Source organism: Chiloscyllium punctatum, chromosome 48 (genome assembly GCF_047496795.1).
Source record: "Chiloscyllium punctatum isolate Juve2018m chromosome 48, sChiPun1.3, whole genome shotgun sequence".
Classification (NCBI taxonomy): Eukaryota; Metazoa; Chordata; class Chondrichthyes; order Orectolobiformes; family Hemiscylliidae; genus Chiloscyllium; species Chiloscyllium punctatum.
In genome coordinates this window covers 61149520-61293698 of record NC_092786.1, presented here as the reverse complement: position 1 = coordinate 61293698, position 144179 = coordinate 61149520, and the positions used below count along the sequence as shown (strand labels likewise).

At 46.9% G+C, this 144179-nt stretch overlaps 2 protein-coding genes across 3 annotated transcripts; one reads left to right on the top strand and one right to left on the bottom strand.

The window, feature by feature from the left end:
- Positions 1 to 23619: 23619 nt before the first annotated feature.
- hdc (histidine decarboxylase) lies at positions 23620 to 55786 on the top strand. Its single transcript, XM_072565468.1, has 12 exons — positions 23620 to 23656; positions 25749 to 25921; positions 30239 to 30352; positions 31390 to 31512; positions 37015 to 37149; positions 37786 to 37929; positions 42570 to 42636; positions 44675 to 44837; positions 45522 to 45612; positions 50566 to 50664; positions 53597 to 53698; positions 55072 to 55786. Exons 1-12 carry the CDS (start codon positions 23620 to 23622, stop codon positions 55300 to 55302), a joined length of 1479 nt encoding a protein of 492 aa, XP_072421569.1. The 3' UTR covers positions 55303 to 55786.
- A 2264-nt stretch (positions 55787 to 58050) lies between these two features.
- LOC140469119 (long-chain fatty acid transport protein 2-like) lies at positions 58051 to 101542 on the bottom strand. Of its 2 annotated transcripts, none has more exons than XM_072565417.1 (10): positions 100914 to 101542; positions 78021 to 78224; positions 77522 to 77680; positions 74244 to 74368; positions 71180 to 71374; positions 68003 to 68093; positions 66482 to 66680; positions 65605 to 65702; positions 64247 to 64377; positions 58051 to 63575 (listed from the first exon to the last, which is right to left on the bottom strand). In XM_072565417.1, exons 1-10 carry the CDS (start codon positions 101065 to 101067, stop codon positions 63399 to 63401), a joined length of 1533 nt encoding a protein of 510 aa, XP_072421518.1. In that variant the 5' UTR covers positions 101068 to 101542; the 3' UTR covers positions 58051 to 63398. The 2 variants fall into 2 exon arrangements, with proteins under 2 accessions (XP_072421518.1, XP_072421517.1); XM_072565416.1 differs by lacking the exon at positions 100914 to 101542 and adding an exon at positions 86410 to 86940.
- Positions 101543 to 144179: the final 42637 nt, after the last annotated feature.

Here is a 144179-nt window from a genome sequence, read left to right as displayed (position 1 = left end):
CAAAAGCCCTTCATCCCCAACCCCACCCCCACCCTCCTCTAGCTTATCTCTCCACGCTTCAGGCTCACTGCCTTTATTCCTGATGAAGGGCTTTTGCCCAAAACATCGATTTCGAAGCTACTTGGATGCTGCCTGAATTGCTGTGCTCTTCCAGCACCACTAATCCAGAATCTGGTTTCCAGCATCTGCAGTCATTGTTGTTACCCCAATGCTGCTACTGAGCCAGTCTTGGTGGTGAACATTGAAATCCCCCATTCAGAGTATGTTTTGTGCCCTGCAACTCTCAGTGCTTCCTGTAAGTGTTGTTTAACATGGAAGGATACGGATTCATCAGCTGAAGGAGGACGGTCGTAGTAAACAATAGACAATACACAATAGATGCAGGAGTAGGCCTGCACCGCCATTCAATATGATCATGGCTGATCATTCCTAATCAGTATCCTGTTCCTGCCTTATCTCCATAACCCTTGATTCCACTATCCCTGAGCGCTCTATCCAACTCTTTCTTAAATGAATCCAGAGACTGGGCCTCCACTGCCCTCTGGGGCAGAGCATTCCACACAGCCACCACTCTCTGGGTGAAGAAGTTTCTCCTCATCTCTGTCCTAAATGGTCTACCCCTTATTTTTAAGCTGTGTCCTCTGGTTTGGCACTCACCCATCAGCGGAAACATGTTTCCTGCCTCCAGAGTGTCCAATCCTTTAATAATCTTATACGTCTCAATCAGATCCCCTCTCAGTCTTCTAAACTCAAGGGTATACAAGCCCAGTCGCTCCAGTCTTTCAGTGTAAGGTAATCCTGCCATTCCAGGAATTGACCTCGTGAACCTACGCTGCACTCCTTCAATAGCCAGAATGTCTTTCCTCAAATTTGGAGACCAGAACTACACACAGTACTCCAGGTGTGGTCTCACCAGGGCCCTGTACAGCTGCAGAAGAACCTCTTTGCTTCTATACTCAATCCCTCTTGTTATGAAGGCCAGCATGCTATTAGCCTTCTTCACTACCTGCTGTACCTGCATGCTTATCTTCATTGACTGGTGTACAAGAACACCCAGATCTCTCTGTACTGCCCCTTTACCTAAATTGATTCCATTTAGGTAGTAATCTGCCTTCCTGTTCTTGCCACCAAAGTGGATAACCATACATTTATCCACATTAAACTGCATCTGCCATGAATCTGACCACTCACCTAACTTGTCCAGGTCGCCCTGTAATCTCCTAACATCCTCATCACATTTCACCCTGCCACCCAGCTTAGTATCATCAGCAAATTTGCTAATGTTATTGCTGATACCATCTTCTATATCATTAACATATATTGTAAAAAGCTGCGGTCCCAGCACGGATCCCTGCGGTACCCATTGGTCACTGCCTGCCTCTCCAAAATGGAGCCGTTTATCACTACCCTTTGTTTCCTATCAGCCAACCAACTTTCAATCCAATCTAGTACTTTTCCCCCAATACCATGCGCCCTAATTTTACTCACTAACCTCCTGTGTGGAACTTTATCAAACGCTTTCTGAAAGTCCAGGTACACTACATCCACTGGATCTCCCTCATCCATCTTCAGAGTTACATCCTCAAATAATTCAAGAAGATTAGTCAAGCATGATTTCCCCTTCATAAATCCATGCTGACTCTGACCTATCCTGTTACTACTATCCAGATGTGTCGTAATTTCATCCTTTATAATAGAATCCAGCATCTTTCCCACCACTGAGGTCAGACTAACTGGTCTATAAATTCCTGCTTTCTCTCTCCCATCTTTCTTAAAAAGTGGTCTAACATTACCCACCCTCCAATCCGCAGGAACTGATCCCGAATCTATCGAACTCTGGAAAATAAATCACCAACGCATCCATGATTTCTCGAGCCACCTCCTTCAGTACCCTGGGATGTAGACCATCAGGCCCCAGGGACTTATCAACCTTCAGACCTAACAGTCTCTCCAACATCAAATCCTGGCCAATATAAATTCCCTTCAGTTCAGGTCCTTCAGCCACTGTTACCTCAGGGAGATTGCTTGTTCTTCCCCAGTGAACACAGATCTGAAGTACCAATTCAATTCTTCTCCCATTTCTTTGTTCCCAGTAATATATTCCCCTGTTTCTGTCTTCAAGGGCCCAATTTTAGTCCTAACCATTTTTTTTGCCTTGCACATACCTAAAAAAGCTTTTACTATCCTCCTTTATATTATTGGCCAGTTTACCTTCGTACCTCATTTTTCCTCTGCGTATTTCCTTCTTAGTAATCCTCTGTTGTTCTTTAAAAGCTTCCCAGTCCTCAGATTTCCCACTTATCTTTGCTGTGTTATACTTTTTCTCTTTTAACTTTATATGTTTCTTAACTTCCCTCGTCAGCCACAGCCTCCCATGCCTACTCCTGGGATCTTTCTTCCTTTTAGGAATGAACTGATCCTGCAACTTCTGCATTATACAAAGAAATATCCGCCATTGTTCCTCCACGGTCATCTCTGATAAGGTATTGCACCATTGAACTTTGGCCAGCTCCTCCCTCATAGCTCCATAGTTCCCTTTATTCAACAGAAATACTGTCACTTCTGACTGTACCCTCTCCCTCTCAAATTGCAGATTGAAGCTTAATGTATTATAGTCACTACTTCCCAATGGCTCCTTCACATCGAGGTCTCTGACCAATTCTGGTTCATTACACAATACCAGATCCAGAATTGCCTTCTCCCTGGTCGGCTCCAGCACCAGCTGCTCTAAGAATCCATCTCTGAGGCACTCCACAAAGTCTCTTTCTTGAGGTCCAATACCATCCTGATTCTCCCAGTCTACCTGCATGTTAAAATCCCCCATAACAACTGTAGTAACATCTTTGCGACAGGCCAATTTCAGCTCCTGATTCAACTTATATCCGACATCCAGACTACTGTTTGGGGGCCTGTAGATAACTCCCAAGAGGGTCTTTTTACCCTTAGTATTTCTCAGCTCTATCCACACTGACTCTACATCCCCTGATTCTAGGTTCCCCCCGCGCAAGGGACTGAATATCCTCCCTTACCAACATGGCCACCCCACCCCCTCTGCCCGTCAGTCTGTCCTTACGATAGCACGTGTAGCCTTGAATATTCATTTCCCACGCCCTGTCCACTTGAAGCCACGTCTCAGTTATCCCCACAATATTGTATCTGCCAATTTCCAAAAGAGCCTCAAGCTCATCCATCTTATTTCTAATGCTTCGTGCATTCATGTATAGTATTTTTAATTTGTTACTGCCCTCACCCTTCCCATCAACTCCTATTTCACTCAACCTTACAGCATGATCCCTTTCTGAGTTTTCTGCCTCATTGATATAGTTGTCTTTCCTGACTTCTCTTGTTCTAACTTTTCCTTCAATTTCCTTTTTAAACATCCAGTTTGTCCCCTCCCCGCCTCTACTTAGTTTAAATGTAGCGGTGTTGCAGTAAAAAACCTGCCTACCAGAATGCTGGTCCCTAACCTATTAAGGTCCAAACCGTCTCTCTTGTAGAATTTATGCTTACCACAAAATATACCCCAGTGATCCAAGAATTTAAATCCTTGCTTCCTGCAGCAGTTCCCCAGCCACACGTTCAAGTCCATTATCTCCCTGTTTCTGGCCTCACCAGCCTGAGGAACTGGAAGCAAACCGGAGATAACCACCTTGGACGTCCTGCTTTTCAGCCTTCTTCCTAGTTCTCCGAAGTCCCGCTGTAGTATGTTCCTCCTCTTCTTCCCGACATCATTTGTGCCGACATGTACCACGACCTCTGGCTCTTCACCCTCGTCCTTGAGGATTTCCTGCACTCTGACGACGATGTCTTTCACCCTGGCACCAGGAAGGCAACACACCATCCTTAAATCCCATCTGCTGCCACAAAAACCCCGGTCAGTTCCTCTCACGATGGAGTCCCCTATTCCCACGGCTCTGTGCGATGTCCGACTCTTCCGCTCTGCCTCTGCGCCAACTTTTGATTGACAGACCTGGCCGCCTCGTGGACTGGCAGTGTCATCAGTCTCTACTGTTTCCAAAAGCTTCAACTTGTTCCTGACAGGTACTTCTCCCGGGGTCTCTTGCACCTGTCTCCTCTCTGCCTTCCTCACTGTCTGCTCTCTTCTGCTCTCTTCTGGTACGATTGGTGTAATAACATCGCTGAAGGTCTTGTCCAGAAAGATCTCGTTCTCTCAGATGAGCCTAAGGTCCTCGAGTTCTTTCATCAGCGCTGCAATATGCTCGGTCAATAGCTGAATGTGCACACACTTTCCACACATATATGAGCCAGACACACCAGAGTCGTTGACCTCCCACATCAAGCACGTAGTGCACTGAACCAGCTGGGCAGTCATGTCTTCACCCTCTTCAACTGTGGCATAATCACTTCACTCAACCTCCTTGTCAAAGACTCCTGAGCTGAAGCCTCACTCTTCGATCCAAACTTCCTTAGACCCTACTTTTTGTGGCAAGTCTGTGGACTCTTAAATTTAGGTTAGAGGAGGAGGGAGCAGACCAACCCTACCTTGTAGGACCTGGGGTTTAGAACACACCCACTCTTATAGCAATCACTTACCTTCCTGACCGGCTTTGTGCTCCGCCTGAACTTCTGCCCAGCTCCTGCCACTCTCTGCTGCCAGGTTTCCTTGCCCATGTTTAACCTGAAGCCATGCGACTTCATGTGGCCCAGAGTCAATGTTGGGGACCCCCAGGGTAACTCCCTCCCCACTTTATCCCACGGTGCTGCCACCCTCTGCTGGGTCTGTCCTGCCCATGGGACAGGACGTATCCCAGGATGGTGATGGCGGTGTCTGGGCCATTATCTGTTGGGTATGATTCTGTGAGTGTGATTGTATCAGGCTGTTGTTTGGCTAGGCTGTGAGACAGCTCTCCCAATGTTGGCACAAGCCCCCAGATGTTAGTGAGGGGTCTTTGCAGGATCGACAGGGCTATTTCTACCTTTTTATTTCAGTCCCCAAACTGCTGCCAGGTGATCTTTCTGATTTCATTTCTTTGAGACCTTCTAATGATTGGTACAACGGAGTGGCTTGCGAGGCCATTTCAGAGGGCAACTGAAAGTCAGATAACTAAATATTTTCACAATTTGCTGCATTGAACCCCATCTGCCCTGCTACCAACTTGTCAATGTCTTTTTGGGATTGGACACTGTGCTCCTCACAGTTTACAATCCTTCCAAGTTTTGTTTCATCTGTAAACGTTGGAATTGTCTCCTGCTCACCTAGATTTAGAAAATGAAGATACATTGGCAGAAGCAAGGTCCCAACACTGACCGCTGGCAAACTCCACGGCAAGAAGCTTGAAAAAGACCAACTGACCATGACTCCTGCTTGCTCCCACTCGGCCATCTCTCTGTGTCCATGTTTTTACTGTCCCTTTGATTCACAGTCCTTCTGGAAATCCATGTCCACCACATCCACCCGAACCCTTTCACCCTTTCCGTTACCTCTTCAATAAAGTTCAATGTGATTTTCCCCTTGAGAAATCGGTGCTGGGTCCCTTTAATCATCGCACCCCTTGTCCCGTATAAGGTTCAATTTCGTTCCGAATTGTAATTTCCGAACTGCCTGGGGGACTGGAGCTATCTCCGAGAGACAGTGAGATCAGCAATCAGTCCAGGGCACCAAGTTTCAGTCAATACACGATTTGGCACAACCGGACAGCTCTCTCGTTAAAAACCCCCCCGCACTGAACAAACTATTCACGGGATCGTCAATGTGACTCCCTACTCCGAAAGTTACCACTAACCTACAATGCCAACTCCTTCACCAATTTAAACCTCCTGATTATTCCCATCGCTACAGGCAGCAGCATAAGAACAGTCTGATACTTGGTGAATCAGGATCCTGTAGTAATCTGTTGCTCCTTCACTGTCTCCAGGTCCTGCAGCGGGAGGTGTCAGCCCTCGCTCCTCGATCACAGTATCAGCCGCGAGCTGCTTGTAATCCACGCCACGACCAGCAGGAGTCAGCTCAGAGCCATCACGGTCCTCATTGTGAGAGAGCCGCCCGCAGTGTGAATTCAATAAAAGTCCGGAATTAGAGTTTAATATTAATTATCCATTGTTGGAAAAACCCATCTGTTTCCCTAATGTCCTTTCAGGAAGGAAACTTCGCTTGGGGCAATTAGAAATGGGCAATAAATACCTGTACTGGGAGCCAGCAACACCCTCATCCTGGGAACGATTAAACAAAAATAAATTGTCGATTTATCTGAACAGTCACCCAGGAAATGTTAGGGTGAACCTGGTCTACCTCCTGCCCTCATATCCACTCCCTGACCCCCATATCCACTGCATCCTGTCGCTCTCCGCCCCCCCACCCTCTCTCCTGATGATGATAATGACAGCTGCTGCGTTTAGCTGGAGTTATTGGGGTAGATTGAGGAAGGGGCTAACATGGGGGTTCTCGAGTTGTTCAGTGCTGAGCTTCCAGCTCAGAGGTTAGGGTGAAGTATTGAGCCAAGACTGCAAAAGCGAACATTAATGTTTCTGTGCTGGAACCACACAGCTGCCTGAACAAAGGACAGTTGTGAATGGTTCCTTTTTGCAGATTGTTCAGCTCTCAGTCTCACACCGTGCAAGTGGCAATACAGGTTTTGCAGTGACCCTGGTAATACAGTTATTAGGTGAACTTGGCAGAAGTTTGAGTTTGGTTTGTTGTTGTCACGTGCAAAGTGTTACTATGCGTCCTTTACAGACAGACCGTACAAAGTGCATTAGGACAGAACAACGTGCAGAGTACAGTGTTACAGAGAAGCTGCACATAGACTAACATTAATATTTGAGAGATCTATTCAAAAGTCTAATAAGAGTGGGGAAGAAGCTGTTCTTGAATCTGTTTGTCAGTGAATTCAAACTTGTGTATCTTCTGTCTGATAGAAGAGAGTGGAAGAGAGTGTAACCAGGGTGTAACCAGGGTTGAAGAGCTCTTGATGATATTGGCTGCTTTCCAAAGGCAGCAGGAAGTATAGATGGAGCCAATGGATTGGAGACTGGTTAGCGTGATGGACTGGGATGTGTTCATGAATCTCTGTAGTAACCTATGGTCTTTGGAAGAGCAGTTGCCATATCAAGCTGTGATATATCCAGATAGGATGCTTTCTATGGTGCATCAATAGAAATTGATAAGTCGTTGCAGGTATGCTGAATTTCCTTAGCTGCCTGAAGAAGTAGAGATGTTGTTGGGCTTTCTTGACTGTTGTGTTGATGTGATGGACCAGGACAGATCATTGACGATCATCGCCCCCAGGAGTTTGATGGCCTCGACCATTTCCACCTCAACACCATTGATACAGACAGGGGTGTGCCTTCACTCAACCCTGATGTCAATGAGCAGCTCCTTCATTTTGCTGATGCCGATAGAGAGCTTGTTGTCTTTACATCATGCTGCTAAGCTCTCTATTTCTTTCCTGTGTTCTGTCTCATCATTGTTTGATGTCCAGCTACAATGATGGTGTTGTCACTAAACTTATGAATAGAGTTGGGGCAGAACTTGGCTATCCAGTTGTGAGTATATAAGGAGTAGAGTAGGGGACTGAGTACACAACCTTGCACTGCACTGATCTTAAGGATTATGGCACAGAAAATGTTGTCATCAATTCTCACATTGAAGTCAGGAAATCAAGGATCTGGTTACAGCGGAGAGAGCAGAGTTGTAGGATTTGGAGTTTGGAGCTGAGTTGCTTTGGGATGTTGATGTTAAAGATGAAGCTGCACATTTAGGAACCTGACATGGGTATCCTTGTTATCTACCTGTTCCAGGGACAAGTATAGGGCCAGGAAGATAGCATTGCTGTGGAGGCAAATTGCAAGCGATTGCAGCAGGCTGGGAGGCTACTGTTGATATGAGCCATGACTAACCTCCTGAAGCATTTCATAATATTGGAAGTCTGAGCTACCAGGTGGTAGTCAGTGAGGCACGTGGCATGGTTTTTCTTTGGCAGTGCAATGAAGGTAGTCTTTTTGAAGCAGGTGGGAACATCGGATCATAGTAAGGAGAAGTTAAAGATGTCAATGAATACTCCTGCCAGCTGGTCGATGCAGGATCTGAGTGCACAGCCAGGGACTCCATCCTTAAGCAGGTCAATCTGTCATGGTGACCGTGGGTACAGGCTGTTGGGATAAGTGACATCGTTTCACTGACCTGTTCAAAGCAAGTGTAGAATCCATTGAGGTGGTTGGGTGGGATGTACTGTCACCCATGACTCTGTTGGATTTTGCTTTGTCACCTGTTCTGTTGTGTAAACCTTGCCATAAAGGACAGGTATCCATGTGGTTGGTCTGGGTCTCAAGTTTAGTTTAGTATTGCCTCTTGGTGTCTCTGATAGCCTTATGAAGGTAACACCTGGGTCTCCTGTTTAGGTCAGTTTGCCCAACTTAGACTTGGATTTCACATCCCAACTACAGTCACCACACCCCCTCCACCCATTTATCCAATTACCTCACTCCCTCCACCCCTTTACCTACTCACCTCACCACCTCCACTCCTTTTACCCCCTTACCTCACTCCCTCCACCCCTTTACCCCCTTACCTCACTCCCTCCACTCCTTTTACCCCCTTACCTCACTCCCTCCACCCCTTTACCCTCTTACCTCACCCCCTCCACCCCTTTATCCCCTTAACTCACCCCCTCCACCCCTTTATCCCCTTACCTCACACCCTCCACCCCTTTACCCCCTTACCTCACCCCCTCTACCACTTTATCCCCTTACCTCACTCCCTCCACCCCTTTACCCACTCACCTCACTCCCTCCATGCCTTTACCCCCTTACCTCACTCCCTCCACCCCTTTACCCCCTTACCTCACTCTCTCCACTCCTTTTACCCCCTTACCTCACTCCCTCCACTCCTTTTACCCCTTACCTCACTCCCTCCACCCCTTTATCCCCTTACCTCACCCCCTTCACCCCTTTATCCCCTTACCTCACCCCCTCCACCCCTTTACCCCCTTACCTCACCCCCTCCACCCCTTTATCCCCTTACCTCACTCCCTCCACCCCTTTACCCCCTTACCGCACCCCCTCTACCCCTTTACCACCTTTCCTCACTCCCTCCACTCCTTTATCCCCTTACCTCACTCCCTCCACCCCTTTACCCCCTTACCGCACCCCCTCCACCCCTTTATCCCCTTACCTCACCCCCTCCACCCCTTTATCCCCTTACCTCACCCCTCCACCCCTTTATCCCCTTACCTCACCCCTCCACCCCTTTATCCCCTTACCTCACTCCCTCCACTCCTTTTACCCCCTTACCTCACCCCCTCCATCCCTTTATCCCCTTACCTCACCCCTCCACCCCTTTATCCCCTTACCTCACCCCTCCACCCCTTTATCCCCTTACCTCACTCCCTCCACCCCTTTATTCCCTTACTTCACCCCCTCTGCCCCTTTACCCCCTTACCTCACTCCCTCCAATTCTTTACCCCCTTACCTCACTCCCTCCACCCCTTTATCCCCTTACCTCACTCCCTCCACTCCTTTTACCCCCTTACCTCACTCACTCCACCCCTTTATCCCCTTACCTCACCCCCTCCACCCCTTTACCTTCATATCTCACCCCCTCCACCCCTTTACCCTTTTACCTCACCCCCTCCACCCCTTTACCCCTTTGCCCCCTTACTACAGTCCCTCAACTCCTTTACCCCTTACCTCACTCCCTCCACGCCTTTACCCCCTTACCTTACTCCTTCCATCCCTTTATCCCCTTACCTCACTCCTTCCACCCCTTTACCCCCTTACCTCACCCCCTCTACCCCTTTATCCCCTTACCTCACCTCCTCCACCCCTTTACCCCCTTACCTCACCCCCTCCACCACTTTATCCCCTTAACTCACCCCCTCCACCCCTTTATCCCCTTACCTCACTCCCTCCACCCCTTTACCCCCTTACCTCACTCCCTCCACTCCTTTTACCCCTTACCTCACTCCCTCCACCCCTTTATCCCCTTACCTCACCTCCTCCACTCCTTTATCCCCTTACCTCACCCCCTCCACCCCTTTATCCCCTTACCTCACCCCCTCCACCCCTTTATCCCCTTACCTCACCCCCTCCACCCCTTTATCCCCTTACCTCACCCCCTCCACCCCTTTACCCCTTTGCCCCCTTACCTCAGTCCCTCAACTCCTTTACCCCTTACCTCACCCGCTCCACCCCTTTACCCCCTTACCTCACCCCCTCCACCCCTTTATCCCCTTAACTCACCCCCTCCACCCCTTTATCCCCTTACCTCACTCCCTCCACCCCTTTACCCCCTTACCTCACCCCCTCTACCCCTTTACCCCCTTACCTCACTCCCTCCACTCCTTTATCCCCTTACCTCACCCTCTCCACCCCTTTATCCCCTTACCTCACCCCCTCCACCCCTTTACCCCCTTACCTCACTCCCTCCACTCCTTTTACCCCTTACCTCACTCCCTCCACCCCTTTATCCCCTTACCTCACCTCCTCCACCCCTTTATCCCCTTACCTCACTCCCTCCACCCCTTTATCCCCTTACCTCACCCCATCCACCCCTTTATCCCCTTACCTCACCCCCTCCACCCCTTTATCCCCTTACCTCACTCCCTCCACTCCTTTTATCCCCTTACCTCACTCTCTCCACCCCTTTATCCCCTTACCTCACCCCCTCCATCCCTTTACCCCCTTACCTCACTCCCTCCACCCCTTTATCCCCTTACCTCACTCTCTCCACCCCTTTATCCCCTTACCTCACACCCTCCACCCCTTTACCCCCTTACCTCACTCCCTCCAATTCTTTACCCCCTTACCTCACTCCCTCCACCCCTTTATCCCCTTACCTCACCCCCTCCATCCCTTTATCCCCTTACCTCACTCCCTCCACTCCTTTTACCCCCTTACCTCACTCCCTCCACTCCTTTTACCCCCTTACCTCACTCCCTCCACCCCTTTATCCCCTTACCTCACCCCCTTCACCCCTTTATCCCCTTACCTCACCCCCTCCACCCCTTTATCCCCTTACCTCACCCCCTCCACCCCTTTATCCCCTTACCTCACCCCCTCCATCCCTTTATCCCCTTACCTCACTCCCTCCACCCCTTTACCCCCTTACCTCACTCCCTCCACCCCTTTATCCCCTTACCTCACCCCCTCCATCCCTTTATCCCCTTACCTCACTCCCTCCACTCCTTTTACCCCCTTACCTCACTCCCACCACACCTTTACCCCTTACCTAAATCCGTCCACCCCTTTACCCCCTTACCTCACTCCCTCCAATTCTTTACCCCCTTACCTCACTCCCTCCACCCCTTTATCCCCTTACCTCACCCCCTCCATCCCTTTATCCCCTTACCTCACTCCCTCCACTCCTTTTACCCCCTTACCTCACTCCCTCCACCCCTTTACCCCCTTACCTCACTCCCTCCACCCCTTTACCCCCTTACCTCACTCCCTCCACACCTTTACCCCTTACCTAAATCCGTCCACCCCTTTTCCCCCTTACCTCACCCCCTCCAACCCCTTTATCCCCTTAACTCACCCCCTCCACCCCTTTACCTTCATACCTCACCCCCTCCACCCCTTTACCCTTTTACCTCACCCCCTCCACCCCTTTACCCCTTTGCCCCCTTACCTCAGTCCCTCAACTCCTTTACCCCTTACCTCACTCCCTCCACGCCTTTACCCCCTTACCTCATGCCTTCCACCCCTTTACCCCCTTTCCTCACCTCCTCCTCCCCTTTATCCCCTTACCTCACCCCCTACCCTCCTTTACCCCCTTACCTCACCCCCTACCCTCCTTTACCCCCTTACCTCGCCCTCTCCACTCATTTACCCACTCACCTCACTCCCTCCACTCCTTTTCCCCCTTACCTGACTCCCTCCACCCCTTTACCCCCTTACCTCACTCCCTCCACCCCTTTACCCCCTTACCTCACTCCCTCCACCCCTTTACCCCCTTACCTCACCCCCTCCACTCCTTTACCCCCTTACCTGACTCCCTGCACTCCTTTACCCCCTTACCTCACCCCCTCCACTCGTTTACCCCCTTACCTCAATCCCTCCACACCTTTACCCCCATACCTCACTCCCTCCTCCCCTTTACCCCCTTACCTCACCCCCTCCACTCCTTTATCCCCTTACCTGACTCCCTCCACTCCTTTCCCCCCTTACCTCACCCCCTCCTCCCCTTTACCCCCTTACCTCACCCCCTCCACTCCTTTACCCCCTTACCTCACCCTCTCTACCCCTTTAGTAACTGACACATTCATTCACCCACTAACACTGGGAGATGTCTGGGATGTTTAAATCATTGTGTTGCAAAATACAGCAGCTAGTTCCATGAAGAGGCAGAGTGGGTGAGTGTGCCTGTGCTGGCTGAGCTCTGCAGGGTCCTCCAACCGAACAATCATAGGAAGGGAAGTGAGTAGTGCTTTGCCCGACCAGTGGTGAAGAAGGGGCTCTGACACTGATTGGAAGATTTGGACAAGACTGTGAGCAAATCCCAATGTCAGTCACACAGGGCCATCTGAAATGACAAATACTGAGGTTTCTTGAGGCTTCATCTGGACAGAAGTGAGTCTATAATTCCATACATTCCTTTGGATACAAAGGACACATTTCTTGAAGTATTTGGATTGCACTCATCTCGACCAATCACAATGTAAAGGGAATCCAGTGATTATGCTGTCTGAGGGGTTTGATGATTGGTTGGCAAGAGAACTTCGATCAGTAGAGACTTGGAAAATGCATCTGTTAATAATCGTCAACAGTTAACAGCCAAATTTGTTCAAATTTTAAACCATGCAGGTTAACTCTGATTGGTCAAGGCATTGCCCTGTGATGATTAACCAGCAAATGATTGCCAAATATTTATTGAGTGGTACCAAATAGATTGTGTTAACATGTTCTTTCATGGCAGTGTATTAATATTGTAGATTCCAGTCCATGACTGACAATATGACAATTGGCTGTTTGCGTAAATCTTCACATAATCAGGATAATCCAGCAAATATTACCCAACTGCAGAATCATGTCTATTATTGGACACTTGTGAATGTTGGAATCTCAGACTGGTCGAGTACAGCTCATGCAGCATGAATGTTGGTATTTTTTGTGAGCTGTCCTGAAGAGTTCAAGATAAAGTTTCACAAAACTATCTTTTTTAGCAACCCTCATGTTCTGCACAAGCAAACAACCATTTCTCGGGAGTTAGTTTGAAAGCTAGAAAGCAGGACAAACAGAGGATTGCTACTGGTGCCACGTGCTAGTGAGGCTAGGAATAGAGAGCAAGTGCAGCTGAACACATGGCTGCAGGTAGGAGGGAGGTCTTCAGATATGTGGATCATTGGGATACCTTCTGGGGAAGATGGGACCTGTGCAAGAAGGCCAGGTTGCACCTGAACTAAAGGGGCACCAGTATCCTGGGCGGGTGGTTTGCTAGAGCTCTTTGGGAGGGTTTAAACTAGATAGGCAAGGGTGTGGGAACCTGAGCTACAGATCAGATGATGGAGAAGGCAGTGAACAGCCAGCTATGGTTTGCAGAGAGTCTGTGAGGAACTCAGAGCGTGGATCAGTACTTGGAACTATGATGTTTTGGTCATTGCGGAGACTTTTAAATCACGGGGCAGGGATGGTTGTTGGATGTTCCAGGGTTTAGATGCTTCATAAGGAATAGGGAAGAAGGTAAAAGAGGTGGAGGAATGGCATTGCTAATCAGGGATAGTATCACAGCTGCAGAAAGGGAGATTGTCAAGAAGGGTTTATCTACAGAGTCAGTCTGGGTGCAAGTCAGAAACAGGAAAGGAGCAGTCACTTTATTGGGAGTTCTCTACAGGCCCCTTCAATAGCAACAGGGACAGCGGATTAGATTGGGAGGCAGATTTTGGAAATGTGCAGAAGTAACAGGGTTGTTGTCACGGGTGTCTTTAACTTCCCTAATATTAATTAGAATCTCCTTAGTCCATTTCTGAGATACTTTAGGTGTTGGAGGTGATTTTCTCGAATTCAGGAGCAGCAATTACTGTTTTATATGCTGTTGCATCGTTTTGGAACTTTGGGGAAAAAAGATCAAAATAGTGACACTTTAAAAAGGAGGAAGACAGACAAAGGCTGTGACCACATACAGTCATAGAGATGTACAGCATGGAAACAGACCCTTCGGTCCAACTCGTCCATGCTGACCAGATATCCCAACCCAATCTAGTCCCACCTGCCAACACCCGGCCCATATCCCTCCAAACCCTTCCTATTCACATACCCATCCAAATGCATCTTCAATGTTGTAATTGTACCAGCCTCCACCACATCCTCTGGCAGCTCATTCCATACATGTACCACCCTCTGCATGAAAAGGTTACCCCTTAGGTCTCTCTTATATCTTTCCCCTCTCACCCTATATCCTCAGTCTATATCTTCCATATCCTTTTCCACAGTAAATACTGATGCAAAATATTCATTTAATATCTCCCCCATTTTCTGTGGCTCCACACAAAGGCCGCTTTGCTGTTCTTTGAGGGGCCCTATTCTCTCCCTAGTTACCCTTTTGTCCTTAATATATTTGTAAAGACCCTTTGGATTCCCCTTAATTCTATTTGCCAAAACTATCTCATGTCCCCGTTTTGACCTCCTGATTTCCCTCTTAAGTATACTCCTACTTCCTTTATACTCTTCTAAGGATTCACTCAATCTATCCTGTCTATACCTGACATATGCTTCCTTCTTTTTCTTAACCAAACCGTCAATTTCTTTAGACATCCAACATTCCCTATACCTACCAGCCTTCCCTTTCACCCTGACAGGACTATACTTTCTCTGGATTTGTGTTATCTCATTTCTGAAGGCTTCCCATTTTCTAGCCGTCCCTTTACCTGCGAACATCTGCCCCCAGTCAGCTTTTGAAAGTTCTTGCCTAATACGGTCAAAATTATCCTTCCTCTAATTTAGAACTTCAACTTTTAGATCTGGTCTATCCTTTTCCATCATTATTTTAAATCAAATAGAATTATGGTCACTGGCCCCAAAGTGCTCCCCCACTGACACCTCAGTCACCTGCCCTGCCTTATTTCCCAAGAGTAGGTCAAGTTTTGCACCTTCTCTAGTAGGTACATCCACATACTGAATCAGAAAATTGTCTTGTACACACTTAAGAAATTCCTCTCCATCTAAACCTTTGGCAGTCCCAGTTGATGTTTGGAAAGTTAAAATCCCCTCCCATAACCACCCTATTATTCTTACAAATAGCTGAGATCTCCTTCCAAGTGTGTTTCTCAATTTCCCTCTGACTATTAGGGGGTCTATAATACAATCCCAATAATGTGATCATCCCTTTCTTATTTCTCAGTTTCACCCAAATAACTTCCCTGGATGTATTTCTGGGAATATCCTCCCTCAGCACAGCTGTAATGCTATCTCTTATCAAAAATGCCACTCCCGCTCCTCTCTTGCCTCCCTTTCTATCCTTCCTGTAGCATTTGTATCCTGGAACATTAAGCTGCCAGTCCTGCCCATCCCTGAGCCATGTTTCTGTAATTGCTATGATATCCCAGTCCCATGTTCCTAACCATGCCCTGAGTTCATCTGCCTTCCCTGTTAGGCCCCTTGCATTGAAATAAATGCAGTTAAATTTATTTGTCCTACCTTGTCCCTGCCTGCCCTGACTGTTTGACTAATTTCTGTTCTCAACTGTACCAGTCTCAGAATGATCTCTTTCCTCACTATCTCCCTGGGTCCCACACCACCCCCCCCCCCCCCCCCCCCCCCCCCCCCCCCACCTTACTAGTTTAAATCCCTGCCAGTATATTAGTCCCCTTCCAATTTGGGTGCAATCCGTCCTTCTTGTACAGGTCACTTCTACCCCAAAAGAGATTCCAATGATCCAAAAATGTGAATCCTTCTCCCACACACCAGCTCCTCAGCCATGCAGTCATCTGCTCTATCCTCCTATTCCTGCCCTCACTAGCTTGAAGCACTGGGAGTAATCCAGATATTACTACCCTTGAGGGCAACCTTTTTAAATTTCTGCCTAACTCCCTGTAATCTCCTTTCAGAATCTCAAAGAAACCTTTACAGCTGTCTGACACAGCAGTGAATCTGCACAGTTACTGCTTGTGCTGTTTAAGTTCAAATATCTCTGGACATCGGAGTGCGTCTGGGAAAATTAACAAACAGCGAAATTGAGGAGGAACCTGTGTAGGAGAGCTCACTGCACAGGAACAGATAAGTGCATAGTTTTTCAGTGTAGCCTTACTGTAACTCTACAATAGTGAGTAGAGTGGGTTCTTTCTTGATTAAATGTTTTATTGAAATCTGTCTCTTGATTAAATTTTTAAAATAAAATCCATAGTATTAAGTTAGCCTGGAGCAGAGTTTTTTTTACAGCAATAAGATGGTGTTATTTTCTGGGTTGGTAGATTGTGAACAAACAAAGATGGCCTTCAATAGAATAATGCGCTCTTCCATTCGGATGTGGGAGTTTCAAGAGAGTTTACGTGTTACTGATGATTGTGTCTGCAGGAAGTGTCTTTGGTTGTGAATCCGATCAGATCGAGTGGATCGGTTGGAGCAGCAGTTAGAGGCAATAAGGAATTTACAAGAGCTAGGGGGTGTGATGGATGCAATTATAGGAAGGGGAAAAGTCACTTTTACTGTCACATAGTTGGTTAACTCCAGGAAAGGTAAGAGAGATAGGCAGGTAGTGGCGAGCCCCATCTCAAACAGGTTTGCTGTTTTAGAAAATGTAGGGTGTGATAGACACTTGGGGGAATGTAGCACTAAACAGCCATGTTTCTGGTACCGCAAATGTCTCGAATGTACTGAGGGGTACGTCAGGTTCCAAGCGATTGATTGTGATAGGGGATACTCCAGTCAGAGACAGAGACAGATGTTTCTGTGGCCAACAGTGAAAAATCAGAATGGTATGTTGCCTTCCTGGTGCCAGGATCAAGGATGTCTCAGAGAGGGTGCAGAATGTTCTCAAAGGGGAGAAGACCAGCAGGCGGTCATTGTACACATTGGAACCAACAATATAGGAAGGGAAAAGGATGAGATTCTGAAGGAGAACATAGAACCTAGAACATTACAGCTCAGTACAGGCCCTTTGGCCCTTGATGTTGTGCCAACCTGTCATACCAATCTGAAGCCCATCTAACCTACACTATTCCATATACGTCCATATGCTTGTCCAATGACGACTTAAATGTACTTAAAGTCGGCAAATCTACTACCGTTGCAGGCAAAGCATTCCATACCCTTACTACTCTCTGAGTAAAGAAACTACCTCTGACATCTGTCCTATATCTATCACCCCTCAATTTAAAGCTATGCCCCCTCGTGCTCGCTGTCACCATACTTGGAAAAAGGCTCTCCCTGTCCACCCGATGTAACCATTTGATCATCATGTATGTCTCTATTAAGTCACCTCTCAACCTTCTTCACTCTAACGAAAACAGCCTCAAGTCCCTCAGCCTTTCCTTGTAAGACCTTCCCTCCAGACCAGGCAACATCCTAGTAAATCTTCTCTGCACCCTTTCCAAAGCTTCCACATCCTTCCTATAATGTGGTGACCAGAATTGTACACAATACTCCAAGTGCAGCTGCACTAGAGTTTTATACAGCTGCAGCATAACCTCATGGTTCCGGAACTCGATCCCTCTATTAATAAAAGCTAAAACACTGTATGCCTTCTTAACAACCCTGTCAACCTGGGTGGCAACTTTCAAGGATCTGTGTACCTGGACCCCGAGATCTCTCTGCTCATCTACACTACCAAGAATCTTACCATTAGCCCAGTACTTTGCATTCTGGTTACTCCGACCAAAGTAAATCACCTCACACTTGTCCACATTAAACTCCATTTGCCACCTCTCAGCCCAGCTCTGCAGCTTATCTACGTCTTTCTGTAACCTACTACATCCTTCATCACTATCCACAATTCCACCAACCTTAGTGTCATCTGCAAACTTACTAACCCACCCTTCTACGCCCTCATCCAGGTCGTTTATAAAAATGACGAACAGCAGTGGACCCAACACTGACCCTTGCGGTACACCACTGGTAACTGGACTCCAGGATGAACATTTCCCATCAACCACCACCCTCTGTCTTCTTTCAGCAAGCCAATTACTGATCCAAACTGCTATATCTCCCACAATCCCATTCCTCTGCATTTTGTATAATAGCCTACCGTGGGGAACCTTAGTGAATGCCTTGCTGAAATCCATATACACCACATCAACCAGTTTACTCTCATCTACCTGTTTGGTCACCTTCTCAAAGAACTCAATAAAGTTTGTGAGGCACGACCTACCCTTCACAAAACAGTGCTGACTATCCCTAATCAAATGATTATTTTCTAGATGATTATTAATCCTATCTCTTATAACCTTTTCCAACACTTTACCAACAACTGAAGTAAGGCTCACTGGTCTATAATTACCAGGATTGTCTCTACTCCCCTTCTTGAACAGGGGAACCACATTTGCTATCCTCCAGTCTTCTGGCACTATTCCTGTAGACAATGACGATTTAAAGATCAATGCCAAAGGCTCGGCAATCTCCTCCCGGGCTTCCCAGAGGATCCTAGGATAAATCCCATCTGGCCCAGGGGACTTATCTATTTTCACACTCTGCAGGATTTCTAATCCCTCTTCCTTGTGAACCTCAATCCCACCTCGTCTAGTAGCCTGTATCTCAGTAATCTCCTCGACAACATTGTCGTTTTCTGGAGTGAATACCTTTGAAAAGTATTCATCTAGTGCTTCCCCTATCTCCTCTGACTCCACACACAACTATCCTTGATTGGCCCTAATCTTACTCTCGTCATTCTTTTATTCCTTAAATACCTATAGAAAGCCTTAGGGGTTACCCTGATCCTATCCGCTAACAACTTCTCATGTCTCCTCCTGGCTCTTCTGAGCTCTCTCTTTAGGTCTTTCCTGGCTACCTTGTAACCCTCAAGCGCCCTAACTGAGCCTTCACATCTCATCCTAACATAAGCTTTCTTCTTCCTCTTGACCAGAGATTCCACTTCCTTCGTAAACCACGGCTCCCGCGCTCTACAGCTTCCTCCCTGCCTGACAGGTACATACTTATCTAGGACACACAGGAGCTTTTCCTTGAATAAGCTCCACATTTCTAATGTGCCTCTCCCCTGCAGTTTCCTTCCCCATCCTATGCTTCCTAAATCTTGCCTAATCGCATCATAATTGCCTTTCCCCCAGCTGTAACTCCTGCCCAGTGGTATACACCTATCCCTTTCTATCACTAAAGTAAACATAACAGAATTGTGATTGCTATCACTAAAGTGCTCACCTATTTCCAAGTCTAACACCTGGCCGGGCTCATTACCCAGTACCAAATCTAATGTGGCTTCACCCCTTGTTGGTCTGTCTACATACTGGGTCAGGAAGCCCTCCTGCACACACTGGACAAAAACTGACCCATTTATAGTACTCGTACTATAGTGTTCCCAGTCAATATTTGGAAAGTTGAAGTCCCCCATGACAACTACCCTGTCTCTCTCACTCCTATTGAGAATCATATTTGCTATCCTTTCCTCTAATCTCTGGGACTATTCGGAGGCCTATAGAAAACTCCCAACAGGGTGACCTCTCCTTTTCTGTTTCTAACCTCAGCCCATACTACCTCAGTTGATGAGTCCCCAAACATCCTTTCTACAACCGTAATATTGTCCGTGACCAACAATGCCACACCTCCCCCTATTTTACCATCTTCTCTGTTCTTACTGAAACATCTAAATCCTGGAACCTGCAACAACCATTCCTGTCCCTGCTCTGTCCATGTCTCCGAAATGGCCACAACATCGAAGTCCCAGGTACCAGCCCATGCTGCAAGTTCACCCACCTTATTCTGGATGCTCCTGGCGTTGAAGTAGACACAGTTCAAACCAACTTCTTGCTTGCCAGTGCCATCTTACAACCTTGAAACTTGATTTTGGACATCCCTACTCTCAACCTTTTCTATACTTGAACAACAATTTTGGTTCCCATCTCCCTGCTGGATTAGTTTAAACCCTCCCCAATAGCCTTAGCGAGTTTCCCCCCCAAGATATTGGTACCCCTCGGGTTCAGATGAAGACCATCTGCTTGTAGAGGTCCCACCTACCCCAGAAAGAGCTCCAGTTATCCAAGAATCCAAAACCCTCCCTCCTGCACCATCCTTATAGCCATGTGTTCAACTCCTCAAATTCCTGTTCCTTGCCTCACTAGCACTTGGCACGGGCAACAAACCAGAGACAACTCTGTTGGTCCTAGCTCTAAGCTTCCATCTTAGTTCCTTGAATATCTGCCTTAAATCCCCATCTCTCTTCCTATCTATGTCGTTGGTGCCTATGTGGACCACGACTTGAGGCTGCTCCCCCTCCTCCTTAAGGATCCCAAAAACACGATCAGAGACATCACGAACCCTGGCACCTGGGAGGCAACACACCAACCGTGAGTCTCTCTCGTCCCCACAGAACCTCCTATCTGTCCCCCTAACAATGGAGTCCCCAATGACTACTGCTCTGCTCCTCTTCCCCTTCCCTTCTGAGTAGCAGGGGCAGACTCTGTGTCTGAGCCCTGTACCCCACTGCTTTCCCCTGGTAAGTCATCTCCCCCCCCCGCTACCAACAGTATCCAAAACGGTATACTTATTGTTGAGGGGAATGGCCAGAGAAGGAAGTGCTGGATGTCTTGAATCACATAAAAGTGGATAAATCCCCAGGACCTGATCAGGTGTATCCTTGAACTCTATGGGAAACTCGGGAAGTGATTGCTGGTCCCCTTACTGAGATATTTGAATCATCGATAGTCACAGGTGAGGTGCCAGAAGGCTAGAAGTTGGTTAATGTGGCGCCACAGTTTAAGGAAGGTGGTAAGGACAAGCCAGGGAACTATAGACCAGTGAGCCTGACATCGGTGGTGGGCAAGTTGTTGGAGGGATCCTGAGGAACAGGATTTACACATATTTGAAGAGGCAAGGACTGATTAGGGATAGTCAACATAATTTTGAAAATGTCTCACAAACTTGATTGAATTTTTTTGAAGAAATAACAAGGAGGATTGATGAGGGCAGAACGGTGGACATAATCTATATGAACTTCAGTAAGGCGTTCAACAAGGTTCCCCATGGGAGATGGATTAGCAAGGTTAGATCTGTTGGAATACAGGTGAACTAGCCACTTGGATACAGAACTGGCTCAAAGATGGAAGACAGAGGGTGGTGGTGGAGGGTTGTTTTTCAGACTGGAGGCCTATGACCAGTGGAGTGCCACAAGGATCGGTGCTGAGTCCACTACTTTTCGTCGTTTATGAAAATGATTTGGATGTGAACATAAGAGGTACAGATGGCACCAAAATTGGAGGTGTAGTGGACAGCAAAGAAAGTTACCTAAGAGTGCAATGGGATCTTGATCAGATGGGCCAATGGACTGAGAAGTGGCAGATGGAGTTTAATTCAGATAAATGCAAGATACTGTATTTTGGAAGGGCAAATCTTAGCAGGACTTATACACTTAATGGTAAGGTCCAAGGGAGTGTTGCTGAACAAAGAGACCTTGGAGTGCAGGTTCATAGCTCCTTGAAAGTGGAGTCGCAGGTAGATAGCACCGTGAAGAAGGCGTTTGGTATGCTTTCCTTTATTGGTCAGAGTATTGAGTACAGGAGTTGGGAGGTCATGTTGCGGCTGTACAGGACATTGGTTAGGCCACTGCTGGAATATTGCGTGCAATTCTGGTCTCCTTCCTATTGGAAAAATGTTGTGAAACTTGAAAGGGTTCAGAAAAGATTTACAAGGATGTTGCCAGGGTTGGAGGATCTGAGCTACAGGGAGAGGCTGAACAGGCTGGGGCTGTTTTCCCTGGAGCGTCGGAGGCTGAGGGGTGACCTTATAGAGGTTTACAAAATTATGAGGGGCATGGATAGGATAAATAGGCAAAGTCTTTTCCCTGGGGTCGGGGATTCCAAAACTAGAGGGCATAGGGTTAGGGTGAGAGGGGAAAGATATAAAAGAGACCTCAGAGGCAACTTTTTCATGCAGAGGGTGGTGCGTGTATGGAATGAGCTGCCAGAGGATGTGGTGGAGGCTGGTACAATTACAACATTTAAAAGGCATCTGGATGGGTATATGAATAGAAAGGGTTTGGAGGGATATGGGCCAAGTGCAGGCAAATGGGGGCAGATTAGGTTAGGATATCTGCTCGGCGTGGATGAGTTGGACCAAAGGGTCTGTTTCTGTGCTGTACACCTCTATGGTTCCATGTCTGTAGTTCAAATAGTTTGGATGGAGTGGTTTTTGTCAGGTGTGTCCAGTAAGGCTTCCAGACATGATTTGTACATTAGCTTACTGGAGGCGAGGCCACATTGGATTTGGTGCTTGGCAATGAACAATGCAAAGTGTCAGATCCCTTGGTGGGACAGCATTTCAGGGATAGTAATCACAACTCCCTGACCCTGACTATACTCATGGAGTGGAATAGGAGCAGACGGTATGGGAAAATATTTAATTGAGGGAGAGTGAATTTCAATGCTATTAGCCATGAATTGGGAGACCTAAATAGGGAACAGATGTTCTCAGGGGAATGAGAGAGTGCTGCTGGAAAAGCACAGCAGGTCAGGCAGCATCTGAGGAGCAGGAGAACCAATGTTTCAGGCAAAAGCCCTTCATCAGGAATTCCTCAGATGCTGCCTGACCTGCTGTGCTTTTCCAGCAACACACTCTTGACTCTGATTTCCAGTATCTGTGGTCCTCACTTTTGCCTAGTTCTCAGGGAAATGCACAACAGAAATTTGGAGGTTGTTTAGGAAGCTCCTGTTGATAGTGTTGGACAGGTTTGTCTCACTGAGGTAAGGAAAGGATGGTAGATTGAAAGTACCTTGGGTAACAAGGGGTATGGAATATCCAGTTAAGAGGAAACAGGAAGAAGGTTGAGGGCTCTAGAGGGTTGCAAGGTGGTCAGGAAGGAACTGAAGAATGGACTTAGGAGACCGAGAAGGAGGCAGGAAAAATCTTTAATGGGTAGGATAAAGGAAAACCCCAAGGCATTCTACATTCATGTGAGGAACGAGAGGGTGGTAGAGTGAGGGTAGGGTCAGTCAGGGATAGTGGAGGGAACTTGTGCCTGGAGTCGGAGGAGGTAGAGGAGGTCCTTAATGAATACTTGGCTTCAGTGTTCACTAGTGAGAGGGACCGTGATGCTTCTGAGGACAGTGTGAAATTCTAAAACAGATTGATGTTAAGGAGGAGGATGTGCTGTAAATTTTGAAAAACATGGGGACAGCTAAGTCTGTTGGGCTAGACAGGATACACCCTAGGTATCATCAGGAAGTAGGGGAAGAGATTGCTGCACCTTTGGCGATGATCTTTGCATTGTCATTGTCCACTGGAGTAGTGCCAGATGACTGGAGGGTGGCAAATCTTGTTCCCTTGGTCAAGAAAGGGAATAGGGATAATCCTGGGAATAACAGACCAGTCAGTCTTACGTCAGTGGTGGGTAAAGTATTGGAGTGGACTCTGAGAGACAGGCTTTGTGATTACTTGGAAAACCATAATTTGATTAGCTATAGTCAGCGTGGCTTTGTGAGGGGCAGGTTGTGCCTCACAGACCTTATTGAATTCTTTGAGGATGTGACAAAACAGATTGATGAAGGTAGAGCAGTGGATCTGGTGTACATGGATGTTAGCAAGGCGTTTTATAAGGTTCCCCATGGTAAGCTCATTCAGAAAGTAGGGAGGCATGGGACACAGGGAAACCTGTCTGTCTGGATACAGAATTGGCTGTCCCACAGAAGACAGAGGGTGGTGGTAGATGGAACGCATTCAGCCAAGAGCTTGGTGACCAGTGGTGTTCCACAAGGATCGGTTCTGGGACCTCTGCTGTTTGTAACTTTAATAAATGACTTGGATGAGGAAGTGGAAGGGTGGGTTAGTACGCTTTGCTGATGACACGATGGTTGGTGGAGTTGTGGATAGTGTGGAGGGCTGGTTAAGTTGCAACGGGACATTGACAGGATGCAGAGCTGGGCCCATAAGTGGCATATAGAGTTCCATCTGGAAAAGTGTGAAGTGATTGAATTTGGAAGTTCTAATTTGAATGCAGAATAGAGGATTAAAGGTTCTTGGCAGTGTGGAGGAACAGAGGGATCTTGGGGGCCATGTCCACAGATCCCTCAAATTTGCCACCCAAGTTGATCGGGTTGTTAAGAAGGCGTAAGGTGTGTTGCCTTTCATTAACAGGGGGATTGAGTTTAAGAGCTGTGAGGTTATGCTACAGCTCTATAGGTTAGACCACGTATGGAGCATTGTGTTCAGTTCTTGTTGCCTCACTATAGAAAAGATGTGGAAACTTCAGAGAGAGTGCAGAGGAGATTTACCAGGATGCTGCCTGGACTGGAGGACATGTCTTATGGAGAAAGATTGAAGAACATGAGCTTTTCTCATTGGAGGGAAGAAGGATGAGAGGTGACTTGATAGAGGTGTACAAGATAGAGTAGATAGCCAGAAACTTTTTTTCCCAGGGCAGAAATAACTGTCAAGAGGTGGCATAATTTTAAGGTGATTGGAGGAAGGTATAGGAGAGATGTCAGAGGTAGGTTCTTTACACAGAGAGTGGTGGATGTGTGGAAGCTACTTGGATGCTGCCTGAACTGCTGTGCTCTTCCAGCACCACTAATCCAGAATCTGGTTTCCAGCATCTGCAGTCATTGTTTTTACCTCTGCCTGTGGTGGTAGTAGAGTCAGAGACATTCGGGACATTTAAGTGACTCTTGGATAGGCACATGGATGATAGTACAATGAAGGGTATGTAGGTTAGTCTGATCTTAGAGTCAGATAAGATGCAGCACAGAAGGGCCTGTATTGTGCTGTACTATAGTCTATTGTCTATATTCTAACATTTGATAACAATCTCTTGAGGAATGTAGCCGTCTGTAGCACTAAGCTCCCGAACTGAAGTCACTGTTGTCCAACCTGACATTGCTGCTGTCACGTATCTAGATTCTTAGGGTCATTGAACGGAGAAGGAAGTCACTCATTCTGTCATATCCTCACCACTCTCACGAATAGTAACCCTCCCAGATACACTCTCACACCTTTTGCTTGTAATCATGCATTGTCTTTTCTCTTCAGGTGATAGGTTGTTCAATTCCTCTAGAAAGTTTTGATTGAATCTGCCTCCATTACAACCTCTGACACTGCCATACAGATCCTTCCAGTTTTTTCTTGTATCCCCACTGTTTCTTTTCCCAAGTGCCCTAAATCTGTGCCTCTGGTTCTCTGATCTATCCAACAATGGGGACAGCTTCTGTCGATCCACTCTGCTCAGAACCCTCATAAATTTGAAAATCTTGATTAAATCTGCTGCACCTTCTCAAAACAGAGCAGGCCAAGCATCTCCAGTCTACCTCTGGAACCATTCTTGGAAATCCTTTCTAAAGCTGCCACACCCTGAAAACAGAGTGTGCAGGATTGGGTACGATACCCCAACTGAGGCTGAACGTACCTGGAGTTTGTGCCCAGACACACTCGGTGTTTCATTGAGGAGGTTGGTATCTGTACTGCTGTCTAAAGACAACACTCGATGGAGTTGGAGGGAAAGTTCACAGCATCTACTTCCTGGTTCGTTCAGCTCAGTGAGCTCAGTAACCCTGCTGCTTTCCTACAGGTCTGTCTTGCTTTCAAAAGAGTCTGATTGCCGCTAGATTTCTCCTTTGTAGCTGTTCATTGTTCTTGAGCTGTTTTCTCTGTCTCTTGCTCTCAAGTGTCTGATTTATTTTAATATAAGCTGTTGTGTCTACCCCCAGGGAAGGAGCTGGTGGATTATATTGCGAAGTATCTCAGCACTGTCAGGGAACGCCGTGTTTCCCCTGATGTTAAACCTGGCTACATGAGAGACCTTCTCCCAGACAGAGCCCCACAGGAGGGTGAGAGTTGGAGCAGCATCTTTGAGGACATTGAAAGGATCATCATGCCTGGGGTAGGGCATATCTCTCCACACACCCGTAACGCTGCTCCTCTCTACCCCCACTCATCCCCATCCTCACTCCCCCTCACTCCCCACTCCTCCCTCACAACCTGCATCCCCACAGCCTCACCCTCCACCCCACCCCCATCATCCCATCTCACCTCCACTCCCCCTCACCCTCCATTACCCCCTCACCCCCAATACCCCAGTCCACCCTCATCCCTAACCTCCCCCTCACTACCCTGATCCCCATTTCCCTCATAGTCTCACCTTCTACCCCACCCCATCACCTCTTCCTCACCCCCATTACCCCCTCACCCCCACTACCCCCTCACCTCCACCATCCTCCTTCATCTTTGCCCCCCACCCTTCCTCTTCACTCCCCCCTCACCCACATTACTCCCAAACCCACTCACCCTCACCCCCATTCCACAACTTCCATGTTCACAGTCTGACAGTGAGGCACATGTTGCTATTTGCTCTATAATATTATAAAGAACAAACAAATTCCCAAGGAATGGAACAATTATTCATGTTTAACATGTCACCATTTTTAGTCACAGTTTTCCTTCTTTAACCTATGTTTCCCCGGTTCATTGTATTTGGAGAAATCTTGTGGATCTTGTGTTCAGACAATCAAACCCATTAGAATAAATATTTTAATTACTTTTTGTTAAGAGCACGGGATGGTGGTGCAGAAACACAGATTATCGTTAACCTGCTGGAAGTTGCTTCACTGCCCAGGAGTGTCTTCAGTCTCGTCTTTCTCAGTTCCAGGTGGACCAGACATCAGTGTGTGATTTGCTCAACTGTGCAAATTGTCACATCAAATACAATTACTAATTCCTCTCATTTCGGTACTTTCTTACACATCCTCGTCTCATGTTAGGTTGTATTTTACAAGGACATTTACTACAACGCAAGGGGCCTAACGGGGAAGGCAGATGAACTCAGGGCATGGTTAGGAACATGGGACTGGGATATCATAGCAATTACAGAAACATGGATCAGGGATGGGCAGACTGGCAGCTTAATGTTCCAGGATACAAATGCTACAGGAAGGATAGAAAGGGAGGCAAGAGAGGAGGGGTGTGGCATTTTTGATAAGGGATAGCATTACAGCTGTACAGAGGGAGGATATACCTGGGAATACATCCAGGGATGTTATTTGGGTGGAACTGAGAAATAAGAAAGGGATGATCACCTTATTGGGATTGTATTATAGACCCCCCAATAGTCAGAGGGAAATTGAGAAACAAACTTGGAAGGAGACCTCAGCTACCTGTAAGAATAATAGGATGGTTATGGTCGGGGATTTTAACTTTCCAAACATCGACTGGGACTGCCATAGTGTTAAAGATTTAGATGGAGAGGAATTTCTTAAGTGTGTACAAGACAATTTTCTGATTGAGTATGTGGATGTATCTACTAGAGAAGATGCAAAACTTGACCTACTCTTGGGAAATAAGGCAGGGCAGGTGACTGAGGTGTCAGTGGGGGAGCACTTTAGGGCCAGTGACCATAATTCCATTAGATTTAAAATAATGATGGAAAAGGATAGACCAGATCTAAAAGTTGAAGTTCTAAATTTGAGGAAGGATAATTTTGACTGTATTAGGCAAGAACTTTCAAAAGCTGATTGGGGGCAGATATTCGCAGGTAACGGGACGGCTGGAAAATGGGAAGCCTTCAGAAATGAAATAATGAGAGCCCAAAGAAAATATATTCCTGTCAGGGTGAAAGGGAAGGCTAGTAGGTATAGGGAATGTTGGATGACTAAAGACATTGAGAGTTTGGTTAAGAAAAAGAAGGAAGCATATGTCAGGTATAGACAGGATAGATTGAGTGAATTCTTAGAGTATAAAGGAAGTAGGAGTATACTTAAGAGGGAAATCAGGAGGGCAAAACAGGGACATGAGATAGCTTTGGCAAATAGAGTTAAAGAGAATCAAAGGGTTTTTTGCAAATATATTAACGACAAATAGGTAACTAGGGAGCAAATAGGGCCCATTAAAGATCAGCAAGGCGGCCGTTGTGTGGAGCCGCAGGAGATGAGGGAGATACTAAAAAGTATTTTGCATCAGTGTTTACTGTGGAGAAGGACATGGAAGATACAGAATGTGGGGAAATAGATGGTTAAAAGTTGAAAAATGTCCATAAATACAGAGGAGGAAGTGCTGGATGTCTTGAAATGCATAAAGGTGGATAAATCCCCAGGACCTGATCAGATGTACCCTAGAACTCTGTGGGAAGCTAGAGAAGTGATTGCTGGGCCTCTTGCTGAGATATTTGTATCATCGATAGTCACAGGTGAGGTGCCGGAAGAATTGAGGTTGGCTAACGTGATGCCATTGTTTAAGAAGGGTGGTAAAGACAAGCCGGGGAACTATAGACTACTGATCCTGACGTCAGTGGTGGTCAGGGTGTTGGAGGGAATCCTGAGGGACAGAATGTACATGTATTTGGAAAGGCAAGGACAGATTAGGGATAGTCAACATGGCTTTGTGTGTGGTAAATCATGTCTCACAAACTTGATTGAGTTTTTTGAAGAAGTAACAAAGAGGATTGATGAGGGCAGAGCAGTAGATGTGATCTATATGGACTTCAGTAAGGTGTTTGACAAGATTCCCCATGGGAGACTGATTAGCAAGATTAGATCTCATGGAATACAGGGAGAACTAGCCATTTGGATACAGAACTGGCTCAAAGGTAGAAGACAGAGGGTGGTGGTGGAGGGTTGTTTTTCAGATTGGAGGCCTGTGACCAGAAGGATCGGTGCTGGGACCTCTACTTTTCATCATTTATATAAATGATTTGAATATGAACATTGGAGGTATAGTTAGTAAGTTTGCAGATGTCACCAAAATTGAAGGTGTAGTGGACAGCGAGGAAGGTTACCTCAGATTACAATGGAATCTTGATCAGATAGGCCAATGGGCTGAGAAGTGGCAGATAAATTGCAAGGTGCTGCATTTTGGGAAGTAAATTTTAGCAGGACTTATACACTTAATGATAAGGTCCGAGAGACTTTTGCTGAACCAAGAGACCTTGGAGTGCAGGTTCATAGCTCCTTGAAAGTGGAGTCACCGGTAGATAGGATAGTGAAGGTGGCGTTTGGTATGCCTTCCTTTATTGGTCAGAGTATTGAGTATAGGAGTTGGGAGGTCATGTTGCAGCTGTACAGGACATTGGTTAGGCCACTGTTGGAATATTGCGTGCAATTCTGGTCTCCTTCCTATCGGAAAGATGTTGTGAAACTAGAAAGGGTTCAGAAATGATTTACAAGGACATTGCCAGGGTTGGAGGATCTGAGCTACAGGGAGAGGCTGAACAGGCTGGGGCTGTTTTCCCTGGAGCATCGGAGGCTGAGGGGTGACCTTATAGAGGTTTATAAATTCTTGAGGGGCGTGGATAGGGTAAATACACAAATTCTTTTCCATGGGGTTGGGGAGACCAGAACTGGAGGGCACAGGTCTATGGTGCGAGGACAAAGATATAAAAGGGATGTAGGCTGGTCTAATTGCAATATTTAAAAATTATCTGGATGGGTATATGAATAGGAAGGTTTAGAGGGATATGGGCCAAGTAGTGGGAAATGGGATTAGATTAGGTTGGGATATCTGGTTGGCATGGACGAGTTGGACCGAAGGGTCTGTTTCCACGGTGACTCTATGACATTTATAATTATTGTTTATACAAACAGATATTAAAGAAACTGATATTTTAATAATGTAGATGATATATAACATTAAAACAAACTTTCATAGTAGGCAATACCTCATTCACCCACAATATCCCTTGAAATTTCTGACAATTACACTCCAAAGACTCCCTCAATGATCCCCTGGAAAACAGGACATTGAATATATAACCAATACGTAAAAATCTATTAAATCCTCCAGCTACACGTCAGTTTCATTTGTTCCACCTACTGAATGCATCAGAAATTGCAACAAATTAAATAAACAATATTTCAGAGATTGTTGTAAATGAAGGAGATACAGTCACTCCTGGAAATGCTCTGAATGAATATGTTTGCTTAAAATAACCTTGCATTAAAATTCAAATCCCTAATGTGAAAACTCCTCTCTTTCTTTAAAGTATGTTCTTGCCATGTCTGTCTCTCTTTTATATGTTTTGTATATCCAGGATATAACTAAGCTTTCAACTTCTCCCCAGAAGTGACTATCTTGACGATACTGTTTCCCCTTTAGTCTGGGTCACCCACACACCATGTGAGAATCAGATTCAGTTTGGATGCTAGGGCATGGAGTTCTGTACAATCAAGATCAACTTTAACCTTTTGTGTGTGTTTTTGTGTTCCTGTAGGTAGTTCACTGGCAGAGCCCTCACATGCATGCCTACTTCCCTGCTCTAACATCATGGCCATCTTTACTTGGGGACATGTTGGCAGATGCTATTAATTGTTTAGGATTCACTTGGGTAAGAACTGTCAAAAAGTATAATGAAGCTTTCAGTAATACTGTTCAGTAATAAAGTACAGTCAAGATTGTGAGAACATCATTGAATCTGTAGATATTCGTTGTGTTTTATAACCATTGCGTTTGTCTGGTTCTGATTAAAAGGTCGAAATGGTCACAGCCAGTAAATCTGACTCTTGTCACCTGTATCATGATTATTGTTGGTTTCTTTATGAATTGGTTGAAAGTCTCCCAAGTTCAGCTCTTCCCAACGATTGGGGCAATTAACAGCATTGGTTTATAAACTTTTCAGAACAAAACCTTTTTCACTAAAATTGGAATTGCTCCCTCTCAATCTCCCAGTGACAAAGCTGAAGAACATTCCTGTCAGGACTTGTGACCTACCTGATCTGTAGAAATGGCCGGTTGTTAACAGTGTCACTATGATGGGACAATCACAGGTTCATTATCATGATAAAAGAATCAGAGAGTTTGATATGATGGAGAGTGACACATTGTACTTGTGCTACCTTTCTGAAAGAGCTGTCCAACTTACTCCTGATCCCCCTTTCTCTGTAGAGTGTACACTGCAGGTAACAAAACCTCTGGATGGAATAGTCCCCACTTGCCCAGACGAGTGCAGCTCCAATAACACTCAAGCTTGACACCATTCAGAATGAAACTTGATTGGTACCACATCAGAAACATCCATTCCCTCCACCACTGACAGCAGCAACAGTCTGTGCAGGACACAGAACATTAACTCAGTATTTTGATCCACTTGCCAGAAGAGATTGGTCTTTCTATTTCTCGATCAAATTCTCTCACAATTTGAAACAACTTTTAACCTTTATTGCTTCATGGAAAACATTTGCAGCTTCCGCTATCTGTCAGTCTCTCTTTCTTTCTCTCTCTTTGGAATCCTGTTAAACTCTTCCCCAATCTTTCCAAAACCACTTTGGTATGACATGCATAACCTGATTATTTTTGGGCTTTCAGAATGAATGTCAGACTCAGATTATATTTGTGTGAAAATGAATTTGATGTTTTCAATTCCAGGCCTCGAGCCCAGCCTGCACCGAACTGGAGATGAACGTACTGGATTGGTTGGCTGCAATGCTGGGTCTTCCTGATCATTTCTTGCACCATCACCCAGAGAGTCAGGGAGGAGGCGTTCTCCAGGTACCCACAACTTTCACTGACAACCTATTCTCTGTAACACATCCTTCCTAATGATTCAGTGGATTATGCAGAAAATATCTGTTTTAATTATCAGGTATTAATACATTACAATGTTCCTGTTCCTGATCACTTTTGTTGTCAAAGCATCATTCATTCCATTGACAGATCAGAGTCAGTGTCACTGAAGGGACAGCATTGGTTGTGTTGAGATGCTATCAGGATTTAGAGAATCCTCTTTCTGATAATTATCAAGTTTGAGCCTTTGAATTCCTCACAACTTTACAACAGCGAAGTATTTCCAAGCCCAAGTCCTTGTCCTTAGATATTTGTCGCCATTTTGATGATGATGGATCTAATGTAAGTTCTGCTTTAATAGCAATCGGCCTGAACTCTGCACACCTGGGCTGTAGTCTCTGTGCCATTTCCAGCCCCAGTCAGAGACCTCACCTGCTGAGCCCTTGGGTAACCCAAGGAAACCCAAACATATAAATAGGAAGCAGGAAACATCAGCAGCGCTTTGTCCAGAGGCTCACTGAGGATGTTCCCTAGTATGGTGATGAAATGTCTGAAAATGAACCTTCAAGCTCAGCGAGCAATCCTACATCCATTTTACTAAATTACCCCTAGTGTCCAGGCTAGATGTGGAGTTAGTGTTGGGGTGGGGCTGAAGGGCCAGTGCTCTTCAGAGGGTCAGTGTGAACTTGATGGACCAAATGGCCTGCTTCCATGCATAACCATACATGGGATTCTATGACAGGCTGGGAGACTGGGCAAAGAACCGACAGATGGAATACAACATGGGAAAGGATAGGGTTATGCACTTTGGTAGGAAGAATTGCAGCATAGTTTTTTTCTAAACAGGGAAAGGTTTTGGAAATCTGAAGCACAAAGGGTGTTAGGTGCCCTAGTTTCAGATTCCCTTAAAGTTAACACGAAGGACCAGTTAATGGTCAGGAAGGCAAATGCAATGTCTGCATTTAGTTCAAGAGGGTTAGAATACAAGGGTGGAGATAGAACATAGAACATAGAACATAGAACAATACAGCACAGAACAGGCCCTTTGGCCCACGATGTTGTGCCGAACTTCTATCCTAGATTAAGCACCCATCCATGTACCTATCCAAATGGCGCTTAAGGGTCGCCAATGATTCTGACTCCAACACTCCCACGGGCAGTGCATTGCATGCCCCCACCACTCTCTGGGTAAAGAACCCACCCCCCCCTGACATCTCCCCTATACCTTCCACCCTTCACCTTAAATTTATTTCCCCTTGTAACACTCTGTTGTACCCGGGGAAAAAGTTTCTGACTGTCTACTCTATCTATTCCTCTGATCATCTTATAAACCTCTATCAAGTCACCCCTCATCCTTCGCCATTCCAACGAGAAAAGGCCGAGAACTCTCAACCTATCTTCGTACGACCTATTCTCCATTCCAGGCAACATCCTGGTAAATCTTCTCTGCACCCTCTCCAAAGCTTCCACATCTTTCCAAAAGTGAGGCGACAAGAACTGCACACAGTACTCCAAATGTGGCCTAACCAAAGTCCTGTACAGCTGCAACATCACTTCACGACTCTTGAATTCAATCCCTCTGCTAATGAACGATAATACACCATAGGCCTTCTTACAAGCTCTATCCACCTGAGTGGCAACTTTCAAAGATCTATGTACATAGACCCCAAGATCCCTCTGTTCCTCCACCTGACTAAGAACCCTACCATGAACCCTGTATTCCGCATTCTTATTTGTTCTTCCAAAATGGACAACTTCACACTTGCCAGGGTTGAATCCATCTGCCACTCCTCAGCCCAGCTCTGCATCATATCTAAGTCCCTTTGCAAACGACAAATGCCCTCCTCACTGTCCACAACTCCACCTATCTTCGTATCATCTGCAAATTTACTGACCCACCCTTCGACTCCCTCATCTAAATCATTAATAAAAATTACAAACAGCAGAGGACCCAGAACTGTTCCCTGCCGAACTCCACTTGTAACTGGGCTCCAGGCTGAATATTTACCATCTTCACCACTCTCTGAATTCCACCGGTTAGCCAGTTTTCTATCCCATTGGCCAAATTTCCCTCTATCCCATGCCTCCTGACTTTCCGCATAAGCCTACCATGGGGAACCTTATCAAATGCCTTACTAAAATCCATGTACACTACATCCACTGCTCTACCCTCATCCACATGCTTGGTCACCTCCTCGAAGAATTCAATAAGACTTGTAAGGCAAGACCTACCCTTCACAAATCCGTGCTGGCTGTCCCTAATCAAGCAGTGTCTTTCCAGATACTCATAAATCCTATCCCTCAGTACCCTTTCCATTACTTTGCCTACCGCAGAAGTAAGACTAACTGGCCTGTAATTCCCGGGGTTATCCCTATTCCCTTTTTTGAACAGGGGCACAACATTCGCTACTCTCCAATCCCCTGGTACCACCCCCGTTGACAGTGAAGACGAGAAGATCACTGCCAACGGTACTGCAATTTCCTCTCTTGCTTCCCACATAATCCTAGGATATATCCCGTCAGGCCCGGGGGACTTGTCTATCCTCAAGTTGTTCAAAATGTCCAACACATCTTCCTTCCTAACAAGTATCTCTTCTAGCTTACCAGTCCGTTTCACACTCTCCTCTTCAACAATACGGTCCCTCTCGTTCGTAACTACTGAAGAGAAGTACTTGTTCAAGACCTCTCCTATCTCTTCCGACTCAATACACAATCTCCCACTACTGTCCTTGATCGGACCTACCCTCGTTCTCGTCATTCTCAGGTTTCTCACATACGCATAAAATGCCTTGGGGTTATCCTTGATCCTATCCGCCAAGGATTTTTCATGCCCTCTCTTAGCTCTCCTAATCCCTTTCTTCAGGTCCCTTCTGGCTATCCTGTATCCCTCCACTGTTCTGTCTGAACCCTGTTTCCTCAACCTTATGTAAGCCTCCTTCTTCCTCTTTACTAGACATTCAACCTCCCTCGTCAACCAAGGCTCCCTCACACGAACATTTCTTTCCTGCCTGATAGGTACATACATATAATGGACACGTCGTATCTGCTCCTTGAAAAAGTTCCACATTTCCACCACATCCTTCCCTGACAGCCTATGCTCCCAACGTATGTTCCTCAAACCCTGTCTTACAGCATCGTAATTTCCCTTCCCCCAATTCTAAAATCTACCTTGTTGTGCGCACCTATCTCTCTCCATAACCAAGGTGAAAGTCACAGAATTGTGGTCACCATCACCAAAACGTTCACCCACTAACAAGCCCATCACTTGTCCCGGTTCATTACCGAGCACCAAATCCAATGTGGCCTCCCCTCTGGTTGGATAATCTACAGACTGATTTAGAAAAGCTTCCTGGACACACTGCACAAACACCGCCCCATCCAATCTACTTGATCTAAAGAGCTTCCAATCAATATTTGGGAAGTTGAAGTCGCCCATGACTACGACCCTGTGGCTTCTGCACCTTTCCAAAATCTGTTTCCCAATCTGTTTCTCCACATCTCTGCTGCTATTGGGGGGCCTATAATAAATACCCAACAAGGTGACTGCACCTTTCCTATTTCTGACTTCAGCACATACTACCTCCAGAGGCAGATCTCCCTCATACTTCCTTTCTGCAGCCGTTATACTATTTCTAATTAGCAACGCCACCCCCCCTCCTTTTTTACCACCCTCCCTAATCTTACTGAAACATCTGTAACCAGGAACCTCCAACAGCTATTCCTGTTCCTCATTTGTCCACGTTTCCGTGATGGCCACAACATCGTAGTCCCAGTTACCGATCCACGCCTTAAGTTCACCCACCTTATTTCTGATACTCCTTGCGTTGAAGTATACGCACTTGAGCCCATCTCTGTGTCCGCAAGTATTCCCTGTCAGTGCTACCTTCTCCACAGCCTCCCTACAGTCTTGAACATCCTGACACACAGCTAGCTTACTTGCTGGACTACAAGTCCGGATCCCATCCCCCTGCCAAATTAGTTTAAACCCCCCCGAAGAGTGATAGCAAACCTACCCCCCAGGATATTGGTGCCCTTCTGGTTCAGGTGCACCCGGGAGGCAACAAACCATCTGAGAGTCTCGCCCATGTCCACAGAACCGCCTGTCCGTCCCTCTAACTAGAGAGTCTCCTATAACTAGCGCTCTCCTCCTCTCCCTCTTTCCCTTCTGAGTCTCAGAGCCAGACCTCACGCCACAGACCCGTTCACTGCAGCTTACACCTGCAAGGCTGTCCCCCCCAACAATTTCCAAAGCTGTATACTTATTTTTTAGGGGAACCCTGCACTGCCTGCTTCTTCCCCTTCCCACCTCTAACTGGATGTATTGCTTAGGCTGTATAAGGCTCTGGTCAGACCACAATGTGAAAATTGTGATCAGTTCTGGGCTCTATATCGAAGGAAGGATGTGTTGGCTTTGGAGAGGGTCCAGAAGAGGTTTACAAGAATGATCCTGGGAATGAGGGGCTTGTCGTATGAGGGACACTGGGCTGTACTTGCTGGGGTTTAGTTGGATGAGAGGAAATCTCATTTAAACTTACAGAATATTGAGAGGCCTTGATAAAGTAGACATGGAGAAGGTGTTTCCACTAGTAGAAGAGATTAGAATCCAAGGACACAGCCTCTGAGTGAAGGGATGATCCTTTAGAACTGAGATAAGGAAGCATTTCTTCAGCTGGGGGCGGGAGGTGGGGGGGTGGGGGGGGGTGGGGGGGTGGGGGGGGGGCGGTGGGGGGTGGGGGGGTGGGGGGGGTGGGGGGGGTGGGGGGGTGGGGGGGGGGTGGGGGGGTGGGGGGGGAGGTGGGGGAGGTGGGGGGGGGTGGGGGGGTGGGGGGGTGGGGGGGGAGGTGGGGGAGGTGGGGGGGTGGGGGGGGCGGGAGGTGGGGGGGGGGGAGGTGGGGGGGTGGGGGGGGGGTGGGGGGCGGGAGGTGGGGGGGGGAGGTGGGGGGGTGGGGGGGGGTGGGGGGGTGGGGGGGGTGGGGGGCGGGAGGTGGGGGGGGGAGGTGGGGGGGTGGGGGGGGGGTGGGGGGGTGGGGGGGGGTGGGGGGGGTGGGGGGCGGGAGGTGGGGGGTTGGGGGGGGGGGGGAGGTGGGGGAGGCTGAATCATTGAGAGTGTCTTTAAGGTGCAGATAGATAGGTTCCTGATTAGTAAGGGGATCAAGGGGACCATGATTGAATGGTGGACTAGACTTGATTAGCTGGATGACTGAATTCTGTTCCTGTATCCTTATGATCTTACTGATCAAACTGGAGCAGTGGGTCTCCCCGGACAGATTCTGATTAAAATTGAGTCGATTTGAGAACAGCCCAGAGTATTCCAGGATCAGTAAGAGTCTCGAATCACCAACAATTCAATATTATTGAAGATGGGAGAACACAAATTGACTTCCTCAGTGTCATGTCCACCTGACCTTTCATTTCATAGAATCCAGTGGTTAATAGAAATAAGATAAGAGGCTGTGTGTTTCTGACCAAGTTGTTGGAATGTTGCAGAGTACAACCAGTGAGGCCACATTAGTCGCCCTATTAGCTGCAAGGAAAGCCAAGATCATGGAGCTAACGTCGACCGTTCCCAAACTTGATCACTGTGTCCTCAACTCCCGCCTGATTGCATATGCCTCTGACCAGGTGAACAGGGAGGACAGGATATGGGCTATTGAGGGGGGGGGGGGGGGGGTTTGTGGGGTGGGCTGGTGATTTTGTTGGGGGTGGGGGTGGTGTTTTTGTGGGTGGGGTGGGGTTTTTTTGGGGTGTGGTTTTTGGGGGTGGGGTGGGGTTTTTTTGGGGTGTGGTTTTTGGGGGTGGGGTGGGGTTTTTTGGGGTGTGGTTTTTGGGGGTGGCAGTGGGGTTTTTCTGGGGATGGAGGTGTTATTTTTGTGGGGTGGGGCTGTTGTTTTTGTTGGGGGTGGTGTTTTTGAGGTGGGTTATTTTTTGTGGGGGGTGTTTTTGAGGGGGGGGAGGTGGTGTGGGTGTTTTCCCAGTGCACTGCTAGCAACCTGCCCTCAGCAGGAAGGCAGGGTGGGGCTCCCCTCTTGCTGTAAACCTCGGCCCAGGGGAGGGTCTTGCTTTCCCCTATCTCCATGGAAATTGGTGAAATTTTGCACTCGCCATTCTCCAGGGGATTATTTCTTTGGAATTAGTGTTCAGATCTGGGATTGCTCCTGAATTAATTCTCAAGGATTTTGTCCTTCTTCCTAAGCTGATCAAACAAGTTCCCAGGCATTTGTCTCTAAAATGATCTTTCAATCCAATATGATTTCTCAGGCTCATTCCTCTGTGGAAAAAGCTGGACTGATCACTTTTGTTAAAATTCGGTTCCTTGAAACTGATGAAGATTGGTCCCTTCGAGGTGAGACTCTGAAGCAAGCACTGGAAGAAGATAGAAGATTAGGACTTGTTCCATTCTTTGTAAGTCTCAGTAAGAACAATTTTCTTCTGAATGGAACGGGTTTTCATTCTGTTTCCTAGTATGGCTTTAATCAGCAGATTCTCCAGATTCCAAGCTCTATCTTTCCCTGAAGCTGCCCCTGTCCAGTCTTCAGTGGAAAGAGGAGGAGCTGAGCTACTGCTGTGCACTTCCTTCAGTGAAACATCTGAGGAATCTTGTTAAGAAAACCAGCTCAGTCTTTGCTGAGTTTGGAACATGATTCTTACTCAGATTTAAACGCACACTCGCTACATACTTTTTAGAATGAAAAGTCTCAGACCTGTAACAATTACTCGGTTTCTCTCTTCACAGATACTGCCTGGCCTGCTGAACATTTCCAGCAATTTCTGATTTTAATTTTGATTATGAGCATTCACAATATTAAAGTATTTTAATCGTAAATTTTCATTTTTTAAAAAAGGACAAAAGTCAAATTGTATTAAACACTGAGGAAAATTGAAGTTTGAATTCTATATATTTTGAAATAAATTTGAAATTGTCTTCAAGATATTGTTGAAATCTAGTGTGAAGGGCAATATTGGTTCACTGTGGCATCACTTTTGGGACAGAGTCTGAAGTCAACAGTTTATTGACTGAACCAGATTCTGTAATGCAGATGTATCTACATAAAAACATAGAAAATAGCCACAGGAGTAGGGCGATCAGGCCTTGAGACTGCACCACCATTCAACATGTTCAAAGCTGATCATACAATTTCAGTACCCCACTCCCACTTGCTCTCCATAGCTCTTGATCCCTTTAGCCCCAAAGTCCATGTCCAGCTCCCTCCTGAATATATCTAATGAACTGGCCCCAGGGCTTCCTGTGCGAGAGAGTTGTACAGGTTCACAGCTCTCTGAGTGAAGAAATTCTTCCTCATAGCAGTCCTTACTGGCTTACCCGTTATTCTCAGACTGTGACCCCTAGTTCTGAACTTCCCCAACATCGGGAACACTCTTCCAATATCTAGTCTGTCCAGTCATAGAGTCATAGAGGCTTAGAGCTGTCCAGCACAGAAATAAATCCATCGGTCCAACTCCTCCATGCCAAGCAGATATCCTAACCTAATTCAGTCACATTTACCAGCATTTGGCCCATATCCCTCTAAACCCTTCCTATTCATATACCCACCCAGATGCCTTTTAAATGCCGTAATTGTACCAGCCTCCACCACTTCCTCTGGCAGCTCATTCCATACATGCGTCAACCTCTGTTGACCCTTAGGTCTCTTTTATATCTTTCCCCTCTCACCTTAAACGTATGTCCTCTGGTTTTGGACTCACCTCCCCCAGGGAAAAGATCTTGTCTATTTATCCTGTCCATGCCCCTCATGATTTTATAAACCTCTATAAGGTCACCCCTCAGCCTCCAACACTCCAGGGAAAACAGCCCCAGCCTATTCAGCCTCTCCAATTAGCACAAACCCTCCAACTCTGGCAACATTTTTGTAAATCTTTTTCTGAACTCTTTCAAGTCTCATAACATCCTTCCTACAGCAGGTAGATCAGAATTGCACATAACATTCCAATAATGATCCAACCAATGTTCTGTATAGCCACAAATGACCTGACAACTCCTATACACCTACCAATAAAGGAAAGCATACCAAACGCCTTCTTCACTATCCTATCTACCTGTGACTCGACTTTCAAGGAACTATGAACCTGCACTCCGTGGTCTCTTTGTTCAGAATTACTCCCCTTACCATTAAGTGTAAAACTCCTGCCCTGATTTGCCTTTCCAAAATGCAGCACCTCGCAATTATCTAAATTAAGCTCCATCTGATAATCCTAAGCCCATTGGCCCATCTGATCAAGGTCCCATTGTACTCTGAGGTAACCTTCTCCACTGTCCACTACACCTCCAGTTTTAGTGTCATCTGCAAACTTACTAACTGTACCTCTTATGCTCGCATCTAAATCATTTATGTAAATGACAAAAAGTAGAGGACCCAGCACCGATCCTTGTGGCACTCCACTGGTCACAGGTCTCCAGTCTGAAAAACAACCCTCCACCACCCTCAGTCTTCTACCATCGAGCCAGTTCTGTATCCAAATGTTCAGTTCTCCCTCTCTCCTATGTAATCTAACCTTGCTAATCAGTCTCCCATGGGGAACCTTGTCAAATGCCTTACTGAAGTCCATATAGATCACGTCCACCGCTCTGCCCATATCAATCCTCTTTGTTATTTTTTTCAAAAAACTCAATCAAGTTCATGAGACATGATTTCCCACGCAAAAAGCCATGCTGACTTTTCCTAATCAATCCTTGACATTCCAAATACATGTAAATCGTGTCCCTCAGGATTCCCTCCAACAACTTGGCTAACACCGATGTCAGGCTCACTGGTCTATAGTTTTTTCTTAACCAAAACCTCAATTTCTTTAGTCATCCAGAATTCTCTACACCTACCAACCTTGCCCATCATTCTAACAGGAATATACTTTCTCTGGACTCTCGTTATCTCATTTTCGAATGCTTTTAATTTTCCAGCCGTTCCTTTACCTGCAAACATCTGCCCCCAATCAGCTTTTGAAAGTTCTTGCCTAATATCATCAAAACTGGCCTTCAGTCCCATCAGAATTTAATGTTTCTATGAGATTCCCCCCTCATTCTTCTAAATTCCAGCGAATACAAGCCCAGTCGATCCAGTCTTTTCTCATATGTCAGTCCTGCCATCCTGGGGATCAGTATGGTGAGCCTTCACTGAACTCCCTCAAATAGCAAGAGTGTCCCTCCTCAGACTAGGAGGCCAAAACTACACACAGTACTCAAGGCATGGCCTCACCAAGACCCTGTATAACTGCAGCAAGACATTCTTACTCTGATACTCCAATCCTCTCGTTATGAAGGCCAGCATGCCTTTCGCTTTCCTCACGGCCTGCTGCACCTACATACCAACCTTCAGTGACTGTTCCACCATGGCACCAAGGTCTTGTTGCCCCTCACCCTTTCCTAAACTGCCACCATTCAGATAATCTGCCTTCCTGTTTTTGTGACCAAAGTGGATAAGCTCACACTTATTCACATTATATTGCATTTGCCAAATATTTACCCACTCAGCCAGTCTGTCCAAGTCATCCTGCAGCCTCTTAGCATCTTCCTCACAGCACACACTGATCCCCAGATTAGTTTTGGCTGAAAATTTGGAGATATTGCATTTAATTCCTTCATCCAAATCGTTAATGTATATTGTAAACAGCTGGGATCGCAGTACTGAACCCTGTGGTGCCCCACTCGTCACAACCTGCCACTCTGAAAAGGACCCGTTTATTCAACACTCTGCTTCCTGTTTGCCAACCAGTTCTCTATCCACATCAATACATTATCTCTCATAACATTAGTTTTAATTTTGCTTACTAATCTCTTGTGTGGAACCTTGTCAAAAGCCTTTTGAAAGTCCAAATACGGAACATCCATTGGTTCACCCTTGTTCACTCTACTGGTCACATCCTCAAAAAATTCCAGAAGATTTGTCAAACATATTTTCCCTTTAGTGAAATCCACGCTGATTTGGACTGATCCTGTCGCTGCTTTCCAAATGTTCAGTTATTACATCCTTAATGATTGGCTCTAGCATTTTCCCCACCACGAGATGGCTAATCAACTTAAAATTTCCATTTTCTCTCTCCCTCCTTTTTAAAGGGTGGGGTTACATTAGCTACCCTCCAGTCCATTGGAACTCTTCCAGAGTTTATAGAATGCTGGAAAATGATCACCAAAACATCCGCTATTTCGATGGCCACTTTCTTAACTACTCTGGGATGCAGAGCATCAAACCCTGGGAATTTATTGGGTTTTAATCATATTAATTTCCCCAGTACCATTTGCTGACTGATAAGGATTACTTCAGTTCCTCCTTCATGCTTGTCTCTCTGTCTCCTAGTATTTCCAGAAGTTTATTTGTGTGAAGTCTTAAGGAAGACAGATTCAAAGTATTTGATCAACTGGTCTGCTATCTCTTTGTTGTCGATTATAAATCCACTTGATTCTAAGGTGAAGTGACTTACATGACTTACACAACCACCTGATGAAGGAGAGTTGCTCCGAAAGCTAGTGTGCTTCCAAATAAACCTGTTGGTCTATAACCTGGTGTTGTGTGATTTTTAACTTTGTACACCCCAGTCCAACACCAGCATCTCCAAATCATGACTTACATGTGTCTTCATGTATCCAGTAGATGGGGCACTTCTCACGGGGTCCAGTAACAAGGCAGATGAATCAGAAAACACAATAAAATATACCTGGAATTATTCAGGAAGCAGCTTTTCTGCTTTGTCCTGATAACAGCAACAAATCAACAGAGTACTTCATGCCTTGTTTACGTTTCTTTATTCAATCATGGAATAATGGCATCACTCACTAGACCAGCATTTATTCCTGATGAAGGGCTTTTGCCCGAAACGTCGATTTTACTGCTCCTCGGATGCTGCCTGAACTGCTGTGCTCTTCCAGCACCACTAATCCAGCATTTATTGCCCAGCTCAAATTGTCCAGAGGGCAGATGAGAGTCAGTCACATTGTTGTGAGTCTGAAGTCTCAAAGTGCCTGTGGCATTGTATTAAAGAATATTTCTGGTCTGTGGTTTCTCTTGCCTGATACAATCTGTCCTGTGTTTTAGGTCTGCGCTACACTTGGTACGACTGCTGTGTGTGCCTTTGACTGTTTGTGTGAACTGGGACCTTTTTGTAAGTTGCAGTTTATAGAATTATTTCTGGACCACAGTCTTACAGCTTTTTCCTCTCTTGAATGATTTGAGATATGATCATGTCGGATGAATGGTTACAGGGGTTTCTGGGAATGTCCTTGAAACTTTTCTCTCTCCCTGTTGTACAGAGACATCATCTGGAATTCACAGAGAGGGAAGTGGTTCCACAATCAGAGCCTGGGTCCTGAGGATCATCCTCCAGCTTCACCCCACCCCAGGCTCTGAGGACCAGTCCCTGGCTCAGGCCATCTCTTGGGGGCACAGAATGAAACAGACAAGTTGCACAATGGACATTGAAGCAAGGAGAAGGTTCACTTTGTGAAAGCCGAACCCAGCTCAATGTTTGAACAGTGACTTGTACTTTAATATCCACACTGCATTAACTAGTAGTGCAATCTGTGTGTTTAGAGCATAGAACATAGAAAAGTATAGCACAGAACAGGCCCTTTGGCCCACGATGTTGTACTGAGATTTAATCCTAATGTGAAATATAGTAACTTAACCTACCCACCTCTCCATGTACATGTCCAGCAGTCACTTAAATGTCCCTAATGACTCTGCTTCCACCACCACCGCTGGTAACGCATTCCATGTATTCACAACTCTCCGTGTAAAGAACCTACCTCTGACGTCTCCTCTATACCTTCCTCCTAATATCTTCAAACTATGACTACTTGTACCAGTCAATCCTGCCCTGGGGAAGAGTCTCTGGCTGTTGACTCTATCTATTCCTCTCATTATTTTGTACACCTCGATCAGGTCTCCTCTCTTCCTCCTTCTCTCCAGAGAGAAAAGTCCGAGCTTATTCAACCTTTCTTCATAAGGCAAGCCCTCCAGTCCAGGCAGCATCCTGGTAAACCTCCTTTGCATCCTCTCCAAAGCCTCTGTATCTTTCCTATAGTAGAGTGACCAGAACTGGACACAATATTCCAAGTGTGGTCTCACCAGGGACTTGTAGAGCTGCAGCAAAACCTTGCGGTTCTTAAACTTGATCCCCCTGTTAATGAAAGCCAAAACACCATATGCTTTCTTAACAACCCTAACCACTTGGGTGGCAACTTTGAGGGATCTATGTACTTGAACAGCCAGATCCCTCTGTTCCTCCACACTGCCAAGAATCCTGTCTTTAATCCTATATTCAGCATTCATGTTCGCCCTTCCAAAATGCATCACTTCGCATTTACCCAGGTTGAACTCCATCTGCCATTTCTCAGCCCAGCTCTGCATCCTGTCTATGTCTCTCTGCAGCCTACAATAGCCCTCGATACTATCAATGACACCTCCAACCTTTGTGTCATCTGCAAATTTACTAACCCAACCCTCAACCTCCTCATCCAAGTCATTTATAGAAACTACAAAGAGCAGAGGCTCAAGAACAGAGCCCTGTGGGACACCATACAACACTAACCCTCAGGCAGAATACTTTCCATCTACAATCACTCTCTGCCTTCTGTCAGCCAGCCAGTTCTGAATCCAGAGCCAAATCTCCCTGAATCCCATACCTCCTGACTTGATGAATGAGCCTTCCATGGGGAATCCTATCAAATGCCTTGCTGAAATCCATACACACCACGTCCACTGCTCGACTGTCGTCGACCTGTCTTGACACCTCCTCAAAGAAATCAATAAGATTTGTGAGGCATGACCTGACCTCAGGCCAGAGTCTACACTAACCCCCAAAAGGATTTAGAAAGCATCTTGCAAAGAATCAATGCATCTTCTAAAAAGTACTTCTGAAAAATATGTCATTTAGATTGAGCTCAGAATTTGGTGTGTGTCTGAGACTGGGGTCAGTTATAGGCTACTCGCCTGCTTTAGCAAGTTTTTTTGCAGTTCCAAATATTTGAGGTTTTAGGATTTGAAGTTTCTGACACAGGAAACTCCAGGTGCCTTTATAAATATACTGACCAGAGCCCTGAGCAGTTCAGTGAACTTTAGCCAATTGCAATGTTGTGTAAAAGAGTTGGGTGTTTTCCACATGGAGAATTCAGAATGTTTTTGTTGCTGTGGCTGTCTAGGTGCGAGTGAGGGACTGTGGCTTCACATCGATGCAGCATATGCCGGATCTGCCTTCCTGTGTCCTGAGTTTCGGAATTTCCTAAAGGGTATTGAATATGCAGATTCCTTCGTCTTTAACCCTTCCAAGTGGATGATGGTTCACTTTGACTGTACGGTGTTTTGGTAAGTGATGCTGATGAGACTGAAGCCACCCTGTGACAGACATGTCTTACAGCAGACAGGCTATTCCCTTCCAAATCCACTCCACTATTCAACATGAGCACGATCTCCTGTCTCAATCCAACTTCCCAAACTATCCCCATTTATCTTGATGTCAGAATCTATGGATTTCTGTCTTCACTATAATCAAACATCAAGCATTTAATCTTCAACCTGTAGAATAATGGAATATACAAAGGATGATGTAACTGGTGGTTTTATTCTGGTAAAAAGGAGAGAAATGAGAGACTTTGAATAAAGAGGGAGGTTTCGACGTGACATGAGAGTACTCCTGTCACATATAGACGCAGGTCTGTGTGACAGTGCAGGTGAAAGTGAGGGAGCCTTACTCCAGGATAAAGATGAACTAGGACTGAGATTCCAAGACAGGTAGTAGCCTAATGATAGAAGCCAATCTCTAAGTGTCTGTGTAGACTTGCACAGGCACAGCATCTGAGAACACTAGCAGTGGGGTCTGCATCAACTAAAAACTACTTCATTTGAACTGAAATGAAGTTCTTGGAACTTTAAAATCTTTAAACTGTTTGTTCCCTCCAGCCTTGTTGTACCTAAACATTTTTGATTTGCTGTTTGCAGCTCAGTGAGTTGCAATTTGCTAATTATCTGACTGAAGTTTCTCATTCATAGGGTGAAAGACAAGTGGAAACTGCAGGAAACCTTCAGCGTTAATCCTGTATATCTCCAACATGCCAACTCTGGAGCAACTACAGACTTCATGGTGAGCTATTGGTTTCCAATGTCACACTCTGCATGACCAGCAGAGAGGCGAATGTGAGGACTGCAGATACTGGAGATCAGAGTCAAGATTAGAGTGGTGCTGGAAAAGCACAGCAGGTCAGGCAGCATCCGAGGAGCAGGACAATCGACGTTTTGGGCAGAAGCCCTTCATCAGGACACATCAATTTTCCATGATCAGCAGAGAGCTGGGAATTGAAATGACTGGAGAAAAGGAATTTGGCTTGGAGCCAGAATCATTGCTGAGATGATAGTTGTGTTGGTTAATAAGGTCAGGCTCCAGCTTGTAGATGCTGAGGGTCAACTTCCAAATACATGTTAGTGACAAGAAGACTCAACACAAATTGACCAATTCTTGGGGAAATAAGGCAGGGGAGGTGAAATAAGGTATCAGAGGGGGAGCACTTTTGGGTCAGTGACTATAATTCTATTAGTTTTAAAATAATGATGGAAAAGGATAGACCAGATCTAGCAGCTGAAGTTCTAAATTGGAGGAGGGCTAATTTTGACGGTATTAGGCAAGAACTTTTAAAAACTGATTGGGTGCAGATGTTTGCAGGTAAAGGGACGGCTGGAAAATGGGAAAGCCTTCAGGAATGAGGTAACGAGAATCCAGAGAAAGTATATCCCTGTTTGGGTAAAAGGAAAGGCTGGTAGGTGTAGGGAATGTTGGATGACTAAAGAAATTGAGGTTTGGTTAAGAAAAAGAAGGAAGCACAAGTCAGGTATAGACAGGATAGCTTGAGTGAATCCTTAGAAGACTATAAAGGCAGTTGGAGTATACTTAAGAGGGAAAGCAGGAGGGCAAAACGGGGACATGAGATAGGTTTGGCAATTAGGGTTAGGGAGAATCCAAAGGACTTTTACAAATACATTAGGGACAAAAGGGTAACTAGGGAGAGAATAGGGCTCCTCAAAAATCAGCAAGGCGGCTTTTGTGTGGAGCCGCAGGAGATGCGGCAGATACTAAATGAGTATTTTGCATCAGTATTTACTGTGAAAAAGGATATGGAAGATATAGAATGTGGGGAAATAGATGGTGACATCTTGGAAAATGTCCATATTACAGAGGAGGGAGCGCTGGATGTCTTGAAACGCATAAAAGTAGATAAATCCCCAGGACCTGATCAGGTGTACCCGAGAACTCTGTGGGAAGCTAGAGAAGTGATTGCTGGGCCTCTTGCTGAGATATTTGCATCATTGATTTTCACAGGTAAGGTGCCGGAAGACTGGAGGTTGGCTAAAGTGATGCTACTGTTTAAAAAGGGCGGTAAAGACAAGCCAGGGAACTATAGACCAGTGAGCCTGACCTCAGTGGTGGGCAAGTTGTTGGAGGGAATCCTGAGGGACAGGATGTACATGTATTTGGAAAGGCAAGGACTGATTAGGGATAGTCAACATGGCTTTGTGTGTGGGGAATCATGTCTCACAAACTTGATTGAGTTTTTTGAAGAAATAACAAAGGATTCATGAGGGCAGAGTGGTAGATGTGATCTATATAGACTAAAGTAAGGCTTCGACAAGGTCTGTCATGGGAGACTGATTAGCAAGGTTAAATCTCAGGGAATACAGGGAGAATTAGCCATTTGGATACAGAACTGGCTCAGAGGTAGAAGACAAAGGGTGGTGGTGGAGGGTTGTTTTTCAGACTGGAGGCCTGTGACCAGTGGAGTGCCACAAGGATCGGTGCTGGGCCCTCTACTTTTCGTTATTAATATAAATGATTTGAATGTGAGCATAAGAGGTATAATTAGTAAATTTGAAGATGACACCAAAATTGGAGGTGTAGTGGACAGCAAAGAGGGTTACCTCAGATTACAATGGGATCTTGATCAGATGGGCCAATGGGCTGAGAAGTGGCAGATTGAGTTTAATTTAGATAAGCCCGAGATTCTGTGTTTTGGGAAAGCAAATCTCAGCAGGACTTATACACTTAATGGTAAGGTCCTAGGGAGTGTTGCTGAACAAAGAGACCTTGGAGTGCAGGTTCATAACTCCTTGAAAGTGGAGTCGCAGGTAGATAGGATAGTGAAGAAGGTGTTTGGTATGCTTTCCTTTATTGATCAGAGCAGTGAGTACAGGGGTTGGGAGGTCATGTTGTGGCTGTACAGGACATTGGTTAGGCCACTTTTAGAATATTGCATACAATTCTGGTCTCCTTCCTATTGGAAAGATGTTGTGAAACTTTTAAGGATTCAGAAAAGATTTACAAGGATATTGCCAGGGTTGGAGGATTTGAGCTATAGGGAGAGGCTGAACAGGCTGGGGCTGTTTTCTGTGGAGCGTCAGAGGCTGAGAGGCAACCTTATAGAGGTTTATAAAATCATGAGGGGCATGGATAGGATAAATAGACAAAATCTCTTCCCTGGGGTGGGGGAGTCCAGAACTAGAGGGTATAAGTTTAGGGTGAGAGGGGAAAGATATAAAAGAGACCTAAGGGGCAACCTTTTCATGCAGAGGGTGGTACGTGTATGGAATGAGCTGGATGTGGTGTGTATGGATGTGGTGGAGGCTGGTACAATTGCAACATTTAAGAAGCATTTGGACGGGTATATGAATAGGAAGGGTTTGGAGGGATATGGGCCGGGTGCTGGCAGGTGGGACTAGATTGGGTTGGGATAACTGATCGGCATGGACAGGTTGGACTGAAGGGTCTGTTTCTGTGCTGTACATCTCTATGACTCTATGACTAACTACAAAATCAACAATAATTTATGACAGTTTCAGGAAACTTTGAGAGAATATTTAGCAGGCTGAAGGGATCTTAGGTTTCTTAAAGTGAGGCACAAATCATGCTGTACCTTTGTAAAGCTCTGGTTCAACCCAAGTATAAAATAATCTGCCTAATTCTGGTCACCACACTTCATGAAGATGGGAAGGTCCTTGAGAGGAAACAGAGGAGGTTTACCAGAATCATTTCAGGGATGAGGGGTTGTAATGATGAGGTTAGTTTGGAGAAGCTGGTGTTGTGTACCTTGGAGTAAAGGAGATGAAGGAGGAGATTTTCTATAAGGTGCAGAAGATTAATTTGGCAGCTCGATCAGAAGAAAGAGATCTTGTGCTATTGACTGATAGAACAAAGGTGAGGCGGGGAGACAGACTAAGCATTTTGGGAAAATGATGTGGCATGGTTTGTCACAAAGAAGTGTTTTTTGTAACACAACAACAGGTTTCGGCGTGGAACTGTCAGTCTGTGACAGAGCTGACAGCAGAAACAGTTTCTAAAGGAAATTGACCAAGTGAATGAGGGAAATGTACTTGAGTGAGGGAGAGAGTGGGACATTGGAACTGACTGGGTTCTCAGTGGAGACCTGCAAGGACATGATGGGCTAGCCGGCCTCCCGTCATGCTGTAAATGACACTGCTTCTGTGGTAGGAATCCAAAGTAAAAACCTGTCATGGTTGTGGGTGTGTTCGCTGAGCTGGGAAGTTGATTTGCAGACGTTTTGTTTCCTGTCTCAGTGACATCTTCAGAGATTTGGAGCCTCCTGTGATGGGCTGCATGTACTGTGTCTTCTGGAATTTATTTGGTTCCATTTCGGCTGCTTCCAGTTGCCAGTTCTGATTGCTTGTTGTAGTGGCCGGTATATTGGGTCTAGGTCTATGTGCCTGTTGATGGAGTCCATGGCTGAGTGCCAGGCTTCTAGATCTAGAAGACACAGTAAGCAGTGAGATCCAAACACTGAAGGTGTCATCTAGACAAGGGATAAAACACCTGCAAATCAACTTCCCAGCTCAGCGAACATACCCAACAACCACAACAATCAGCACCCGAGCAACAAATCTTTAATCAAACCTTAAAAATAAAAACCTTTTATGAACCTAATTGTACCTGCCTCCACCACTTTCTCTGTCAGATCATCTTTTAAAGATATAAAAGAGACCTAAGGGGCAACCTTTTTCACACAGAGGGTGATGTGGGTATGGAATGAGCTGGCAGAGGAAGTGGTGGAGGCTGGTACAACAGCATTTAAGAGGCATCTGGATGGGTATATGAATAGGAAGGGTTTAGAGGGATATGGGCCAAAAGCTGGCAAATGGGACTAGATTAATTTAGGATATCAGCATGGACAACTTGGACCAAAGGATCTGTTTCCATGCTGTACATCTTTATGACTGGCTGTCATTTCTTGGCCTCTGCTATTAACCAATAAAGTGTAGTTCCAAGGCCCTGTGCAGGAGGTCCTGAAAGTTTGATTTCACCTGATCATCAAGGTTAATGAGTGTGATACTAATCTGCAACTAGGGAAGGGCCATTCTCAAAAAAAACCAGTGAGGATGGTGGACAGCCCAGCCAGAGACAGGGCAGACCAAGATTAATCAACTCAACATCTTCACCTTGTTTGACATCTCTTGCTGCTACTAGCAGTCTAAAAGATTCTAGTCAAAAGTCATTAAAATCTGAAATGTTAACTGTTTCTCTTGTCACAAATACTGCCAGACTTGCTGAACTTCTCCAGCATTCATTGAACCAAAGCTGAGTCAGTCACTGATTACTGTGGCACAACTTGTATGGAGATTTTATGGTTGGGGATTCAATGATTGAATCAATCACAGTATTATTGTAAAAAATATTTAAGTTACGGATTTAACTTGTTATGAAAGACAATCTGTCTTGGTTTTGAAGTTTCTGTGGTTACCTGCAGCTTTCACCCAAGTGCTCATCTGACAATCAACCCTTTTGGAATTGTCTTTCCCGTATCCTGCCTGTGCATGTAACCCTCTGACAGAGCCGAAGTGACATTCACCATCTGACAGAAATGTTATCAGAAAGTTACCAAATCTGACTAGGCTACTGTTGATGTCTGATGGTGAACAGAGACAATTCTGTAACTTGTTAGAATGTAAGATGTTTCTGACAAAGATAATGCAGGGATTTATTTGAAGATATGATTTTCTTGTTGACAGGACTCTCTCTCTCTCTCTCTCTCCACAGCACTGGCAAATCCCTCTGAGCCGTAGATTCAGATCTGTAAAGCTCTGGTTTGTTATTCGCTCTTTTGGTGTGAAGAAACTACAGGAACACATCAGACATGTAAGTGTTGAGTGTATTATTTGTTTAAATATTTGTTACAGATGTAGTTGATTGATCTTTGTGTGGGAGAGTGCTGTAGGCTGAATGTGGGCTCTTAACAACAGAACTACAAATTGGCTATAAGCCAGATAACATCACTCCATTTCTCCGAGCCAGATTTACATCAGAATTTCAAAACAAAGGTTCCCTTTGCTACTTGTCGTGCATTTTAATTACTCTACAGGTCTTTTCCCAACCCGTCCCACATAAAACAATAATAAGAAACACTGATTCTGTTGCATGTTCAATCAGCCAGTTGAGCTGAAAACTGAAACAGAATATTTTAGGGAAGTAATTGAGATGGCAGAAAGAAAAGCTCAACGAACACAGAAGCTGATCTTTCACACTCAGCATGTTGCTGCAATTTGGCCTGAGCTCAGGAATAAGAAGGTTTAATGACGTGTTTGGTGTAATTTATAGACCACTGGCTAGTGGGAAGGAAATAGAGGATCAAAGCAGAACATCACAAAGCAGTTGTTATGGGGTACTTTAATTATCCATATGCATACCAGGATGGTGGTCATGCAAGAAGCTGTGATTGTGTTGAGGAGAACAGAATACAATGGTGTGTCTAGTTCAATAAGCAAGGATGCACTGCTAGACCTCATTCTCAGGAAATATGAGGGTGAATTGGATCCTATGACAGTAGGGGATATTTACAGGACAATGATCTTTGTATCATAATGGCAGTAGAAAATGGTATTGGTTAACAAAGAGTAAGAAAGTCAGGTGTTGGAGAGTAGATTTCAATGGGGCAAGAACAGCAAGACAGACTGAAACTGAAGGTGGACAGGATAAACAGTCATTGAACAATGGCAAGTTTCAAGACAAAGAGACAGATGGGGCATAGTCAGGGAATATTTCTCCAAAGGGGGAACAAACAAATCCAGATGCCTCTGGGTGACAAAAGCAACAGAAGTTTTTTTTAAAAAAGTGTGCTTATGACAGGTTTCTGGAAGTAAACACAGTTGAAAACAAAGCTGGACACAGAAGGTTCAGAGATAAATGAAAAAGAAAATACTAGAAGCAAAATAAAAACATAGACAGATCTCATGAAAAAGAAATCCCAGTGCACATCAACAGTGGAAGGTTAGCAAAAGGATTACAGCCAATTAGGGACCAGAAAGGGGATTTCTTCGTGAAGGCAAGGGGCCTGGCTGAGGTTTCAATGTTGCCTTTAGCAGTTAAGCAGGTTCTGTCAAGGCCATAGCAACAGAAGAGGAAACTCAGTCACTGGAAGGGTTTAAGATAAAAAGTAGGTAATTGGCTAACCAGTGCATTTAAAGATGAAGGACCAGGTCTGGCTGAGCTGCATCCAAGAATATTGAAGGAAGTAAGATGAGAATTGTTTTCAGTGTAAAGTATTTCAGTCTTCCTTGGAATTGGGCTAGGTACCAGTGGATTGGAGATTGGAAAATGTGGACTGATTAAGAAAAGTCAGCATGGATTTGTTAAGGGAAAATCATGTCTAACTTGCAGGAGTTTTTTGAAGATATAACAAAGAGGGATGATGAGGGGATTGTGCCAATGTGATATACATGGATTTCTAGAAGACATTTGATACATTTTCCCAAATTATACTGATTATACAGACATGTTCTGCATAATTATGTGCCCATGTTCTGTATAATTATGTGCCTATGTTGTGTATAATTGTGTGCCCATGTTCTGTATGATTACGTGCCCATGTTCTGTATGATTATGTGCCTATGTTGTGTATAATTATGCGCCCATTCACTTAACATTTGTTGTCTCCCTTTGTCCTCTCCATAACTTACTTTCCTGCCTATCTTTGTATTATCAGCAAATGGAGCAATTGTACCTTCTGTCCCCTCAATGACCCATTTATGCCTATTCTCTGCTTCCTGTTCGTCAGGCAATCTTCTATCTATTCCAATACATAAGCACTATACCATGAGCTTTTATTTTCTGCAATGACCTTTTTGTGTGGTGACATTATGTGCTTTTCACTGTACTCCTGTAATTGAGTGCAAGTGACAACAAAGCCTCAATCTAAAATCTAAACTATGTGGCGCCTTATCAAATGTCTTCTTGAAATCTAAATTAAGCACATCCACTAGTTCCCCTTTACCCACTGCACATTACTTTCTAGAAGAACTCCAACTAAGTGATACATGAAAAATCTTTTTAATGCTTTCCCTCTGACAGATGTTAAACTAACTGGACCGTAGTTTCCTGCTATCTGTCTCTCATTTTGAACAATGGAATTACATTAATTATTTTCCAATTAAAATAGATTCTTCCTGAACTTATGGAGTTTTGGAAAATTAGAATCAAATCATCAAATTAGTCACTGACCACTTCTTTTAAGATCCTTGGATGAGGTCCATCAGACTCAGCTCACAGCTCAGTGTTACTTTTCTGATAGTGGTCATTGACTTGAGCGTATCCCTCCTGTCTATTTCTCATTTACAGAACATCACTTGTATACTCTGTAGTGAAGATTGATGCAAAATACCAGATTAGTTGAATCCCTCTTCCCAGTTGTCATTCTATTGATTCCTTTCCAGCTTCTTTCTCGGGTCATCACATACTTCCCAAAGTGTGTTGAGCACAAAAATCCAAGACCTAAACAATGATTTGCACCAATTTGTGTGCACCATGCTCCGATTATAAACAAGAATTCTAGATGCCTTGTGGCATTATTCTCAACTGATGCCATCACCATCGGTGATTTGGGGATGTACAGCCAGTTCTCTCGGTTCTTGCACCAGTTTTAAAGTTGTACCATTGAGTTTATCCTCTATCTCTTCACTCTCCCTTTCAAAATGCATCAATGCTTAATGTTGTTATGTGTTTTTCATCTTCACTTAATTCATGGAAACCCATTTCAGTTATTTATTGTCATTTCATTCCATGTTTTAATGAACAGGGCACGAAGATGGCCAAATATTTTGAGACCTTAGTTCGAAGTGATTCCAATTTTGAAGTCCCAGCAAAAAGGCACCTTGGACTAGTGACCTTCCGGTTGAAGGTGAGGAAAAATGGGATGTGGGAATTGCTGGCTGGGCTAACATTAACTGCCTATTTCTCAACTGCTCTTGAGAAGATGAGCTGCCTTCTTGAACCTCTATAGCCTTTGTTGCGAAGGTAGAGCCACAATGCTAATTGGGAGGGAGTGCGAGGTTTTGACCCAGTGACACTGAAGGAACATTGAAACACTTGCTGGAGGAGGTGGTGTCCCATGTATCTGTTGCCCTTGTCCTTTTTGATGGATATGGCCGTTGGTCTTAAAGGTGCTGTGCAAGGAGCCTTGATAAATTTCTGCAGTTTGACTTGTAGATGGTGCAGGTGGAAGTGGGGACTGCAGATGCTGGAGATTAGAGTGGTGCTGGAAAAGCACAGCAGGTCAGGCAGCATCCGAGGAGCAGAAAAATTGACGTTTCGGGCAAAAGTCTTTCATCAGGAATGAGGAATCCTGATGAAGGGCTTTTGACCGAAATGTCCATTTTCCTGCTCCTCAGATGCTGTCTGACCTGATGTGCTTTTCCAGCACCACTCTAATCTTGTAGATGGTGCACATAGCTGCTACTGAGCATGTGAAGGGAGTGGATGCTTGTGGATGTTGGCAAACAAGCGGCTGCTTGGTCCTGATTGTGTCAAGCTTCTTAAGTGTTGTTGGAGCTGCACCCATCCAGGGCAAGTGGGGAGTATCCCATCATATTCCTGATTTGTGTCTTGTCAATGGCCAACAGGATTTGGGGAGGGTTTAGGGTAATTTATTTACCACAGAGTTCCCAGTCTCTGAACTGCTTTTGCAGCCAGAGTATTTATATGGCTAGTTCAGTTCAGTTTCTGGTCAACAATAACCCCCCATAATGTTCATGGTGGAGAATTCAACAGTGGCTATGCCATTGAATGTCAAGGGACGTTGGTTAGGTTCTGTTTTGTTGGAGATGGTCATTGTGTGGCATGAATGTCACTAGTCACTTGTGAGCCCAAGCCTGGATAGTGAAGTCTCACTGCATTTGAATACGGGCTGCTTCAGTATCTGAAGAATCATGAATGATGCTGAGCATTTTGCATCATTCCCATGTCTGATGTTATGATGGCGGAACGGTCATTAATGAAGCAGCTCAATATGGTTGGTTCTTGGTAAATGATGTGTGACTATTCATTACGGATTGTCCATAGTTTTGATTGGTTTAGTTTCCTAGATTGGAGCTGGGAATCTGTTTGAGACTGTTCCTTGGGACTATGGGTTTGGAGGAGATATAGAGAAGGAATTAACTTACAGTTAAAATGTTTTATAAATGAGCAGGAAGGTTGAGAGTGCAGCTAAAGCTTACAGATTCACATTGTGACAAAAATTCAATTGTAACGTTGCAGTTTTATCAAACTAAACAGGGACCAAACAGACTGACGGAAGAGCTCCTGACAGAACTCAACCAATCAGGGACTATCTACCTGGTGCCTGCCACCATCTCCAAGAAGTTCATCATTCGATTTGCTGTCACTTCCCCATTCACAATCAGAGATGACATCCTGCATGATTGGAACATAATCCAGCAAAATGCAATCAAAGTTCTATTGAAGCACTCCAAACCTGCAAACCTTGAACAGGAGACAGGAGAGTGAGCCACAGGAAGTCCAGTCAAGGTGTAAGAATTATGATGTTGTAGTTCTGGTTCTCTGAACATAGTCAAAACCCGCAGTGTTCACCAGCTGAATCCATGCTCACTCCCAGCCTCCCAGGTGAGCTTGGTATTCAACAGGATGTTTTAACCATGGAGATCTAGCGGATCCTTTTGAAGACACTTTCAGTGTGGAAGCTATGAAACCTAGAGCTAAATCCACCTCTTCCTCAATGCTGCATGGCCATCTCACAATGCCAGAGAAACAGGAAGCTCACAAGAAGCAGCAGTCCTGAACCCATTTCTGACATTGTGACGTGAATGCCCTACTGGCAGCAGAGAAAGAAAAATCAGTCAGCTCTCAAATCCTAGAAAAGTGAAACTGAGAAATAAGATCTAGAAAATGCCTGCCCAAGATTTCCTTGCTTTGCTGTTATGTGTAATTCATTAAAGTTATGGCTTTGTTTCCTCATCTTGCAGCCTCCAATGATTTGATTATTTCTCTCAATCAGAGGGAAAACATGGAATTATTGAGTTCTGATCTCTGTCTGTTTCATAATCAGATTCTAATTAATTGATTCTCATTTCTTCCCAGTGCTGTACCCTTTAATTAATAAATAAAAACACTGCATTTATTTTCAGCTTAAATTCAGTTAAATACAGCTATGTGATTTTAAACATGAGAATTCAATTTCAGTTAACTGAAATCATTAAACACATCTAACAAGAAACATAAAATGGGTTTAAACAAGAAAAAAAGAAAATCCAGTTAGTGCTGAGAATTTCTATTGGGGAAGATGGAGATGGGGGAGAGGGGTCGATGACGAGGGCAGTGGGATAGAATCTCTTCTGTGAATCGCACTTAGAGGAGAATCTCATTGTGAATCTGCATTGCTGCATCTCCTTTATCCAAGAAAAAGATGCCACAAGGTATTATGGGAGTAAATCTCACTCTGAGTTTCACATGAGCCTAGAGAACTAATAGCAGAGACCAGTCCCTCTTCCCTAGTTAAACGACTTCACCAATTCCTGCTCATTCTCGGGACTCACTTTGCAACTCACCCCGCAACGCTCCAGTGTCATGAACAAGACTTGAACCTCAGCCAACGGAACTGAGATTCCTGGGGAACTAGATTTATATCTCCGTGGCCACAGGCCAGTTCCTAGCAGCCACCCGTAGTGACCAAGCCTCTTCTCATCTCAGTGAGCACAGTCCCACAATAGAATTAGCAGCTAAGGTTGGCTTCTCTTTATCAAGATTAGAGTGGTGCTGGAAAAGCACAACAGGTCAGGCAGCATCCGAGCAGCAGGAAAAATTAATGTTTCAGGCAAAAGCCCTTCATCAGGAATGAAGTTGGGAGCCTCGGGGGGGGGGCGCAGTGGCGGCAGTATATCAACACATTGACCTGGACCAATGTATTGGCCACTGCAGCGGACAGCTGGAACTGACAACCGGAAGCGGCAGAGACAGGCCACTACAAATGCTGGAGGAAACAGCACAGAAACGCTTCACAGGAGGCTCCCAAGCACTGAGGATGTCACCTAGACAGGGGACCAAATGTTTGCAAGACAAATTCCCAGCTCGGCGAACAGAACCACAACAACGAGCACCCGAGCTACAAATCTTCTCCCAAACTTTGAACAAAAATAGTGGCATGACCAAATGACATTTTTGAATAACAAATTGCACTTCTCCAAATCTGTTCTAGTAAACACTTGGCAATCATTTCCTACACATTAATCAAATTTCAGGAAGTCAAATTGTAAAATGGGTTGTACAGAATGCAGCAATTTACAAGGTGATGATTTCACTCTCAGCGGGGTGGCTCGATGGTTAGCACTGCTGCCTCACAGCACCAGGGGCCCAGGTTCGACTCCCACCTCGGGCGACTGTCTGTGTGGAGTTTGCACGTTCCCCAGTGTCTGGGTGGGTTTCCTCCGGGTGCTCCAGTTTCCTCCCACAATCCAAAGATATGTAGGTTAGGTGAATTGGCCCTGCTAAATTGCCCATAGTGTTCAGGGATGTATAGGTTAGGTGCATAAATCAGGGATAAATGTAGAGTAATAGGGGTAGGGGAATGAAGCTGGTGGGATACTCTTTGGAGAGTCAGTGTGGAGCTGTCAGGCTGAAGGGCCTGTTTCCATACTGTAGGGATTCTAAGAACTATAACCCAGCACTGTGCTACATGAGGGAACCTCAGTCGAGATCAACAGGCTCGAGTTGGAGCGTGAAGGCAGAACCCACTCTGCTGTAATTCTGAGGAGGGAGTGATGCCACAAAGTGACAGTAACCCTGGCACATTTGTCCAAAAGTGATGCTTTGATGCCATTGGAGGAAGTTTGGTCACAGCTGGAGTCTGCTTCTGGGAGCCTAAATGGAAGATCAAATGCAGTCAGCCACCCAATCCACTAATTATGGTTTCAACAGCAGAAGGGGACTTCTATGGTAGTGTCCCTATGTCTGAGCCAGGAGGACTGGGTTCAAGACCCACTGACTCCTGAGGTGTGTAATAACTTTTCTGAACAGGGTAAGAAAAATTCCTCCTTTAGAGCAGAAAGACATGTGCAGTCACCAAAGCACAGGACAATTTTCCAAAATTCCTGCCTAAGTACAATCTGAGTCGAGGGAATAAGTACGTCCCAGTCAGAATGCAGCAAAGATTCTGGAAATGAAAAGGAGAGCATTCCAAACACATCTAAAGTTAAATGTTTGGTCGACGACATGGTAATATCACCTGACTCAAAGACAACATTCCATTTATCAAAATCCTTTATTTTCTATGACACCACCCTATCATCTATTCAGACCATAATCAAAGGTTTTAGGAGCAGAAATAGACCATTCAGCCCATCATGTCACTTCTGCCATTTGATCATGGCAGGTACATTTCTCAAGCTCATTCTTGTGACTTCTCCCTATCACCCTTGATCCCCTGACGAATCAAAAACTTGACTATTTTTGTCTTAAGGACGCTTAGCAACTTGGCTTCCACAGCTCACTGTGACACTGGTTTCCACAGATTCACCACACTCTGGCTGAAGAAATTTCTCCTCACCTCAGTTGGAAAGGATCATCCCTTCACCCAGAGGCTGTGCCTTGGGGTCAGAGTCTCTCTGACTCGTGGAAATATAATCGAGTCCACTTTATATAAATGATTTGGATGTGAATATAGGAGGTATGGTTAGTAAGTTTGCAGATGACACCAGAATTGGAGGTGTTGTGGACAGCAGAGGTTACCTCAGAGTATAACAAAATCTTGATCAGATGAGCCAATGGAATGGGGGGTGGGGGGGGGGGGGGGGCAGATGGAGTTTAATTTAGATAAATGTGAGGTGCTGCAGTTTGGAAAAGCAAACCAGAGCAGGATTTATATACTTAATGGTAAGGTCCTAGGGAGTGTTGCTGAACAAAGAGACCTTGGAGTGCAGGTTCATGGTTCCTTACAAGAGGAATCGCAGGAAGACAGGGTACTGAAGAAGGCATTTGGTAAGCTTGCCTTTATTGGCCAGTGTATTGGGTACAGAAGTTGGGAGGACATGTTGCGGCTGTACAGGACATTGGCCACTACTGGGATGCTGCAATTCTGGTCTCCCTCCTATGGGAAGTAAGTTGTGAAACTTGAAAGAAAAGATTTACAAGGATGTTGCCAGGGTTGGAGATTTGAGCTATTGGGAGACACTGAAAAGTCTGGGGCTACTTTCCCAGGAATTTTGGGGGCTGAGGGATGACCTTATAGATGGTTTATAAAATTACAAGAGGCATGGGTAGGATAAACAGACAAAAGTATTTTCCCTGGACTGGAGAAGTCCAAAGCTGGAGGTCATAGGTTTAGGGTGAAAGAGGGAAAAAAAATTAAAAGGGACCTAAGGGCTACTTTTTCACACAGAGGGTGGTGTATGTATGGAATGAGCTGCCAGAGGAAGTGGTGGAGGCTGGTACAATGACAGCATTTAAAAGGCATCTGGATGGGTATATGAATAGGACGGGTTTGGAGGGATATTGGCCAGGTGCTGGCAAATGGACTAGATTAGGATGGGATATGTGATCGGCATGGAGGATTTGGACCGAAGGGTCTGTTTCCGTGCTGTACACCTCTATGACTCTCTCCAAGCTTCTCAGTAGCCTGTAAGTTTCTATGAGACACCCCCTAATCTTTCTAATCATTAGCGCGGATGAAATGATCTCAGTCCGAGCCCAGAGTGCGGTTCGACAATCGGTAATTTATTAAAGTGTTTAACGCCGGCGGAGACCAACCGAGGTCCGAATCTCGATCGCTCTCCTGTTCCCCATGCGATGTTCCAAGTTATATACTTCATGAGTCAGGATGTAGGAGATTGGGTATGAATGAGTGTGAATGGTGGTAATCATGGCTGGAGTATGTGTGAATGTCAAGCTTCCTGCCGTCTTCGGAGAGTCGGCAGCGTACACAAAAGGTGTGCTGTTTATCTTTACGTAAATGGGTCCGGGTGCTATCTGCTTGTCTCTCCGTGACAGCTGGAGGCTAGCACCCCCCTTTGTTACTTCCAAAGTGTCTGTTAGATTCATCCTGTTCGTTTGGTGTTTGCCTTTTGTGTCGGACTGTTTTGCATGATCAGGTTATGGGTGTGTGTCAGTTGGAACCTTGACGAGATTATAAAGTGGGTTGCGATCTGTGAGTCATGACCATTGCCTGGAGTCCTGACTAGTGTCTGGTCCGGTGTGTATTCGGATCTGTCTTTGGGCCCCCTTCTCCCGATCATGTGGTCAGGCTGGCAGCTGCTGTTTTAGAATGAATACTGTTTGCTTTAAAATGGATACTGCTGGCTCTCCCAATGCGGGCCTTGCTCCATGGTAAACACGGGGCGGTTTATCACTCCCCTTCAGTCCCCCCTTTCGGCAAGGGGTTGGCCACGTCCACACCCTCGAAGCCGACATCTTAAAAGCTGTTACCCCGCCCGGTACATTCCGCCGGCCGTCATGCTGCAGTCATGGGGCCTTTGGACAGTCCTGGGAGATGGTTACATTAGTTCGAGCCCCGTGAGCTCGTGGTATCTGATTACTCACCAGGAGTCCATGGCGTGGAGCATGGCCTTTCTGGCCTTTCGTTTCTTATGTTGGCGGCATGAGTGACATGCCACCAGGAGCCAGGCCAGAGCTAGCAGTAACTGTACCCCCACGGTGACATGGGAGATGATTCTGACCCAGGGGTGTATGTTGACATTCAGGCCCCAGTTCCAAACCCTCTGGGCCCAGCCCTGGGTCTGCAGAGCCGTCTCTGCATCCTCCTCTAGGTCTTTGATATGGGCTTGTAATTGATGGTATAGCTTTACTGAGTGTCCCACCCGTGTCCTAAGTTCCCGCAAGACCTCGGCCAAATGTGGGATGGGGGCTTGTTCGGGCTCCTGGTACTCCCTAAGGGTGTTCCTGAATTCGTCAGCGGCCTGTATAGACTCGGGGTCCCGACGTCGGACCTCCGAGATATGGGCTTGTCCAATCGTCACTGGGCGCTGAGGGGTAAAGCAGAACTCGTGCATTGCAGTCCGTTGAACCAGAAGGACGTTTCAAGGGTAGAAACACAATATTGTCCCCTGCCACCATACCCTGCCCTCCAGCCTCATTTGCACATCCAATGTTCACTCGTCTCTCTTTTGCCTTTTAGATATCGAAAATAACTCTTTCAATCTTTCATATTACTAGCTCGCTTGCTCTCATATTTCAATCTTCTCCCCTTTATTGCTTTTTCAATTAACATCTGCTGGTTTTTAAAGGCTTTCCAATAATCTTCACCACGTTGTTTGCTTTTTCGTTAGTTTTTATGCTGCCCCAGGCATTCTTTGTCAGCCACGGTTACCTCACCCTGCCCTTACTGTGCTGTCTGACTCCTGCCAAACCTGCTTCACCATCTTCCCTGCTAGGCTCCCCTTCCAATTAACTCTGGCCAGCTCCTCCCTTGTGTCTTTGTAGTTACCATTACTCAATTGTAATTGTAAAATGCATATCCTTGGAGATTTAATTCTCAGCCCTGCTCCCCTTGCAGCCACCGTCTCTGTGACAGCCACAACATTGTACCTGCCAATGTCAATCTGCAATACAAGCTCATTCACCTTGTTTCATATACTGTGTGTATTTAAGTACAACACCCTCAGTCCTGCATTGCCTTCTCAAAGCTGTCCTCTTATCTGCTCAGCCTGAAATTAGATTCCTGACCCTTTCCATTCTCTCTGGCCTATTATTTGTTCTGGAAATGCTAACTTCTGCTGATCCCTCTCCTCCTTTTCCATAATTTTCCATGTAACTGAACCCAGCCCACACTATTTAGTTTAAAGTCCTATCCACAGCCCTCACTATGTGATTTCCACGACTTTGATCCCAGCATGATCCATTAGAATAGTCCTCCTTTCCTGAGGACTGATGCCAAAGTCCCATCAATTGAAACCCATTTTACACCTCATTCTGAATTTGATACACTAATATGGCATTGGTCAGTTAGAGCTGGTCTCTCACTCTGAACTTGATCGCAAATGCAGAAGATTTTATTCACAACTTGCTTTGTGAAATTTATGATTTCATTTTACCCATTTCCCAGATTCTGCTAAAATCTGCAGCAAGAGCTGTGCATCTGAATCACCGTTACTGACAGTCCACTGGTTTAGTTGCTGCCAGAACACATATACAACGTTAAGACAGTGACTATAACACCCTCGAGGAGGGAACTGGAGAATAATTTGAAAATGACAGAAAAATGATTTGTGCAAACTGTCCAAGAACCTGGAATCCCAATGCCCCCCCTAATTTTGCACTCAGTAGATTCCAGAGTCATGCATGAAGCAGCTGTAATCAAACTAAGAGTCTGAACCTGTGAGGGAAAGGAGAGAAACTAGAGAAAGGGGAGGACACCCAAAACTTTCATATCTCCTTGAGGGAATGGTCGGATAGACAGCTGGTTTAAACTGGTGAATAATGACGACAGATATTGCTGCAAAGGAAATAAAGACTTAAAATGAGTAAGGATATAAAAGGCAGAGCAGTGGTCTTGTGGCTGTCAGGTGGTTAAGATTCAAATTCTCTCTGCCCTGAAAGAGCATCACAACATGCCTGCATCAGGTCATTCAGAAATACAAAACAGCAGCAAGACAGAGAGAGACACTGACAGACCAGGGAATAATTTAAACTGACAACATTGTTTGTGACGGACTATAGTGAACTCCTGATCAATGTGTTTTTCTTTCTCAATTTCCCCAACTCAACTCAGCAAGAGTCAACAAGAGGCTGGTCAATATTTAATAATTGATCAGGGGCTTTCCTTTATTGGTCAGAGTATTGAGTACAGGAGTTGGGAGGTCATGTTGTGGCTGTACAGGACATTGGTTAGGCCACTGTTGGAATATTGTGTGCAATTCTGGTGTCCTTCCTATCGGAAAGATGTTGTGAAACTTGAAAGGATTCAGAAAAGATTTCCAAGAATGTTGCCAGGGTATGAGGATTTGAGCTACAGGGAGAGGTTGAATAGGCTGGGGCTGTTTTCCCTGGAGCATTGGAGGCTGAGAGGTGACCAAAAGAGGTTTACAAAATCATGAGGGGCATGGATAGGGTAAATAGACAAGGTCTTTTCCATGAGGTGGGGGAGCCCAGAACTAAAGGGCATAGGTTTAGGGTGAAAGAGGAATAATTTAAAAAGGGACCTAATGGGCAAGTTTTTCACTCAGAGGGTGGTACGTGTATGGAATGAGCTGCCAGAGGAAGTGGTGGAGGCTGGTACAATTACAGCATTTAAGAGGCAATTGGATGGGTATATGAATAGGAAGGGTTTAGAGAGATATGGGCCAAGTGCTGGCAAATGGGATTACTTTAGGTTGGAATATCTGGTCAGCATGAATGGGTTGGACTGAAGGGTCTGTTTCCATGCTGTACACCTCTATGACTCTAGGTGTCAAGTGAAGGTAATTCTATGAATCTGTCTGTATGGCATCTCACTCACCACACCTCCCACTTACTCCCACCACCCCCTCCCCATATCTCACATTATACAGAAATAAAACATTAGAATGAAACACTTTCTCTCTAAACTTCTCAATTCTACAACAGCCAATCAAGACACTTGAGAAGGACAGGGACATTAATCACAGTTTCACTTGACCAGCAATGATGCTGTTGTAGAGTTCCTGGTGCAATGGGATGTAGGTTCCTTTCTGTTCATCAAGGACGTAGAGTGGCTCTTGGACAGTCATTGGGTTGAAACCTTCCTTCATCAGCATCACTTTATAGTATTTAAAGGTTCCCGTTGTCTCAAGTGATTTCTGCAAAATAGAATTCATCATCAGGATCTGCTTTTGAATTGATTTCTCTTGTTTCATTCTCAGAGTTGAGACTGAATCAGTTTCCAGCCCCCAGCCCCAGTGAAGTGGGGGGTCCCCAGTCCCATTGAGGGGGGTGGGGGGGAACCTGAGTCCCAGTCTCAGCCCCAGCGAGGGGGAGCCCCAGTCCTGGTGAGGGGGGTAGAATCCAGTCCCAGTGAGGGGGGGGGGGGGGGGGGAATCCAGTCCCAGTGAGGGGGGTTGAGGGGGGTTGGGGGGGGGGGGGGGGGTGGTAAATCCAGTCCCAGTGATGGGGGGGGGGGGGGGGTGGAATCCAGTCCCAGTGAGGGGGAGGGGGGGGAGTCCCAGTCCTAGTTGGGAGAGGGGGTGGTGGAGAATCCAGTCCCAGTGAGGGGGGGATCCCAGTCCCAGTGAGGGGGGGATCCCAGTCCCAGTGAGGGGGGGATCCCAGTCCCAGTGAGGGGGGGATCCCAGTCCCAGTGAGGGACAAAAACCTGACTGAAGCAGTGGGAAGGGAGACTGCAGGCTCTGAGAAGTTTATATCACAGACTGATTTGATATATATTACAGGCAGGACCTCCAGGATAGAACCTCCATCACTGAGCCCCCCAGTAAAAGATCAGAGATGTGGTGTCAGGTTATTCAGCACTAACCTGTTCTCTCACAAACCAGGGCCATGCATAACTAGGGAGTTGAGCTCTCAGATATTCATACAGTTGTTCTCCATCCAAATCCCTCCCATTCCGCAGTTGAATGGCAGCCATTCCTATCCTACCTTCATGACCTAAAAGACAGGCAGAGAGTCAAACGTAAATCTTTGGTTATTAGACCTCACCTGTAGAAACTGTAAAAGACACATTTAAGTTATTCATCGTCTACCCTGACCATGAGCTGATTGTGTTTTAAGTATGAAACTACCAGCTACATGAAAGGACAATATTGTTTTCATTTGTTGCTATGGGAAGGGGGCAAAAGGAGTGGGGGGAAGAGAAAGGGAAGGGGGGAAGAGAGAAGGAGGAGGAGGAGGGAAGAGTAGGGGAGGGAAGGGGAAGAGGCTAAAAGAGCGGAGGGTGGGGGAGGAGGGGGGTGGAGGGAAGAAAGAGGGGGATATGGGGGAGGATGGGAAGGGGGAGAAAGGGGTGAAAGTTAGTCGGGGGGGGGGGTGGGAGGTAGAACTCAGGGGACATATGAAAGCTGACAGTGTGTTTCCAGATGGTTTGCCAAAGGACAGGATGTAGACAGCAAACAGGAGGGGTATCGGGGAATGACCTGGTGGGGGGGAGCACAGTGTGGCAGCAGGAAGACAAGTCACAGAATGAGCAGCAATGGCTGTGATCACATAGACTCGCAGAGTCATAGAGATGTACAACACGGAAACAGACCCTTCGGTGCAATCCGTCCATGCCGACCAGATATCCCAACCCAATCTAGTCCAATGGCCCATATCCCTCCAAACTCTTCCTATTCATATCCCCATCCAGATGCCTTTTAAATGCTGTAATTGTACCAGCCTCCACCACTTCCTCTAGCAGCTCATTCCACACACGCACCACCCTCTGTGTGAAAATGTTGCCCTTTAGATCCCTTTTATATCTTTCCCCTCTCACCCTAAACCTATGTCCTCTAGTTCTGGACTCCCCGACCCCAGGGAACACAAAGAGTTGAGAATGGAGAGGAGTTGGAGGAGGACTGAGTGATGCCTGTGAGATAGGCTACAGAAAAGTTGGAAAGGATAAAGGAGGGAAAGTTCACCAATCATGGAAGGATATTATCTGTGACTTTGTTCAAAGTTGTTCAGTAAAGTGGCAGGAGCAGAAACCTGATTGGACTAATTCAAACATGAGAGTTTTGGGAAGGATGGGAATGGATTTGGGAGGGAGTGGCACATCTAGAAACCAGAGGGGAAAGGGAGCTTGGAGCTGGGATGTTTACAAGGACACAGAGTGGTGAAGGGTTAGTTTGTTCACAAAGTAGATGATTTCAGATATCTGTTCCACAGTATGTCTCATACCTGGAATAGTCACTCCGTAAACACAGACTTCCTGAATAAAATCCAGCACCGACAGAATATCAGCCACCTCAGTGGTGGATACATTCTCCCCTTTCCATCTAAACACAAAACCGCAATTAAAACAAACAAGTGAGTTAAAACACTCAGAGCCACAGACTCACTCAAGTTACTTTCATTCAGTTTTGACTGGGCTGCATCAACTTGCTAATGACCTCAAAACACACAAATAAACACCCTTCAACAATCCTTCCCAATCTGACCCTTGCATCATTTCGGAGTGAGAAATCCGGCATTTCCAACCTTTATCTTAGAAAAACTATTCAGTTACTGTATTTCTCTTTGGATTTTCACGTGAATCTCAAAAGCTTTACAAAGCAACACACTTCCAGGTGTCAGGAATTAGGGTCAGAGATTGCATTTCCCAAAATGGGAAATCCTAATAACTGAACATACAGTCTCACATTCCCGATGGGAAACAGGACAGGGAAGCACCATATATTATCCGAGATAAAACGGAGTTCCCTCAAAAATGATAGAAAATCCTCCCCTTTCTACCTAGGTATTAAAAGGACACAGTCTGTGCGAATGAAACACTCACTATCAGAAACAGATCCTTGTAGACACTTTAGTTTTATCTATCTAACAACTTGAACAATCGTAAGACATCAGTGTAGTGGGGTAAAGTTCTTGTTTCCAAGCTGTTCATGCACTGGACTCACTTTGATCGTTAGGGATTTGGGGTATATACTAAATTTCACTTTCAAAGGAAAGTTTTAAAATAATTACAATTCCATTGATGAATATTTGAAGCAGAGGATCTGGAAGATATAGAAAATGCAGGTCATCAGTTTGGGTCAAAGCCCTATGTGCCTCTGACCTGAATGTGTCTCCAATTCTGTCTTTGAAGTAGATGAAATTGTCATTGTCAAGCATCATGAGGTCTCCACTGTTGAAGTAAAGGTCTCCTTTGCAGAACACATCTCTCAGACGCTTCTGATTGCTTAGGGCGTTATTCCCTGCATACCCAGTGAACGGGGATTTGGATGTAATTTTCGCGATGAGAAGTCCAGTCTCTCCTGCCGAGACACAAATGTCAAAAAAGCTCTGCGATGTTCCCTGAGTTATTAATATCATAACATTACAACCTTTCAGTATAATTCAAAACCTCTAGCACAACACATAAACTTGCAGCGATTTTTAAAACAACAAATGATGTAAAAATAAAATCATAAAGCAAAACTAAGTTGGAAACACAAACTCCTGGAAAGGGAGAGAGCTCTGGAAGAGTCGCATTCATGAGATCAGATCAGAGGGAGGGCAACCTGCGACCAAAACTTGCCTTTTGTCTTCACACACATTGAAAGACTTCCCGTGAAATGATCAGCATTTTATGTTTAACTTATTTCTAAATTACAAAATGTATTGTTATAAAGTAATTCCACAGATGATCTGGCAAAAAGCAACATGAAATCTTGTAGAAAATTTGTCATAGAGGGATTCTAATTACAAAACAGATTTGGTCAAAAGAAACAATGTAATTCAACGTTACCATTTTCTGATTACATTTTGTGTCTTCTACCTATCTTGGAAAGAAACATTCACAATGTTTGGCAATAAGGACCTTGCGTAGGAGTCAGGCTGGTATTCAGAGTACCTTTAGCAGTATTTATTAAAGGCCAGTGTATAAAAACTGTAAAACCATTGAAATTGTTAGGAAATATTACTTTCTCACTTTCAGTACATCAGACCAACTACTCTTCATTCTCCAGGCTCTCAGTCTCTCAGAATCTAAAAAAGAAGTGTTAATAGGATGTGGATGTCACCAACGGGGCCAATAGCCAGAGTCCCTGAAGGAGGTGGTGGGGAGGTGATTTCTTTAACAGCTGCAGCCCATGTGCTACGGGTAGGCCCAGTGAGGAGGGAATTCCAGGTAGGCTACAGGTAGGCCCAGTGAGGAGGGAATTCCAGGTAGGCTACAGGTAGGCCCAGTAAGGAGGGAATTTCAGGATTCTAATCCAGTTATGTTGAAAGAAACTGGGATAATTCAGAAGTCAGGATGGTGTGTGGCTTGAAGTGGAACCTGCAGATTGTGGTGGTCCTGTTTATCTGCTGCCTGACTCCTTAAAAGTTGGCAGAGGTTTCATATTGTACCCATCGAGGGAGCCTTGGTGAATGTCTGCAGTACATCTTGTAGATGGACACACTGTTGCTACTGAGCAACAATGATTTGAATCTCATGCAGATGTTAATTTCCAACTGAACAAGATTTAACCAGAAGAATTTTGTTACTATTTGTTCAGTTTTCCCAGACATAGAGACAGGTTCTTATCAATTAAACTTGAAGCTCTGTGTGGAGGGAGGAAGATTACAGAGGAATATCTCACCAGCAAACCATTACCTTTAGCAACTTCAATGCAATGACCATTGGCATCTCGTACAGGTGCTTCCCGGTCAACATCATATTTAATCAGGCGAAATGGCATGAACATCTGAGGAGAAAACCCCAGTGGATTGGCTTAGTGTCAAGGCCACAGGATCACATTCATGTTACAGGATCACATTCATGTTACAGTATTTGAATGCAGGATGGAGCAACTAAAGAGATAAATTCTTAAAAATGAGGAACCAAAGACACAATAGATCAGTCCTTACAAACAGTGGAATTAGGAAAACTTCATTTCAAAATGGTCAATGGGGGCAGAATGCAGAAGTCTTGACCCAGCAGATCTCACTTTTCTCTGGTGGTGGTGGGATCAACAGCAAGTATTCCAGATGCTGGGGATATTAAATAAATGCAGAAAATCTCAGAAATACTCAGTGAATCAGGCAGCATCCATGGATAGAGAAAGAAAGTTATTGTTTCAGGTCAATGACCTTCAATCAGAAGCTGGACAGCTTGTACTCAGTTCCTGGTGACCACGCCCATCCAGCACTAAAGGCCCTTTAGCTAATATAAAACGGCCAATCGCTGTTTCTGAGCCCATACTGATGGCTAGTGCGGGGAAATGATCTGCTGGAGAAAGTTGGAGCTGTTATTGTTTAGTATTTCTGACAAAGTGGAACTGTGCCTTTTAGCTCCTGGTCAGCTTGGTGGAGGGAGGGGGCATCAAGTCAAAACGTGTGGTGCTGGAAAAGCACAGCAGTCAAGCAGCTCTTCATCAGGAATGAGGGGATGGGGGCATTGATCTTGTAGCTGCCCCTGAAGCGCAACAGATTTCTTACATCTTGGTAGTCTCAAAAAGCAGTGAAAATTTTACAACAGAATTGGTGGTTTTACAAAACAAATTAACATTTCCCTCACATGAAGGATTACACAATCCAGAAAAAAGTTAAAAATCACACAACACCAGGTTACAGTCCAACAGGTTTATTTGGAAGCATTAGCTTTCAGACTGCTGCTCCTTCATCAATTAAACCTGTTGGACTATAACCTGGTGTTGTGTGATTTTTAACTGTGTACACCCCAGTCCAACCCCGGCTCCTCCACATTGTGATGACCCAGAACAGCGACCCACATTGACCCACTGGCTTATCCACACTCCCATCATACTATGCTGCACCCCTCCTCCCTCCCTCTTTGGTTCCCCTCTTCACCCACAAAACACAAACACATGGAGGCAGCAGGACTTTAGACTTTGGACATGAATCCTGGAGAGCTTGTGTCATAAAATCAAGATTGTTTAGGACAAAGGTCAGACTTCTGTAGAATATCGGTGAATTATTAACTGGAACTTATCATTGGATCAACATCCCTCATAAACACAATGTACAGTAACCACAAAAACCAGTCTAATTCTTCAGCATCCAATCACAATGGCTTTTACTAAAATTTGGGAGGATAATCAAAACTCCAACATAAAGAGTCAATACAGGAATTTGAAGAATGGGTTTGTATGAAGAACCATAAAGAATAAAATTGTTGATAATGTCAGATGAATTTGGTATGGTTTTTAAAGGGATAACTTTTTTTAGGAGGCCAAATTCCAAGGCAACGGCCCACGCTGTCAATCAGGAAGTTACTGATGTTCCAGTTCAAGAAAACTGTTTAAAATATTGCTCATGGCATGGTCAGAAATTGTTACCCATCCTTCATCAGATAAAGCCCTTCACCCCCAGGGATCAACTTAAAATTTCAGTCTACTCTTCCTAGAAGCTTCTATTTAGTGACACCCATTACTTATTGTCCTCCTCCAATCAACATTTCCTTTTGCAATCTGCTCTTGAACGCAGGCAATTCCTAAAACAGTTCCAGCAGTATATAATTTCATACCCAATTAAATGCAATTAACATTTGACACTAGGTACAAGGCATAATCTTTTCCATCACAAATAAAAATCTTATTCCAAAAAGATAAATAAATAACTGCTAAATTCCATTAAGATTTGAAAAGAACTCAAACTGCCTGATCGAAGTATCATACTGCATAATATTAATTTGCTCAGCTCTAATCACCAAAACCTGGCCTTTGAAAAGTGAGGGCCCACAGCTCAACATGGTCTGTCACTGAGAAACACAGAGGTTCACTGTGACAAATGGAAATATCACATGGATGAAGCAGAGGATCAATCTGAGATTGAGGACCATGCAATACTGAGCAATTTGATTTGGCAAACACACAAGTCAGTGAGTGTGAAAAAGCATGATTTGTGTCAGGGTAATTGAGAGAGCGAGAGGTGGTAGCAGGTGTATAGCAGGTGCTTGCTCACATGGTGCTGGGCACCACAGCAAATTCACGATTAAAATGGATTTAAATGATTCAGGAATACAACTGTGATAAAGAACACTGCCCCAGGCCCTTGATCTGTGTCAACACTGAGTTTCTGAGTTTCTTAATCACAGCATGAGAAAAGAGACAAGATGTCAAAGCTTTTTGCCTTGCAGTCATCAGGACAAATGGAAGAATGCCAAACGTCAAAGGGAACAACAATACACAGTATTAGAGGGAAGCTTCAGATTGGTTTAACAGGTCAGCACCATATTGAGGGCCAAAGGGCCCGTACTGTGCTGTAATGTTTTATGTTCTATGTTTGTTGTTAGTACCTGTTTAAAGCCTGTGAAATAGGAATGGTGCAATTAAATTTCTCGGCCAAAGAGTACTTTACAGCACACTCTGCTCTCGATTCAATTAACGTGGGACTTGATCGAGGCAGAGTTGGTGGATGAGAATGGAAGGAGCTTTACTCTGCACCATCCCTCCAATAGTTCTCCTACCACAGGAACACAGGCAACACTGCACCATTTTCAAGTTGTGCTGATGAGGTCTGCATGAGTGACAGAAGAATGGATGCAAAACAAGGAAGGAAGAAGGTTGTCATGCGAAGACCGAGAACTCTCAAAATAATTTCTGCACAGGTGGAGGCCATTTGGTCTACTGTGTCCGGAAATGAAGAGGGGCTTAGATCCAGTGAGGTCTAGCAGAGAGTGACAGAATCATTTCACACTTCAACAGTGTAACTATAGCTGATGAAACAAGGACTGAGTTGCAGGAAATGTTCATTTTCACTATTAATTGTTTCTAATTTCTGTGTATCTATTAACCACACATTTGGATAAAAGGATAACTTGTTTTCTTACCCTGGTCAAAACGTTGATCCTCCCCGATGCACCGATTTTGCCCGTATTGTTAAAAAATCCAACATTTCCTTCTGTGGCACCATAAAACTCACAAACTTGGATATTTCCAAAACGATTTAAAAACTCTTTCCAGATATCTGGCCGTGCACCATTCCCCAAAGCCATCCTCACCTTGTGATCCTTATCGTTGCTTTTCTACAAACAAATTGCAATCATTAAAACAAGATTTTTTTTTAATTTACAAGAAAAACTAGACTTTGTATTCGAATGTGGAATTGCAAAAGCTAGGGAACTGTAACTGGCTCACCCAGAATCCAGCACCATTCAGTGAAAAGGGGAACCTGTTTGAGCCACATTCCATACACTGCGATTGTAACAGACCTGCACTGGCCATCAAAACACTTTGTGACATTGTAGGTTGTGAAAGCTGTAACATTTTGCAAGTTCCTCTTTCTAGTGCCATGATCTCCAGCAATGAGAAGTACAGGAACAATGTTATGGGAACATTTTCAAGTTTAATTTTAAGTCAGAAGCTGTCCTGACAGAAAGTCTTTTGTTCGTTTGTGTGAGTTAGGAGCCTTTGCTCTAATGAATCAGAGAGACTGCGGGCAGCAGCTTCAGGAGCATTTTCTGAGGTGGTCCATTCAGCCTGGCCAGCTATGCTATAGCCAGTACAACTCCAGGCAAATCGCCCCTGACAGCTTCCAGAAAACCTGCTTTCCATTTAGATTTTATTGTCACACGTACTCAAGCACAAGAGTACAGTGAAATGTGTGTAATGTCGCCACACACGACACCATCTTAGATACAAAGTTCCTTAGGCACAGAAACACCCAGGTACAAAGTAGTAAGAGAAACAGAGTTAAACAATTAAGGTTACCTTCATAGAATAAGTGGAATATAAAGAAACAAGGTAATAGTTAATACTAAAAGTCCTTCTTAATATAAACTAGAAAAATAGAAGATTACAATTTAATGTTCAGCAGTCTTTGATAAGCCCCCTGCCCAGCTCACTCTCCACAGCTGTTCTGCTGCTGCCACAGAGTCCAAGGGAAATGATTGAGATTTTTAGGTCTCTAAAAAAAACCTACTCTTTAGCACAATGTGGACATCACTGAGTGGTCAACATTTATCACCTGTACTCCACACACCCATCTGAGGGGGAAGCAGCAACATCTAGCCACATTAAGGACAAACTTAAATTCATCACTTTGTACTTTTTATAAAAGGCTGATTCCATTTACTTTCAGGATTGCTGCAAACTGTGAAATCCCCATGGAACATGAAACCTTTTGCTTCACTCAAACACCACCCGCTTTTGAAAAGAGGAGGAAGGAAACTCCAGGCTGGGAGCTCCTCAGGAACATACCTGCAGCTCCCAGCCACAGTGTGCTCCTCAAAGATCATAACCAGACCAGATCCTGATACATTTCCCACTTGTGCATGTCTTCACCTGACAGGATGATGCCACAGACCCTGGGAAATGTGTTAAATGCACCCAACAAATTCAATTTAAAAAGTGGATAAGTTAGATCATTAAGTTGCTGCACACTTAACTCAGACCACTGAGTATTGGAGTTGGGACATCATGTTGAGCTTGTACAGGATGTTGGTAAGGCCTTTCCTGGAATAATGTGTCAAGTTCTGGTTGCCCTGCTATAGGAAGGAAATTATTAAATTGGAGAGGGTTAGAAAAAAATTATAAGGATGTTGCCAGTACTGGAGGGTTTGAGTTATAAAGAGACGTTAGATAGGCTGTAACTTTTTTCACCGGAGTTTAGGAGGTTGAGGGAGAACATTATAGATGTTTATAAAATCATGAGGGGCACAGTTAAGGTGAATAGCAAAGGTCTTTTGCCTAGGGTGGGGGAGTTCAAAACTAGAGGGCATATTTTTAAGGTGAGAGGAGAATATTTAAAAGGGACAGGAGGATAATTCGTATGTGGAATAAACCCCCCCGAGGAAGTGGTAGATGCAGGTACAGTTACAATTTTTAAAAGACATTTGGATAGGTACATGAATAGGAAAGGTTTAAAGGGACATGGGCCAAACGCAGGTGAGTTGGACTAGTCTAGTTTGGGGAAACGTGGTCAGCGTGGACGAGTTGGACCAACAAGTCTGTTTTCCATTCTTTATAATTCTACGATACGTTTATTTCAGCATCAGCCTCTGTCCAGATTGCCTCATTGCCAGAGCTTCGGCTTTCTGACTATTGTGCAAAACTTAGAGTCACAGAGATGTACAACACGGAAACTCACCCTTCGATCCAACTCATTCGTGCCGGCCACATATCTTAAATTAATCAAATCCCATTTGCAAGCATTTGGCCTATATCCCTTCCTATTCATATACCCATACAGATGCCTTTTAAATGTTGTAATTGTACCAGCCTCCACTACTTCCTCTGGCAGCTCATTCCATACATGTACCACCCTCTGGGTGAAAACGTTGCCCCTTAGGTCCCTTTTATATCTTTTCCCTCTCACCTGAAATCTATACCGTCTAGTTCTGGACTCCCATAGCCTGGGGAAAACACCTTGTCTATTTCTCCTATCTGTGTCCCTCGTGATTTTATAAAACTCTACAAGGTCACCCCTCAGCCTCCGACGCTCCAGGGAAAACAGCCCAAGCCTATTCAGCTTGTCCCTATAGCTCAAACCCTCCAACCCGGCAACATCCTTGTAAATCTTTTCTGAACCTGTCAAACTTGATGACGCCGTTGTCCAAAAGTAGCTCCAAAAACAGCAAGAGAAATTCTGAAGTTTTTTAACTGAAGAACAGAAGAGGAAAAGTCTTTTTAAAAAAATGTCCTGCCTTCCAACACCACATTAAATAATGACAGTCACCAACAAATCTTTATTGTAAAGGGGTTTCATAGAACAGAATTTCTTGGTTGGGAATCATTTGGTATAGATAGGGTCACAATGACAGCAATAGTGGAGGGGAAGGATGTCCTGCTCCAATCACATGGATTCTCTTTGCTGCTGGAATATTTTTCCCAGTGATAATGACAACCAGAAGGTGTGGGGTCTGTCACATGACCAACATCTGTGGTTACATTTACCTTTGGACTGTTGCAGAGATAGCGTAACACCTCCCCAATGTACTGGATAACAGTGACATCATACTTCCGGCAGTCATCCCAGAACTGGCTGGCAGAAAACTTATGGCGCAAGACAACAGTTGCCCCTGTCAGAGAAAAGGAATGAAATAGAAACAAGATTCTTCTCCAATTTTCTGCATTCCCAGATTATCTCACAATAAAATGGGAGCAATTATTGTAAGTAACATTTATTGCCCCCTAGCAAAAGCAGCTGTTTATTCAATGTTACGACTATTGTATATGCTGATATACCAACCACCAACCAGCTCATGGTTGGAGCAGTTTGCTGCCACCATCCCCATTCCTGAAATGGTTCCAAGGACCTAGGGGTGGATGTATTGTAGCAGTTCCCTCCAGGATGCTGGGCATTGCTGTAGAGTGGATTAGTGGTGCTGGAAGAGCACAGCAGTTCAGGCAGCATCCAACGAGCAGCGAAATCGACATTTTGGGCAAAAGCCCTTCATCAGGAACAAAGGCAGTGAGCCTGAAGCCTTATCTCTCCATGCTTCAGGCTCACTGCCTTTGTTCCTGATGAAGGGCTTTTGCCCGAAATGTCAATTTCGCTGCTCGTTGGATGCTGCCTGAACTGCTGTGCTCTTCCAGCACCACTAATCCAGTATTTGCTTTCCAGCATCTGCAGTCATTGTTTTTACCCCATTGCTGTAGAGTGGCAGAGCAGAGTCTCAGCGGGGTTTCCAGGCCACACCAAGCAGAGGCTGGCCAACAATGAGTTAAACCACAGGGACATGAACAAAGATTGAGGATGTCAGTCTCAAGCAGAATGTGGTGTGTAAGCCCCTGCCCATCTCTGTAACAGAATCTTATTACCCACCGTCCCTCACCCCAATCAATCACAAGGTCTCTGATAGGCTTTTGAGTGAGGGACACAAACAGTCTAATTTAAATATATTTTCATAGAATCATAGAATCCCTACACTGCAGAAACAGGCCATTCGGCCCAACAAGTCCACACTGAACCTCTGAAGAGTAATCCACCCACACCTTTCCCCTACCCTATTACTTTACATTTACCCCTGACTAATGCACCTAACCTACACATTCCTGAACACTATGGGCAGTTTAGCATGGCTAGTTCACCTAACCTGCACATTTTTGGATTGTGGGAGGAAACCGGAGCACCCAGATGAAACCCATACAGACACGGGGAGAATGTGCAAACTTCACACAGTCATTTATTTTAAGCTTCTGTTTTAGATTTTGCGTTAGTCACTGTTGGATTTTCTGTGGATCGGAAATTAATTAAATTGTAATTATTTCTGTAACCATGGTAATTTATTTTAAGACAGTTTGAGAGAGTTACTTTTCCACAGAGAGAGAGAGAGAGAGAGAGATAGAGAGACAGAGCTTTTTTGTTGCTTTAACTCTGTTTTTGGGCAGTTCACTAACGTCTCTCGATGGAGATGTTTATATAGAACAGTGCTACTGAGAAGGGGAGAATATAGCAAAACCTAAATTCCTTAGAGTGAAGAGTTAGTGATAGTACCAAACCAGAAGTGTTGGGAAAAAGTCCTGAAGAGCTTACTTGAAGTTAGGTATGTTTAGGTTCACATGAATGATAGCTTCAGAAAGAAGCTAGTATTGCCAGTCTAGGAGTTAAGGTAATAGTTACCTTAAGCTTCTCAAGATGTTAGGATTTTTTCTTTGGCGTGAGTACTGTAAAAAGGACGCTTTTTTGTATTGTACAGGGATTGCTTTGGAACATAAAACAGTGTATTTTGGGATTAATGGAATTATACTTTTACTGTGTGTTTAGACATTCTTAAATTTGTGAGACAATCATTTGATTTATTCTATTTTATCTTAATTTCTACAAACTTATGTTTTATTGTTCAAACAAAATCTCCAACTTCAGTAAGAATTGACTTCATTAAACTCAAACCAAAACAAAATATGATCATGATAGAACAAGCTTCAGTCTGGGATTCAACACGTCCAGTAATAACATCAGCTGGGGTCATGACCCCAGGGACAGAGTCCTGCCCAGTGATAGCTGTCAATCAGTCAGAAGTCAGCAAAATCAATGACCACCACCAAGGAAGCTGTGGGTCCTGCTGGCAGAGTGCCCCCAGAGTTCCAGCACCATGGACTGAGGGCAGTGATGGGGTCAAGGTTCTTAGGAGCGAGGGGGCAGGGAACATAGAAACAGGGGAAGAAGGTTGGCTCCCAGTTGGCACACAATATCCAGCTGGTAAATCACTGACTGCCTTAGGTCAGGGGACATCCACCCCATCACAAGGTGACAAGTTACCCCGAGGGCAGCAACTGTTGGGTAAACTGAACAGTGTCAGACCCTCCTGCAGCTGGTTTAACCCCAGCTGGGCAGGCTCAGGCCTGTAAGTGTTTCTTAATCAAACACTTTAGGGTCTCAGGTGGTTACAGGGAATAGTCAGACTGTCCTGTTGGAGGTTTGGAAGGCAGCAGGGGATGGGTGCACCACCAACACTGTGTCGAATTAAGTGCCCTTCCCACCACCTCCAGAAACAGAAGGTTCTGCTCTTGATCTCAACTCAACTCGACATGGTGGAAACCACAGGAGCATGACTCATTTCTTCAAATCTGTTGAATACGGGAGACGATTTTTAAGCAAAATGTAAAATGAAAGGACAGTATGATTTTTTAAAAATGTCAAGGCCCACCACAAAATTATTTTAAGCAGTTGGCATTAAAGGGTAGTTTTCAAAATGTTAACACCTTGAGAATTCTGCCATCTCTCATTCTAGCAGATGGGAGACTGGGAGAGTTACCAGGGATAAATTTTTGAAGCCTTTCATATCCAGGATTACACCAATCTGGTGCTGAAATTACTCGGCAAACCTAAAATCTTTTCACATTCTCCCTCTCCGCTCTTGGAACTGCCTGTCACTCTGTGGTTCGAGTTCTGTAGTTCCTCCCTTCTTTAAACATCTTTCCTGAAGTCCCTCTTGACGTCTACACACACACACACACACACACATTTTTCTACATTCCAAAGACCCATTGGCTGGTAAATAAACAAATGGAAGGACAGATAAAGAGAAATTTTTAATCCTGATCTCTAGGCTGATTATTAACAAAATGTTATACTATTAACCAAAGTCAGTCACCTTTTCCTCAGCAGTTTCAAGAACCTTATTTCAAACAGCTGAGGGAACAAAGAACAGCAAAGGAGTTTAGACCATCCCAAGGCCATGCAACAGGGTAAAAACCATAAAGGAGCAAATTTAAATTCGACAACCTACCTGCGTAAATGCTGCCACAAATTCCAATTATGGAACCAGCACTGTGGTAAAGAGGCAGAGTGGTATAAATCACATCATTGCTTTGGATACCACAAGTCATAATGAAGGAGACCATGCGATGTACCCGAGCGTGAGTGATGATGGCAGCTTTGGGTAAACCTTTAAACCCAAACAAAAAAAAGAGTTGGATCACATTAGACCCATCATTTGAAATTCTCCAATTCAGTACAAACAGCTGGAGCATAAAGCAATCCCGAAGACCCATTACACTGTGCCATTAAAAAGATTTGATATTTATCCTCTTGTATGTCACAGCAGTCAGTGTAACTGAGCTCATCTCAGACAGTCAAAATCAAATTATCACTAAGAACAGGCATATTTTCCTGCAGTAGCAAAATTGTCTCAGGTACAAGGACACAAAATACCTAATAAAAATGTAATAATTACAGAATATGAGAGAGTGGGAAAACTGTGCCTATTTTAGAATAAGTAGAGATACCTGTTGTTCCAGACGTATAGATATAGGTAAAGGGGGTTTTGAAGGTAACGTGCGATCGGAGGGATAGAGGTAATGGCTGGTCAGATGCAGCTTGAATCTCATCTTTCCCAATGCTTTCTGTGGTACACTTGTCATCCAAAATTAAAACAGTGACATTCTCTTCTCTTATACTGGGCAGCACATCCTCCACAGAGCACCTCAAGTCTGCAAAAGACAGAAATCAACATTCACTGTGTACAGATCAGTTTGTCTATAGTGACCCTATTCCAAATGTAACACAGGATATATGATGCTGACAGAGAGTACATATCACAATCTTATAACAGCTTATAAATGTCTGTATATGCCAAAACCTTTTTTAGAAGCTTGAATTTCTAGTGATCGATTGAAAAGCTCGCAACAAGGTTTGTAGTTTAAAAGAGTTTTCTGTAAAAAAATTCAGAATAATGTTGAAAAATCACTTACAAGGGGAAAGTTTTCCCTGGAGTGTCAGAGGTTGAGGGATGACCTCATAGATGGTTTATAAAATTATGATAGGCATGGGTAGGATAAACAGACAAAGTATTTTCCCTGGACTGGAGAAGTCCAAAGCTGGAGACCATAAGTTTAGGGTGAGAGGGGAAAAAATTAAAAGGGACCTAAGGAGTAACTTTTTCACCCAGAGGGTGGTGTGTGTATGGAATGAGCTGCCAGAGGAAGTGGTGGAGGCTGGTACAATGGATGAGTCGGACTGAAAGTTCTGTTTCCATACTGTACATCTCTATGACTCTATAAATGAGGATGTTCACTGGTGATTGCACAATGTTCAGCACCATGCGCAACTTCTCAGATACTGACGCAATCTGTATCCAAATGCAACAATATCTGAACAATATCCAGTCTTGTGCTGACAAGTGGCAAGCAACATTCAAACCACACAAATGTCAAGCAATGACCATCTCCAATAAGAGCCAGTGTCCACATCACCCCTTGACATTCAATGGTGTTACCATCACCAAATCCCGCATTATCAATATCCTTGGGGTTACCATTGACCTGAAACTTAACTGAATTTGTCATACAAACACAGTTGATACGATAGTAAGACAAAAGCTAGGAATACTGTGGTGAATAACTCACCTCCTGATTCCCAAATCCTGTCCACCTTCTACAAGGCACAAGTCAGGAGTATGATGGAATGCACTGTGTGTGTCTAACTGGGTGCAGTTCCAATAACACTCAAGAAGCTTGACACCATCCAGGTCAAAGCAGCCCGCTGGATTGGCACCACATCCACAAGAACCCATTCACTCCACCACTGACACTCAGTGAGTACTATTTAGATGATGCACTGCAGGACTTTTTCACCAATGATCCTCAGATAGCACCTTCCAAATCCATGACCACTTCCATCTAGAAGGATTGGGGCAGCAGATACATGAGAAGATCACTCTCTGCAAGTTCCCCTCAAGTCCACTCACCATCCTGACCTTGAAATTTATCACTGTTCCTTCAGTGTCGCTGGGTTATAATCTTGCAATTCCCTCCCGAAGGGCACTGTAGGTCAATCTACACCACATGGACTGAAACGGTTCAAAAAGCAATTAGTGCTGACCCAGCCAGCAATGTGCCCATTCACAACTGAATTAAGATTTAGAAGGCAGGTTTGCCCATATAGATGGGCATACAGTCCATATGGATCATGCCCACCACTCTGCCCTCATCAATCACCTTAGTTACTTCCTCAAAAAACTCAATCAAGTTCGTGAGACATGATTTCCCACGCACAAAGCCATGTTGATTATCCCTAATCAGTCTTTGCCTTTCCAAATACATATACACCCTGTCCCTCAGGATTCCCTCCAACAACTTGCCCACCACCGAGGTCAGGCTCACTGGTCTATAGTTCCCTGGCTTGTCCTTACCACCCTTCTTAAACAGTGGCACATTAGCCAACCTCCAGTCTTCCGGCACCTCACCCGTGACTATCAACGATACAAATATCTCAGCAAGAAGCCCAGCAATCACTTCTCTAGCTTCCCACAGAGTGCTCGGGTACACCCGATCAGGTCCTGGGGATCTATCCACCTTTATGCATTTCAAGACATCCAGCACTTCCTCCTCTGTAATATGGACATTTTTCAACATGTCGTCATCTACGACAGGCACCTGGAAGTACTCAAGGATGCCTTCATAAGAACGGGGTATGATGCTCAACTCATTGACGTGCCACAGTGAGGAACTGTAATGACCTCCTCAGGAGATTACACGAGCTGGTGTTGGGGGTGGGGAATGCTGGTGTTGGGGGTGGGGAATGCTGGTGTTGGGTGTGGGGGAATGCTGGTGTTGGGGGTGGGGGAATGCTGGTGTTGGGGGGTGAGGTGGGCTGGTGTTGGGGAGTGAGGGGAGTTGCTGGTGTTAGAGGTGAGGGGGGCTGGTGTTGGTGGTGAGGGGGTGCTCGTGTTGGGGGAGGGGGCTGGTGTTGGGGGAGGGAGAGATCCTGGCATTGGGGGTGAGGGTGTCCTGGCATTGGGGGGAGGGAGGCTGGTGTCGGGGAGGAGGGTGCCGGTTTTGTGGGTGAGGGGGCTGGTGTTGGGAGTGAGGGGGAGATGCTGGTGTTGGGAGTGAGGGTGTGCTGGTGTTGGAGATGAGGGGGCTGGTGTTTGGGGAGGCGGGTGCTGGTGTTGGCGGTGAGGGGGGGCTGGTGTTGGGGGGAGGGGGGTGCTGGTTTTGTGAGTGAGGGGGCTGGTATTGGGGGTGAGGGGGGCTGGTGTTGGGGGTGAGGGGGGCTGGTGTTGGGGGTGGGGAATGCTGGTGTTGGGGGAGGGGGGTTCTGGTGTTGGGGGAGGGGGGTGCTGGTGTTGGGGGAGGGGGTGCTGGTTTTGGGGGGAAGGGGTGCTAGTGTTGCGGGAGGGGGATGATGGTGTTGGGGGTGGGGGGTGCTGGTGGTGGGGGTGCTGTTTTGGGTGGAGGGGGGTGCTGGTGTTGGGGGTGGGGAATGCTGGTGTTGGGGGATGAGGGGGGCTGGTGTTGGGGGATGAGGGGGGCTGGTGTTGGGGGATGAGGGGGGCTGGTGTTGGGGGTGAGGGGGGCTGGTGTTGGGGGGAGGGGGAGATGCTGGCATTGGGGGTGAGGGTATGCTGGTGTTGGGGGTGAGGGGAGCTAGTGTTGGGGGAGGGGGACTGGTATTGGGGGGAGGGGGAGATGCTGGCGTTGGAGGTGAGGGTGTACTGGTGTTGGGGATGAGAGGGGCTGGTGTTGGGGGAGGCGGGTGCTGGTGTTGGGGGTGAGGGGGGCTAGTGTTGGGGGGAGGGGGAGATGCTGGTGTTGGGGGTGAGGGGGGCTGATGTTGCGGGGAGGGGGAGATGCTGGTGTTGGGGGAAGGGGGAGGTGCTGGTGTTGGGGGGAGAGGTGTGCTGGTGTTGGGGGGGAGGGGGGCTGATGTTGCGGGGAGGGGGAGATGCTGGTATTGGGGGGAGGGGGAGGTGCTGATATTGGGTGGGAGGGGGAGATGCTGGTATTGGGGGGAGGGGGAGGTGCTGGTGTTGGGGGGGAGGGGGAGATGCTGGTGTTGGGGGTAGGGGGTGCTGGTGTTGGGGGTGAGGGGGAGATGCTGGTGTTGGGGGAGGGGGGTGCTGGTGTTGGGGGTGGGGGGGTGCTGGTGTTGGGGAATGCTGGTGTTGAGGGTGAGGGGTGCTGGTATTGGGGGTGCTGTGTTGGGGGAGGGGGGTGCTGGTGTTGGGGGTGGGGAATGCTGGTGTTGGGGGTGGGGAATGCTGGTGTTGGGTGTGGGGGAATGCTGGTGTTGGGTGTGGGGGAATGCTGGTGTTAGAGGTGAGGGGGGCTGGTGTTGGTGGTGAGGGGGTGCTCGTGTTGGGGGAGGGGGCTGGTGTTGGGGGAGGGAGAGATCCTGGCATTGGGGGTGAGGGTGTCCTGGCATTGGGGGGAGGGAGGCTGGTGTCGGGGAGGAGGGTGCCGGTTTTGTGGGTGAGGGGGCTGGTGTTGGGAGTGAGGGGGAGATGCTGGTGTTGGGAGTGAGGGTGTGCTGGTGTTGGAGATGAGGGGGCTGGTGTTTGGGGAGGCGGGTGCTGGTGTTGGCGGTGAGGGGGGGCTGGTGTTGGGGGGAGGGGGGTGCTGGTTTTGTGAGTGAGGGGGCTGGTATTGGGGGTGAGGGGGGCTGGTGTTGGGGGTGAGGGGGGCTGGTGTTGGGGGTGGGGAATGCTGGTGTTGGGGAAGGGGGGTTCTGGTGTTGGGGGAGGGGGGTGCTGGTGTTGGGGGAGGGGGTGCTGGTTTTGGGGGGAAGGGGTGCTAGTGTTGCGGGAGGGGGATGATGGTGTTGGGGGTGGGGGGTGCTGGTGGTGGGGGTGCTGTTTTGGGTGGAGGGGGGTGCTGGTGTTGGGGGTGGGGAATGCTGGTGTTGGGGGATGAGGGGGGCTGGTGTTGGGGGATGAGGGGGGCTGGTGTTGGGGGATGAGGGGGGCTGGTGTTGGGGGTGAGGGGGGCTGGTGTTGGGGGGAGGGGGAGATGCTGGCATTGGGGGTGAGGGTATGCTGGTGTTGGGGGTGAGGGGAGCTAGTGTTGGGGGAGGGGGACTGGTATTGGGGGGAGGGGGAGATGCTGGCGTTGGAGGTGAGGGTGTACTGGTGTTGGGGATGAGAGGGGCTGGTGTTGGGGGAGGCGGGTGCTGGTGTTGGGGGTGAGGGGGGCTAGTGTTGGGGGGAGGGGGAGATGCTGGTGTTGGGGGTGAGGGGGGCTGATGTTGCGGGGAGGGGGAGATGCTGGTGTTGGGGGAAGGGGGAGGTGCTGGTGTTGGGGGGAGAGGTGTGCTGGTGTTGGGGGGGAGGGGGACTGATGTTGCGGGGAGGGGGAGATGCTGGTATTGGGGGGAGGGGGAGGTGCTGATATTGGGTGGGAGGGGGAGATGCTGGTATTGGGGGGAGGGGGAGGTGCTGGTGTTGGGGGGGAGGGGGAGATGCTGGTGTTGGGGGTGAGGGAGAGATGCTGGTGTTGGGGGAGGGGGTGCTGGTGTTGGGGGAGAGGGGTGCGGGTGTTGGGGGAGAGGGGTGCGGGTGTTGGGCGAAAGGGGAGATGCTGGTATTGGGGGGGAGGGGGAGATGCTGGTGTTGGGGGGGAGGGGAATGCTGGTGTTGGGGGGAGGGGGGCTGGTGTTGTGGTGGGAGGGGGGCTGGTGTTGAGGTGGGAGGGGGAGATGCTGGTGTTGGGGGGAGGGGGGCTGGTGTTGTGGTGGGAGGGGGAGATGCTGGTGTTGGGGGCAGGGGAGTGCTGGTGTTGGGGGGGAGGGGGAAGATGCTGGTGTTGGGGGGAGTGGGGTGCTGGTGTTGTGGTGGGAGGGGGGCTGGTGTTGAGGGGGGAGGGGGAGATGCTGGTGTTGGGGGGAGGGGGGCTGGTGTTGTGGTGGGAGGGGGAGATGCTGGTGTTGGGGGAGGGGGAGATGCTGGTGTTGGGGGGAGGAGGAGATGCTGGTGTTGGGGGAGGGGGAGACGCTGGTGTTTTGTGGGAGGGGGAGATGCTGGTGTTGGGGGGAGGGGGAGATGCTGGTGTTGGGGGGGGGAGATGCTGGTGTTGGGGGTGAGGGGAGATGCTGGTGTTGGATGAGGGGGTGCTGGTGTTGGGGGAGAGGGGTGCGGGTGTTGGGCGAAAGGGGAGATGCTGGTGTTGGGGGGAGGGGAGATGCTGGTGTTGGGGGGAGGGGGGGTGTTGGTGTTGGGGGGGAGGGGAATGCTGGTGTTGGCGGGAGGGGGGCTGGTGTTGTGGTGGGAGGGGGGCTGGTGTTGAGGGGGGAGGGGGAGATGCTGGTGTTGGGGGGAGGGGGGGTGTTGGTGTTGGGGGGGAGGGGAATGCTGGTGTTGGGGGGAGGGGGAGATGCTGGTGTTGGGGGGAGGGGGAGATGCTGGTGTTGGGGGAGGGGGAGACGCTGGTGTTTTGTGGCAGGGGGAGACGCTGGTGTTGGGGGGAGGGGGAGATGCTGGTGTTGGGGGGGGGGAGATGCTGGTGTTGGGGGTGAGGGGAAAGATGCTGGTGTTGGGGGGGGTGCTGGTGTTGGGGGGGAGGGGAGATGCTGGTGTTGGGGGAGGGGTGTGCTGGTGTTGGGGAGGGGGTGCTGGTGTTGGGGGGGAGGGGAGATGCTGGTGTTGGGGGGAGGGGAGATGCTGGTGTTGGGGGGAGGGGAGATGCTGGTGTTGGGGGGAGGGGAGATGCTGGTGTTGGGGGGAGGGGGAGATGCTGGTGTTGGGGGGGGTGAGGGGGAGATGCTGGTGTTGGGGGTGAGGGGGAGATGCTGGTGTTGGGGTGAGGGGGAGATGCTGGTGTTGGGGGTGAGGGGGAGATGCTGGTGTTGGGGGTGAGGGGGAGATGCTGGTGTTGGGGGGGGAGGGGGAGATGCTGGTGTTGGGGGTGAGGGGAGATGCTGGTGTTGGGGGGAGGGGGAGATGCTGGTGTTGGGGGGGGAGGGGGAGATGCTGGTGTTGGGGGGAGGGGGAGATGCTGGTGTTGGGGGTGAGGGGAGATGCTGGTGTTGGGGGTGAGGGGGAGATGCTGGTGTTGGGGGTGAGGGGGAGATGCTGGTGTTGGGGGGAGGGGGAGATGCTGGTGTTGGGGGGGGTGAGGGGGAGATGCTGGTGTTGGGGGTGAGGGGGAGATGCTGGTGTTGGGGGTGAGGGGGAGATGCTGGTGTTGGGGGGAGGGGGAGATGCTGGTGTTGGGGGGGGAGGGGGAGATGCTGGTGTTGGGGGTGAGGGGAGATGCTGGTGTTGGGGGGAGGGGGAGATGCTGGTGTTGGGGGGGGAGGGGGAGATGCTGGTGTTGGGGGGAGGGGGAGATGCTGGTGTTGGGGGGAGGGGGAGATGCTGGTGTTGGGGGTGAGGGGGAGATGCTGGTGTTGGGGGGGGAGGGGGAGATGCTGGTGTTGGGGGGGGAGGGGGAGATGCTGGTGTTGGGGGGGGAGGGGGAGATGCTGGTGTTGGGGGGGAGGGGAGATGCTGGTGTTGGGGGGGAGGGGAGATGCTGGTGTTGGGGGGAGCGGGAGATGCTGGTGTTGGGGGGGGGGAGATGCTGGTGTTGGGGGGGGGGGGAGATGCTGGTGTTGGGGGGGAGGGGAGATGCTGGTGTTGGGGGGAGGGGAGATGCTGGTGTTGGGGGAGGGGGAGATGCTGGTGTTGGGGGGGGAGGGGGAGTTGCTGGTGTTGGGGGGAGGGGGAGATGCTGGTGTTGGGGGGGAGGGGGAGATGCTGGTGTTGGGGGGGAGGGGGAGATGCTGGTGTTGGGGGGGAGGGGGAGATGCTGGTGTTGGGGGGGGAGGGGGAGATGCTGGTGTTGGGGGGAGGGGGAGACGCTGGTGTTGGGGGGAGGGGGAGACGCTGGTGTTGGGGGGAGGGGGAGATGCTGGTGTTGGGGGGAGGGGGAGACGCTGGTGTTGGGGGGAGGGGGAGATGCTTGTGTTGGGGGGAGGGAGAGATGCTGGTGTTGGGGGGGGGAGGGGAGATGCTGGTGTTGGGGGAGGGGTGTGCTGGTGTTGGGGGAGGGGTGTGCTGGTGTTGGGGGAGGGGGTGCTGGTGTTGGGGGGCAGGGGGTGCTGGTGTTGGGGGTGAGGGGGAGATGCTGGTGTTGGGGGGGGAGGGGGAGATGCTGGTGTTGGGGGGGGAGGGGGAGATGCTGGTGTTGGGGGGGGAGGGGGAGATGCTGGTATTGGGGGGGGGGAGGGGGAGATGCTGGTGTTGGGGGGGGGAGGGGGAGATGCTGGTGTTGGGGGGGAGAGGGGGAGATGCTGGTGTTGGGGGGAGGGGGAGATGCTGGTGTTGGGGGTGAGGGGAAGATGCTGGTGTTGGGGGGGAGGGGGAGATGCTGGTGTTGGGGGGGGAGGGGGAGATGCTGGTGTTGGGGGGGGAGGGGGAGATGCTGGTGTTGGGGGGGGAGGGGGAGATGCTGGTGTTGGGGGGGGGAGGGGGAGATGCTGGTGTTGGGGGTGGGGGAGATGCTGGTGTTGGGGGGGTGGGGGAGATGCTGGTGTTGGGGGGGGGAGGGGGAGATGCTGGTGTTGGGGGGGGAGGGGGAGATGCTGGTGTTGGGGGGGGGGGGGAGGGGGAGATGCTGGTGTTGGGGGTGGGGAATCTGCCAGTATGCCTGCCTTGCTTGGGTGTGAACATGCTCAGGGCCTATTCCATGTTGTTGTTGTTGTGATGATGTTTGGGGGGGTGGACAGTTGATTGGGTAGGGATTGGGGAGGAGGATGGTGACTCTGGCCCTGGGGGCAGGCAAGAGCAGATTGTCCTGGAATATCCCAAACTAAATCTGGTCATGACGGCGAATCTACAGAGAAATGTCCTCTGGGTCTAGAGGCAGGTTTGCCAGCAGTTTACTGTGAGCTGGTGAAAGGATTGAAAAGTTTGCTCACCTTCTCCAACGATGAGCAGCCGAGGGGCACAGCATTGTAGGCAGTGGAGCAGAGACCTCGCCCTGATGTTGAAGTTCAGGAAAGACACGGGGCAGCCGAGTTTAGCGAGGGCCAACCAGACGGAGATAAACAGGGGCTGGTTACTGAGGAGGATCGCGACACAGTCACCCTGTTGGAGGGTAGCCCGCCTCTGCAGTACCCTGGCCAACTGGTTACTGTGTCTGTCCAACTCCGAGTAGGTGAAAGGCCGGCCCTGGAACAGCACCAGCGCCTTATCCGGCTGCTGCTGTACTCTCTGCAGGAACACATCGAGCAGAGTGACTGGGGGCTGCCTCCTGCTGTATCTCCAGGTCAGCACCGCCAGCCTCACCGCCCGGTAAAACACCCGCACATCGTCACCCAGGAACGGGCACCAGGAGCGCACCAGGAGGCCGCTCAGCACAAGGGCTAGCAGGAGGCCCAGGAGAGCGAGCATTGCAGCGGGGAGCTGGAGCCGCCGGGATCTGGAACTTGTACAAACCAGAGAGAGACTTCCCCACCCCCACAGGGCACCGAGGGCCAGCCTCCCGGGAGGGAGGGAGGGAGATGGGAGACCGGGGGGGGGGAGAACTCCCCGGGGGTGGTGGGAGGGAGACTCCGGGGGTGCGGTCCGGGAGGGGTGCGGGATCTCCGGGGTGGGTGGGCGTGGGGGGGGGGGGCGTCTCTGTGTGAGGAGAGACCGGGGGGGAGAGGAGGTCAGGGATGGGGGGAAAGCTCCGAGGGAGGGGGGGGGGGAGACCCTGGGGGGGCGGTGTGTTCACCCGGACCAGTCCCGGGGGTGGGGGTGGGGGGGGGGGAGGGGGAGATCTTACCCAGAAAGCGGGCCCTCTCCCACAGCCTCATTGACCTGCTCCCCTTGTCAAGGACTGCATTTGAATAGAGTCCGCACCGTCCTGCTGTATTTGTGGCTGGTACAGTGCACAGTGGTTAGTATTACTACCTCACAGCGCCAGGGACCCGGGTTCAATTCCCAGCCTCAGGGGACTGTCTGTGTGGAGTTTGCACATTCTCCCCGTGTCTGCGTGGGTTTCCTCCGGGTGCTCCAGTTTCCTCCCACAGTCCAAAGATGTGCAGGTTAGCCATGCTAAATGCTAGTGTTAGATGTAGGGGGGTGGGTTGGTGTGGACTTGTTGGGCCGAAGGGCCTGTTGCTCAGTGTTCCACATGAGACCCCCCCTCACCACATCAGCATTGTTGCTATTTGGCAATCCCGTCCATTCTCCAGTTCCTGATTGATAATCAATAATCAGAGAGTATTCTGTTCTGAAGAAGGTCTCTTTGAAATCACAATCTTTCCCCTTTGTCCCTTCTCCTGACCCAGGCACCATATCGAAAAGTTGTGATTTTAAGTAAACCTGTTTGACTAGGTTAACACTAACACAATTGATCGCTTGGAATCTGACTCACCCCTCATTACATTAGAGCCTGCGTTGATACCAGAAACCTGTTTGTCTGTTCATGCTACATTCCCCTGAGAGTCCATCACCCCCTACGTTTTCCAAAAGAGGATACTTGCTTGAGATAGGGATAGCCACAGAAGACTCCTGCACTACCTGCCTACCCCTCCTACCTTTCCTGGAGTTAACCTGTTTTTCTGATCTATCTATCTGTGACTTTTCTCCCTTCCTATAACTTCAATCCATCACACCCCCTAACTTTTGTAAGTTCCTCATTGCCTCTAACTGCTGCTCCATGCAATCTGATAGGATCCACAACCAAAGACACTTCCTGCAGAAATAATAATGGGTAGGATAGAAACTCTCCATAAACTCCCACATCCAACAGGAAGAGTACATAACTCTACTAAGGCGAGACCCCGGGGGGGGGGGTGGAGAACTCCCAGGGGTGGTGGGAGGGAGACCCCGGGGGTGCACTCTGGGAGGGGTGCGAGATCTCTGGGGGGTGGGTAGTCTCTGTGTGGGGAGAGACCAGGGGGAGAGGACGGGGATGGGGGGAAAGCTCCGAGGGAGGGGGGAGACCCTGGGGGGGCGGTGTGTTCACCCAGACCAGCCCCATCTTTGTTCATTCATAATCTATAGACCCAGAAAATAACATCATCTTATTGCTCTACAAAACACTGCTCCAGGCTAACTTAATACTTGTGGCTTATATTTTTAAAGTTTAATCAAGAGACCGATCTCAAAAAAAATGTAACAAAGAAAGAACCCACTCTACTCACAACTGTAGATTTACAACAAGGTGACACTTAAAAACTGTGCACTTATCTGTTCCTGTGCTGTGAACTCTCCCCAACAGATTCCTCCAAGGTTAGCTGTGAATTTCACTGTTTGTTAATTTTTCCTTGCCACATTCCGATGTCCAGAGATGCATGGACTCAAAATGTGTAGATTCACTGCTGTGTCAGACTGTACAGGTTTCCTTCCCTGACAATGTGGCCTTTGTCTGTCTTACTCCTTTTTAAAGTGCCATTGATTTGATCTTTTGTTCCCCCAAAGTTCCAAAACAATGCAACAGAATATAAAATAGTTACCCAGTCTATGCTTTGTTTCCCCATTGTACAGGAAACCACATTGTGAGCAGCGAATGCAGTAGACTAGATTGAGTGAAGTGAAGGTGAATTGCTGCTTCACCCAAGAGGTGGGTTTGCACCTTGGGCAGGTGTTACACATTCTGTGAGTGCAGGGCAGGGTGCTGTGGGGAAGTATTGGCAGTGGAGGCAGAGTGGACTAAGACATCCCAGAGGGAATGGTCCTTGCAGAAGGCTGACAAGGGAGGAGTGGGGATGTGTGTCTGGTGGTGGCATCCCACTGAAGGTGGATGTGGCTGCTGGTGGGATGGTAAGGCCAAGGGGGACCCTATTGCTGTTGTGGAGGGAAGAGAGGGGGTGAGGGCCAAAGTACAGGAGATACTAACCTGGTGAGGGTCAGCGATGGTGCTGAAGAACCCTTGGTTGAGGAAGAAGGTGGACATTTCAGATGCTCCTTTGTCAAAGTTGGAATCATCAGAACATTTGCAATGGAGATGGAGGATCTGGAAGAATGGAATAAAGTCTTTACAAGAAGCAGGGTGTGAAGATGTGCTCCTCGGATGCTGCCTGACCTGCTGTGCTTTTCCAGCACTACTCTAATCTTGACTCTAATCCCCAGCATCTGCAGTCTACACTTTCACCCTGTATAATTAAGGTAGCTGTGGGGGTCGATGGGTTTGTGTTGGATATAGTGGCCGGGCTACTCCCAGAAGTGGAAACAGATGTCAAAGAGGGGAAGAGACAGGCATAACTGGGCTTAACCCTTTGACCTAAAGAAAAGTGATAGGAGTTAAAAGTGAGGTAGTTCAGAGTGAGGATGAATTTGGCCAGGTGGAGGAGGGTGGTGGGGATTGGGGATGATGCAGGCCCTCTCTTCCCCAGGAAGAAGTGGAGAGCAATTTTCATAAGTCTCCTTTTAACCTTCTCAGCTTTAAAGAGAACAATCCCGGCTTCTCCCCAGAACTGGGGTCTCTCATCCCAAAACCATTCTCATCAAACTTCATGGTACTCCAAAACCTCGACCTCCTTCCTAAAGTGTGAGGCCAAGAACTAAACACAATAATGTCAGTTAAGCCTTATCAGTCTTTTATGTAACTTTAGTAAAATGCACTTGCTTCAGTGCTCTCTGCCTCAATTAATAAAGCCATCAACAATTTTAAATTGTCTGAACTTACTTTGTTATTTTATATGTGTGGTTCTTGTTTATATGTAGCAGAAACCTGTACTGCGTCTGTTCCTTTTCTTTCATCTGCTGTGTATGTGCATTTCACTAATCTGTGTCCTTCTGAAGTCAGTTGTTACCCTCCTCAATGTTTACTAAATTTCCAAATGCTGTGATATGAACAGATTGATGAAATAAGAGCATAGTTCAAAGAATAAAGAAAATTTACAGCCCAGGAACAGGCCCTTCGGCCCTCCAAGCCTGAGCCGATCCATAGTCCGAGACTATTGGAAGGGGGTGGGGGGGGTCTTGCAGCTAATATAGATGCCCATCAGGCTCCCTTCACCCATTTTAAAGAAGAGATCCAGTGGGTATTAGGAAATGCTCCCACGAATTGGAGCAGCTGAAAGGGGAAGGAGCCTCTGAGTATGGGGAATGATTATTTAGGGTATACCAGGAGTACTCAGGACAAGCAAACCCAGATTGTGGGGACCGGGTGGTCATTCAGGCCTTTAGAGACAGGCTCTCTAGTGTCCATCAATCCATCTTGAAAATGGGAGTGATAATGTCCCAAAATTATGACGACCCGGTAGACAGGGCTAGCAGGGTGCATGAGGCTGAAGCTCCTGCAGTAAAAATAAAACCTGACAGAGCAGCCTATCAGAACAGAAGTGAAGGCAGAACCAAACTATCCTGTCACAACTGTGGCTGACAGGGACACTTTGCCAGAGACTGTAGGACCCCACAGTTATGGAACAGGACAAGAAACAGTCTAAAGTACTGCAGCCACTGCAATAGAGCAAGTCATACAGAGGCAGGTGCTGGGAAAAGCATGGGAGACCCCCAAACAACACCCGGAATACCGCAGAAACACGGGACCCCTGAGATCTGCAGAGCTGACAACCAGCTGCTCCTGTTCATAAGGGTAAGGGAGAGGGGAGAGTTTATGTGCCCGCTGTAATTGGAGGTAGAAAGCGTGAGATATTGGTAGACACAGGAACGGCCGTATCTATCACCAACTTTACCCTTACCCCACACAAACAAAATGATCCACCTTACCGGGGTAGGAGGGGATAAGACACCCACTTACTTAAGCGAGACTACCCTTGTGGAAATGAATGACATATATTTCACTGTGAGATTTTATGTACGCCAAAATAATGAAGGCATCTTAATGGGTAACGATCCCATGAAGGAATATGAAGTCTTGATTGATTGTGCAAAAGGAAAATTGATCTGGCCAAAACAGGATGGTCAAAAGACCGAGACCAGGAAACTTACAAGTCACCTTGAGACGATTAAAGTAGCTACAGCCACCAGTAGGAACTGGAACCTCGAAATAGGGGGATTTGGAGCCATCTGCACCTGCATCGCCAAGGCATGGGCAGAGACAAAGTTAGACACAGGTTTAGTCAGGATAGACCCTATAATGGTGTCCAGACCACAGCATAAGCCCCACCAGCAAGCCTGAAGCAAAGGAAGCTGTCGTGGAGATGGTTAAAGGAAGGACCAGTGAGACAGGAAATCCTGAGAGAAACCACAAGCACAACCAATTCCCCAACATGGCCAGTAACAAAGCCTGGTGGGAGTTACTGATTCACCATTGACTATACAGAGCTAAACAAGATCACCCCCAAATTGGAGCAGACCCCTCCACCATTCTAAACAGATTGACCCTCAAGCACAAAATTTTCACAGCGTTAGACATGGCCAGCAGATTCTGGTCCATCCCACTGTACCCTAGATCCCAGAATAAATTCACCTTCACAGTAAGGGACAGGGACTACACGCGGACTCGCCTGCCAGAGGGGTTCCAGAACAGCCCCATTATTTATCACTGAGTGATGAGTGACACCCTCAACAAAATAGATTTACCAGAAGGGAGCACTGCTATCCCCAATATGAGGACGATATTCTGATTGCTTCGGAGTCGGACTCAGGACACCAGGAAGCTTTACACCAGGAAGCTGGCAGCCCCAGGGTTAAAGGGCAGCCCCACAAAAGCACAAATTGGACCAGCACAAGTCCTATACCTGGGACACCTTATATCCCAGAGACACAAGAAAATGCCAAGCGACTGAAAGAAGGCAATTCAGCAAACACCGCACCCCCGTTACTGTTAAGGGGAGTCAGAAAGGTCTTGGGGCTATTTAACTGAAGCCGGGGCTTTATACCAGAGTTTGCAAAATTGGCCGAACCGATTCAAAAACTAATCAAAGAGGAAAACCCGCCTCGGAACCCGTGACCTGGGGGCCAGGACAGGAAGAGGTTTACAGTAAGCTAAAAACTCTTGTTAATATCGGCCCCCGGGCTTGGGCTGCCAGATCCCAGTAAAGACTGGCACATACACTGTAATAATGAGGGAGGAGTTCACTCCACACTGGTCACACAGGACCATGGTGGGAGGAGAAAACCTGTGGGGTATTACTGTACCACAGAAGGGCCAGTAGGAATCGGGCTGTCCAGATGCAGAGCGGCCTTAGACTGTGCTGCTTGGGTTGTGAGGGTCAGCGAACCCATAGTAATGACAGGGAATGTCATCCCCCAGACCAAACACACCCGAGTGGAAATGTTAAACACTGGAAAGCTGAGGGCCATCTCCAACATGAGAAGGGCAAAGTCAGAGGTAGCTGTCCTCCGACCAAGGCAGTGCGTGGGAATAGTTAGGGATACGGGAGAAAGCCCAGCCGAGTGAATTCAGGACACAGGGGAACCACACAATTACTGACACATGAATGGGGATGAAGATGGGGTAGGATAAAGGATACCCCCCCCACCCCACCCCAGACACAGCCAGTTAGACCCTCTTAATGGATGGGTCATGGAAATATATAGGTAAAAACATGCCTGTATTCCTGATGAAGGTATTTTGCCCGAAACGTCGATTTTCCTGCTCCTCGGATGCTGCCTGAACTGCTGTGCTTTTCCAGTATCACTCTGATCCAGAACATGGAAATATATAGCAGGGGGTCACCCCGCACAGGATGGGCTGTGTTAAACAATAAACTACAGACTGTAATGTTAGCAGGATTGACGGACGTCAGTCTGCACAAGTAGCAGAGATAGTAACGCTGACCAAAGCATTTGAGCTATCGAAGGGGAGAATTGTGAACATTTGTACAGATAGCCAATATGCCTCTGGGGTTGTACATGACTACATGGTTCCATGGGGGAGAAGAGAGTTCACCACCGCTGGGGGATTCCCCCATCAAACACCAGTTAAGAATCCAAGCACCAGTGAACAGCCGAAACAGGCTACACTCATAAAAATCACAGCGCACCAAAAGGAGCCAGGGACAGGTAGTCCAGGCTGGCAAACCGAGCACACCCAGAGAGCTTTACAGCAGGAAACCATCAATGAGGGTCCAATAGTAACAACTGAAGTAACGGAAGATGTCATTCACATTCAGCAGCTGCAGGAGGACGCCCCACAGGCAGGGGGAGAGAGAGAGAGAGAGAGAGATAGGGAGAGAGATGGAGAATGCAGGGAGCACTTAAAGGGAGGACAGTGTCTGGAGGCAGGCGGACAAGGTGGTAGCACCAGCGTGCAGACAAAACACCTTGTTTGGGCTGCACCACGGATTCTCACATACAGGCAGGGAAGCTACTACAGCAAGTCAAGGGAGAGAGAGAGTGGTGGTGGAAGGGAATGGGAAGAGATATAGTCAAACCACTGCTGCAGATGCAGGATTTGTGCACAGCAGGTAGACCCATAAAAGTTAGGATGGGACACCAACCAAGGCCAAGGGAACCCTGGGAACACCTCCAAATGGATTTCACGGGGCCACTACCAACTTCCCATGGGAAAACACACTGCCTGGTCATCGTAGGCCAGTTCACCCGGTAGGTAGAGGCATTCCCCACCAAGAACTGTACTGCTACCGCTGTAGCCAGGATTCTAGCAGAGGAGGTAATCCTGAGGTGGGGGTACCCCGATGGATCGACTCCAACCAAGGGATACATTTCACAGGCAAAGTTTTGCCAGCTACTAGGGATAAAACAAAAAGATCATGTCCCCCATGACCCCCAGAGACCAAAGATGGTAAAGAGAATGAACAGAACCCTTACAAATGCTTTAGCTAAGGACATACAGACATCAGGGAGGATATGGGCCATACTAATGAAGTTAAGAGCTGCCAAGGGCTAACACCAGACGAATTAATGACCAGGCCAGCAATGCAAGTACCAGAGACCATTATAACGGGCGGTTTGCTAAAAGACAAAATTCGGAGATATGTGCTGGGATTAAGGGATGCATAAATTGGTAACTGAGAGAGGTAAAAACAATGATTGCAGATGCTGGAAACCAGATTATGGATTAGTGGTGCTGGAAGAGCACAGCAGTTCAGGCAATGTCCGAGGAGCAGTAAAATCGACGTTTCGGCCAAAAGCCCTTCATCAGGAATAAAGGCAGAGAGCCTGAAGGGTGGAGAGATAAGCTAGAAGAGGGTGAGGGTGGGGAGAAAGTAGCATAGAGTACAATAAGGTGAGTGGGGGAGGGGATGAAGGTAATAGGTCAGGGAGGAGGGTGGAGTGGACAGGTGGAAAAGGAGATAGGCAGGTAGGACAAGTCCGGACAAGTCATGGGGACAGTTACTGAGCTGGAAGTTTGGAACTAGGGTGAGTTGGGGGAAGGGGAAATGAGGAAACTGTTGAAGTCCACATTGATGCCCTGGGGTTGAAGTGTTCCGAGGCGGAAGATGAGGCGTTCTTCCTCCAGGAGTCTGGTGGTGAGGGAGCGGCGGTGAAGGAGGCCCAGGACCTCCATGTCCTCGGCAGAGTGGGAGGGGGAGTTGAAATGTTGGCCCACGGGGTGGTTTGGCTGATTGGTGCAGGTGGTCCGAAGATGTTCCCGAAAGCACTCTGCTAGGAGGCGTCCAGTCTCCCCAATGGAGAGGAGACCGCATCGGGAGCAACGGATACAATAAATGATATTAGTGGATATGCAGGTAAACCTTTGATGGATGTGGAAGGCTCCTTTAAGGCCTTGGATGAGGTGAGGGAGGAGGTGTGGGCACAGGTTTTGCAGTTCCTGTGGTGGCAGGGGAAGGTGCCAGGATGGGAGGGTGGGTTGTTGGGGGGGCGTGGACCTGACCAGGTAGTCACAGAGGGAACGGTCTTTGCGGAAGGCGGAAAGGGGTGGGGAGGGAAATATATCCCTGGTGGTGGGGTCTGTTTGGAGGTGGCGGAAATGTCGGCGGATGATTTGGTTTATGCAAAGGTTGGTGGGGCGGAAGGTGAGCACCAGGGGTGTTCTGTCCTTGTTCCGGTTGGAGGCGTGGGGTCTGAGGGCGGAGGTGCGGGATATGGATGAGCTGCGTTGGAGGGCATCTTTAATCACATGGGAAGGGAAATTTCGGTCTCTAAAGAAGGAGACCCTCTGGTGTGTTCTGTGGTGGAACTGGTCCTCCTGGGAGCAGATACGGCAGAGGCGGAGGAATTGGGAATACGGGATGGCATTTTTGCAAGAGGTAGGGTGGGAAGAGGTGTAATCCAGGTAGCTGTGGGAGTCGGTGGGTTTATAAAAAATGTCAGTGTCAAGGCAGTCATCATTAATGGAGATGGAGAGGTCCAGGAAGGGGAGCGAGGTGTCAGAGATGGTCCAGGTAAATTTAAGGTCAGGGTGGAATGTGTTGGTGAAGTTGATGAATTGCTCAACCTCCTCGCGGGAGCACGAGGTGGCGCCAATGCAGTCATCAATGTAGCGGAGGAAGAGGTTGGGAGTGGTGCCGGTGTAATTACGGAAGATCAACTGTTCTATGTAGCCAACAAAGAGACAGGCATAGCTGGGGCCCATACGTGTGCCCATGGCTACGCCTTTGGTCTGGAGGAAGTGGGTGGATTCGAAGGAGAAATTGTTAAGGGTGAGGACCAGTTCGGTGAAACGAATGAGATTGTCGGTGGAAGGGTACTGTTGGGGACGTTGGGAGAGGAAAAAACGGAGGACTAGGAGGCCCTGGTCATGGCGGATGGAGGTGTAGAAGGATTGGATATCCATGGTGAAGATGAGGCATTGGGGGCCAGGGAAACGGAAGTCTTGGAGGAGGTGGAGGGTGTGGGTGGTGTCTTGAATGTATGTGGGGAGTTCCTAAACTAGGGGGGATAGGACAGTGTCAAGGTAGGTAGAGATGAGTTCAGTGGGGCAGGAGCATGCTGAGACAATGGGTCGGCCAGGGTGGTCAGGCTTGTGGATCTTGGGAAGGAGGTAGAACCGGGCAGTGCGGGGTTCCTGGACTATGAGGTTGGAAGCTGTGGATGGGAGATCTCCTGAGGTGATGAGGTTCTGTATGGTCTGGGAGATGATGGTTTGGTGATGGGGGGTGGGGTCATGGTCGAGGGGCAGTAGGAAGAGGTGTCCTCGAGTTGGTGTTTGGCTTGAGCGGTGTAGAGGTCAGTGTGCCAGACTACCACTGCGCCCCCTTTATCCGCTGGCTTGATGGTGAGGTTGGGATTAGAGCAGAGGGATTGGAGGGCTGCGCGTTGTGAGGGTGAGAGGTTGGAGTGGGGGAGGGGGAAAAAGACAGGTTGAGGGCGTTAATGTCCCAGCAGCAGTTGGGAATGAAGAGGTCGAGGGCAGGTAATAGGCCAGCGTGGGGTGTCCAGGTGGATGCAGTGTGTTGGAGGTGGGCGAAGGGGTCCTTGGAAGGTGGGCGGGAGTCCTGATGGTGAAAGCTCAGAGGCGGAGGCGACGGAAGAGGTTTTTGATGTCATGGCGTGTATTAAATTCATTGATGCGTGGACGGAGGGGGGTGAAGGTGAGTCCTTTGCTGAGGACTGATCGCTCGTCCTCAGTGAGGGGGAGATCTGGAGGGATGGTGAAAACTCGGCAGGGCTGGGAGCTGGGATCTGGTGTGGGTGTGGAGCTGGGAGTGGGGGCGGAGCCAGTAACTGGAGTGAATGTGGTAGTGGGGGGGAAATGGGGTGGAGTCATGAGCAGGGGTGGTGTTCCCCTCAGGGTTCTGGGGGGTGGGGATAGTGACAGTGGAGTCTGTGGGGGGCACGTCAGCAGAATGCAGGTGAGTGGCGTTGGTGGGGGCGGAAGTGGTGGCAGACATGGCGGGGGGGGGGTGGAAGTCACTGAGCGTGTGACATCAGCGATGATGTGATGCATGAGGAATTGTGAGGGGCGGAAGTGGCTGTGGGAGTGGCCATGATGGCGGTGGAAGTGACACAATCAATCAGCGTGGAGGTGGCAGCTGCACCAGCCGCATGGCTAATGGCATCTGATCAGTTCCAGAGGCCGGGAGAATCTTCTGGAATGTTTGAGGAGTGCTGGTTATGGAGGTAGGTAGATAAAAGTTTGTTGTACTTACAGTTTTTGATGTTTGAGATGGAGTTTAAATACTATTTGTTGAGAGTATGAATTCTCCTGAGGATGTAGTACAGAGTGGGTCCTTTGCAATTCTGAGAGAGTGTGGCCCTCAGCTGGGGCAGGGCTGACTGGAGAGAGGTTAGGTGACGGCGCATTGCTGCAAGCGTGGAGCGGAGGATCTTGAAGGAGAACCATTGCTGGTGTTTTTGAATCTGTAGTCTGTACTGTTTGTCCTGTTCGGGTCCGAACTCTGCTGGTTTAAAGGTGGTCCGGAGTCCGTGTGAGATGAGTTGGTTACGGAGGCAGGCACTGAGGAAGCAAATGAGGCTGTGGTAGCGAGTTTGTTTCAGGAAATGACCTGGGAGATGCAATGGGAGAGGGACCCCGTGAGATTCTTGTAGAGAGAGGAGGAAAACTTCTTCAAGGCAGGCATCCTTGTAAGAGGATTCGCAGTAGGGTTAAAATCAACGAGGTAAAAACAATGACTGCAGATGCTGGAAACCAGATTCTGGATTAGTGGTGCTGGAAAAGCACAGCAGTTCAGGCAGCATCGAGGAGCAGTAAAATCAACGTTTTGGGCAAAAGCCCTTCATCAGGAATAAAGGCAGTGAGCCTGAAGGGTGGAGAGATAAGCTAGAGGAGGGTGGGGGTGGGGAGAATGTAGCATAGAGTACAATAGGTGAGTGGGGGAGGGGATGAAGGTGATAGGTCAGGGAGGAGAGGGTGGAGTGGATAGGTGGAAAAGAAGATAGGCAGGTCGGACAAGTCCGGACAAGTCATGGGGAGAGTGCTGAGCTGGAAGTTTGGAACTAGGGTGAGGTGGGGGAAGGGGAAATGAGGAAGCTGTTGAAGTCCACATTGATGCTTTGGGGTTGAAGTGTTCCGAGGAGGAAGATGAGGCGTTCTTCCTCCAGGAGTCTGGTGGTGAGGGAGCAGCGGTGAAGGAGGCCCAGGACCTCCATGTCCTCAGCAGAGTGGGAAGGGGAGTTGAAATGTTGGGCCACGGGGCAGTGTGGTTGATTGGTGCAGGTGGTCCGGAGATGTTCCCGAAAGCACTCTGCTAGGAGGCGCCCAATCTCCCCAATGGAGAGGAGACCACATCGGGAGCAACGGATACAATAAATGATATTGGTGGATGTGCAGGTAAACCTTTGATGGATGTGGAAGGCTCCTTTAAGGCCTTGGATGAGGTGAGGGAGGAGGTGTGGGCACAGGTTTTGCAGTTCCTGCGGTGGCAGGGGAAGGTGCCAGGATGGGAGGGTGGGTTGTTGGGGGGGCGTGGACCTGACCAGGTAGTCACGGAGGGAACGGTCTTTGCGGAAGGCGGAAAGGGGTGGGGAGGGAAATATATCCCTGGTGGTGGGGTCTGTTTGGAGGTGGCGGAAATGTCGGCGGATGATTTGCTTTATGCGAAGGTTGGTGGGGTGGAAGATGAGCACCAGGGGTGTTCTGTCCTTGTTCCGGTTGGAGGGGTGGGGTCTGAGGGCGGAGGTGCGGGATGTGGATGAGCTGCGTTGGAGGGCACATTTAACCACGTGGGAAGGGAAATTTCGGTCTCTAAAGAAGGAGACCCTCTGGTGTGTTCTGTGGTGGAACTGGTCCTCCTGGGAGCAGATACGGCGGAGGCGGAGGAATTGGGAATACGGGATGGCATTTTTGCAAGAGATAGGGTGGGAAGAGGTGTAATCCAGGTAGCTGTGGGAGTCAGTGGGTTTATAAAAAATGTCAGTGTCAAGTCGGTCGTCACTAATGGAGATGGAGAGGTCCAGGAAGGGGAGCGAGGTGTCAGAGATGGTCCAGGTAAATTTAAGGTCAGGGTGGAATGTGTTGGTGAAGTCGATGAATTGCTCAACCTCCTTGTGGGAGCACGAGGTGGCGCCAATGCACTCATCAATGTAGCGGAGGACGAGGTGGGGAGTGGTGCCGGTGTAATTACGGAAGATCAACTGTTCTATGTAGCCAACAAAGAGACAGGCATAGCTGGGGCCCATACGTGTGCCCATGGCTACGCCTTTGGTCTGCAGGAAGTGGGTGGATTCGAAGGAGAAATTGTTAAGGGTGAGGACCAGTTCGGCCAAACGAATGAGAATGTCAGTGGAAGGGTACTGTTGGGGACGTCTGGAGAGGAAAAAACGGAGGGCTTGGAGGCCCTGGTCATGGCGGATGGAGGTGTAGAAGGATTGGATATCCATGGTGAAGATGAGGCATTGGGGGCCAGGGAAACGGAAGTCTTGGAGGAGGTGGAGGGCGTGGGTGGTGTCTTGAATGTATGTGGGGAGTTCCTGGACTAGGGGGGATAGGGACAGTGTTGAAGTAGGTAGAAATGAGTTCAGTGGGGCAGGAGCATGCTGAGACAATGGGTCGGCCAGGGTGGTCAGGCTTGTGGATCTTGGGAAGGAGGTAGAACCAGGCAGTGCGGGGTTCCTGGACTGTGAGGTTGGAAGCTATGGGTGGGAATCTCCTGAGGTGATGAGGTTCTGTATGGTCTGGGAGATGATGGTTTGGTGATGGGGGGTGGGGTCATGGTCGAGGGGGCAGTAGGAAGAGGTGTCCTCGAGTTGACGTTTGGCTTCAGCGGTGTAGAGGTCAGTGCACCAGACTACCACTGCGCCCCCTTTATCCGCTGCCTTGATGGTGAGGTCGGGATTGGAGCAGAGGGATTGGAGGGCTGCGCGTTGTGAGGGTGAGAGGTTGGAGTGGGGGCCAGGGTCGACAGGTTGAGGGCATTAATGTCCCAGCAGCAGTTGGGAATGAAGAGGTCGAGGGCGGGTAATAGGCCAGCGTGGGGTGTCCAGGTGGATGCAGGTTGGAGGTGGGCGAAGGGTCCTAGGAAGGTGGGCGGGAGTCCAGATTGTGAAAGTAAGCTCGGAGGCGGAGGCGGTGGAAGAAGTGTTCGACATCACGGCGTGTATTAAATTCATTGATGCGTGGACGGAGGGGGACGAAGGTGAGTCCTTTGCTGATGACTGATCGCTCGTCCTCAGTGAGGGGGAGATCTGGAGGGATGGTGAAAACTCGGCAGGGCTGGGAGCTGGGATCTGGTGTGGGTGTGGAGCTGGGAGTGGGGGCGGAGCCAGTAACTGGAGTGAATGTGGTTGTGGGGGGGGAAATGGGGTGGAGTCATGAGCAGGGGTGGTGTTCCCCTCAGGGTTCTGGGGGGTGGGGATAGTGACAGTGGAGTCTGTGAGGGTGTGTCAGCAGAATGCAGGTGAGTGGCGTTGGTGGGGGCGGAAGTGGTGGCAGACATGGCGGGGGGGGGTGGAAGTCACTGAGCGTGTGACATCAGCGATGATGTGATGCATGAGGAATTGTGAGGGGCGGAAGTGGCTGTGGGAGTGGCCATGATGGCGGCGGAAGTGACATAATTAATCAGCGTGGGGGTGGCAGCTGCACCAGCCGCATGCCTAATGGCATCTGAGCATTTCCAGAGGCCGGGAGAATCTTCTGGAATGTTTGAGGAGTGCTGGTTATGGAGGTGGGTAGACAAAAGTTTGTTGTACTTACAGTTTTTGATGTTTGAGATGGAATTGAAATACTGTTTGTTGAGAGTATGAATTCTCCTGAGGATGTAGTACAGAGTGGGTCCTTTGCAATTCTGAGAGAGTGTGGCCCTCAGCTGGGGCAGGGCTGACTGGAGAGAGGTTAGGTGACGGCGCATTGCTGCAAGCGTGGAGCGGAGGATCTTGAAGGAGAACCATTGCTGGTGTTTTTGAATCTGTAGTCTGTACTGTTTGTCCTGTTCGGGTCCGAACTCTGCTGGTTTAAAGGTGGTCCGGAGTCCGTGTGGGATGAGTTGGTTACGGAGGCAGGCACTGAGGAAGCAAATGTGGCTGTGGTAGCGAGTTTGTTTCAGGAAATGACCTGGGAGATGCAATGGGAGAGGGACTCCGTGAGATTCTTGTAGAGAGAGGAGGAAAACTTCTTCAAGGCAGGCATCCTTGTAAGAGGATTCGCAGTAGGGTTAAAATCAACGAGGTAAAAACAATGACTGCAGATGCTGAAAACCAAATTCTGGATTAGTGGTGCTGGAAAAGCACAGCAGTTCAGGCAGCATCGAGGAGCTGTAAAATCGACGTTTTGGGCAAAAGCCCTTCATCAGGAATAAAGGCAGAGAGCCTGAAGGGTGGAGAGATAAGCTAGAGGAGGGTGGGGGTGGGGAGAAAGTAGCATAGAGTACAATGGGTGAGTGGGGGAGGGGATGAAGGTGATAGGTCAGGGAGGAGAGGGTGGAGTGGATAGGTGGAAAAGAAGATAGGCAGGTCGGACAAGTCCGGACAAGTCAAGGAGACAGTGCTGAGCTGGAAGTTTGGAACTAGGGTGAGGTGGGGGAAGGGGAAATGAGGAAGCTGTTGAAGTCCACATTGATGCCCTGGGGTTGAAGTGTTCCGAGGCGGAAGATGAGGCGTTCTTCCTCCAGGCGTCTGGTGGTGAGGGAGCGGCGGTGAAGGACGCCCAGGACCTCCATGTCCTCGGCAGAGTGGGAGGGGGAGTTGAAATGTTGGGCCACAGGACGGTGTGGTTGATTGGTGCTGGTGTCCCAGAGATGTTCCTTCCCCCACTCACCCATTGTACTCTATGCTACTCTCTCCCCAACCCCCACCCTCCTCTAGCTTGTCTCTCCACGCTTCAGGCTCACTGCCTTTATTCCTAGTGAAGTGCTTTTGCCCGAAACGTCGATTTTACTGCCGGATGCTGCCTGAACTGCTAACTGAGAGACAAGAGCAAAAGGACAAGGCAGGGGAACTCGACACCTTCCGTGAGGTCCCAGCAGCTGGGAGCCGTGTCCTTGTACGAACCCTGGCGGAGGAGCCAGGCTTTGTCCCAAAATGGAATGGGCCGGACGAAGTTATAACCAGTGGGGACACCTGCGGCGGTATAGACATAAGGGGAGAAGGCATGTGGGAGCACTGGACCATATAAGGAATCCTGTGAACGAACATGATTGACCATCCCCCAGGCACAGACACCAACTGTGACCGAGAACACAACCAGCCAGAGGCTCGGATCAAACTGCTGACAAGATCCAGAAAACCCCTCCCGTTGCCGACCTCCGGGGACCATTGTAAAAAAAAGGGACACTGACTATTAACCTCATTTAACTGTAATCATGTACGTGCTCGAGTGGATATTACTGTTTCTAAATGTTGCGATAACCGAAAGCCTGTGGGGATTTGTGGATAACCTCTTTCACAAAACTCACCTAAATTTACATGGGAACTGTAACTGTCTGTTACCCGCTGGCGCGCCCGCTCACCCCAGTGTAGACTCTTACACACAATAAATACCTCAGGGGCGCAATGTAAAGGACAGCTCGGAAAACACGGAAGGGATCACAGGGAAGGTGTGTGGAATTTCAAGTCCGCTGGCCCATGGGACCAGGCATCCCAACAGGGGGAGGGAAGGACCTATTTAAACATTGTTGATTACCCACTCTGTTTCATGGGACAGAGGTGGGGAATGTGTTTAAAACCTGGTTCCTAGAAACAGTTCATGCATGTAGACACAATGTACTCACCAGCTTGTACAATCACCTGGGGACAACTTCCCCGCACATGCAGAGTGAAGGGGTGTTTGGATGTGACTGCGGGACAGTGCAATGGCACTCACAGCTCTGCTACATGGATATTCCCGTCTGATACCGACCAGCTGGGGGGGGGCGCTGGGTAGACAGACAGGCCCAGGAACAGGACCCTGTATGTTATCGTGCAGCGAAGGCATTAGTTTTCTTATTTAAGGGGATTTATTGCTGCTGACACACCGCACCAACCAAACCTTTTCGCAGTGGGATCGGCAGGAGCCCTCACTGTACCATGTCCCAGCGGGAGAGATGTTCACATGAGGATAGTGACCCGCTCCACCAGCCGGGAACTCTGTGCTGATTGGCAGACCCCCACCACACTGGGATCATCACTGGGTTCTGGGTTTTTGGGAGTTTTCAGTGCTAAAAACGGAAACTAGGTTGTGGGTGTGGATTGACAATCTTCGGGAACATTACATCAAAGACTCGACAAGCAATCAATGGTGAATTGGCGGAACTCAGACTTTACACACAGTAGACACGTTACACGGTGGGCGGTCAGTTAACCCAGAGAGGGGGAGTATGGACAATCATTGGTGACAGTGTATAAGCCGTGTCATTGACAAATCTGACAATATTACACAGGCAATCAAAACCATTCGGGACCAGCGAGATGAGTTCAGGCAAGGAGCCCCAGGAGGACAGAGCTGGCGAGTATGGCTGATGGGCAAACCCTGGGGACCCTGTTGGACACACGGGATTGTTCTCCTTATATCACTCATACTGCTATCCTGCTGACATCTCGGGTGTTAAAAGCTTTGCCGTAAGGTGCTCCTGACGCGGGCTGTGCCAGGGGCAAGTATCACCACAGAAGAGCCCCCAGCGAAACTCACACTCCTTGACACCCCTCGGTCTGGGGAGACCTTTAAAAAGGCCTACCTCAATATGTGAGTTGGGTGGTCTGCGGGAGATCTCCAAAGTCGTCTCCTTGACCACAAAGGGGGGAGTGAAGTGGGAGTTAACAAGGGCACACAGTCACAAGATGGCCTCTGAGCCATGACATGGAGAAATACAGTGAAGCACACACAGATACTGCCTGAGGCTAACAGGATACCAGCTCAATAGGCACAGAGCAGAGATAATTCGTTTTAGGTGAATGGGGGGAGAGAATACACATCAGTAATATCTACTACCCGCCGAAGTGTCTGAGTGCAGCCACGACCTTCGATAGAAATGTTAACTAGCTGAGACTGCTTGTATACAAGTGCTAGTACTTCAGATCTGCAGGGACCTTCCTCCTCAGGAAGAACAATCACAATCACTGAAGCTGACAATGATTTTGTAATGTTTTCTGTCAACAAACCATGCTGTACAAACAAAGGCTCAATACATGAACTATTGTACCACAAAATATATAAAATATCATGCCATGTGCTCCGAGAGTGGGAGGAGGCTCCCAGCTGCCAGCCGCGCTCTCCCTCTCCCCGGAGATCCGGTTTCTTTGTGCAATGAACTCTCTGGAGATGAATCCCGATTCTGAATCCGAGACTGGTGATTTTCTCCACAACAATGACAAACAATGATCTAAGTGAAAATGATGGCAACCTCTATCTTGAGATTCTTACACACTTGATGCAATTGCAGACATCAATTTCTGAGAACAACCAAATTCTGATTAAGCACATTACAGTACAAGCTTTTTGGAGAAGCCCTTTAACCGACTTCGCAGGGCTTGTGAAGCAGAGTCAAAGAGATCTCTCCAAACAAAGGAAACAAGCCTTCCTTTATACAAAATATTTACATTGCAGTCAGTAATGCTCACAAGACGACCCCCAGCCATGCCCCCCAGCCATGCCCCCTCAGTCACATTCCCCCACAGTCACATCCCACTCAAGACACAATGTAATGATTACATCATTTCCCGAAACAATATAATTTAAATCATCCCTTAATGGTCAACTCTGTTGAGAATTTTTTTTAACTACAGGGAGTAGTCAAAATTCCAACTGCAATGTTCTTATTGATTTTGAATTGGATGATGATGCAAATAGCACTGAATGTAAATTCCTTACATTCTACCAATAAAACAGACACGTATCACCCTACCCTCGGGATATCCAATTTCTGGCAGGTCAGCAGAGCAAATTAACTCTTTAATATCTCAATCTCAAGACACCAAAGATCATTTAAACAGAAATGAAGATGAAAGTGAAGGAAACCTGAGAATTGTAACCTGGTTAATCCGATCATCGTGCACAAGAATAAGAGTTGGAATGTGTGCGAGATGCATGCAAGTTTGGACAATCAGACACAGTGGCACCAGGTGGGTGTCAGGAGATGTTTCCCCACCTAGACTAGTGGATAAGTGCATTCGTCAAGTAGGCACCCAACAGGGAGTTATCAATATGTTCTAAACCGTCAGTCTCTGGTGCATGGCCATATTGAATCCTCCAGGTTGCCATGTTTGTGTTCTGTCATGCCCCCTATTGGAGAGATTTGGAATTACCTTCTGGGAGTCTGAGCTAGTCCATTTAGTCCATGCTAGATGTTTTGAGGTATCACATGTCCATGGTATGGGGATGCAGTTAGGCGTCTGACTTATAGTAAGTCCGGAATGCTCAGTTAGCCTCTCTGTCAGGGGGTTATTGGGGACTCCTGTCATGCTTAGACCATGGGGGATGTTTAACATTGTTAGTAGCAAGAGATCTCAAGTTGTTACAGAGTCTGGCATTAAGTCATCGAAAGTCTTCGGGGGAGTCCCTTGGATGTTGAAGCTGCAGTCAGTGGCACTGATGAAATGGTATAGACTCCATCAGGGTGCGGCCTGACTGTGAGGATGTGTTGGAGGGTGTCCTTGGTCTTGTCCTTTGTTCTAGAGCGGTGTCATCCACCATACATATACTGAGGTGGCGAGAGTGGCTGTGTTGTGTGCCATAGGCTTTTAACAGGTTTACATGGGACCCAGCAACTTTTCCTCTGGCTAGTAGAACCTTGTAGACTGAGGAGATAGCTTTATCCACCACCACGTGGAGGGCCCCAAATATTTACGGGAAAGAAAAGAGCTAGGATTATAGATGTATTAATATATTGAAAAACCTGGATTGTTGTTAAGTCTAGGTTTGTTCAATATATCATTTCAGTTGCATGACACTGTAATCTTTTGCTATAAAATCTGTGTCTCATGATCTTATTCTCCACAACCACCTGATGAAGGAGCAGCGCTCCAAAAGCTATTGCTTCCAAATAAACCTGTTGAACTATAACCTGGTGTTGTGTGATTTTTAACTTTGTCCATAGACTTAGCTAGACCCAAAAAAGCCTGCAGATGCTGGAATCCAAGGTAGACAAGTGGGAAGCTGGGAGAACACAGCAAGTCGGGCAGCATCAGGTAGAGAAGTCGATGTTCCAGATGTAACCCTTCAGGGTTGATTTCTCCAGCTCCTGATGCAGCCTAGCTTGCTGTGTTCTCCCAGCCTCCTGCTTGTCTACCTTCTCTCCACAAATACTGCCTGACCTGCTGAGTTTCTCAAGCAATCTGAGTTTTTGTTTCAGATTTCCAGCATCTACTGTTCTGTTTTCTTTTCATCTAGACCCATTAGTTTTTTCCATCTCAATTCCCTGGAGATACCCAGGGGGATGGGAACCAGAGCGACATGTCTGAGAGGGGAGTAGTTATAGATGGGGCAGTGACAGGATGTCGTGAATCTATCGGAAAGGTTTCTCACATGATGAAACAAAGGGATCAGTTAAAGTATGCAAGGAGTGTCAGAAATAAGAGTGACAAACTTAGAGCATGGATCAGTACTTGGGGCTATGATGTTGTGGCCATAACAGAGATGTGGGTTTCACAGGGGCAGGAATGGTTGTTAGATGTTCCAGGGTTTAGAACATTTAAAACCAACAGGGAGGGTGGAAAAAAAGGAGGGGGTGTAGCATTGCTAATCAGAGAGTGCATCACAGCTACAGAAACAAAGATTGTTGAGGAAGTTTTGTCTACTGAGTCAGTATGGGTGGAAGTTAGAAACAGCAAGGGAACAGTTACCTCATTGGGTTTTTCTACAGACCACCTAATAGCATTCGAGAGATTGAAGAACTGATAGGCTGGCAGATTTTGGAAAAATGCGGATGTAGCAGGGTTGTTGTTATGGGTGATTTCAACTTTCCCAATATTGACCGGAACCTTCTTAGTGCAGATGGTTTGGAGCCGTTTTTGTCAGATGTGTTCAGGAGGGTTTCTTTATTCAGTACGTAGACAGGCCAATGATGGGAGAGGCCATTTTGGATTTGGTGCTTGGCAATGAGCCAGGACAGGTGTCAGATCTTGTGGTGGGAGAGCACTTTCATGACAGTGATCACAACTGCCTCACATTTACCATAGCTGAAAATGTGTTGCTGGAAAAGCGCAGCAGGTCAGGCAGCATCCAAGGAGCAGGAGAATCGACGTTTCGGGTATGAGCCCTTCTTCTTGCCCAAAACATCGATTCTCCTGCTCCTTGGATGCTGCCTGACCTGCTGCGCTTTTCCAGCAACACATTTTCAGCTCTGATCTCCAGCATCTGCAGTCCTCACTTTCACATTTACCATAGCCATGGAGAGGGAAGGGAGCAGTTACCAAGGGAAGGTATTTAGTTGGGGAAAAGGAAATTATGACGCTATCAGGCAGGAGTTGGGACGTACAAATTGGGAGCAATTGTTCCACAGACAGGGAACAACAGGCATGTGGAGACTAAGGAGCAGTTGTTGTGAGTGATGCACGAATTTGTTCCTCTGAGACAGGTAAGAAGGGGTAAGATTAAGGAACCTTGGATGATGAGAACAGAGGAGATTCTTGTTGAGGAAGCAAAGATCTAGCACAGCTTTAGAGGATTACAGGCTTGCTAGAAAGGAGCTCAGAAATGGACTGAGGAGAGCCAGGAGGGGGCATGAAAAAGGCTTGGCAAGAAGGATTAGGGAGAACCCAAAGGTGTTTTACTCATACGTGAGGAATAAGAGAATGATCAGAGAGAAGGCAGGGCCAGTCAGGGATAGTTTAGGGAACTTGTACGTGGAGTCTGAGCAGATAGGGGAAGCCCTAACCAAGTTTTTTGCTTCAGTTTTCACTAAGGAAAGGGACCTTGTTGTGAATGAGAACTTCGAGGAGCTGAGATAAAGGCTTGACCAGATCGAGATTGATGAAGTTGATGCGCTGGAAATTTTGGCAAACATTAAGATTGATAAGTCTCCAGGGCCAGACCAGATTTATCCGAGGCTGCTCCGGGAAGTGAGAAAGGAGATTGCTAAGACACTGGCGAAGATCTTTGCCTCCTCACTCTCCACGGGAGTCGTACCGGAGGATTGGAGGGAGGTGAATGTTGTTCCTCTTTTCAAGAAAGGGAATAGGGAAATCCCTGGCAGTTACAGACCAGTCAGTCTTGGGTCAGTGGCCAGCAAGGTTTTGAAAATGATTCTAAGGGATAGGATTTATGACTATTTGGAAAAGCATAGCGTGATTAAAAGCAGTCAGCATGGCTTTGTAAGGGGCAGGTCATGCCTCACAAATTTTATTGAGTGCTTTGAGGAGGCGATGAGACAAGTTTAACATAGAACCTAGAACATTACAGCGCAGTACAGGCCCTTCGGCCCTCGATGTTGCGCCGCCCTGTCATACTAATCTGAAGTCCATCCCACCTACACTATTCCATGTACATCCATATGCCTGTCCAATGATGACTTAAATGCACTTAAACTTGGTGATTCTACTACCATTGCAGGTAAAGTATTCCATACCCTTACTACTCTCTGAGTAAAGAAACTACCTCTGACATCTGTCTTATACCTATCTCCCCTCATTTTAAAGTTGTGTCCCCTCGTGTTTGCCGTCCCCATACTTGGAAAAAGGCTCTCCCTGTCCACCCTATCTAACCCTCTGATTATCTTGTATGTCTCTATTAAGTCACCTCTCAACCTTCTCTCTAATGAGAACAGCCTCAAGGCCCTCAGCCTTTCCTCATGAGACATTCCTTCCATACCAGGCAACATCCCAGTAAATCTCCTCTGTACCCTTTCCAAAGCTTCCATATCCTTCTTATAATGCGGTGACCAGAACTGTACACAATACTCCAAGTGTGGCTGTACTAGAGTTTTGTACAGCTGCAGCATAACCTCCTGGTTCCGGAACTCAATCCCTCTATTAATAAAGGCCAAAACACTGTATGCCTTCTTAACAACCCTGTCAATCTGGCAACTTTCAGGGATCTGTGTACATGGACACCGAGATCTCTCTGGTAAAAACAATGACTGCAGATGCTGAAAACCAAATACTGGATTAGTGGTGCCGGAAGAGCACAGCAGTTCAGGCAGCATCCAACGAGCAGCGAAATCGACGTTTCGGGCAAAAGCCCTTCATCAGGAGTAAAGGCAGTGAGCCTGAAGCATGGAGAGATAAGCTAGAGGAGGGTGGGGGTGAGGAGAGAGTAGCATAGAGTACAATGGGTGAGTGGGGGAGGAGATGAAGGTGATAGGTCAAGGAGGAGAGGGTGGAGTGGATAGGTGGAAAAGAAGATAGGACAAGTCAAGGAGACAGTAACTGAGCTGGAAGTTTGAAACTAGGATGAGGTGGGGGAAGGGGAAATGAGGAAGCTGTTGAAGTCCACATTGATGCCCTGGGGTTGAAGTGTTCTGAGGCGGAAGATGAGGCGTTCTTCCTCCAGGTGTCTGGTGGTGAGGGACCGGCGGTGAAGGAGGCCCAGGACCTCCATGTCCTCGGCAGAGTGGGAAGAGGTGTAATCCAGGTAGCTATGGGAGTCGGGTGGGTTTGTAAAAAATGTCAGTGTCAAGTCGGTCGTCACTAATGGAGATGGAGAGGTCCAGGAAGGGGAGCGAGGTGTCAGAGATAGTCCAGGTAAATTTAAGGTCAGGGTGGAATGTGTTGGTGAAGTTGATGAATTGCTCAACCTCCTCGCGGGAGCACGAGGTGGCGCCAATGCAGTCATCAATGTAGCGGAGGAAGAGGTGGGGAGTGGTGCCGGTGTAATTATGGAAGACAGGCATAGCTGGGGCCCATACGTGTGCCCATGGCTACGCCTTTGGTCTGGAGGAAGTGGGAGGATTCAAAGGAGAAATTGTTAAGGGTGAGGACCAGTTCGGCCAAACGAATGAGAGTGTCAGTGGAAGGGTACTGTTGGGGACGTCTGGAGAGTAAAAAACGGAGGGCTTGGAGGCCCTGGTCATGGCGGATGGAGGTGTAGAGGGATTGGATATCCATGGTGAAGATGAGGCATTGGGGGCCGGGGAAACGGAAGTCTTGGAGGAGGTGGAGGGCTTGGATGGTGTCTCGAACGTATGTGGGGAGTTCCTGGACTAGGGGGGATAGGACAGTGTCAAGGTAGGTAGAGATGAGTTCAGTGGGGCAGGAGCATGCTGAGACAATGGGTCGGCCAGGGTGGTCAGGCTTGTGGATCTTGGGAAGGAGGTAGAACCGGGCAGTGCGGGGTTCCTGGACTATGAGGTTGGAAGCTGTGGGTGGGAGATCTTCTGAGGTGATGAGGTTCTGTATGGTCTGGGAGATGATGGTTTGGTGATTGGGGGGGGTGGGGTCATGGTCGAGGGGGCAGTAGGAAGAGGTGTCCTCGAGTTGGCGTTTGGCTTCAGCGGTGTAGAGGTCAGTGCGCCAGACTACCACTGCGCCCCCTTTATCCGCTGGCTTAATGGTGAGGTTGGGATTGGAGCAGAGGGATTGGAGGGTTGCGCGTTGTGAGGGTGAGAGGTTGGAGTGGGGGAGGGGGGTAGACAGGTTGAGGCGGTTAATGTCCCGGCGGCAGTTGGAAATGAAGAGGTCGAGGGCAGGTAATAGGCCCAACATTTCAACTCCCCCTCCCACTCTGCCAAGGACATGGAGGTCCTGGGCCTCCTTCACCGCCGCTCCCTCACCACCCGACGCCTGGAGGAAGAACGCCTCATCTTCCGCCTCGGAACACTTCAACCCCAGGGCATCAATGTGGACTTCAACAGCTTCCTCTTTTCCCCTTCCCCCACGTCATCCTAGTTTCAAACTTTCAGCTCAGTTACTGTCTCCTTGACTTGTCCGACCTGCCTATCTTCTTTTCCACCTATCCACTCCACCCTCTCCTCCTTGACCTATCACCTTCATCTCCTCCCCCACTCACCCATTGTACTCTATGCTACTCTCTCCCCACCCCCACCCTCTTCTAGCTTATCTCTCTATGCTTCAGGCTCACTGCCTTTATTCCTGATGAAGGGCTTTTGCCCGAAACGTCGATTTCGCTGCTCGTTGGATGCTGCCTGAACTGCTGTGCTCTTCTAGCACCACTAATCCAGTACCAAGATCTCTCTGCTCATCTGCACTCCCAAGAATCTTACCATTAGCCCAGTACTTTGCATTCCGATTACTCCTTCCAAAGTGTATCACCTCACACTTGTCCACATTAAACTCCATTTGCCACCTCTCAGCCAAGCTCTGCATCCTATCTATGTCTCTCTGCAACCTACTCCATCCTTCGTCACTATCCACAACTCCACCGACCTTAGTGTCGTCCGCAAATTGACTAACCCACCCTTCTACGCCCTCATCCAGATCATTTATAAAAGTGACGAACAGCAGTGGACCCAACACTGACCCTTGCGGTACGCTGCTAGTAGCTGGTCACCAAGATGAACATGTTCCATCAACTACAACCCTCTGTTTTCTTTCAGCAAGCCAATTACTGATCCAAACTGCTATATCTCCCACAATCCCATTCCTCCACATTTTGTATAATAGCCTACTGTGGGGAACTTTATCGAACGCCTTGCTGAAATCCATATACACCACATCAACCGGTTTACTCTCATCTACCTGTTTGGTAACTTTGTCAAAAAACTCAATAAGATCCATTAGGCATGACCTACCCTTCACAAAACTGTGCTGACTGTCCCTGATCAGACTATTCTTTTCTAGATGGTTATAAATCCTATCTCTTATAACCTTTTCCAACACTTTACCAACAACTGAAGTGAGACTCGCTGGTCTGTAATTACCAGGGTTGTCTCTACTACCCTTTTTGAACAAGGGAACCACATTTGCTATCCTCCAGTCCTCAGGCACTATTCCTGTAGACAATGATGATTTGAAGATCAATGACAAAGGCTCGGCAATCTCTTCCCTTGCTTCCCAGAGGATCCTAGGATAGATCCCATCCGGCCCAGGGGACTTGTCTATTTTCACACTCTGCAGTATTTCTTCGTTGTGAACCTCAATCTCTTCTAGTCTAGATGTAAGTATCTCTGTATCTTCCTCGCCAACATTTTCATTTTCTATAGTGAACACTGCTGAAATATATTTATTTAGTGCCTCCCCTATCTCCTCTGACTCCACACACAACTTCCCACTACTATCCTTGATTGGCCCTAATTTAACTCTCATCATTCTTTTATTCCTGACATACCTATGGAAAGCCTTAGGGTTAACCCTGATCCTATCCGCCAACAACTTCTCATGTCCCCTCCTGGCTCTTCTGAGCTCTCTTTTTAGGTCTTTCCTGACTTCCTTGTAACCCTCAAGTGCCCTAACTGAGTATTCACATTTTTTCCTAACATAAGCCTTCTTCTTCTTCTTGACCAGGGATTCCACTTCCTTAGTAAACCACGGGTCACGCATTCTATAGCTTCCTCCCTGCCTGACAGGTACATACTTATCTCGGACACACAGGAGCTTTTCCTTGAATAAGCTCCACATTTTTAATGTGCTCATCCCCTGCAGTTTCCTTCCCCATTCTACACTTCCTAAATCTTTCCTAATTGCATTGTAATTTCCCTTCCCCCAACTGTAATTCTTGCTAGGTGGAGTACACCTATCCCTTTCCATCACTAAAGTAAAACTTTATATGGACTTCAGCAAGGCATTTGATAAGGTTCCCCATAATAGGCTCATTCATAAAATCAGGAAGTATGGGATACAGGGAGATCTGGCTATCTGGATTCAGAATTGACTGGCTGACAGAAGGCAGAGAGTGGTTGTAGATGGAAAGTATTCTGCCTGAGGGTCAGTGTTGAGTGGGGTCCCACAGGGCTCTGTTCTTGGGCCCCTGCTCTTTATAGTTTTTATAAATGACTTGGATGAGGAGGTTGAGGGGTGGGTTAGTAAATTTGCCGATGATTCAAAGGTTGGAGGTGTCGTTGATAGTATAGAGGGCTATTGTAGGCTGCAACGCGACATAGACAGAATCAGAGTTGAGCTGAGAAATGGCAGATGGAGTTCAACCTGGGTAAATGCAAAGTGATGTATTTTGGAAGGTTGAACTGTAATGCTGAATATAGGATTCTTGGCAGTGTGGAGGAGCAGAGGGATCTGGGTGTGCAAGTACATAGATCCCTCAAAGTTGCCACCCAACTGGATTGGGTTGTTAAGAAAGCATATAGTGTTTTGGCTTTCATTAACAGGGGGATTGAGTTTAAGAGTCGCGAGGTTTTGCTACAGCTCTACAAGTCCCTGGTGAGACCACACTTGGAATATTGTGTCCAGTTCTGGTCGCCCTACTATAGGAAAGATACAGAGGCTTTGGAGAGGGTGCAAAGGAGGTTTACCAGGATGCTGCCTGGACTGGAGGGCTTGCCCTATGAAGAAAGGTTGACTAAGCTCGGACCTTTCTCTCTGGAGAGAAGGAGGAAGAGAGGAGACCTGATTTGAGGTATACAAGGTAATGAGAGGCATGGATAGAGTCAATAGCCAGAGACATTTCCCCAGGGCAGGATTGGCTGGCACAAGGGGTCATAGTTTTAAGATATTAGGATAAAGGAGATGTCAGAGGTAGGTTCTTTACGCAGAGAGTTGTGAATGCATGGAATGCGTTACCAGTGGTGGTGGTGGAAGCAGAGTCATTAGGGACATTTAAGTAACTGCTGGACATGTACATGGAGAGCAGTGAGTTGAGGGGTGGGTAGGTTAGGTTATTATATTTTAGATTAGGATTAATCCTCGGCACAACATAGTGGGCCAAAGGGCCTGTTCTGCTCGACTTTTCTATGTTCTATTGTAATTTCATCAACCCCTCTCCTTCCACCTCCTGACTGACAGCTATCATCAAAGGAAGGGCTACCCGGAAGGAAGGAGTGGCCAGTGACAAGCAGTACCCTTCTCATTGCAGGGCAATGCCGAGGTGGAGGGCTGGTTTATATTTCACCTCTATCCAAACTCACGAACAAATACATGGTTAAAAAAAGCATTGATCCTGTAAGGTCTGCCAGCCTGGGAAACAACCACTCACAACCACCTACAATCACAAAGCGAGGATTCGGGTGGGAAGTCGTACTCGAGAATTTAAATGAGAGGCCAGAGGGAAAGAACAAGGAGAGGTTTAGTGACAGAATCTCCCCCCACCCCCTCTGGGACGGGTGGCTCTCTGACGGTTCAGCTCCCACCCTTTGGCTGGGAACGGACTCGCTGTGTCCCAGCCTGTTCCTGTTCTTGGGAACTTCTGGCTGCAGTGCTGTGTCTATCTTTCGAAAATAACACAGCTCTATAATTTATATTGCTCTATAATTATACTGCTCCATCCAAGAAGATGCCCCAAATTCTCGGATTGAAAAAATATACAAGAAAATCGAAGGAGGAATAAGAAACGATTTGCAGAGAGCAAAGAGGATAAAGATGAGACCCTTTACTGTGGATGAGAGGAGAGCTGACTGCCCGTTCACAGGGACATGTTTTCTCAGGCTGGATAACAGCGTGTCCGGACAAATCCCCCCGAACACTGATGATGGGAGACGGACAGCTGAGTTCATTCTGGAGAATGACTTGGTGCTGACTCAGGAAGTTTCCGTCACCAGCTGCCGGGATCATTATTAGGAACAAGTCCCTGAAGCTCACCAGGGTGTTCCATATCCTGTGTCTGCTCAGGCCACAGGTCTCTCATTTTAGAATTTCCTTCGGGATTGGAGATTGTCCTCCAGTCTACACCCGAAGGAGCTTTCTCCTTCCTGCTAGCGCTGAGGAAGGGTCACTGAAGCTGAAATATAAACAGATTTCCCTCCACAGACGCTGCCAAAACCTGCTGAAGCTTTAGTCTCCAGCGCTGTGCTTATGTCTGTCACTTGTTTCTCTTAGAAAATGCTCGAATTTTGTTTTGAAATTACTGCACTTTCGATCCAAACGTTGGGTAATTGAAAATTACGCTCAGTCCACAAAATGCAGTTAACCAGCTTGGGGCCAGCGCCCTGGCAGTGTGCTGGGGGAGGCGGGGATTGAACCCACAGCCTGACTCTGGGTCACTTCCATTGCAGACAATGTAGCGCCTGCCTCAGGTCTGCACTAATACAGAATCCAGTCCTGAGCTTAAAGACTCGAGTTCCACTTTAAACCATGGCAGATGTTCCCCTGCGGCAGGAGCTGGGTCTATTAATGATGACCTTTAGCCGAGCCCCTGGGCTTCCTCAGATGGTCCAAGTAAAAGCCCTCACTGTGTCTCCGCCCCAGCATCCCCGGAGAGCTCACCGTCTTCCCAAAATCTGGCTTCGCCTCGACCAATTCGTTTATTCACCAAGAACTTGCACATCTTCCATGTGTCTGTCAGAGCTTCACCTGGGTAAGGATGGAGAAAGTCAGGACTGCAGATCCCAGAGACCAGAGAGTGTGGTTCAGGTAGAGCACGGCCGCTCAGGTAGAATCTGAGGAGCAGGAGAGTGGACGTTTCTGGGCATCAGCCCTTCATCAGGAAGGACTCTGGGTGTGTGCTGCCTACAATCTGCCTTTTCCTCATTGGGTTGTTCGTTCACTCTCCTTGGATATTCTCCTCCAGACTCACAAACTGCTCCTTAACAACGTCGACCCCCTCCTGAAAGATCTAAATCTCAAATCCATTCAAAATGATATTCATCAGCGAGCTCATTCCATGTCACTTTTTGAGTTCTGTTGGTTTACAGTTAGTAAACACACTCTTCCTAATGATAGTTAATCTTTGTACTTATTCCTTTGTTACATCTTCTTGCCGACATCTGCAACTTTTTTTATTGCTTTCTGGGATGTGAGTGTCACTGGCTGGGCGAGCATTTACCGGGGTCCATGGGTGTGCTTGAGAAGGTGACGGTGAGAGGCCTAATCCTTTCCTTGCACCTGTGAATCTTTCTTGGTGATTCTGAGCTAGGTATCATTTTAGTTTCATCAATGTTTCATTACAAATCTGTTGTTGCCCTTCTATGTTCACACCCCTGTCATTATTCTCAGTGTTAGTTACTGGTCATTGTCTTGGTGCGTTCTGTTGTAGACAAGCAGGAGGCTGGGGGAACACAGCAAGGCAGGCAGCATCAGGAGGGAGAGGGACACAGCAAGGCAGGCAGCATCAGGAGGGAGGGGGACACAGCAAGGCAGGCAGCATCAGGAGGGAGAGGGACACAGTAAGGCAGGCAGCATCAGGAGGGAGAGGGACACAGCAAGGCAGGCAGCATCAGGAGGGAGGGGACACAGCAAGGCAGGCAGCATCAGGAGGGAGAGGGACACAGCAAGGCAGGCAGTATCAGGAGGGGGAGGGACACAGCAAGGCAGGCAGGATCAGGGGGGAGAGGGAACACAGCAAGGCAGGCAGCATCAGGAGGGAGAGGGACACAGCAAGGCAGGCAGTATCAGGAGGAAGGGGGACACAGCAAGGCAGGCAGTATCAGGAGGGACGGGAACACAGCAAGGCAGGCAGTATCAGGAGGGAGGGGGACACAGCAAGGCAGGGAGCATCAGGAGGGAGGGGGACACAGCAAGGCAGGCAGCATCAGGAGGGAGGGGGACACAGCAAGGCAGGCAGTATCAGGAGGGAGGGGGACACAGGAAGGCAAGCAGCATCAGGAGGGAGGGGGACACAGCAAGGCAGGCAGTATCAGGAGGGAGGGGGACACAGCAAGGCAGGCAGCATCAGGAGGGAGGGGGAACACAGGAAGGCAAGCAGCATCAGGAGGGAGAGGGACACAGCAAGGCAGGCAGTATCAGGAGGGAGAGGGACACAGCAAGGCAGGCAGCATCAGGAGGGAGGGGGACACAGCAAGGCAGGCAGCATCAGGAGGGAGAGGGAACACAGCAAGGCAGGCAGTATCAGGAGGGAGAGGGAACACAGCAAGGCAGGCAGTATCAGGAGGGAGAGGGAACACAGCAAGGCAGGCAGTATCAGGAGGGAGAGGGAACACAGCAAGGCAGGCAGTATCAGGAGGGAGAGGAACACAGCAAGGCAGGCAGCATCAGGAGGGAGGGGGACACAGCAAGGCAGGCAGTATCAGGAGGGAGAGGGACACAGCAAGGCAGGCAGGATCAGGAGGGAGAGGGACACAGCAAGGCAGGCAGTATCAGGAGGGAGGGGGAACACAGCAAGGCAGGCAGGATCAGGAGGGAGAGGGACACAGCAAGGCAGGCAGCATCAGGAGGGAGTGGGACACAGCAAGGCAGGCAGCATCAGGAGGGAGGGGGACACAGCAAGGCAGGCAGCATCAGGAGGGAGAGGGACACAGCAAGGCAGGCAGCATCAGGAGGGAGAGGGACACAGCAAGGCAGGCAGCATCAGGAGGGAGTGGGACACAGCAAGGCAGGCAGCATCAGGAGGGAGAGGGAACACAGCAAGGCAGGCAGTATCAGGAGGGAGAGGGAACACAGCAAGGCAGGCAGTATCAGGAGGGAGAGGGAACACAGCAAGGCAGGCAGCATCAGGAGGGAGGGGGACACAGCAAGGCAGGCAGTATCAGGAGGGAGGGGGAACACAGCAAGGCAGGCAGGATCAGGAGGGAGAGGGAACACAGCAAGGCAGGCAGTATCAGGAGGGAGAGGGAACACAGGAAGGCAGGCAGCATCAGGAGGGAGGGGGAACACAGCAAGGCAGGCAGCATCAGGAGGGAGAGGGAACACAGGAAGGCAAGCAGCATCAGGAGGGAGAGGGACACAGCAAGGCAGGCAGCATCAGGAGGGAGAGGGACACAGCAAGGCAGGCAGCATCAGGAGCGGGGGGTGGACAGGAAGGTAGGCAGCATCAGGAGGTCATTGGACTCAGTGTTTTCTGTTCCTAATAAATACTGACACTCCAACAGGTATTTAGCTTTTTAGGACTTGAAATGTATTTTATAAAGACACATCTTTCTTTATCACTTCTATCAGACATTTGACAAGGTTCCCCATGGGAGACTGATTAGCAAGGTTAGATCTCATGGAATACAGGGAGAACTAGCCATTTGGATACAGAACTGGCTCCAAGGTAGAAGACGGACAGTGTTGTTGGAGAGTTGTTTTTCACTCTGCAGGCCTGTGACCAGTGGAGTGTCACATGGATCGGTGCTGAGTCCTCTGCTTTTCATCATTTACATAAATGATTTGGATGTGAGCATAAGAAGTACAGTTAGTAAGTTTGCAGATGACACCAAAATTGGAGGTGTAGTGGACAGCGAAGAGGGTTACCTCAGATTACAACAGCATCTTGATCAGATGGGCCAATGGGCGGAGTTGTGGAAGATGGAGTTTAATTTAGATAAATGCGATGTGCTGCATTTTGGGAAAGCAAATCAGAGCAGGACTTATACACTTAATGGTAAGTGAAGTCAAGAAAGACAACTGTATCAATGAGGCAAAAAACTCAGTAAGGGATCATGCTGTAAGGTTGAGTGAAATAGGAGTTGATGGGAAGGGCGAGGGCAGTAACAAATTAAAAATACTATACATGAATGCACAAAGCATTAGAAATAAGATGGATGAGCTTGAGGCTCTTTTGGAAATTGGCAGATACGATATTGTGGGGATAACTGAGACGTGGCTTCAAGTGGACAGGGCCTGGGAAATGAATATTCAAGGCTACACGTGCTATCGTAAGGACAGACTGACGGGCAGAGGGGGTGGGGTGGCCATGTTGGTAAGGGATGGTATTCAGTCCCTTGCGCGGGGGGACCTAGAATCAGGGGATGTAGAGTCAGTGTGGATAGAACTGAGAAATTCTAAGGGTAAAAAGAGACCCTCTTGGGAGTTATCTACAGGCCCCCAAACAGTAGTCTGAATGTCGGATGTAAGTTGAATCAGGAGCTGAAATTGGCCTGTCGCAAAGATGTTACTACAGTTGTTATGGGGGATTTCAACATGCAGGTAGACTGGGAGAATCAGGATGGTATTGGACCTCAAGAAAAAGACTTTGTGGAGTGCCTCCGAGAGGGATTTTTAGAACAGCTGGTGCTGGAGCCGACCAGGGAGAAGGCAATTCTGGATCTGGTATTGTGTAACAAACCAGAATTGGTCAGAGACCTCGAAGTGAAGGAGCCATTGGGAAGTAGTGACCATAATATAATAAGCTTCAATCTGCAATTTGAGAGGGAGAGGGTACAATCAGAAGTGACAATATTTCTGTTGAATAAAGGGAACTATGGAGCTATGAGGGAGGAGCTGGCCAAAGTTCAATGGTGCAATACCTTAGCAGGGATGACAGTGGAGGAACAATGGCGGATATTTCTGTGTATAATGCAGAAGTTGCAGGATCAGTTCATTCCTAAAAGGGAGAAAGATCCCAGGAGGAGGCATGGGTGGCTGTGGCTGATGAGGGAAGTTAGGAAACATATAAAGTTAGAAGAGAAGAAGTATAACACAGCAAAGATAAGTGGGAAAATGGAGGACTGGGAAGCTTTTAAAGAACAGAGGATTACTAAGAAGGAAATATGCAGAGAAAAAATGAGGTTCGAAGGTAAACTGGCCAAAAATATAAAGGAGGATAGTAAAAGCTTTTTTAGGTATGTGAAAGGCAAAAAAATGGTTAAGCCTAAAATTGGGCCCTTGAAGACAGAATCAGGGGAATATATTACAGGGAACAAAGAAATGGGAGAAGAATTGAATTGGTACTTCAGATCTGTGTTCACTGGGGAAGAACAAGCAATCTCCCTGAGGTAACAGTGGCTGAAGGACCTGAACTGAAGGGAATTTATATTGGCCAGGAATTGGTGTTGGAGAGACTGTTAGGTCTGAAGGTTGATAAGTCCCTGGGGCCTGATGGTCTACATCCCAGGGTACTGAAGGAGGTGGCTCGAGAAATCGTGGATGCGTTGATGATTATTTTCCAGAGTTCGATAGATTCGGGATCAGTTCCTGCGGATTGGAGGGTGGCTAATGTTGTACCACCTTTTAAGAAAGGTGGGAGAAAGAAAGCAGGAAATTATAGACCAGTTAGTCTGACCTCAGTGGTGGGAAAGATGCTGGAGTCTATTATAAAGGATGAAATTACGACACATCTGGACAGCAGTAACAGAATAGGTCAGAGTCAGCATGGATTTATGAAGGGGAAATCATGCTTGACTAATCTTCTGGAATGTTTTGAGGATGTAACTCTGAAGATGGACGAGGGAGACCCAGTAGATGTAGTGTACCAGGACTTTCAGAAAGCTTTTGATAAAGTCCCACACAGGAGGTTAGTGAGCAAAATTAGGGTGCATGGTATTGGGGGCAAAGTACGAACTTGGATTGAAAGTTGGTTGGCTGATAGGAAACAAAATAGTGATAAACGGCTCCATTTTGGATCAGTGGGGTACCGGAGGGATCAGTGCTGGGACCGCAGCTTTTTACAATATATATTAATGATATAGAAGATGGTATTAGTAATAACATTAGCAAATTTGCTGATGATACTAAGCTGGGGGGCAAGGTGAAATGTGAGGAGGATCTGGGTACTCCAAGATGGAGGACGGGAAATATTTCTGGCTGTAAAAGCTGCTCCTTTTTTTGAGGTATTTTAGGTGTTGGAGGTTATTTCCTCGAATTCCAGGAGCAGCAATTACTGTTTTATATGCTGTTGTATTGTTTTGGAACTTTGGGGAAAAAAAGTCAAAACAACAGCAGTTTAAAAGGGAGAAGAGCAGACAAAGGAAGCACATAGTGAGGACAGTGCAGGAGAGAGAGAGAGAGAGAGGGGGAGAACCTGCAGTTACCGTCTTTGCTGTTTGGATTCGTGTATCGCTGGACATCGGAGTGCATCTGGGAAAACTAACAAACAGTGAAATTCACAACTAATCTTGGAGGAACTGTTGGGTGAAGTTCACCGCACAGAATCAGAAGTTAATTGTTGTTTTAAGTCTGTCCAATAGAAAGGCTGCAGTAGTGAGTATAGTGGATTCTTTCTTGATTATATGTTTTTGGAGAGAAGTCTCTTGATTAAACTTAAAATATAAGCCATAGCTATTAATTTAACCTGGGGCAGTGTTTGTAGGGGAATAAGACAGTGTTATTTTCTAGGTCTGTAGATTGAGAAGGAGCAAAAATGGCCTTTGCAGTGATATGTACTTCTTGTCAGATGTGGGAGTTTAAAGACAGTTTAAGGGTTACTACAGATTATATCTGCCATAAATGCTGTTGGATACGAATCTTATCAGATTGAATGGATCAGTTAGAGAGACAGATAGAAGCGATGAGGAATTTGCAACAGCAACAGTATGTGATGGATGGCAGTTATAGAAAGGGGGGAAAGTCTCAGATACACTCACATAGATGGGTTACCTCCAGGAAAGGTAAGAGAGGTAGGCAGCAAGAACAGGAGTCTGTTGTGGATATACCCATTTCAAACAGGTACACTGTTTTGGAAAATGTAGGAGGTGATGGATTATCAGGGGAACGTAGCACAAACAGCCAAGTTTCTGGTATTGAGACTGGCTCTAATGCAACGAGGGGTACACTGGCTTCCAAGAGATCAATTGTGTTGGGGGATTCTGTAGTCCGAGGTACAGACAGACATTTCTGTGGCCAGCAGAGAAAAAGCAGAATGGTGTGTTGTTTCCCTGGTGCCAGGATCAAGGATGTCTCAGAGAGGGTGCAGAATGTTCTCACGGGGGAGAGGGGCCAGCAAGAGGTCATTGTCCAATTGGAACCAATGACATAGGAAGGGAAAAGGTTGAGACTCTGAAGGGAGATTACAGAGAGTTAGGCAGAATTTTAAAAAGGAGGTCCTCAAGGGTAGTAATATCTGGATTACTCCAAATGCTTCGAGCTAGTGAGAGCAGGAATACGAGGATAGAGCAGATGAATGCATGGCTGAGGAGGTGGTGTATGGGAGAAGGATTCACATTTTTGGATCATTGGAATCTCTTTTGGGGTAGAAGTGACCTGTACAAGAAGGACGGATTGCACCTAAATTGGAAGGGGACGAATATACTGGCAAGGAGATTTGCTAGAACTGCTTGGGAGGATTTAAACTAGTAAGGTTGGGGGGGGGGGTGAGACCCAGGGAGATAGTGAGGAAAGAGATCGATCTGAGATGGATATAGCTGAGAACAGAAGTGAGTCAAACAGTCAGGGCAGGCAGGGACAAGGTAGGACGAATAAATTAAACTGCATTTATTTCGATGCAAGGGGCCTAACAAGGAAGGCAGATAAACTCAGGGTTTGGTAGGAACATGGGACTGGGATATCATAGCAATTACAGAAACATGGCTCAGGGATGGGCAGGACTGGCAGCTTAATGTTCCAGGATACAAATGCTACAGGAAGGATAGAAAGGGAGGCAAGAGAGGAGGGGGAGTGGCATTTTTGATAAGAGATAGCATTACAGCTGTGCTGAGGGAGGATATTCCTGGAAATACATCCAGGAAAGTTATTTGGGTGGAACTGAGAAATAAGAAAGGGATGATCACCTTATTGGGATTGTATTATAGACCCTGTAATAGTCAGAGGGAAATTGAGAAACAAACTTGGAAGGAGATATCCGCTATCTGTAAGAATAATAGGGTAGTTATGGTCAGGGATTTAAACTTTCCAAACATCAACTGGGACAGCCATAGTGTTAAAGGTTTAGACGGAGAGGAATTTCTTAAGTGTGTACAAGACAATTTGATTCAGTATGTGGACGTACCTACTAGAGAAGGTGCAAAACTTGCCTTACTCTTGGGAAATAAGGCAGGGCAGGTGACTGAGGTGTCAGTGGGGGAGCACTTTGGGGCCAGTGACCATAATTCTATTCGTTTTAAAATAATGATGGAAAAGGATAGACCAGATCTAAAAGTTGAAGTTCTAAATTGGAGAAAGGCCAATTTTGACGGTATTAGGCAAGAACTTTCAGAAGCTGATTGGAGGCAGATGTTCGCAGGTAAAGGGACGGCTGGAAAATGGGAAGCCTTCAGAAATGAGATAACAAGAATCCAGAGAAAGTATATTCCTGTCAGGGTGAAAGGGAAGGCTGGTAGATTTATGGGAATGCTGGATGGCTAAAGAAATTGAGGGTTTGGTTAAGAAAAAGAAGGAAGCATATGTCAGGTACAGACAGGATAGATCGAGTGAATCCTTAGAAGAGTATAAAGGCAGTAGGAGTATACTTAAGAGGGAAATCAGGAGGGCAAAATGGGGACATGAGATAGCTTTGGCAAATAGAATTAAGGAGAATCCAAAGAGATTTTACAAATATATTAAGGACAAAAGGGTAACTAGGGAGAGAATAGGGCCCCTCAAAGATTAGCAAGGCGGCCTTTGTGTGGAGCCACAGAAAATGGGGGAGATACTAAATAAATATTTTGCATCAGTATTTACTGTGGAAAAGGATGTGGAAGATATGGACTGTAAGGAAATAGATGGTGACATCTTGCAAAATGTCCAGATTACAGAGGAGGAAGTGCTGGATGTCTTGAAACGGTTAAAGGTGGATAAATCCCCAGGACCTGATCAGGTGTATCCGAGAATTCTGTGGGAAGCTAGAGAAGTGATTGCTAGACCTCTTGCTGAGATATTTGTATCATCGATTGTCACAGGTGAGGTGCCGGAAGACTGGAGGTTGGCAAACGTGGTGCCAGTGTTTAAGAAGGGTGGTAAGGACAAGCCAGGGAACTATAGACCAGTGAGCCTGACGTTGGTGGTGGGCAAGTTGTTGGAGGGAATCCTGAGGGACAGGATGTATATATATTTGGAAAGGCAAGAACTGATTAGGGATAGTCAACATGGCTTTGTGCGTGGGAATTCATGTCTCACAAACTTGACTGAGTTTTTTGATGAAGTAACAAAGAAGATTGATGAGGGCAGAGCAGTAGATGTGATCTATATGGACTTTAGTAAGGCGTTCGACAAGGTTCCCAATGGGAGACTGATTAGCAAGATTAGATCTCATGGAATATAGGGAGAACTAGCCATTTGGATACAGAACTGGTTCAAAGGTAGAAGACAGAGGGTTGTTTTACAGACTGGAGGCCTGTGACCAGTGGAGTGCTGGAAGAGCGCAGCAGGTCAGGCAGCATCCAAGGAGCAGGAGAATCGACGTTTCAGGCATGAGGCCTTCTTCAGGAATCATTAGGGCTCATGCCCGAAACGTCGATTCTCCTGTTCCTTGGATGCTGCCTGACCTGCTGCGCTTTTCTAGCAACACATTTTCAGCTCTGCTCTCCAGCATCTGCAGTCCTCACTTTCTACCAGTGGAGTGCCACAAGGATCAGTGCTGGGCCCTCTACATTTTGTCATTTACATAAATGATTTGGATGTGAGCATAAGAGGTACAGTCAGTAAGATTGCAGGTGACACCAAAATTGGAGATGTAGTGGACAGCAAAGAGAGTTACCTCAGATTACAGCAGGTGAGGTCAATGGGCTGAGAAGTGGCAGATGGAGTTTAATTCAGATAAATGCGAGGTGCTGCATTTTGGGAAAGCAAATCTTAGCAGGACTTATACACTTAATGGTAAAGTCCAAGGGAGTGTTGCTGAACAAAGAGACCTTGGAGTGCAGGTTCATAGCTCCTTGAAAGTGGAGTCGCAGGTAGATAGCACCGTGAAGAAGGCGTTTGGTCTGCTTTCCTTTATTGGTCAGGGTATTGAGTACAGGAGTTGGGAGGTCATGTTGCGGCTGTACAGGACATTGGTTAGGCCACTGTTGGAATATTGCATGCAATTCTGGTCTCCTTCCTATCGGAAAGATGTTGTGAAACTTGTAAGGGTTCATAAAAGATTTACAAGGATGTGGCCAGGGTTGAAGGATTTGAGCTACAGGGAGAGGCTGAACAGGCTGGGGCTGTTTTCCCTGGAGCGTCAGAGGCTGAGGGGTGACCTTATAGAGGTTTACAAAATTATGAGGGGCATGGATAGGATAAATAGGCAAAGTCTTTTCCGTGGGGTTGGGGAGTCCAGAACTAGAGGGCATAGGTTTAGGGTGAGAGGGGAAAGATATAAAAGAGACCTAAGGGGCAACATTTTCACACAGAGGGTGGTACGTGTATGGAATGAGCTGCTAGAGGATGTGGTGGAGGCTGGTACAATTGCAACATTTAAGAGACATTTGGATGGGTATATGAATAGGAAGGGTTTGGAGGGATATGGGCCGGGTGCTGGAAGGTGGGACTAGATTGGGTTGGGATATCTGGTCGGCATGGACGGATTGGACCGAAGGGTCTGTTTCCATGCTGTACATCTGTATGACTCTATGACTCTTTCTTGGAGATTACAAGGTGACCTGGACAGGTTAGGTGAGTGGTCAGATTCATGGCAGATGCAGTTTAATGTGGATAAATGTATGGTTATCCACTTTGGTAGCAAGAACAGGAAGGCAGATTACTACCTAAATGGAATCAATTGAGATAAAGGGGCAGTACAGAGAGATCTGCGTGTTCTTGCACACCAGTCAATGAAGGCAAGCATGCAGGTACAGCAGGTAGTGAAGGAGGCTAATAGCATGCTGGCCTTCATAACAAGAAGGATTGAGTATAGAAACAAAGAGGTTCTTCTGCAGCTGTATAGGGCCCTGGTGAGACCACACCTGGAGTACTGTGTGCAGTTCTGGTTTCCAAATTTGAGGAAAGACATTCTGGCTATCGAGGGAGTGCAGCGTAAGTTCACAAGGTCAATTCTTGGAATGGCGGGATTACTTTACACTGAAAGACTGGAGCGACTGGGCTTGTATACCCTTGAGTTTAGAAGACTGAGAGGGGATCTGATTGAAACATATAAGATTATTAAAGGATTGGACACTTTGGAGGCAGGAAACCTGTTTCCGCTGATGGGTGAGTGCCGAACCAGAGGACACAGCTTAAAAATACGGGGTAGACCATTTAGGACAGAGATGAGGAGAAACTTCTTCACCCAGAGAGTGGTGGCTGTGTGGAATGCTCTGCCCCAGAGGGCAGTGGAGGCCCAGTCTCTGGATTCATTAAAGAAGGAGTTGGATAGAGCTCTCAAGGATAGTGGAATCAAGGGTTATGGAGATAAGGCAGCAACAGGGGACTGATTAAGAATGATCAGCCAGGATCATATTGAATGGTGGTGCAGGCTCGAAGGGCAGAATGGCCTACTCCTGCACCTATTGTCTATTATCCTTAGGAGTGCTGCTGAACAAAGAGACCTTGGAGTGCAGGTCCGTAGCTCCTTGAAAGTGGAGTCACAGGTAGATAGGATAGTGAAGGTGGCGTTTGGTATGCTTTCCTTTATTGGTCAGAGTATTGAGTACAGGAGTTGAAAGGTCATGTTGCGGCTGTACAGGACATTGATTAGGCCACTGTTGGAATATTGCGTGCAATTCTGGTCTCCTTCCTATTGGAAGGATGCTGTGAAACTTGAAAGGGTTCAGAAAAGATTTACAAGGATATTGCCAGGGTTGGAGGATTTGAGCTACAGGGAGAGGCTGAACAGGCTCGGGCTGTTTTCCCTGGAGCGTCGGAGGCTGAGGGGTGACCTTATAGAGGTTTAAAATTCATGAGGGGCATAGATAGGATAAATAGACAAAGTCTTTTCCCTGGGGTGGGGGAGTCCAGAACTAGAGGGCATAGGTTTGAGGTGAGAGGGGATAGATAGAAAAGAGACCTAAGGGGCAACTTTTTCATGCAGAGGGTGGTGAATGTATGGAATGAGCTGTCAGAGGAAGCGGAGGAGGCTAGTACAATTGCAATATTTAAAAGGCATCTGGATGGGTATATGAATAGGAAGGGTTTAGGGGGATATGGGCCAGGTGCTGGCAAATGGGACTAGATTAAGGTTGGGATAGTTGGAACGAAGAGTCTGTTTCTGTGCTGTACATCTCTGTGACTCTATGTGTCGTCACTTAGAGAACATCAAAATATTTGGAGCACAGCACCCACAGGCACTATGTGTATTTGTGTGCCTAGACATTATAAAGAAGGAGTTTGTTGAAAGACATGATCAAGAGGAATAAGGAAGATCCAATTTGCTTATCACGTCGCCAGCACTGACAGCAAGCTGGAGATTTCACCTTGCAGGCAGTAAGGAAATGGAGAGTAAATGACCTTCACGTAATCATTTTAATTTTTTTGGAACGTTGTTGGATCCAGCTGTTGTTCCCCAGCCATTAATGAAAAGAAATGGAATTGACAGAGGGTTAAATCCCTATGGTTCCAATCTCAGTTTGAAAAGTTTTGCATAACCTCAGAAACTGGACAGTTGGTCGATGACTAGTCAATCACCTCACTATCTCAGTGAGCAGATTGAAATGCAATGAGTTAACAAAATGCTTGTTAAAGTTGTTATGTATTATGTATTCGGAATAAGAAATAGGAAAAGCAGTCAAAATCATCAAATTAGGGTGGTACGGTGGCTCAGTGGTTAGCACTGCTGCCTCATAGCGCCAGAGACCTGCGTTCAATTCCCATCTCAGGCAACTCTCTGTGTAGAGTTTGCACATTCTCCCCATGTCTGTGTGGGTTTCCTCTGGGTGCTCTGGTTTCCTCCCATGGTCCAAAATGTGCAGGTTAGGTGAATTGCCCATGCTAAATTGCCTGTAGTTTAGGTGAAGGGGTAAATGTAGGGGAATGGGTCTGGGTGGGTTGCTCTTCAGAGGGTCAGTGTGGACTTGTTGGGCCGAAGGGCCTGTTTCCAGACTGTAAGTAATCTAATCTAATCTAAATTGTCCATAGTGTTAGGTCCATTCATCAGGGGTAAATGTAGAGGAATGCGTCTGGGTAGGTTACTCTTCAGAGGGTTGGTGTGGACTTGTTGGGCCAAATGGCCTGGCTCCAAACTGTAGGGAATCTAATCTAAACCTCCCCCACCCCAGTTATAATCCCTTCCACCTTCTGCCATCAGGCAAAAGAGACAGAAGTTTAAACCTACCGACCAACAGGTTTAAGAATAGCTTCTTCCCAGCTGTCATTAGACTGCGGAATAGAGTTTTCGAATTTCAAATCGAATGTTGATAGCTTTATGCACCTTCTCTGCAACTGTAACATTTTATTCCTCGCTGTGTTCAATCACCCTATAAACTTTGCATGTTATAGGCTTCCTATACTGCTCGCAAAACAAAACCTTTCACTGTACCTAGGTACATGAGACAATAAAGAAATAGAGCCCTCTCATGGTACAATGGTAGTGTCCCTGCCTGAGATCCAGCCTAGCTCACATTCCTGATGAAGGGCTTGTACCTGAAACATCAACTCTCCTGCTCTTCGGATGCTGCCTGACTGGCTGTGCTTTTCCAGCACCACACTTTTTGACTCTGATCTCCAGCATCTGCAGTCCTCACTTTGTACACTGCCCTGGACCAAGAAAGCTTAGGTTCAAGTCCCACCTGCTTCAGGAGTGTGTAATAACATTTCTAACAGGTTGATTAGAAAAATAACTTAATGAAGGAAATGAGAAACGGGAGGCCATTCGATAGGTTACAGCATCCACTTCAATTTCACCTCAGTCCTATTCCCTCAATTCCTTTAGGATCTAAAAGTCATTTGATCTGACTTTTTAATAAACACAGCGATCTGCATTTTCCTACTGGATTGAGACCAGGTTCAGAAGGTGGGAGCTAAAATTAGCTTTGCCAGTTAACATGCCAATTTCGATTTTCCATCTGACCTCCAGATCAATGATGCAGCAGATAGCCAGTCAGGATCATTAAGAACTTAATGCAGGTAAATCGGCACCAAACTGAACTTTACAATCAGCTACCAGGTTCACATAGGCATGGGTCAGTTTAGCTGCCTGGAGGTAAGTAACTGACAGCAGCCAGGGTGTGGCAGTATCCAAGGGAAGTGCAGAGACATCTCACAGTGCGTGCACAGTTGAAGAGTAATCTACAGTCATTATACTACACAGCCTACTGCTGAATTAAAGATTTAGAAGATGGACCCTTCTCATTGTAGTATGCCGCTCTTTTCAAATTGGAGAGTCTCTGATTGGCCCCTGAACAATAAATTAGCTGTCCCAGGAATATCACCAGGGAGTGACCCTGACACCCAGAAACAGTCCTGACTTCCACCTGCCCTGGAGGTCACCAGACCAATACATTTGAATCTACACATCTTCAGGACAAAGTCACCCCATTATACCACAATGCCTCATATTGAGGATTCCAGCAAGGGCCACGAAGGAGGGAGCAACAGAGTGGTCTTCTGTGTTGAACCTGTCAAAATCTCTCTCATTTCATACTTTCAAGGAGATCACCTCATCGATCCAAACTCGAACAATAAGCCCTAGCCTTCAACCTTTCCTTACACGGCATTCTTTCCATCTACAGAATCAATCAGGTGACTCTTTGTTTTTCTCTCTCTCTGTAATATTCTTTAGTTAGAACCAAACGTGTAAAGTTCTTCAGGTATGACCTAACGGGAGCTGGTTATAATTGCAGTAAGTGCTGTTAATTAATGAATCTAACACTCCAATCCTTTGAATAAATATTTATCTAACATTTGACTTCCTAACTTCTTCTTCCATCTGTGAGTTAACTCTCCCTGATTCACTCAGATCAAACTGCATACCAACTGATCTTTCAACTTTTAAAAATTATTCTGTGGTTTTATTCTTCCTGTTCAGGTGAATAATCTCAAACTGTCTGATATCTCCTTTCTCACTTATTTAATCTGTCTGTATCCCTCTGAGAACTCTTTGAGCTGAATTTTAATTTTTTTGACTGAGTTTCACAAAAGGTTTCTCTCTGTGAGGTTGAGTGACATTTCTCACCATATATTATTAAACCCTCTTCATTAAGTACCCACCCTAACTCCATGGTGCCCTTCTCACCAATTTACCACCCACCATTCCCAGAAGAAATTGCCACCCAGCCAATAGCCAATGAAAGACCAGGATTCTGGCACCTCCAACATTTTTGGACAAACACTGACATTCTGAAGCCAGCCTACTCAAAGGACAATGATTCCGAGAATTTGGAGAAGGGAAAACCAGGCTGTGATTCTCTGATATGTCCCTGGAGATCCTGCTGAATGAAATGATCTGGAGGAGGGGGGGTAATGCTGACATCATGGTGCTCACCCACTCCAAGGAGACAATCCTGCCCCTCACAAGAAGACCCTCAGCATCTCTGGGCCACCCAGAAACAAGTGACCCTGAGTCACATGACCAAACCTCCAAAGCCTAGGGCTCCAATACTGAGTAAGCTCCCTCCAACCCAGAACCAGGGACCACACTGAGACTTGGTGGGAGACAAAAAGACGCATGTTAGTGGCATGGGAAACATTGTATTCAATAACAATACTCATGTTTCGATAAAGGTTAACAGCTTTGAAATAGTTCTGTTTGCTTGTCTGATTCTCTGTGTAACCCTAGCTGTACCTGTACTAGCCAGTCCACACAGAATGTCCCATGGACCAAGGCAGTGCTGAGTGGCTGCTGCAGTTTGTGGAAGCAAGAGGAACAAGGTGTATTTCCTATTCCCATTGGCTCTCTTCTCTGCTCCTTCTTTAGCCTATGTGTGTAATAGTGTTGGTCCCGAATGAAGTGGTCTGAAACATGTGAGGCAGGGAGATGTGCAGCACAAAGGGAATACATTAGGGATAAGGGAACCCACATGTCTTCCTCCCAAACAGTGTGTAGTCTAGGTGTAATATTCTTGCCTTCTAAAGGGCCTCATGTCAGGGGATTGTGCAATCCTCTCCCTCAAGAGGTTTAGACACTTACTATGTGTACTCCAGGTGCAGTCGCAACAATTTTCTTCACATTGCAGAGTTTTGATTTCCAGCATAATGGAAGGTGACAATGAACACTCCTCAGAACGTGGTTTCCAGCCTCTGCCAATTGAGGCCCTAAACACTCAGCACCCCCCCATCCTGATGGCCTTTCTTATGAACCCCACAGATTTCACACCTTGCCAGGTTCCCACCCAACATGAGAACATGAGTCTCCACCTGCCCACCTTTCTCCCCCAACCCGTGAGGTCACCATATCAGATGCTGTCACAACCACACACAGCCCCATGCCAAGGTGATTTTGAATGCAGCAAACTTCCTACTCATTTTATGTCATTCCCATCCATGTTTTACCACACTCCACACCCTCACAAATCCCATTTCCCAATTTTCAAGCCCTTCCCCCTTGCCTGCTGCCCCCAATCTCAGTGAATCTCAGTCCCACCGCTGCATCCCCCATTCCTCCCATTATCCCCCATCCCTCCTTTCCCCTTAGTTTCTGTGGATGAACCCAACAAATTGACCATGACCCACACCTTGAGCAACCCAACTTGTCAGCCTCAGGCAGGAAGCATCTAGACCCTTCAGTAGTAGCTATAACATCTCCTTGACCATGATAGCGCATCCTTGGACTAGCAGCTATGGATCCACAGGACTAACTGTGACCCACTCCTTAGATGGCAGGGACACCAACTACTTGTCTAAGAGCACCCTGACTGGATGTCTAACAATGGCCCATCCCCTGGACTGATCTGAGAGACTGCCCTTGATTAAATGTGCGGGAACCCCCTGCCTATGCCTTCATACTAAGGCTTTACGACATGGCTGTCCGTTTGCTGCATGTGGAGTATGTTTGTTGTGTAAGCTGCTGGCATATGGTGCAGGTGTGAGATTTATACAGCGCACACCCCTACAGCAAGATGTATTATCCCTTGATGGAGGACTCTTGCTTGACCAGAAAGGCAAGCTGCCTGGTTGTGTGACATTGCTAATGTAAGCAAGGCATGGGTACTGACAGCAAGGGAGCAGCCCTGAAATGCAGCCTGGTCCAATCTGTGAGGTAGGTCCATATCTATGTGCATAAAGTGCCTTTGCTGTAGCTTTTCAATGTGCCCTGCCTGCAAACTTATGGGAAAGGTACTCTGATGGTCGAGAGAGATTGGCAAATGCTGGATGGTAGTATCTGTGAATAAGTGGTTCATGAGGCTGGTGCCAAGGGCCATGCCCTGAGGTGCTGCTGAGTGGTGGCCAACATGAAGGGTCTTTGCAGTCAGCAATGAGCTAAAATCACCAGGCAACTGCTTGGAGAATTCTCATTGTCTAGTTTGCTCAAGAAAGTTACTTATTAATGAGGCAACATGATAAAGTCATTAACAACCAGTTATATGCAACTTGCTGCTGCCTAGTGAGAATCTTACCTCAACACTCAGAACTTGGTGCAGTAAGTTGTTTCCAATGTTGAGTTATGTCTCACTATTCTGCCATATTTGTCACTATAACTGGATGGGTTTAGAGGGATGTGGATTGGGAATTGAATGCAGGTCTCTGGCACTATAACTGACGTCATTTAGATCACTATCAGACTCAGCTTTTTGTGTCCTCCACACAGCTGACATTCCTCTCCATGCTTTGCTTCAATGGCAGATCTGGTTACATTATCTTCATTCAAATCATTGTTGAAGTTTGTAAACAGCTGAGACCCAGTCCTGATTTTTGCAGCACTCCACTAGTAAACATTTTTCATGTGAGTATGTTACTCTGAGTACCATGATCTCTAACTTTCAATGAAACCTTATCAAATAACCTTTGAAAATCCAAATATATTCTATTCACTGATACCTCCTTACCCAACATGTTAGTTCCGCCCTCAACAACATTTCTAAAAGATTTGCTGAACAAACTTTCCTGTAGAAATCTTTGTTGACTCTGCCTTATCACACTAAGATTTTCTGAGTGCCCTGTTACAGTGTCCCTAGAAATAAACTCTTGACATTTCTATACTATTGATGGCAAGGTAACTAACCTCTAATTCCCCGCACTCGTCTGCTGGACAGCAAGATATGTTTTTATCTTACAATCCATGTGGAGTATTCTAAAATCTAGAGTTCAGGTTGGAGGAGTTTTTGGCTTTTATCCCATTCATTTCTCTAGTACTAATTTATTTCTCAATTCTTATTGGTTCCTAACTATTTATGGTATGATTGTTGTATCTCCCACTGTGAAAAGAGATACTTTTTTAAAAATTATGGTAAAGAAGTTGAGAATTGTGAAAAAAAAAATCATTTGCCAATAAACAGCTTTCCTTTTCATATATTTTAGAAAATGTGTTAATTCTTTCTTTTGGTATTTCTTGTGAATTATCCTGATGTCTACAGCCATAAAAATCTCAGGAAAAATTGTCTTTTTTGAGCATTATAAAATATTTTATTTGATATCTTTATCCTTCCTCTTGACTAGAATTTCTTTCTCTTAAGCACTCATGTTAACTTTTGTTATTTATTTTCTTCCACTGACTTGGGGGAGATCTTATGATCTGTTTTGATATGAATTTCTAATTTTCTCTAATATTTTATTTTCTCCATCTATATCAATTGATTGCTATTGTAGTGGGGTCTATAAACTATACCACTCACATGTTCTATACTTTATTATTCCTTAGCTCCACGTGAACTAGCTCCATGTTCTGATTTTCAGAAATAAGATATTTTCTTTCTTCTTTATTCATATCATCCTTGTTCTCTCCTCCTCCCCCTCAGCTTTTCCCATTTTGTCTCCCTTTTCTACCATGGAATATTGGAATTGGTAATAATGCTCATTTACTGAGCCACAACAGGCACAATGGACTGAATGGCCTCCTCCAACACTGTAACCATTTGGTGAATCTGTGATTTGATTGAAAACTTATTCTGCAACTGTGTCCCCTTAATGGTGACCAATAGTGATGGTGCTGTTCATTTATCTTATTGTAAGAGCTTTGCACTTGCAGTTATAACATTTTTAATTTAAACTTTTTACAGTTTGTCCAGGATGTTAGCTTAATTACAAAAGCCTATTACCTTCATTAAATTCTGTTGCCTACTGACAGTTGCATGATTTTGGCCAAACTACAACAGCCTTGATCTTTCTCTTTAGAAAGACTGCCTTTCTTGAACACTGCCCACCCTGTGTTAGTCTAAAGTCCTGGCCACTGCCCAAGATAAGTTGGAAAAAATAGATTACTGCATTCAGTAAACCAAATGTTTGAGAAAGGAGGACAGTTAACATCTAATAGATCAGAATTTGTCAAATTAGGACAACTCTGGCCCTTGTGGTGAATTGAATATCCTCCTGCATCCTTCAGCTCAAGACCTATTTTGCTGCAGTCACTTATGTGTAAGGTAATAGTTCATACAGACATAGAGATCTATATGATGGAACTGCTCGACTCACCTATGCAGACCAGATTTCCCAAATTAATCTAGTCCCATCAACCAGCACTTGACCCACATCCCTCTAAACCCTTTCTCTCATATACCCATCCAGATGCCTTTTAAATGCTGTAATTGTACCAGCCTCCACCACTTCCTCTGGCAGCTCATTCTACACTCATCCTACCCTCTGCGTGAAAAAGTTGCCCTTTAGGTCCCTTTTATGTCTTTTACCTCTCACTCTATACCTATGCCCTCTAGTTCTGGACTCCCCCACCCCAGGGGAAAGACTTTGTCTATTTATCCTATCCATGCCCCTCATGATTTTGTAAACCTCTATAAGGTCACCCCTCAGCCTCTGACGTTCCAGGGAAAACAGCCCCAGCCTATTCAGCCTCTCCCTGTAGCTCAAACCCTCCAACCCTGACAACATTCTTGTGAATCTTTTCTGAACCCTTTCAAGTTTTACAACATCCTTCCTATAGAGGGAGAACAGAATTACACACAATATTCCAAAGTGGCCTAACCAATGTCCAGTATAGCCGCTACATGAGCTCCCAACTCCTATACTCAGTGCTCTGACCAATAAAGGCAAACACACCAAATGCTTTCTTTACTATCCTGTCTACCTGTGACTCCACATATCATGATTGTTAAAAGGTTTCTCATCGCAATTTCGCACATTGCTGACTTGCATGACTTTCCTACAATCTAAGATCTTTTTGTTCAGAAACACTCCCGAGGATCTTACCAAAAATTAAATAAGTCCAGTCCTGATTTGCCTTTCACATTTATTGAAATTAAACTCCATCTGCCACTCGTCAACCCACTAGCCCATCTGGATTCTGTTGTGCTCTGAGATAGCCTTCTTCACTGTCCACTACACCTCCGATTTTGGTGTCATCTACAAACTACTGACCATTCCTGAAACATTCATATCCAAATCATTTGTATAAATGATGAAAAGTAGTGGACCCAGCTCTGACTCTTGTGTAACACTGCCAGTTACAAGCTTTCAGTATGAAAAGCAACCCTCCACCCTCTGTCTCTACCTTCGAAGGTAGTTCTGTAACCACATGGCTAGTTCTCCCTGTATTACATCTGTACTAACCTTGCTAACCAGTCTCCCATGGGGACCCTTGTTGAACGCCTTACTGAAGTCCATATAGATCACATCCACCACTCTGCCCTCATCAATCCTCTTCATTACTTCTTCAAAAACTCAATCAAGTTTGTGAGACATGATTTCCCACACACAAAGCCATGTTGACTATCTCTAATCAGTCCTTGCCTTTCCAAATACAGGTAAATCCTGTCCCTCAGAATCCCCTCCAACAATTAGCCCATCACTGACATCAGGTTCACTGACCTATAGTTCCCTGACTTTTCCTTACCACCTTTCTTAAATAGTGGCACCACGTTAGCCAACCTCCAGTCTTCCAGCACCTCACCTGAAACTATCGATGATACAAATATCTCAGCAAGAGGCCCAGCAATCACTTCCATAGCTTCCCACACAGTTCGGGGGTACACCTGATCAGTCCTGGGGAGTTATCCACCTTTATGTATTTATATTACAGAGGGGCACCTCCTCCTCTGTAATATAAACACTTTTCAAGTTTTCAATATTTATTTCCCCAAGTTCTCTATCTTCCATATACCTCTCCACAGTAAGGACCGATGTAAAATACTCATTTAATATCTCCTCTTCTCCTGCGGCTCCACACAAAGGCCGCCTTGCTGATCTTTGAGGGGTCTTGTTCTCTCTCTAGTTACTCTTTTGTCCTTAATGTATTTGTAAAAACTCTTTGAATTCTACTTAACTTTATTTGCCAAAGCTATCTCATGTCCCTGTTTTGCCCTCCTGATTTCCGTCTTAAGTATACTCCCACTGCCTTTATACTCTTCTAAGGTTTCATTCAATCTATCCTGTCTATACCTGACATATGCTTCCTTCTTTTTCTTGACCAGAACCTCAATTTCTCCAGTCATCCAGTATTCCCTCCACCTACCAGCCTTTCCCTTCACTGTAACATGAACATACTGTTTTTGGATTCTTGCTATCGCATTTTTGAAGGCTTTCTATTTTCCAGCTGTCCCTTTACCTGTGAATATCCGCCCCCTATCAACTTTTGAAAGTTCTTACCTAACATCGTCAAAATTTGCCTTCCTTCCGTCTGGAAATTTAACTTTCAGTTATGATGATGATCGCCTGAAATGTCGATTCTCCTGCTCCTTGGATGCTGTCTGACCTGCTGTGCTTTTCCAGCACCACACTTTCGACTCTGATCTCCAGCATCTGCAGCCCTCACTTTCTCCTAACTTTTAGATCCAGTCTATCCTTCTCCATTGTTGTGGGTGGTACAATGGCTAGCACTACTGCCTCAAAGTGCAAGGGGCCCTGGGTTCAATTCCAGCCTTGGTGGCTGTATGGATTTTGCATATTCTCCCCGTCTCTGCGTGGGTTTCCTCCCACCCTCCAAATGATGTGCAGGTCAGGTGAATTGGCCATGCTAAACTGTCCATAGTGTTAGGTGCATTAGTCAGAGGGAAGTGGGTCTGGGTGGGTTACTCTTCGGAAGGTTGGTGTGGACTTGTTGGGCCAAATGACCTGTTTCCATACTGTAGGGAATCTAATCTAATCACTATTTAAAAACTAATAGAATGATGGTCACTGGCCCCAAAGTTCTCCCCCACTGATGCCTGGGTCACTTGTCCTGCCTTTTTCCCAAGAGAAGGTCAAGTTTTGCAGCTTCTCCAGTAGCTGCATCCATGTACTGAATGAGAACATTTTCTTGTATGCATTTAACAAGTTCCTCTCCATCCAAGCCTTAACACTATGGGCAGTCCCAGTCTATGTTTGGAAAATTAAAGCCTCCTACCATTACCTCCCTTTTATTCTTACATAAATCTGAGATCTCCTTATAAATTTGCTTTGTAATTTCCTGCGGACCATTAGGGCCTATTGTACAATCCCACTAGGACTTTGGAGAACATGGAAACATTGTTTCTCCTGACGCAGAGTATAAGTCTTGAGAAATGAATGTAGGAAAAGCTGAGAAGGGGTGCATGAATGTTAAACCAAATACAACACCATAAGGAGAGAGAAGTAAACCGGGTTATGAGAGAAAGGAAACTGAAAGAAATAGAAAGCTGAAGAAGAAGAAAGGAAAGAGACTCTACACTATTATTTCTTCACTTTTTGGGCTAGAATGAGGTCATTCAAGAGATCAGTTACGGGAGATGATGACCTCATGGTATGATCACGACATGTAATATTCTGGGGACGCTGGTTCAAATCTTTCCATAGCAGATGGTGGAACTTGAGTTCAATTAAAATCTGGAATTACAATTTAATAAGGATCTTGAAATCATTGTCAATTTTCAGGAAAAACCCAGCTGATTAATTCATGCCTTTTTGGGAAGGAACTTTGCCATCCTTATCCAGTCTGGCCAGCATGAACATGAAGCCATTCAGTTGTATCAGTCGCTATAGTCTCAAGGAAATGAAACTGGACAGATCACCTGGCATCGACCTGGGCCCTGGAAAAGACAACGGCAGAAACAGCCCTGTCGACCCTGCAACGTCATCCTGCGAGTGCCAACATTGGGCGAACTGTCTCACAGACTGGTCAAGCCTGACATAGTCATTCTCATGGAATTATACCTTACAGACAATGTCCCAGACTCCATTATCACTATCCCTGGATAGGTCCTGTCCCACCAGCAGGACAGCCCCAGCAGAGGTGGCAGCACAGTGGGATACAAAGTGGAGGGAGTTGTCCTGGGAGTCCTCAACATTGAATCTGGATCTCATGAAGTCTCATGGCTTCAGGTTAAACATGGGCAGGGAAACCTCCTGCTGATTACCATGTAGCATCCTCCCTCAGTTGATGAATCAATATTCTTCCACATTAAACACTTAGAGGAAGCACTGAAAATGGAAGGGCACAAAATGTACTCTGGGTGGGGAATTTCAATATCCGTTTCCAACAGTGACTCAGCAGCAGGTCCACTGACTGAGCTGGTCAGGTCCTAAAGGGCATAGCTGTTAGACTGGGTCTGCAGTAGGTGATGAGGGTAACATAGATGCATCTGATCATGACAGTTCTGGTAAGAGCAACCACTACAATGTCCTTGCGGAAACAAAGTCCCAACTTCACATTGAGTATAATCTCCATCGTGTTATGTGGCAGTATCACCATGCTAAGTGAGACAGACTTTGAACAGATTCAAGCAACTCAAGATTGGGCATCCATGAGGCGCTGCGGACCATCAACAGCAGCAGAGCTGTACTCCAGCCCAATCTGTAACCTCACGGCCCGGCATATCCCCCACTCAACCATTACCATGAAACTAGGGGATCAACCCTGGTTCATTGGAGGGTGCAGGAGGACATGCTGGGAGCAGCACCAGCCATACTTGAAGATAAGATGTCAAGCTGGTGAAGCCTCCAAACTGGACTTGCATGGCAAACAGCATAAGCAGCAAGGGATAGACCAAGCTAAGCAATCCCACAAGCAACGGATCAGATCCAAACTCTGCAGTCCTGCCACATCCAGTCGTGAATGGTGATGGACAATTAAACATCTCACTGGAGGAGGAGGCTCCACAAATATCCCCATCCTCAATGATGAAAGAGCCCAACATATCAGTGCAAAAGACGAGGCTGAAGCTTTCGCAGCAATCTTCAGCCAGAAGTGCCGAGTGGATGATCCATCCTGGCTTTCTCAAGTGGTCCCCAGCGTCACAGTTGACAGATTGCAGTAAGTTTGGTTCAGTCCAAGTGATATCAAGGAAAGGGTTGGAGACACTGGATACTGCAAAGGCTACTGGCCCTGATAACATTCCAGCAATAGTACTGAAGACATGTGCTCCAGAACCTGCTACTGTTCTAGCCAAGCTGTTCCCATATAGTTACAACACTGGCATCTGCCCAACAAGGTGGAAAATTGTCCAGGTTTGTCCTTCACACAAAAAAAAGGACAAATCCAACCCGGCCAATTACTGCCCCATCAGTCTATTCACAACCATCAGTAAAGTGATGGAAGGTGTCATTAACAGCGCTATCAAGCAGCACTTGCTCAGCAATAACCTGCTCAGTGACGGCCAGTTTAGGTTCTGCCAGGGCCACTCAGCTCCTGGCCTCATTACAGCCTTGGTTCAAACATGGACAATAGAGCTGAATTCCAGAGGGAAGGGGAGAGTGAGAGTCCTTGTCGTCAAGGCTGCATTTGACCAAGTGTGGCATCAAGGGGCCCTGGCAAAACTGGAATCAATGAGTATCGGGGTCAAACTCTCTGCTGGTTGGAGCCATACCTGGCACAGAGGAAAATGGTTGTGTTTGTTTGAAGTCAGTCATCTCAGCTCCAGGACATCTCTGCAGGAGTTCCTCAGGTTTGTGTCCGAGGCCCAAACACCTTCAGCTTCTTCACAAGGTTAGAAATGGGGATGTTTGCCAATGATTGCACAATAGGAGAAAGTGAGGACTGCAGATGCTGGAGATCAGAGCGCAACAGGTCAGGCAGCATCCAAGGAGCAGGAGAATCGACGTTTCGGGCATAAGCCCTTCTTCAGGAATTGCACAATGTTCAGCACTATTCACGACTCCTCAGACACAGAAGCAGTGCAGTGTGTGTTCAAATGTAGCAAGATCTCCAGCTGAGAGATCGATCTAAATTAAACCAGCATTTTGAAGGGGGGGGGGGGTGGTTGGTGGAGGAGAGGACAATTTACCCAGCAGGTGGAGATAAAACCAGTTGGGAGAGGCCGAATAAATAAACAGTGAGAGAGTGAAGCGAATGAATAACCCTGCAACGTGTGAATAATATAGTGAGGAGCGATAAACATGCAGGGGGAGGGGAGTTAACAAGTAAAAGGATTGTTCCCATTTTATGTGTGGGGCAGAGGCAGGGCAGAGTTTCAATGTCAAATTGTGAGAGTGGAATTCATAACACGAGATAAATGCTTCAAATGTTGAAAATCTTAAATTTGAAATATGTATATGTAAGTGGGGCCCATCAAATTATGAAAGAAAACAGAAAGATTGGTTAATATTTCAGAGTCCCTCTTATTTAGTTTTTGCTTTGTCATACATCAGTCATGCCTGGCAGCTGTGAAATGGTTTAGTTTCAGTACTCTTGTGGATTTTCTCGCTGATTTTTGCGAATACTATTTGTGAGGCCTCCTCATCTCATTGGGGTACAAAAGGGGCCTTTGCATTTGTGCTTGAATGCTGTGCAAAGCTCTGTATCCCACTGTCCAGATGGAAGTGCAACATCGAATACTAAAACACAATAGTTCCCCTTCTAAGTCTTTTCTAAAATGAATAGCTCTTGAGAATAATTCTGTAAAGCAACCAAATTTCTTCAATTAAAAGCTGTTCAATTAACATTTTCCCCTGCACCCCTCAGATCCTCTTGGTTCAGATTATTTGTCTGACATTGGCTTTTCTTGGCCCTCTTTGTTTCAACTTAAGATGCTGTTTAAGTGAAGGGTCCAAGGTCTATAAAACAGGTTGTAATTGAGAAGGTGGGTTTGAGTAGAGCTTAGCTCACTTGCAAAGTTTAACTTTATAGTCCATGTTTTTTCTTAAAAATCTGGACGTTTTTGCATTGTAAAGCTGAAACCCCATTTGTAGTGCTAGGAATGTGTTGTAACTACTGTTCGTATAATTTGTTGCAAGAAGCATAATCTTTTTGCAGCATTTGTGCTTCTCATTCAGTTGTCACTGATGTTCAAGATTAAGGTTTGTTTTATGTCGTACTGTTGTTTCATTACTCTGGATTGAATTTCCCACAACCTTTGCACCTGTTTTACTCATATTGCACTGGGGCATCAGCCAACCCTAATGCAATGTTATGAAGCTAATCAGTGTTCTATTGGATAAAGTGTAATTTTTTTCTAATAGTTTGACAATAGCACAGGAATAATCATTTCTTACATGAATAAACTAGTTTACATCAAATTAAGACATTGGCTTCCGTGGTACAGTTAGTAGCACTATTCATTTCAGAATAAAGGGTTGAAAGTTCAAATCCTGAGTTGAGGCTAACAGCTAATGCAGTATTAAGGGAGCTCTGTATTGTTGGAAGCTGACCAGCTGTTAGACTGAGACCTCATTTGCATTCCAAGTTTAAAAATGCAATATTTTGAAGAGCAGGGTACTGTCATTCTTCCTGGCGTCCTGGGCCTACATTATCCCTAATTGGTTGACATTGTTTGAAGGAGGTGTTGGCCTAGTGGTATTATGACTGGACTATAAATCCAGAGACCTCCAGTAATGCTCTGGTACCTGGGTTCAACTCCCACCATGGCAGATGGTGGAATTGGGATTCTATAAAAAAGTCTAACTGTGAATCCATTATCAGGAAAACTACATCTGGTTCACTAATTATCTTTTAGGGAGGGTACTGCCATCCTTAGCTGATCTGTGTACATGTGACTCCAGATCCTCAGCAATGTGGTTGACTGTTAAGGTCCCATGGCAGTTAGGAACAAGCAATAAGTGCCCAAGCTACTGATGCCCTCATCCTATAAATGAATGTTTTAAAAATTCTAAGACAATAGGTCAGCTGGTACACTGCTATTTGTTGAATCTGCCGCCTTCTATTACTGGAGCATCTTTTTCACCTCTTATCTGGATCTGATGATCAAAATTTATTGTTATGATCAGTCATCAGCTGCATTTTTATTATACTGTCAGGAAAATTGGGGGAAAAACAAACTGGATGGACCTTGGTCCTCCTCCCAGTAATTCCTATATCCCAGAAAGAAAAGGACTAACAAAATTGCTCCAAGTAAATTATAGCTGAAAATAGATAATGGGTGGGCAAATGCTGCGCTTTTCCAGCAACACATTTTCAGCTCTGGGCAAATGTTGTGCCATGAACAACTCTGGAGAAACTCGGCATTCACTTTGTGAATAAAGATTCATTGTGATGGTTATCTAATGTTCTTCAATGGGAGTTGGAAACTAATTTCCACCCTGCTATGGTTTAGAAACCATATCTTACTTGTCTTGAGAATGTGCTGAATCACAATACCATGAATATAATATTGCATAAGGTTTCAGTATAAAGGTGTGAATTTGTATTTTAAAATCTAAACTTTTAATGTAATTGTTATTTATGTAATATGTTTGTTTATTTACAAGTCTGCAGACCTTGCAGAAGGTGGTAGAAAGCAGAAAGTTTTGCCCTTGCCGATCTATTACCAAGCTGCTATATTACTGAGATATTTGTATCATTGATAGTCACAGGTGAGGTGCCGGAACACTGGAGGTTGGCTAACGTGTTGCCACTGTTTGAGAAGGGTGGTAAGGACAAGCCAGGGAAATACAGGCCAATGAGCCTGACGACGGTGGTGGGCAAGTTGTTGGACGGAATCCTGAGGGACAGGATGTACATGTATTTGGAAAGGCAAGGACTGATTAGGGATAGTCAACGTGGCTTTGTGCGTGGGAAATCATGTCTCACAAACTTGACTGAATGTTTTGAAGAAGTAACAAAGAGGATTGATGAGGGCAGAATGTTAGACATGATCTATATGGACTTTAGTAAGGTATTCGTCAAGGTTCCCCATGGGAGACTGGTTAGCAAGGTTAGATCTCATGGAATACAGGGAGGACTAGCCATTTGGATACAGAACTGGCTCAAAGGTAGAAGACAGAGGGTGGTGGGGGAAGGTTGTCTTTCAGACTGGAGGCCTGTGACCAGTGGAGTGCCACAAGGATCGGTGCTGGGTCCACTACTTTTCATCATTGACATAAATGATTTGGATGCGAGCATAAGAGGTACAGTTAGTAAGTTTGCAGATGACACCAAAATTGGAGGCGTAGTGGACAGCAAGGAAGGTTACCTCAGATTACAACAGGATCTGGACCAGATGGGCCAATGGGCTGAGAAGTGGCAGACGGAGTTTAATTCAGATAAATGTGAGGTGCTGCATTTTGGGAAAGCAAATCTTAACTGGACTTATACACTTAATGGTAAGGTCCTAGGGAGTGTTGCTGGACAAAGAGACCTTGGAGTGCAGGTTCATAGCTCCTTGAAAGTGGAGTCACAGGTAGATAGGATAGTGAAGAAGGCGTTTGGTATGCTTTCCTTTATTGGTCAGAGTATTGAGTACAGGAGTTGTGAGGTCATGTTGCGGCTGTACAGGACATTGGTTAAGCCACTGTTGGAATATTGTGTGCAATTCTGGTCTCCTTCCTATCGGAAAGATGTTGTGAAACTTGAAAGGGTTCAGAAAAGATTTACAAGGATGATGCCAGAGTTGGCTGGGGCTGATTTCCTTCATCGGAAGCTGAGGGGTGACCTTATAGAGGTTTATAAAATCATAGTTAAAAATCACACAACACCATGTTATAGTCCAACAGGTTTAATTGGAAGCTCTAGCTTTTGGAGTGCTGCTCCTTCATCAGGTGGTTGTGGGACAAGATAAATAGACAAATTCTCTTCCCTGGGGTGGGGAGTCCAGAACTAGAGGGTTTAGGGTGAGAGGGGAAAGATATAAAAGAGACCTAAGGGGCAACATTTTCATGTAGAGGATGGTAAGTGTATGGAATGAGCTGCCAGAGGATGTGGTGGAGGCTGGTACAATTGCAACATTTAAAAGTCATTTTGATGGGTGTATGAATAGGAAGGGTTTGGAGGGATATGGGCCAGGTGCTGGTAAGTGGGACTAGATTGGGTTGGGATATCTGGTTGGCATGGATAAGTTGGACCAAAGGGTCTGTTTCCATGCTGTATATCTCTATGAGTCTATGACCTGGACAATATCCACATTTGGGCTGACAAGTAGCAGTATCAGGCAAGATTACACAGGCAATGACCATCTCCAACAAGGGACAATATAGCCATCGCCGCTTGAAATTCAATCGTATTAGCATCACTGAATCCCCCACTATCAACATCCTGGGGATTACTACTCAACTGGACTCACCATACAAATGCAATGGCTACAAGAGCAGGTCAGTTGCGAGGAATACTGCAATGAGTAACTCCATTTGTGACTCTCCAGAGCCTGTCCACCATCTACAAGGCACGAGTCAGGAGTGGGAT

Excerpts from the sequence above, each read along its gene's own strand:
- hdc (XM_072565468.1), top strand. The coding sequence starts at position 23,620 with ATGGATGTTAGCAAGGCGTTTTATAAGGTTCCCCATG. Across the intron at positions 31,513-37,014 it reads AGGGAGGAGGCGTTCTCCAG|AGTACAACCAGTGAGGCCAC; the intron begins GTACCCACAACT and ends GGAATGTTGCAG. Across the intron at positions 50,665-53,596 it reads TACAGGAACACATCAGACAT|GGCACGAAGATGGCCAAATA; the intron begins GTAAGTGTTGAG and ends TTTAATGAACAG.
- LOC140469119 (XM_072565416.1), bottom strand. The coding sequence starts at position 86,884 with ATGCTCGCTCTCCTGGGCCTCCTGCTAGCCCTTGTGCTGAGCGGCCTC. Across the intron at positions 77,681-78,020 it reads CTATACGTCTGGAACAACAG|GTTTACCCAAAGCTGCCATC; the intron begins GTATCTCTACTT and ends TTGGGTTTAAAG. Across the intron at positions 68,094-71,179 it reads GGATCAACGTTTTGACCAGG|ATGTTCATGCCATTTCGCCT; the intron begins GTAAGAAAACAA and ends TTTTCTCCTCAG.